This window comes from Eptesicus fuscus, chromosome 3, assembly GCF_027574615.1.
Source record: "Eptesicus fuscus isolate TK198812 chromosome 3, DD_ASM_mEF_20220401, whole genome shotgun sequence".
Lineage (NCBI taxonomy): Eukaryota > Metazoa > Chordata > Mammalia > Chiroptera > Vespertilionidae > Eptesicus > Eptesicus fuscus.
The window spans coordinates 113,672,244-113,816,422 of record NC_072475.1 but is presented as its reverse complement, the minus strand read 5'-3'; the positions used below and the strand labels follow the sequence as shown (position 1 = coordinate 113,816,422).

Below are 144,179 nucleotides of genomic sequence, written 5' to 3'. Positions count from 1 at the left end.
TTATAGTTTTGAAGAACCAGCTCTTGGTTTTATTAATCTTTTGTATTTTTTGGGGGGTCTCTATGTCATTTTTTCCTCTCTGACCTTTATTATTTCCTTCCTTCTACTCGTTCTGGGATTTTCTTGTTGTTCGCTTTCTAATTCTTTAATTTGTAGTTTTGGAATAACTTATTACCAGTTTCTTTCTTTTTTTTTTTTTTTTTGAGGTAGGTCTGTAGTGCTATGAATGTCCCTCTCAGGACAGCTTTCACTGTGTTTCATAGATTTTTGGATTATTGTGTGTTCCTTTTCATTTGTTTCCAGGATGTTTTTTTATTTCTTCTTTTATCTCTTAGTTAACATGTTCATTGTTTAATAGCATTCTATTTAACCTCCATATATTTAATTGTTTTTGAGCATTTTTATTGTAGCTGATTTCTAATTTCATGCATTGTGGTCTGAGAAGATGGTTGATATGATTTCAATCTTCTTGAATTCATAGAAACTTAGCTTCAGTCCTTGTGCCGTGCCAGCACAGCCAAGGGTTTGGCGGGGCTGGGGGGGGGGGGGGGGGGCGCGCAATGGATTGATGAAAAGACAGACAAAGAGAATAAGCTGGGTCTATTTGGATCTCCTGTGCCTGGCTAAGGTCACAGAGAAAAGATCCAGATGGCTAGCTGAGCTTTTATTTTATAGCCAGAGGTAAAAAAGGTAGTGGTCACCATAGTTACAATGTTCTTGTGAGTTTCACTTGTTTTGGCAGCACTTGCTGCACCTCCCACAGCCCATTAGCTAGCCAGATAAGATCTAGGAAGTGTCATAAGGTCAAGCTTAATTATGCTAAGAGGGCTGTGCCCTCTAAGCTGGGACTTGTTTGTGGGTTTCCCAACAGGTCAGTTTGAGGCTTAACACTATAGCCACTCCCTACATGTCCTAACATGTGGTCTATCTTTGAAAATGTCCCATGTGCACTGGAGTAGAATGTATATTCTGTGGATTTAGGGTAGAATGTTCTGAAGATGTCAATTAGTTCCATCTATTCTAGAGTTTCATTTAGAATTGCTGCTTCCTTGTTGATTTTTTGTCTAGAAGATTTATCCAGTGATGTTAGTGGGGTATTAAATTCCCCTACTATGATTGTATTGCTTTTTATCTCTCCCTTGATATCTTCCAGAAGTTTTTTTTTTTTTAATGTATTTAGGTGCTCTTGCATTGGATGCATATATGTTACCAGAGTTACACCTTCTTGTTTTATTGATCCCTTTAGTTTTATGAAGTGGCCTTCCTTATCACTTGTTATGGTCTATTTTGTCAGATTTAAGTATTACTCTCCCAGTGTTTTTTTTCATTGCCATTTGCTTCAACATTTTACTTTCCATCCCTTCACTTTTGGTCTGTGTGAGTTCTTTGTTCTGAGGTGGTTCTCTTGTGGACAGCATATATATGGGTCATGTTTTCTTATCCATTCAGCTACCATATGTCTTTTGATAGGAGCATTTAATCCATTTATGTTTAAGGTTATCAATAGGTACTTGCTTGTTGCCATTTTTATTCTTTTTTAAAAAAATATATATTTTATTGATTTTCCACAGAGAGGAAGGGAGAGGGATAGAGAGCTAGAAACATCGATGAGAGAGAAACATCGACCAGCTGCCTCCTGCACACCCCCCACCGGGGATGTGCCCGCAACCAATGTACATGCCCTTGACCGGAATCGAACCTGGGACCTTTCAGTCCGCAGACCGACGCTCTATCCACTGAGCCAAACCGGTTTCGGCCCATTTTTATTCTTTATGCCTGTGTTCCTTCTTAACTTTCTATTTCTTTTTTTGCAACAGACCCATTAGTATTTCTTGTATTGCTGGTTTGGTGGTAATAAACTCCCTTAGTTTTTGTTGTTGTTTTTGTTTTTTGTTTTTTTGTCTGCGAAGCTCCTGATTTCACCTTCAATTTTGAATGGTAGCCTTGCTGGATAGAGTATTCTTGAATTCAGTCCCTTGCTTTACATCACTTTGTATCCTTCATTCCATTCCCTTCTGGCCTGATGTGTTTCTGTTGAGAAATCAGTTGATTGTCTAATGAGAGATCACTTGTAGGTAACTTTCTGTCACTTTCTTGCAGTCTTTAAGATTCTTTCTTTGTCTTTTACATTTGCCTATTTAATTATGATGTGTGTTGATGTATGTCTTTTTGGGTTCATCTTGATTAGGACTCTCTGCTTCTTGGGCTTGTGTGACTTTTTTCTTCCTCAAGTTAGGGAAGTTTTCTGTCATTATTTCTTCAAACAGGTTTTCTATTCCTTGTTCAGCTTCCACTCTTTCTAGCACCCCTATTATGGGATGTTGTTTCATTTCATGTTGTCCCAATATTCCCTTAGACTGTTCTCCTATTTTTTTCCAGTTGCTTTTCTGCTTAAGTGTTTTTTTTTCTACGTTATTTTCTAACTCACTGATTAGGTCCTCAGCTTCTTCTAGTGTACTGTTGAAACCTTACTTTGTGTTCTTTATTGCATTTATGTCATTCTTCATTTCCTCTTGATTTTTACTAATGGTGTATTTTTCATTTAGCTCCTTTGAAATCTCATTGCATTGAATGTATTTGTCATCCAGACATTTGAGCATCCTTATATCCATTACTCTGAATTCTTTCTCTGACAAATTACTTTCCTCCATTTCATTTAGTTACTTTTCTGGTGATTCTTCCTGTTCTTTTTTTTATTTCAATTTTTTATTAAGATATTATATGTGTACATATCTTACCATTGCCTCCCCACCCCACTCCCATACATGCCCTCACCCCCCAATATTTTGCATCTGTTGGTTATTCTTATATGCATGCATTTAAGTCCTTTAGTTGATCTCTTATCTCCCCCATCTCTCCCTAACCTTCCTGCTGTAATTTGATAGTCTATTTGATGCTTTACTGCCTCTGTATCTATCTTTTTGTTCATCAGTTTATAATGTTCTTTATTATCCATGAATGAGTGAGATCATGTGGTATTTTTCTTTCATTGACTGGCTTATTTCACTTAGCATAATATTCTCCAATTCCATCCAGGTTGCTGCAAATGATGAGAATTCCTTCTTTTTTATGGCAGCATAGTATTCCATTGTGTAGATGTACCACAGTTTTCTGATCCAGTCATCTGCTGACAGGCACCTAGCTTGTTTCCAAATCTTAGCTATTGTAAATTGTGCTGCTATGAACATAGGGGTGCATATATCAGATAATTAGTGACATTGAGCATGTTTTCATGTGTCTCTTGGCCTTCCTTCTGTCTTCTTTTGAAAAGATTCTATTTAGGTCCGTTGCCCATTTTTTTATTGGATCATTTATCTTCCTTTTATTAAGTTGCATAAGCTGCCTGTAGATGTTGGAGATTAAACCTTTATCAGTGATAGCATTTGCAAATATGTTCTCCCATAGAGTGGGCTTTCTTGTTGTTTTTCTTCCTGTTCTTTCATTTGGGCTTATTTCTTTGTCTCCCCATTTTTGCTGTTCCTTTGCATTTGTTTCTGTGTATCAGATCAAACTGCTATGCCACCCAGATTTTTTGGGTTGATCTTAGGTAATGGACTAGAGGCCTGGCACATGAAATTCATGTGCGGGTATGGTCCCTAGGCCTGGCCTGCAATCAGGGCCATCTTCTCCAGCTGCCCACAGTTGGCCCTGCCCCCTGCCACCACCCACCCCCGGTTTCCTGTTTGCCATTGGGTGATTGGTGCCTGACGGCTGGGGGAAAGAACTGAGAGGTTGGCTGTTCCCGCCCACTTACTGGCCCTGCCCCCATTGCGGGTAGCCATCAGGCAATCGGAGTTTGCCATCCAGGGAAAGGGACCAAAAGGTGGTCAGTGCACCTCATAGTGACTGGTCCAGTGGTTGTTCTACCGTTAGGGTCAATTTTCATATTACCCTTTTATTATATAGGATATAGGCCTGGTGCATGGGTGGGGGCCAGCTGGCCTGCCCTAAAGGGGGCCCAGGATTGGGGTAGAGGTCCCCACTGGAAGGCAGGGCCAGCAGGGGCAAGGGGCAGTGGGGGTTTGCAGGCTGGCCCCACTCTGATTAGGGTGGGGGTCCTCATTGGGGGCGGGGCTGGCTTTGGTGAGGGGTTGCTGGTAGTTTTCAGGCCGATGATGCCCCCAATCTAGGTGGGGTCCCTTTTGGGGGCAGAGCCAGCCTGGGCAGGGGCCACCGGGGGGTGGCAGGTTGGCCACACCCCCATCTGGGTGGTGGTACTCTCTGGAGGGGTGAGGCCGGCCTGGGCAAGGGGCCACTGAGGGTTTGCAGGTTGGCCATGCCCCCGATCGGGTTTGGTGTTCCCTCTGGGGGGTGGGGTTGGCCTGGGCTAGGGGCTGCAGGTGGTTTTCAGGCCAGCCACACCACCAGCTTTGTCAGGAAGGACATCTGGAAGACGTCTGTTTTATCTGGTCTAATTAGTATATTACCCTTTTATTGGTATAGATGTTTTGTGGGACCAGTGGTGCAGTCTCTCAGGTCTCCTGGGCTGGGTGTTCTAGGGAGGCCCCCTACTTGAGATATTTGGATTCTCCTGATGTAGTTGGGTCTTGAATGTAATTGTCCCATTCGTGGATGGAGTCTCCTCTCAGGGTGTCTGATTATGTGGCTTGCTCTCTACCATGTTGTGCCAGCTATTGTGGAGGTGCTGACAGAACAGCACAAAATACAACAAGACATGACACAGAAAGAACAGAACACAAATGTACACAAGACCCCTACAACCCCAACAAAAGTGACCACCAGAGAAAAGAGAACTAGGAAAGAGAAACGAGAGTACAAATTATAGAAAAAAAAGAAAGAAAAGATATGGGGAGAAAACATAATGAAAAACAAATAAACCTAAAAGCACAAATAAAAAACACCCAGAAAAGGGGCAGAGACAGAATATGTTAATGCAGAGCTTAAATAAATAAAATAAGGTTAAAGAATTGGAGGAATAGGAAGGGCCACGATTTAGAATAGAGGAGCGAGAAAAGAAATCAGAAGACAAATTTTTTTTTTTCCAAAAAGAATAGAGGAGAGAGCAGATAGGCCTAAATTTACTAAATGAATCAAGTTAAAAAATTAGAAAAAGAAAACAGCAGGATAAAAGTGAAAAAAAAAATTGAGTAGTGGAGAAAAAGAAAAGAGAATGGGTAATTGAGTAGAAGCAAGGAAGAGGAAATTAGATATAAGAATAAACCAACAGAGACTAGAATTATAACAAATCAATAAAGCAGATAGATGATGAAAATCAATTTTTTAGTAAGTGGGAAAAATGAAAGGAAAGAACTAAAAAGGAGAATGGAGGAGAAAAATGGGAGGAAAAAAGAAGAGTAGAAGAAAAAAGTGCAAGAAATAAAGAAATAAATAAAAGATAAAAAATGAGGTGCTCTTTGCTTCAGCTGAGTTTTAATGCCCCATGGCAGTTGGCTTAGAACCCCAGTCTTCTGTTCTGTTTGCCAATTACGGGCTTCCTGTTATGTACTTAGGTGCTAACCACTGTCGGGCATTGTCTTTTGCCTTTTAGCACCCTGCTTGAAGTTCCAAGCGATCCACCGGTCCACTGCTTGTCTCAATAGGCCTTGGTTGCAAGCAGGAGGGGCCAATCTGTTCTCTTTGCCTGTCCTCCAGCTGTCAATCATAAGCACGCAAGAGTCTGTTTCTGACAGGGCTTTAATGGGGTTAGTGCTGTTTCGCGTTCAGGGAATATGATGGGTGTGTTTTTTTGACCCAAAGCTACTTCTCTGAGAGTGGCCCAAAATATTACTCTGCCTTTGGTTGGACAGAGATCCTTGTATGGAGACCAATGTGGTCAGCTGGGACACTGAAGTTTTTATCAGTCTGGTTCCCAGAATAGCAGAGTGGATGGCCCCTCTTCCAATCCAGTCAGTGAGGGCTCCTTGAGACTGTTCAGACCCTTGGCCTCTGCCTTTGTTTCCTCTGTAAAGCTCAAAATGCAGGGTGTGGCAGGCTGTGCCACCTGCCCTGAGGCTACTGGGCAGGGCTAGCTGCTCTGGGGAGAAATGGACGCTCACCGTAGGTGCTTAGGTTTGGAAGCCTATGAATGTCCCAATGCAAGACTCCCGGCTACTGCTTTTCCATGTCTTCCTGCCCTGCTTCCTCCCCCTGCTTCTCCTCAGTCACCTCAAGTCTGGGCCTCCCTCCCTGAAAAGCCTTGGGTGAATGGTTGCAACTGAAAAGTTCTGTGTTTTGGGTTTAGAGAATAAAAACAAAAACAAAACAAAATGAATGAAACTGCGGCTTTCTCTCCCACCAGCACTGTATTCCTTTCCCCTTTCTTTTAAAAATATATATTTTATTGATTTTTTACGGAGAGGAAGGGAGAGGGATAGAGAGTTAGAAACATCGATCAGGATGTGCCTGCAACCAAGGTACATGCCCTTGACCGGAATCGATCCTGGGACCCTTCAGTCCACAGGCCGACGCTCCATCCACTGAGCCACACCGGTCAGGGCTGCTTTCCCTTTTCATGGCGCAGCCTTTGGTGGCTGTGGTCTCAGGTCCAGACTCCCCAGCAGCCATCAGCCCTTGTGGCTTTTCCTTTTCACAGTTGGATGTTATGCCTGCCACTGTGGGATGTGGCTATGTTGCTCAGCCTGGGCCAGGCTTCTATTTTTCTGAGAGAACAGGTACTCCTATAATGCAGCATCCTCCTCTCCCTTTTAGCCTGCCAGCCTGCCACCCCTCTGGAGACCTCACCACCCTTCCTTGCCACCCTTCCTTCTGGTCTCTCGGTGTCTTCAGTCCTTCATTGCTAGAAGTCGCCTCCTCAGCTGTGCCTCACTTGTTAATTCTGGGTGGATGTTCTCCAATTTAGTTGTATTTCCAGTCTGGCCCTGGGACGAGGTGCATGACAGGTCTGCCTATTTGACCGCCATTTTATCAGGACCCTGTGGTCTTATTCTTATCACATGCCCTCCTCTTCTATCATTCTTAGTTTATGCTTTTTATGTAAGTCTAGGACAGGGTTAGGCATTCCATGGTCCTTGGGGAACATCATGAGATAAGGTTGCTAAAATTCTACTGGACTTAGCTATTCATGGGCAAAATTAGTGCCTCATTTCCAGTCTTCTTGAAATTTCTATCCTTCTCTGATGGGTGAGTATAAGGACAAGCTTCTGTGAATTGTTTTGAAAGTGAATCATGATTGTGAAATCAGATGACAATATACTTGCTTTTTAAAAAATATATATTTTTATTGATTTCAGAGAGGAAGGAAGAGGAAGAGAGAGATAAAAACATCAATGATGAAAGAGAATCATTTGATCGGCTGCCTCCTGCAAGCACCTCACTGGGGATCGAGCCCACAACCTGGGCATGTACCCTTGACCAGAATCGAACCTGGGACCTTTCAGTTCACAAGCCGACGCTTAGCCAAACTGGCTAGGGTGACAATATACTTTCTACTGACTGCACGGATCAGTACTGTGGGAAGTCTTGTAGGAAAGAACATGGGATTAGACTAAATGTGAGCCCAAATGCACACAGTGCATGTCCAGCACTTTGCCTTGAACTACCAGATGGATAAAAATCTGTTCAGGGATGTTTTTTTGTGTGGGTTATTTAAAAGGATATAAAAGATTGCTGACCCAGGCTTGGACTGTGGGCAAGCTGTAGTCATGTGTTCAGTTATTAAACACATATTTCTAAGGGCTTCCTGTACACCCTCAGTAAGCAAGTGCCTGCTTATGTGATATGGAAGTTTCATAAAGGCCATAAACATCCAAGGTGATGGCCAACATAGTTGGACAAATCCAGCTGTTTACAGAAATAATACCATTTAGCCAAGACATACCAAATGGCACCATCTCTCCTGGGTTCTTCAACATGGCATGCCAAGCAGAGAAGCAAAATTTGAGACATGGACACCCAAGGTCTCTGATCTGATGACACCAGTAAAAATGCTACAATATGTGAAGATGTGGCCTCCACATCATGGACAGAATTAAATGGGCCAGGGACACAAAGCTTCCAGAACAGTGCCATGGATATGAATTGTGCACAAAGAAGGAGCCACATATTAAACCTGACAAACTCTGGGGAGGCCTGCTTGGCAGCCTTACAAACTCAGAGACATAAAGTGACCACATAGGATGGTCAGAAATTGAAACTTCCTAACTAAAAGCAAATCATTGCTGGTAGTTATATCCTAGGTTGGTATTTTCCTTGACAAAGGTCTATCATAAATTGAGCCTGTCTATTGTGTTTTTGCATCTACAATCACCTACCTTTGTAATGTCAGAGTGATCCCCTTTTCCTAGACCCCTCAGAGCACAATCTCCCACCCGGGCACAGAACAAAGAACCCCTCGTTGTTATCTTGTTCTCCCACGTACCATCTCTATGTTCTGTAAATGTTAATTGTTAACTGTCCTATACCCATCAATGTAAAAGAAGTATGTGTCTCTTTTTTACTTTTTATCCAATCCCAGAGGTTTCCTCACTTTGCTTTCTCCCACTATTTACCCTAATCTATCACCAGTGGATTTCCTGTAACCCTCCTTAGGCCTCCTCCTTTGATTCTCACATATAAAATAAGCTGCAAAGTTGCCATTCTCTGGAGCATTTTCTCAGTCTGTTGAGATTTTCTTTCCAATAATTGTTGTCAGTTTGGCTCAAATAAATTCTTATAAGACTTTTTCTCTTGTCGACAGAATTGAGATGAATTACTTTTCACCAGAGGGAGAGGGCTTCCTTCTGTCATCAGGGCCTGTCACTCTTAACTGTTGACACTGCCATTTTGTCAAGCAAAACACCATGTGGTGCAGCCCATCAAATCTTCATTCTCTGGGCACAGAGTCCAGTTGGTGGCAATGGCTGAGCAATGCTTCTCTATTATTGAGACAGGCCAGTAAGCCAGGACAAGCAGAATGGGGAAACTGAGACAGAGAATTGAACAAACTGGCCAAGCAATTTACAGTAGATACAGAAGGCTATCTATCTAGGCCTCAGTTGTATTTCAGCCCCAGGCCCAGAAAAGCAGCAAAACCAGGTGGGCAACACCAGGACTAGCTGCAAAGACAGATTGGTCAGTGTCTTGACCTAAAGAAACACACCTGGAAAACTGACGAATATTCTGCTGAAACCCTCCCCAGAGACTTCCCCTAAGATTCCTACCTGCAAGAGAAATAGAAGCCTCAAGACAAAGGACCCAGTGAGTTATCCTTCCCAGGAGCATGCCCCTTCCTCTCCACCTTCTTCCCCCACAAGCATGCATCTCCTAAACTCTAAGGGACCCCGTGAGGCTTGCAACCAGGGAGCAATGGGCAGTGGCAGTTCATCCCCAGCAACTCCCCCTGAACCTGTCCCCAAGGTCCATTTTTCTCTGACTTCTTAGTGAGCCAAAGCAGACCAGCCTAGGCTCATTACCCCACCTTGTCTCTCTCCTATCGATTCTTCTATCCTATGCCTTTCTTGTTTTGCCATTCCCAGCTTCAATAAGTGTCCTCTAAAATTCACCTGGACCCATATTGTGAAATCTTTCTGGCATGAAGTCAAGAACCCACACACTACTGGCCAGGCTTAGGCAGACCCGCTCAGGGCCAGGTTCCCTTTCCAGGTTCCCTTTATACTCACCATCATGAGTATAAAGCCATGAACTAAAGCAGTGGGTCTAAAGACCACCAGTATCCTATATTCTGCACAGAGAACATTTGGGGGGAAATGAAACAAAATATCCATCATTGAAATAGTGAGGAAAAGGTAAGTGTGGATGAACCCAGGTGTTTGTTGTAAAAATCAGAAACAGATATCTCAGTATAATAAATTCCTAATTTCTTATGTTGTACTAAAAGTTCATCAAGTGAATTAGATGCTGAAATAAATGACAAAAGGGGCATTGGCTGTAGATGAAAAAAACAATATATTTCCACATGAAGGCAGGAGTTTAGGTATTTATTGTATTGGAATTTGACCTGTGACATTAAAATGAAGATTGCCTCCCAAAAACTATAAGTGGGACAGGAACTTGCAGAAGAGACTTTTCTGCATAATAAGTTGGGTCCTAACAATAAAATTTTACATAAAAATAAGCAGCTAACAAGGCAAAGAAAAATAAACAGTTTGACAAATCAATAAAACATTTTGTGCTCTTGAAATGGATGTGGCACAATGCGCTTGAGCTGAAAGGTTGCTCCTTTGAAGTAAATAAAACTTCATGCTATGCTGTGACTGAGAAAAGAAAAATCTGTAAAAAGACAAGGACATATCATCTAAAAACTAATAAGGTGTTACATTTTGAGCCAAAATTGCATCTAACTTCTCAGCAAGATCTGAGCCAAAGGATAAAGAGTTGACATAAAAATTTGCTTGTTCAGAACTCAGACCCAGCCATAGAAGATAAAGGGGTTGGGGTGGGGACTAACTAACTGTAGAGCAGAAAGATGCAGAATAAACTCTTTAAGTGGAGAACTAATTTATTTCTCTAAATTTCTCCCCTGTTGGACTTCCTATATTGTGCATGCCAAAACAATGTATGTATAAAATTGTCCCATTCATTCACCAATACATGACAAAAATTAAATACATGAGCAGAGAAGTCACCCGTGGAAAGTTGCTATGCTTCTGCCTAATAGTTTTCTGTAAGTTGCAAGAATGGAGATAACTGAGCCTAAATTTGTTTTTGTGTGTGGAACATGTACTGAAAGACTCATGCCTGCCCAAAGCACCTGTCTGTCTTCAGAAAGAACTAATGTCACAGGGTGTTCTTATTGTAATTAAAAGCCACCATAATTTCTTTTTCATTCTGTTTAATGCAAGCAAAGCAGCTATTTTTATTGCTTTTGACAAATACCAAAGTTGAGAGTGATGGACTAGTTCTGGAAATTTGTAAGTATTATTTTACATATTGTACACAATATGCTCACCAGCTCCAGCTTCTGCTTGCTAGCTGTGCAACCAGGCATGGGCTGTACCTGTGGCAGGGAAGAGGGGCAGGGAGAAACCTCTTTTACATTTGCACTTCATGGACTGGCAGCTACTCCCGAAGAAGACTCTCCCAGCCACCTGATAACCTTCTGCAAGAGAAAGGGGTGGAGAGCCAGTGTCCATCCCCCCACACTACCCTGAGTTATTTATTCTAGGTGTTTGCCGACAATTAAGCACCAAAGTGACTGCTACTGTACTTCCCAAACCTGATGTGCAGACTCGGGGATCTTGTTATAATGCAATGTGTATGTGTGTGTGTGTGTGTGTGTGTGTGTGCGCGTGTGTGTGTGTGTGTGCGTGTGTGTGTGTGTGTGTTTAGTAAACATTCCTTGAATGAATCCACATGCTCTTACTGGGCCATATTTTTCTTTGAGCATTTTTTTATTTTTAAATGAGTGGCCTAGGTTATCAATATGAGTCCTGCATGGAGTTTGTTCTGGCCAAGTGGCCAATCTTTGGAAACTCACTTGGAAAACAGAAAAATAACATTTAGAAGTAGACTATTTTCAGTTTTAGAGTGAATATTATACTACCTTGAAGTTATATTTCTATGACTGTCTTGAGTTTGAGAGTTAAAAGATTAACTTCGTTGTATTCTTTTTGTCTCTCTCTGCCTCCACAAGTAAGCACCTGGAGGCAAGGTTCTATGTCTTGAATTTCTCTTATTTATTGTTATTCCTATAACACCTGGCTAATTATTCAAAGGAAAGAGCTCTGTGGGTAATTGCTGATTTAATTTGGTTTTATACAATGCAGATTCTGATGCAAGAGGTCTGAGGACTGAAATTCTGTGTTTCCAGCAAGTTCTTAGGAGATCTTCATGCAGCTGGTCCACTGACTGCACTTTGAGAAGCAAGGCCCATTGGACGACAAGGTCAAGGAACCCCCACTGTGATGAGCCCCATTCTCCCTATTGACAGCTGAACACTTTTCCCCATCTTTCTGCCCCTACAAATCTCAACCAGAACTATCCTTACCCTGAATAAAACTCCTCACCAAACTAAATCCCTACAGGTCCCTCATAAAAAGGGGGGAAATAAAGGGATATAGTATCCCTTTTTTCTTGTGGACCCTGAGTTCCTTTAACTTGCTTCATTCCTCCCCAAGGAGAAGAGGCCATTCATCTAGTGTGAGAGTAGGAATTATTACTTACTACCACTCCATGCCATGCTGTGTGCTTTACACTCCTAGCTTGCATTGATTTGGCTTATAAAAACCAGTACCTTCTGCCCTAACTCTATAGAAATTTTCTAGCCATTCCATTACACAGCCACTGTAACTCTTCTACTACAAATGGGAAACTGAGGCTCAAGAGATTACATATCTTGTCCAAGAACATAGAACTAGTGAATAAACTTATAGGAACTTGAATCCAGGGCTGATTCCAAATTCTGTGGATAAGCCACTAAATTTGTTTCTAAATCTCAAGGAGCTTAATTCCTTCTGTCAATAGACATAATGTCGATATTCAGTTGACTAAAAGCAACTCAATCCACCATTCTGATGTCTGGCCTGCTGGCTCATCCCAGCAGACTGCATGCAACTTTTTATCATGTCGAAGTGCATAGGAATGAATAACTTCTAGGGAAAGGCTTCTTGGAGAAACAATTGCCAGGAAACAAAAAACTCAGCTTCTGTCATCTGTTTCCACATCTCATGCAGCTGACAGCCTTTTATCAGATAGATGCTGTGGTAATGAGGTAGAAGTCACACTGAAGGCATGGGGTATTATACTATACTTCCTTATCTGTTTAAACAGACTTGGATTACTGCAGAGCCATGTGGATGTCTCAGAGAGTTCCTGCTAATGTGATGTCATCTCTACTTCTTCATGACAGTTGACTTAGTGACTGGTTGATTTTTTTTTTAAAGCAGCCTACCTAATAAAAGGGTAATATGCAAATTGACCACACCTTCGCTATGCCCAAGCCACGCCCACCAGCCCAAGCCATGCCCACCAGCCAATCAGGGCGAGGATGCAAATAAACCCAACCAAGATGGCTACAGCCACAGAGAGCAAGGTTTCCCAGGAAACAGAGGAAGCCAAGCTTTCCACATGCCCTTGCCAGGCCTAAGCCTCCACTCAAGCTACAAAGTTTCAATTATAGAAGGTAGACAAATTCAAACAGAATGGCAGCAGCCACGGAGCTGGAGAGACCAGGCCAGGGTTGCCCGCGGCAACAGAGAAAGCAAAGCTTTCCGCACACCCTGGCCAGGCCCAGGCCTCCGCTTAAGGCTACAAAGTTTCAATTATAGAAGGTGAATTAACCCAAACAGAAATGGCTGCCGGCCGTGGAGCATGCAGGAGGCTTGGCTCTGCTCCAGGCTACAAAGTTTCAATTGTAGAAGGTAAATAAATTCCAGATACCAGGGCCTCCACTTGGGTCGTCAGGGGGCATGGCCGGCCTGCAAACCACCACAGGCCCCTTGCTCAAGCCGCCCCATGCCCCAAGGGAACCCCCACCCTGATCTGGGACACCCTTCAGGGAAAACCAGCTGGCCCCCACCCATGCACCAGGCCTCTATCCTATCTAATAAAAGAATAATATGCAGATTGACCATCACTCCAACAAAATGTGGCTTCCCCCATGTGGTCAAAGATCCTGCCCCCATGTGGACACAAGATGGCCACCACAAGATGGCCAGCAGGGGAGGGCAGTTGGGAGGCACCGGGCCTGCAAGTTGGAGGCGATTAACCCTTCAACCCTGCAGGGGAGGGCAGTTAGGGGTGACCTAGGCCGGCAGAGGAGGGAAGTTGGGGGCAAACAGGCTGACAGGGGAGCAGTTAGGCATCAATCAGGCTGGCAGCGGAGTGGTTAGGGGGTGATCAGGCTGGCAGGCAGAAGCGGTTAGGGGCAATCAGGAAGGCAGGCAGGTGAGCAGTTGGGAGTCAGCAGTCCTGGATTGTGAGAGGGATGTCCAACTGCCCGTTCAGGCCTAAACGGGCAGTCAGACATCCCTCGAGGGGTCCCAGATTGGAGAGGGTACAGGCTGGGTTGAGGGACACACCCCCCTCCGTGCACGAATTTCGTGCACCAGGCCTCTAGTTTTTTATCATGGACCAAAACCTCAGCATCAATGTATCTCCACATTTTAAAATGCAGTGTTTCAAAATACAGTGAGGGTTGTCTCTCTTGACTGACTAGTCCTAGGTGAGGGATGGTTCCAGAGGGTTGACAGGCAGTGGGCTGGGCATCTCTCAGTGAATACAGGAAAGAATGGCTTCTAAGCACCTGACTGCCAGGGACAGGTCCTCCATGGAGAGAAATGGTTTACTCCAAGGAGGAATTACTGCAAATTGAAGCTCCAGCCTGGGAATGAGGGGAAGTGGTCAGAGCAAGGTTCTGCATGCTCCCAGCTTCAACCCAATTTTCCTGTGTTCATAACTCATGAGAGCTGGGACAATGAGGTGCAAGCCAGGGGAAGTGAAAGGATTCTCAAAATGCTTTAAGACCACTTTCTAGCTGACAATAGCACAAGACAGCTTTTACTGCCATTGGGAGATTATTTTATTGCATGAGATGTGGAAACAGATGACAGAAGCTGGATTTTTGTTTTCTGGTGATTGTTTCTCCAAGAAGCCTTTCCCTAGAAGTTATTCATTCCTATGCACTTTGACATGATAAAAAGCTGCATGCAGTCTGCTGGGATGAGCCAGCAGGCCAAACAATCAGAACAGTGGATGGAGTTCTTTTAGTCAACTGAATATTGACATTATGTCATTAGATTGCATTGATTTGGCTTATAAAAACCAGTACCTTCTGCCCTAACTCTATAGTAATTTTCATTATAAATTGTAGAGACATATTTAAGGACATAGTCTACTTTCTATAATACATAATTCTTTTTATAAGGACCCATAGAAAGTCATCCAAAAGATTTATTGAGTATTTATATGCCAGATACTGTGCTAGTATTGTGAATAAAGTAGTTAACAAAGAAATCACATGAATCAAGCTTATAATAGAGGATAAAATTTTTTTCTTAGTTCTCTATAGGCAAAGCTGTCAATCCCCCTAAGCAACTTGCCTCTTTTACTCTTGCTACTAAGAGGCTCAGAGCTTCTGTTTTGGACTCACCTTTAGCAATTAAACAGGACCCATGGAATAAATTGTTATATACCCCTGGCTTCATGTTATTTTTCCTTTGATTAATTTTTTTTGTATTTATATTTGTGGGCCACCTCACATTATATATATATATATATATATATATATATATATATATATATATGGCTATTATTAAATAATAACAAAAGAATAAAAGAACCCAGCCAGTCCTTGGGACCAGAAGTTAGGAGATATTAATGATTAGATGTAGTCCCTAATTAGATGTGGAAATAAATCTGACTAAAAAGGAATACTAATTAGTGTGAGAGTAGTCCTGGCTATGTGGCTAATGGGGTCAGGGGTTAAAAGTGTCAACAAAAAGAACAAAAAAAAAGAACTCTTAGAAAAATAGAAAGAAAACAAACAAACAAACAAATAACAACAAATGTGAGCAGCCCAGCCATTGTTGGTGATTAATAGGACCAGGCCAAGGTGTGAGTGGTGAGGTCACTGATGCTGATGTGGGCACCAGGCTGAAGTTCCTTAGGGTCACCAGCTGGCTAGATACTAGAATTTAAAGGTGGGAACTCAAAAGTGAAACACTGTTTTACAGGTGGATGGAGAATAAGGTACAAAGACAAAGCATGGATGAAACCAAATCTATAATTAGGCAGTAAGCCACTATGCCAACTAGGAATTTGGGGTTGTAAGTAACAGAAACCTACACTGATGAATTTAATGGGGAGAAGGGAGAAATTTATGGATGCATTTGGAGCAGCTCACAGAATCTAAAGAAAAAGCACATTATAGGTTTGCAAGGGACAGGGTCCCTTCTGGAAAAAAAAAGGACATCTCTTGAGGGTTCCACTGTTGGAATGAGAGGTCAGAAACTGTTTTCCATCTTTTGGTCTTTCTTATGAAGATTAACATTGCCTGGCACACAGTAGGAGCTCAATACATAGATTGAATGCAGGAAGGAATGAATGGAACTTTCATGGAGAGAGCATCTAATTTGCTAGCATGGATCACATATATGACCCCTGTGAGGAGGGGAAGGTCTCACCAAAGCCACATACAATAGAGTAGGGTGGTTCAGACGCTGTGGAGAATGGATGGGAGGCAAGCAGAACCCCAGAAATGCCTGCTATAGGCAGCAAAGAAATGGCTGGTGGATTAGAGAAAGTGGTGTCTCCAGTCATGGTGGGGGAACATCTCCTGCTTGCATAGCTCTAGACATCTATTAATTTCTAGAAGGAAAACTTCAGAAAGAAGCATGCCAACCTTCATGGCTTGGGTGGGACCCAGGAAGTAGACAGCTGAACTAGCTCTAAAAAGAAGTGAAGATGCTGAAAGATGGAGCATGTTTAGGTGAGTCTGGGGAGGAGAGTGGGACTCAAATAAGTATAACACCAGGGTGACACATTTGATAATTAGCTACTTAAGTTCTTGAAATAAGACTACTTCCTGAGAGCACACTTCTCCCATAACATCATTTTTCTGTATATTATCAAATTGCTTTTTAAAGTCTAAAGTTAAGGATGCCCCTTCAGGTATTGCAAACCAGGACACATCTTGGTTAGGTGGTCATAGTCATCTCTCTCCCTGGGCTCAACCCAACTTACCCCCTTCTATTCTTTTAAATACTAGAGGCCTGGTGCATGAAATTCATGCCTCTCACAATCTGGGACTGCTTGCCTGCCTGCCTGATCGCACCTAACCCTCTGCCTGCCTGCCTGATTGCCCCTAACCACCTCTGCCTGCCTGATCACCCCTAACCACCTCTGCCTCGCCCCGCACCCAGGACCCAGGATTCCCTCCTCTGGCCTGTCGCAGGCACCTGGGACTCGGATTTCCCTCCCTCTGGCCAGCTGCAGGCACTCAGGACCCATGCTGGCTTCACTCGGGCTGGCTGTAGCCACAGGGGACCGTGGGAGGGTGGCTTTGCGTGGGTCCCAGCCACTGGCGCCCGGAACCAAGGGGCGGGTGGCTTGTCCCTCTCCCAGGCTGCAGGTGCAGGCACAGCCACTGGCGCCTGGGACCACAGGGCGGGCAGCTTGTCCCCCTCACGGGTTGCAGGCTGGCTGTTCCTCATTCCTCTCTTGCGAGCTCATTTGTTCCTGGCTGGTCCCCATTCCTCTCTCCCCAGTGTTGAGTGTCTGAGCCCTTACGGAGTTAAGGCATGAGGGCATGATGACCATTTGCATATTAGCTCTTTATTATATAGGATGGCAACCTCATCCCCAGCTCAGGGCTTCTGCACTTGCTGTATCATCTGCATGGCGTACTCCTCCCTGTTTTTACCAGGCTGCCTCCTTATTCTATACAAGGGTCACGTCCCCAATTTATAGATGCTTCCAGTCACTCTCTGTGAATTGATTTATAGTATTTCCTCCATAGCGCTTACTGTTCTCTAAAATAATCTTACCTGTTTAAATGTGTGTGTTTACTGAATGTCTCCTACATTAGAGTATAGATTCCATGAGAGTAGGGACCAGGCTTGTTTGTTTCACTTTTGCATCCTGAAGAGTTAGATCAGCAGCTGGTACCTTATAGGTGCTCAATAAATATTCATCAGTATTAAGTTATCCTTTATTCCTAGAATAAACTCAACTTATAGTGTTGTCTTTATTCCCACACTCAATTAGATTTGTTTTGCTGGTATTTTATTTAGGAGTTTTATGTATATATTAATCAGTGAAAAGGACCTATTTCCTACTCTGAAATCCCCCTCTGGTTATTATCTGTTTAGTTATTACTAGTAGCCCATTTGCAGGAAGAATCCTGCAAGCGGCTGCTGCGCCACCACGCCTATACCTGCGGGCCGCTGCCACCCGCCCTGCCCCGCCCTGCCCCGCTCCGCCCTGCCCCGCTCCTCCCGGGCTTTCCCTCTGGCAGCCACCTTGCTTTCCGCTTTTCCTCCCTCTTCCTTCTAAGTTGTCTTCAGTCTTCACTCCTCCCTCCCTCAGTGTATGCAAATTAACCGCCATCTTTGTTGGGTAATTTGCATACTCACCCTGATTGGCTGGTGGGCGTGGCTTGGGCGTAGTGAAGGTGTGGTCAATTTGCATATTACTATTTTATTAGGTAGGGTGAGTTGGAGAAGCATTTCTTGTTTTCTACTCTCTGGAAGAGTTTGTATAAGATAGAAATTATTTAACCCTGAGGCTGGCAGAACTCTCTCTAAAGCTCTTTGGGCCTGTTGTTTTTCTTATGGGAAGACTTTACATGACTGCTCCATTTTCTTAATAATTGTAAGACTATTCAGGCTATTTGTTTTCTTTTCTTTTTTCTTTTTTTTTTTTTTGGTAGGTAAGGAAAGTCTTCCCCCACCCATGAAACTTGACCATTTCATTTAAATTTTTGAACAAATTAAGTATAGTAGTTATACCTGGAGTTTTTGTGTTCTGTGATGGATTGATGTATTCAATATGTTATTTAAAATCATGTAAAAATGTAAAAGATCCACCACAGGCCTAATGATGACAGTGTATGATAAATCAAGGATTATGATTAATCCAATTTGGTGTATTCAGTTTCTTTGAAAATGCAGTATTTGCTGAAAATATGAGTGACTGAATCCATCTTGGTGCCCAGGGGCAGACACTCCCCAAAGGTGAATCTTGCAGATCTCCAGTAACACAGACAAGCCTCGATGGGAACTGTCCAGTCAACTCAGTCTTATATCTTTTTTTTTTTTGCCTCAGAATTTGATTTTATTTTTTAAAATAAATCTTCATTGTTCAGATTATTACAATTGTTCCTCTTCTTTCCCCCCATAGCTCCCCTCCACCCGGTTCTTATCCCACCCTCTGCCCTTACCCTCCAGCCCCCCACTGTGCTTATCCATAGGTGTACTATTTTTGTCCAGTCTCTTCCCGCACCCCCCATCCCTCGTTCCCCATAAGAATTGTCAGTCCACTCCCTTTCTATGCCCCTGATTCTATTATATTCATCAGTTTATTCTGTTCTTCAGATTTTTTATTCACTTGATTTTTAGATTCACTTGTTGATAGATATGTATTTGTTGTTCATAATTTTTATCTTTACCTTTTTCTTCTTCTTCCTCTTCTTAATACCCTTCAGCATATCATATAATCCTGGTTTGGTGGTGCTGAACTCCTTTAGCTTTTTCTTATCTGTGAAGCTCTTTATCTGACCTTCAATTCTGAATGATAGCTTTGCTGGGTAGAGTAATCTTGGTTGTAGGTTCTTGCTGTTTATCACTTTGAATATTTCTTGCCACTCCCGTCTGGCCTGCATAGTTTCTGTTGAGAAATCAGCTGACAATCGTATGGGTGCTCCCTTGTAGGTAACTGTTTTTCTCTTGCTGCTTTTAATATTCTCTCTTTGTCTTTTGCTCTTGGCATTTTAATTATGATATGTGGTCTTGGTGTGGTCCTCTTAGGATTTCTTTTGTTTGCAGTTCTCTGCACTTCCTGGAGTTGTAAGTCTATTTCTTTCACCAGGTGGGGGAAGTTTTCTGTCATTATTTCTTCAAATAGGTTTTCAGTATCTTGCTCTCTCTCTTCTTCTGGCACCCCCATAATTTGGATGTTGGTACACTTGAAGTTGTCCCAGACGCTCCTTACACTATCTTCATATTTTTGGATTCTTTTTTGCTTTTTGCTTTACCAGTTGGGTGTTTTTTGCTTCTTTGTATTTCAAATCTTGGACTTGATTCTTGCAATCCTCTAGTCTGCTGTTGGATCACTGTATATTATTTTTTATTTCATTCAGTGTATGCTTAATTTCTAGTTGGTCTTTTTTCATATCTTCGAGGGTTTTGCTAAATTATTCAGCCTTTTCTAGAAAATTCTTGAAAAACCTTATAACCATGGTTTTGAACTCTATATCCAGTCGTTTGCTTTCCTCCATTTCTTTCATTTGTGGTTTGTTTATTTGTCTCTGCATTTTGGCTGCTTCCCTGAGTTGATAGAGTGGCTTTGTGTGCTAGGTGTCCTATAGGGCCCAGTGGCTCAGCCTCCCCAGTTACCTGAGGTGGACACTCGTGGTGCACCCCTTTGTGGGCTGTGTGCACAGTCTTGCTCTAGTTAAGCCTTGATTGTTGTTGGTATCACTGGGAGGAATTGACCTCCAGGCCAATTGGCTGTGAGGATCAGCTGTGTCTATGCTGGGAGAACTTCTGTGCTGGAGACACCCTTATGGGAGAAGACTTGCAAAAGCCTCTGTGCTCAGTTTGAATGGGGCTGAGTCTCAGGGCAGTGTAAACCTCAATGGCTTCCCATCAGCCCTGCCCTAATAGGCCCCTGTGTCTCAGTGTCCTGTGTAATCACTGCAAGCACCTCTGAGAGAAAGCTGCCCTTGAGTTTCATCCCCTGCAAGACAGTCCAGTTTCTCCCCGTATGAGTCTGGGTCCCCCGAGTCTCCCCCGGAACTGGAGTTCAGAGCAGTCATGAGCTTTTGTTTTCCTCCCAATTGAGAAAGCCAGCCATGTACTCAGTTGCCAGCCCTCTCCATGCACGCATGCCTTTGTACCTCTGCCTTTACTTCCACAGCTCCTCTGAGTCTCAGTGTGCTTTTCACTTTCCTTCTAGTTGTAGAATTTCCACTCAGCCAGCCTTCCTGTGCTTCTGGATGATGTCTGTTTTTTTCTTTTAGTTGTAGTTTTGAAATTGTTGTGCGAGGCAGCAATTTAGGTGTTTACCTATGCTGCCATCTTGGTTTCTCCCTCAGTCTTATATCTTTTTAAAAATACATTTTTTTATTGAGCAGAAGGGAGAGAGAGATAGAAACATCAATGATGAGAATCATTGATTGGTTACCTCCTGCACACCCTATACTGGGGATCAAGCCCGTAACCCCAGGCATATGTCTTAACTGGGAATCAACTATGACCTCCTGATTCATAGGTCAACATTCAACCACTGAGCCATGCCAGCTGGGATCAGTCTTACATCTTCTCCCAATTCAGACTATGAAGGTCTTGAAAGATCTCTCTGCTGTATTCCACAAGTTGGATGCTGGGCCTATAGCACTCCCAATATGAGCCCCCTATTTGTCAAGCGTTAAAAAAAAGCCACATAATTTTTCCAACAGTAGTTTTCAGACACCAGAGGAGAGTGAAGAGGCATCCTGAAATAGAGCTGAATTAAAGAGCTGTGGCATGACGCTCCTCTGCCAATGAAATTACTATGGGACTTAATATATGTCTATGTCATCACCATGCTAGAAGGATAAGTGCATTAAAAAGAAAGGAATTTCTGAGAGAGAAACCAAGATGGCAGCATAAGTTATACACCTGTACGTGCTGCCTCTCACAACCACACCAAAACTACAACTAAAAGACAAAACGTCTATCACCCAGAACTACAGGAAAGCTGGCTGAGTAGAAGTTCTACAACTAGAAGGAAAGAGAAAAGAGCATTGAGACGTGCACAAGTGCGGAAAAGTTGAGGTACGCAGGCACGCGAATTGGGCTGGCGGTTGGAGACTGGGTGCGCTGTTTCTTTCTTTTTTAAAAATATATTTTTTATTAATTTTTTACAGAGAGGAAGGGAGAGGGATAGAGAGAAACATCAATGAGAGAAACATCGATCAGCTGCCTTCTGCACACTCCCCACTGGGTATGTGCCCAAAACCAAGGTACATGCCCTTGACAGGAATCGAACCGGGGACCCTTGTGTCTGCAGGCCGACGCTCTATCCACTGAGCCAAACTGGTCAGGGATTCACTGTTTCTTTCACCCGAAGGGAGACACAGCTCCCCATTACTTTGAACTCCAGTTTCCGGTAAGACTCTTGGGACCCAGACCCCTACGGGGAGAAGCTGGACTTTCTGCCATTTGATCAGAAAGTGAGGGTGGCTTTCTTACAGAGGTGCAGGCAGGATTCATTGTTTACTGCACTGGGGCATGGGACGTGGGGACTTGGAAATGCGGAGATGCAGAGACGGCTGACTGGCAGCCATCACTCTTCGCCATGCTCTAGTCACTCCCTGAGACACCGCCCTCTCCAATTCACAAACCCACCCAAACTGTGCGCAGCAGCTTTTGCATATAAATGGCCAGCCCTATCGCAGCTTAACCTAACAAACTGCAGCTCTGGTCAGACCAGGAGAAATCTGCAGGCCTCGCTGTAGCTCCTGCTGGGTGGCCTTAGACAGTAGCTGACCTGCACGCCATTGGAGATCCAGAAGCCAGTGTACTTAGTGGTCAGTGTGAGATGACACCAGATTTCAACTTCTCACATCCATAAGTATCACATTCAAGAGGCAGACTCAGTGAGCACGAAAGTCCCACTGAAACAAGTCCTGTCCCATAAGGGTGTCTCCAGCACAGCAGTTCTTCTGTTATAGACCCAGCGGGTCCTCATAGCCAATTGGCCTGGAAGTAAATTCCTCCCAGTATACCAACAGCAATCAAAGCTTAACTACAACAAGACTGTGCACTCAGCCTACAAAGGGGTGCACCAAGAGTATCCACCTCAGGTGATTGGGGAGGCTGAACCACTGGGCCCTATAAGTCACCTACCACACAAAACCACTCCATCAACACAGGGAAGCAGCCAGAATGCGGAGACAAAGAAACATGTCACAAATGAAAGAAATGGAGGAAAGCAAACTACTGGACATAGAGTTCAAATCCACATTTATAAGATTACTCAAGAATCTGCTAAAAACCTCTGAGGAACTTAGTGAGACCTTTAAAGATCTTAATGAGAATGCCAAAAAAATGGAAAAGGACCAGTCAGAAATTAAGCATACACTGTCTGAAATAAAGAATATACAGAAATTCAACAGTAGATCAAAGGACCCCAAGAATCAAACCAAAGATTTGAAACATGAGAAAACAAAAAACACCCAACCAGAAAAACAAAAAGAAAAAAGAATCCAAAAATATGAAGATAGTGTAAGGAGTGTCTGGGATAACTTTAAGCATACCAACATCCGAATTATTGGGGTGCCAGAAGAAGAGCGAGAGCAAAATATTGAAAATCTATTTGGAGAAATAATGACAGAAAACTTTCCCTACCTGGTGAAAGAAATTGACTTACAAGTTCAGGACGCACACAGAACCCCAAATAAGAGGAATCCAAAGAGGACCACACCAAGACACATCATAATTAAAATGCCAAGGGCCAAAGACAAAGAGAGAATATTAAAAGCAGCAAGAGAAAAACAGTTAGTTACCTACAAGGGAGTACCCATACTACTGTCAGCTGATTTCTCAACAGAAACTATGCAGGCCAGAAGGGAGTGGCAAGAAATATTCAAAGTGATGAACAGCAAGAACCTACAACTAAGATTACTGTACCCAGCAAAACTATCATTTAGAATTGAAGGTCAGATAAAGAGCATCACAGACAATAAAAAGCTAAAGGAGTTCAGCACCACCAAACCAGGATTATATGATATGTTGAAGGGTATTCTTTAAGAAGAGGAAGAAGAAGAAAAAGGTAAAGATAAAAATTATGAACAACAAAACGACAACAAATACATACCTATCAACAAGTGAATCTAAAAATCAAGTGAATAAAAAATTTGATGAACAGAATAAACTGATGAATATAATAGAATCAGGGACATAGAAAGGGAGTGGACTGACAATTCTCGGGGGAAAGGGGTTTGGGGGGTGCGGGAAGAGATTGGACAAAAATCTTACACCTATGGATGAAGACAGTGGCGGGGGTTGAGGACATGGGGTGGGTGGGGAATCCGGTGGAGGGGAGCTATGGGAGAAAAAAAGAGGAACATATGTAATAATCTGAACAATAAAGATTTATTTAAAAAAATAAAAGAAAACTGTGGTACGTCTATATAATGGAATACTGTGCTGCTATAAAAAAGAAAGAATTCTTACCATTTGCAACAGCATGGATGGAATTGGAAAGCATTATGCTAAGCGAAATAAACCAGTCAGAGAAAGATAGATATTGCATGATAGCACTCATTTGTGGATATAATGAACAACATAAACTGATGAACAAAAACAGATCCAGAGACAGAGAAGCATCAATCAGACCATCAAACCTCAGAGGGAAGATAGAGGAGGGTGGGGGTAAGGGGAAGAGATCAACCAAAGGACTTGCATGCATGTATATAAGCCTAACCAATGGACACAGACACCAGGGGGGTGAGGGCCTGAGTTGGTGGGGGGCATTAGGGGGATAAGGACACACGTAATACCTTAATCAATAAAGAAAAAATTTGCAAATAAAAAAAGAAAGTAATTAAAGGAAAGAGTGGAGATTCAGGAACCTATAAATTGATGTCAGCTGAGCATTCATTGTGAGGTATGTGGCAAATGGGTTTACTATTTTTCCAACTGTAATAAAGTATTACAAAATTGCTTCTATGGAAACAATTGTTTAAAAAGGGTCCTTACATCAAACAACTGCAATTTGTGTGCTTTTCAAGCAATCACAAAGCTGGAGACTAACTTAGAAGTATTAGAAATAATTTTGCTTGGAATCATGCTGAATACTAAGATTGAGGTGCTCTCTCCTCCTCAACTCCCTCTCTTTCATCAATCTCTCTCTCTTTTTTTTTAATCCTCACCCAACAATATTTTTCCATTGATTTTTAGGGAGAGTAGGAGAGAGAGGGAAAGACAGAGAGAAACATCGATCTGAGAGAAACACATGGATTGGTTGTCTCCTGCATGAGCCCTGATCAGGGCCTGGGCCAGGGAGAGCCTGTAACCAAGATACATGCTCTCGACCTGAATCAAATCCCAAAACATTTGGTAGGCAGGCCAACACTTTATCCACTGAGCCAGTCTGGCTAGGTGGGACCTGTCTTTCAATGCACCAACACGACTTTAGTTTCTGTGGAGAAAGGGTAGAAGGAAGACAGGATAGGGACATTTGAGACAATACTGTGAAGGGAGGCAGGAGGATCCAGAAAGGAAAAGATGGAAGTCACTCAATTAAACTCTACCAACTTCATCTGTAAATAGGGATTAAAAACATCTGCCTGTCCTGATGGGCTCCCAGAGGGGAATGCTGGACTACTTGAGAAAGCTGCATATAAAATTCCAGTTCTACTAGACTCCCTCTATCTGCATAAAGTCTGTCATAGGAAGCCTCATCCTTTCACTTTATCAGGACCACAGCAGGGAAATTATATGAACTCTGCTGGTGGCTGCCTGGGTGTTTCTGTATCTACTAGGGTTCAGGAATCTGGAGAAGGGGCTGCGAGTAAATTAAATAAACTAGACATAAAATATAAATTTGGGAGGCATTTTTTTGGGGAGCCAGGGACGTCTTAGCTATAGTAGCTAAGTTCCCTGAATCTCTGGACCCCTACCTTTTTATTAACACACTAGAGGCCCAGTGCATGAAATTCGTGCACTGGAGGTACAGGGATACCTCAGCCTGGCCTGCACCCTCTCGCAGTCCAGGACCCCTCAGGAGATGTCCGCCTGCCAGCTTCTGCCCTTTTCCCATGGGGAACGGGCCTAAGCCAACAGTTGGAAATCCCTCTCGCAGTCCAGGACCCTTCTCTCCTTACTGTCCGCCTACTCACTGCTCCTTACCATTCAGCTCATTGCTCCTTAGTGCTGCCATGGAGGCAGGAGAGGCTCCCACTACTGCCACTGCACTCACCAGCTGTGAGCCCTATCTTTCTGTGTAGCTGTCTGTGGGCCAACTGCTCTCTTCCTTCTCACTTAGGGCAAGCAGCATGTGAGGGCAGAGTGCACTGTCGTGGAATGCAGAGTGCTGCCTGGAACTGAGGGGGAGTGGCCAGGCCCATGGGGTGAGAGGTGGACATAGAGGACGCTTTCTGACCCTATTGTGGGGTGGGCTGGCCGGCCTTCATCTGCCTGACCCCACCCAGGGAGAGACCGAGCAGGGTGTCCGCCTCTCCATTCTCCATCCTTCCATCTGTAACACCTGTCAGCCTTGCTAGGCCTCCCCCAAAGTGAGTTCAGCTCAATCCCTGAATGTAAAAGGGCACGGGGGGTGGGGGGAGGCTCCACTCCAGTGACCCCTGATTCCCAGTGGAATCAGGACCTGATCTCAGGATGGTGGCCACAGCTGCAGAACATAGGTCTGTTTCAAGAAAAGTTGGGAATGCAGACTTTCATATGAGCCCCTATTCCAAAAGGTGGCAGTGTATTCACAGTGGCAAAGACACCTTCAAGAGTAAAGTCAGGGCCAAACTGGGCCATTTCCTCATCCAATCTCTCTGAGGCACATGGGAAGAACCAAGTCTCAGTTTTTCTCAGGACACTTCTGGTTTTTTTTTATGACTAAAGGACAGTAGTCTATCTCTATTCTTGTTCTTTGGGATTTTTTCATCGTCAGATAAAAGGATACGTACATTGGGGTTCCCCCATTAGCCATCCCCTGATCAATGGAACCTAAGGGCTGGGGGATGGACCGGTCACCTGTTCAGTCATTACAGACCCTGGGTTTTTATATATTATGATTTTTCCCTATAGCAAAGCAGATATACATATCAAAGGTCAGGTTTGGTAAACAGTTAAAGATTTCAAGTTGGGGAAACCGCCTTCGGCTGTCTGGCAGCAGGCAATAATATATGCAGATTTTCAGCCCTGCTGAAAGAGTCCATTCAACCTTTTGAGGACTTTCTGCATTTATTATGACCCTGCTGGAATTAGCCTCCAGCAGGTGGCATTATGAATTTTTCTGGAAAACTGGGTTAAGTCAAGTTTTTTGAACGTTTTTCTACCCTGAACACCCATATGAGTTAAGTCACCTTTTCAAGTCCTGGCTCTTAGAGTCCTAATAAAAGAGTAATATGCAAATTAACCATCACTCTGCTACACCCACAAGCCATGCCCACCAGCCAATCAGGAGCGAGTATGCAAATTAACCCAACCAAGATGGCTGTGGCCACGGAGCTAGCAGGAGGCTTGGGTTTCCCCGGCAATGGAGGAAGCCAAGCTTTCCACACACCCTGGCCAGCCCAGGCCTCCACTCAAGGCTACAAAGTTTCAATTATAGAAGATAAATAAATCCCAACAAAAATGGTAGCAGCCACAGAGCTGGAGAGAGTAGGAGGCTTGAGTTGCCCCCGGCAATGGAGGAAGCCAAGCTCCCGCAGCCCTGGCCTGCCTTGGCCTCAGCTCAAGGCTACAAAGTTTCAATTATAGAAGATAAATAAATCCCAACAAAAATGGCTGCGGCTATGGAGCAAGCAGGATGCTTGGCTCTGCTCCAGGCTACAAAGTTTCAATTATAGAAGATAAATGAATCCCAGGTACCAGGGCCTCCGCTTGGGTCGACGGGGGGGTGTGGCCGGCCTGCAAACCACCACAGGCCCCTCGCCCAGGCCACCCCACGCCCCAAGGGAACCCCCACCCTGATCCAGGACACCCTTCAGGGCAAATCAGCTGGCCCCCACCCGTGCACCATGCCTCTCTCTTATCTAATAAAAGAGTAATATGCAAATTGACCATCACTCCAACACACAAGATGGCTGCCCCCATGTGGACACAAGATGGCCACCATAAGATGGCCAGCAGGGAAGGGGAGTTAGGAGGGACCAGGCCTGCAAGGGAGGGCAGTTGGGGGCGATCAAGCCTGCAGGGGAGGGCAGTTAGGGGTGACCAGGCCTGCAGAGGAGGGAAGTTGGGGGTGACTGGGCCTGCAGGGAAGGGCAGTTGGGGGGGACCCAGGCCTGCAGAGGAAGGCAGTTAGGGATGACCAGGCCTGCAGGGGAGGGCAGTTAGGGGCAAACAGGCTGGCAGGGGAGCAGTTAGGCATCAATCAGGCTGGCAGGGGAGTAGTTAGGGGGTGATCAGGCTAGCAGGCAGAAGCAGTTAGGGGCAATCAGGAAGGCAGGCAGGCGAGCAGTTGGGAGCCAGCAGTCCTGGATTGTGAGAGGGATCAGGCCTAAACGGGCAGTCAGACATCCCTTGAGGGGTTCCAGATTGGAGAGGATGCAGGCTGGGCTGAGGGACACCCCCCCAACCACCACCATGCACGAATTTCGTGTGCCGGGCCTCTAGTATTCTATAAGACTAACTGAAGAATAATGTTGCAAACAGCAACATTTCATCCTCTGGTTGAGAGAGGCTGTCCAAAATACACAAAAATAATTTTTTGTTAACTTTTTCAAATTTCTAAAAACTACTTAGGACAGGAGGCAAACAAAACGCCTCCAGATCTGTAGCATTTACTGGCCCACAAGCTTTTCTGGATTCCTCACGATTCTGCCAAGGCCTCAACTGGGGTCTAATCAATTGGGCATTGAACACCCCATCACCTTCAATTACTAAAGGGAGAGAGAGAGAGAGAGAGAGAGAGAGAGAGAGAGAGAGAGAGAGAGAGAAGGATTTTCTCATTATCTTTAAAGAAAATATTAAAGTAACTAAAAAATGATCTACTTCAAAAACGGTGTTTCCTTTAGGGCCAAATCGTTTGATCTCATCTTTGAGACTAAGAAGCAAGACAAGTATTTGATTGTAAATTAAAACAAAGAGTCATCTCCCTGCACCCCCGTTCTTGAGGACGTCAGTCACAGTGGTCGCAGCATTCCAAGCCGAGTTGGGTAAAGCCCTAAGAAGCCCTATCCATAGGTGGAGGGGAGCCTGGAGAAGACAGCGCCGGGACAGTGCCTGGAAGACGTCTTCTTTGATGCCGGGGTCACAAAGATGTATTACTTCCTCGCTGCGGGAGAAACCGCGGGCCAGCAGAACCCGGGAGCCCCGAGTAGAAAGCCTGCGGCGGCGCTTTGCGGCCTAGGGGCACTTCGGCCCGCGGGTGCGTCCTGGTTTTCCTGAGGGGTCGGGCGGTTCCGACCCCTAAAGAAGAACAGAGTGGGCGGCCGCTGGGAGATTTCTACTTTACCAGAAAGCAAAAATGTGCAGATGAGCCCGGCAGCTGCACGCAGAATCCAAATTACCCAGAGCCCGGCCCAGCGCTGCGAACCGCCTGTCCGCGCCCCGGAGCTCTGCGCACGCGTGGTTGCGGCCTCCCCAGCGCCATGGCCACCAGAGCAGCCCCGCAGTAAATCGTGGCCCACGTCTCCAGACCTCAGCGCGGTGCGGCGGGCGCGGGCTTGAGTGGGGGCGGGCGCGGCGAAGGGGAGGAGCCGCAGCAACAGACGGCGGCGCGCACCAACCCTGCACGCCGGCGGGTGCGGCGCCGAGGCTGGCCGGGGCGTGTTGCGGGCGCTCCGGGTTGGGGTGTCTGGTGGCAGCATCCTCCCTTTCGCGCGGCGGCGGCGGCGGCAGCGGTGGGGGGTTCCTGTACCCGGACAACTTGTGGGCCTGAGGCGGCTAGTGCCAGGATCGGAGCGGGCCGGGGAAAGCTGCAGCCCGCGCTTTTCAGCGGAGAGCTCTGTGTACAGGAGCCCTCCGGGCCGGTAGGAGGCTGAGGAGCGGCGGGGCCGACCATGCCTGCCGGAGCATCCTCTACGTAATGGAAGAAGCCGGCGCCGCCGCTGCAGGGTCGCGGTGCGCCCCCTCCACTGCCGCCAGAGGGATGGGTAGAGTCGGGGTGCGGAGGCCAAGAACGAGAGAGGCGGAGCCGCTTTGCCCGGCGCTGGGTCTCGTTTGATCCCGCTCCCCTCAGCCTCCGCCAGTGGGCATCGGAGCCGGAAGGAAGCTGCTGTCCAGAGAAGGCAGAGGATGCGTAGCAGGAGCCGGGCGCGCTGGGATCTGGAGCGCGGAGCAGAGCTCCAGGCCTGGTGAAAGTTCCCCTTCCCCAGTCGCAGGGCGCCCGCTTCCCGGAAACTGCCAAGGGCTTGGGCTTCCGAATCCCGCGGCCCCTCCAGGCACCCCCAGCGGAAGACCGCGCGCGAGAAATCGAGGAACGAACAACAGCCGCAGGGCAGACCTCCGGGCCGCGATCCCAGGCCGCGCCAGGTCGCGCCCGCGGCTCCAGGTGAGCCGGGAGCAGGCCGACGAGGGCGGGTGGTACTTAGGCGGCGGCGGCTGGGAGAAGGATTGAGGCACCGGTTTACTCCGCTTCCCCCGCAGGTCCGTCTGGGAGCCGCTGCCATGGGACAGCCGGTCCTGGGCGCCGAGGACCAGCCGCCGCTGCTGCAGCCGCGCCCGCCTCGGAGCCGCGGCCCCAGTCCTCGCGCCCGAAGCCGGCCCGCTGCGTCCCCCTCCCGGGCTGCAGGGCCGCCTCCGCCACGCCGCGAACCCCGAGTGTGCCTGTGATGAGCCGCAGCCCCCCGGGAGCCCTGTCCCCGGGCGCGCCTCCCCGGTTGCTCCCGGCCGCGCCTGCCGCCTCCGCGCGCGCCTTGCTCCCGCCCAGGTCCCGGCGCCCGGGCCGCCGCTGGCCCGCGTCGCCCCTCGGAATGAAGGTGTTCCGGAGGAAGGCGCTGGTGCTGTGCGCGGGCTACGCGCTGCTGCTCGTGCTCACCATGCTCAACCTCCTGGACTACAAGTGGCACAAGGAGCCGCTGCAGCAGTGCAGCCCCGACGGACAGCTGGGGGCCGCGGCAGGGGCGGCTGGGGGCGGCTGGGGCCGCCCGAGACCTCCTCCAGCGGTGTCGCGTCGCGCACACACCCGCTTGGACCCCCGCGCCCCTTACCGCTCCCCCGCTGCCGCCGTCCTAGGGGCGGCACCGGCAGCCGCGGCGGGGCCCGGGGCCGCAGCCCCTTCCGGCAACAGCACCCGCAGCGCCAGGGGCAGGGAGATCAAACGGCAGCTGGTGTACGTGTTCACCACATGGCGCTCGGGCTCGTCCTTCTTCGGGGAGCTCTTTAACCAGAATCCCGAGGTCTTCTTCCTCTACGAGCCGGTGTGGCACGTGTGGCAGAAACTGTACCCGGGGGACGCCGTGTCTCTGCAAGGGGCAGCGCGGGACATGCTGAGCGCTCTGTACCGCTGCGACCTCTCCGTCTTCCAGCTGTACAGCCCCGCCGGCAGCGGGGGGCGCAACCTCACCACGCTGGGCATTTTCGGCGCCGCCACCAATAAGGTCGTGTGCTCTTCGCCGCTCTGCCCTGCCTATCGCAAAGAGGTCGTGGGGCTGGTGGACGACCGTGTGTGCAAGAAGTGTCCACCGCAACGCTTGGCGCGCTTCGAGGAGGAGTGCCGCAAGTACCGCACGCTGGTCATCAAGGGTGTGCGCGTCTTCGACGTGGCCGTGCTGGCGCCGCTGCTTCGCGACCCGGCCCTGGACCTCAAGGTCATCCACTTGGTGCGTGATCCTCGTGCTGTGGCCAGCTCACGCATCCGCTCGCGCCACGGTCTCATCCGTGAGAGCCTGCAGGTGGTACGCAGCCGGGACCCGAGGGCCCATCGCATGCCATTCCTGGAGGCTGCTGGCCACAAGCTGGGTGCCAAGAAGGAGGGTGTGGGTGGCCCGGCAGACTACCATGCCCTTGGCGCTATGGAGGTCATCTGCAACAGCATGGCCAAGACACTGCAGACAGCCCTGCAGCCCCCCGACTGGCTACAAGGCCACTACCTCGTGGTGCGGTACGAGGACCTGGTGGGAGACCCCGTCAAGACCCTACGGAGGGTGTACGACTTTGTGGGACTGCTGGTGAGCCCTGAAATGGAGCAATTTGCCTTGAACATGACCAGTGGTTCGGGCTCCTCCTCCAAGCCTTTTGTGGTGTCTGCCCGCAATGCCACACAGGCAGCCAACGCATGGCGGACTGCCCTCACCTTTCAGCAGATCAAACAAGTGGAGGAATTTTGCTATCAGCCCATGGCTGTGCTGGGCTATCAGAGGGTAAATAGCCCCGAGGAAGTCAAAGACCTCAGCAAAACCCTGCTCCGAAAGCCCCGGCTCTGAGGGTTTCCTGGGAGGCCTGACTGGAGGTGGGAGACACACACGGGAAGACTGTTGAGGTGGGAGACGACCTACCCACAGGGGACTGTGGTGTGTTTAAACAGAAACAGTCCAGACCCAAGCCGAGGAAGCCCACACATTCTATTATAGGTGTATAATATAAATAACCACACAGACACTTGCTGTCAATGTTCCGAGTCTTGCATTTCAAGAACAGTCACAATGCACACACATCGCAGAAAAGGCGAGACTTGAAAGTTCTGACCAGCTGCCTTCCTGTCCTCTCGCTGCCTTTTCTCCCTTTCCCTTTCTCCCAGGTCTTACCTTCTCTCCTACCTGCCCTGCATTATGAAGTGGGATACTGATGAAAGCAAGATCCAGTAACCCAAATCTTGTTTACAAAATTTTTGTGGTATCTGTGAACATGTAGTAGCGTAATTTGGATGTGGGGTGAGGGGATAAAAAAAAGGAAGTGGCCCAAGAGCAGAAAGCCCCATTGGGAATAATAAACCAAGGAGGCATTCATTTAAAGTAGACTTTTCTGTAAAAGCAAAGGTTATATGTGAGTATTAATAAAGAAGATAATAAATAATACTAATTTTTATATTTGCCTCCATTACTTTGGATTTACCTGTATTGATCTGTGTAGCTTCAGATGGAACCTGCTTACCATCCCCGAACTCCCATTTCCAGTCTGTTTCCTAGAGATCAGTTAAGATGGGAAGCAGCTTCTTACTCCCTGGGAGTTGTTTTCTTACATTCTAGTCTGTTAGGTGCCAAGGAATGGGGACAAGTCTTCAAATTCAAAACCAAGCCAGGAGCACAGAAAGGAAAAAGCATTCGGTGTTAATGAGTTTAGACTGGGGAATCCTGAAGCAGAGAACAATGTTTCAGTCCCGAATTTAGTCCAGAAAAAAGATTTTAAAAAAAGTATGTAATTAAAAAGTATTTCTGATTATTAGAACACAGACCTCAAATGTTAGTGTGATCATATTGTGACAATGGTAGCAACTTCTTGGGTTAGAAAAGTAAGAGAAATAGATGTGTATGGCATGTCTTTCTGCTTCTGACACAGGGAGGCATATGAAAAGGAAGTTTCACCTGAGAAGTGTAAGGGCACTCACAGGCTTTGCCTTGCTTTTGATCCAAATTAGTACAAAGAGAATGTGAATTTATAATGGTTTATTTCTGATGCCCCTGGGGTATGCTGCTTTTCTTTATCATAGTTCCTAAAAGTACAAGTGCAGAGAAACTATAACATGTGCTGACAGTATAAGGTTTCAGCTGAAAGTTTCTTTTAGATATGAAAATGAACTATGAGCTAGTGTGTTGAATTTTGAGATTCGGTGTTTTCCAGGGGGGAACCCATTGCAATTTTCCTCAGTGGCGTTGCTGCTGCATCGAGCCCATTGTGTGGGAGCATTTTGCAGAATGGCATATTACAATGCTACGAAACCTAAAAAGAAACGAGAGACAGTGTAATTACATATTACATTAAATGGGATACAAGTTCAATATAATGACTGTTACATGCATTGTGAGATCTCTGCAGGCCAACTTGTATAGGTTAAATGCTGAGGATTTTATTTTAAGGAAAGAATGTTAAAAAATATGTACATGGGAAATATTTTGACAGGATGATTCTTAAGTATAATTTTCATTATGTGAAATCTATACTGTTAAGAATTCCAAGGTAAGCAAGCACGGAGGTTTAAACAAGATGTATTGAGCAGTGGATTTTAAACAAATTCTAGAATGGCTTATTTTTAATTTACTAAAATAGTTTATAATATTGTGTTTCATAAGCCCTATTACAGCTATAACATTGTTCATGTTTTCAATGATAGTTTCATGGTAGTGTCTATGCTGAATTATCTTCAGCAGCAGAATATTTGTAATAGCTTTAATTTAAGAATACTTTAAAATTAAATGAACAAAATAAATATTAATGTTGGGTGAGTATAGATGGAACAGATTTATGAGGAAATTAAGACAGCATAATTAAGAAGCAACTACCCAGAATAAAATAACCATTTAAAAAGAAATTTCATATGGCATTCAGCTCTTCTCACTTAATCACAGTAAAATTCATGCTTAGTTTCTCAGTGAAGGATTTTTAAGCAGTTGAATTCATTCTTTTCTCAGTATATTGAAGCACTTTGATTGCATTATAGTGGAATTACAATGTTCCAGGACATTGATTTAACAATATATTAGATGCTGCATAGAGCCCTTGCAGCCTGCTGAGTATTTGTGGCCTCTGCTCAGATGAAATTTTAAGCTAAACACCAACAATTCTCCCTTGCTGTGTTCAAATCAGGTTTTCAGCTGTGATTCTCTTGTTTTGTAACAGCTGCATTCTCCCTACTCCCACTCCTTGGGCTCTGTAATTTGAAAAGATGAATTGTTGCTCCTGGAGATTTGTACCTAACTGCATTCTAGGAAAGGGAGACAGGTGCAGTTCCCCCTAACAGCCCAGGTAGTCCTATCAGTGACATTCAGCTCCCACCAGCTGGAGAAGGAGAGCAGTGTTTTTGGCATTAATAAGTTCTGTCAAGCCCTTGGTGCAAGCAGACCTGTGCCTCAACAAATTACAACAGAGCCTGTGGCCATCTCTGAGGCAGCAAAATGTGAAAGATACTCACATTTTCCATCTTGGCAATATATCCATCAGCAGGAGGAAATATTTTTCAGAGTAGGTTATCAGAGTGATTTTTAATTAATTAATTTAATTTAAATTATTTATTGTTTAAAGTATTGCATATGTCTCCTTTTATCCCCATTGACCTCTCCCCAGCCACAGCTCAGAGGATAGCAGGCTTGACTTACCGCTTTGACTTTGGAATGCCTTTGTCAATGAGACAGTCCTCTATAAAATGAAGTACCCATTGCATTTAGTCAACAATATGTGTTTGGAACAAGGCAGCAGCACAGGCTGGAGCTTGAGTTTCAGGGAGCTCAGAGGCCCTCAAAGGCCTCATTCAATCTGACCCTGGGTACCTGGCAGGCCGGGACTGGGGCAAACCCTGTTTTCCTTCAGTGTCTATCACAGTGTGAGTGCTTGATGAATATTTATTATGTAAGTGAATGGACTATGTAACTATCAAATTTTGAAAGTCCTCAGAAGGGAAAGAGGAAGAATGTGTTACTTCTTTGGAGAGAGTGCTAGGCAATTCACCAAAGATTGCTGAAGGAAGTGGGCCTTAGGTTCTGTCTAGATGTGGGGAGTGGGCAATAAAAACATCTTCAAGATTTCCAGAATGAGCTTGCATAGACTAATATTTCTCACCGATGAATTAGAAACAAAAATTCAGAATTTCTGAATGTGGAAAGGTAAGTTTCCAAATGAGAAATTTGATTTATGCTCTTTGTTTTCCCAAGAGCAAGTTCAAGTTAGGGATCATATACCTGCAAAATGAAGGCTACCCAGTGCCTAAGGGAGGGCTAGAAAGTTGTTTATTATTGCAGAAACCATGTGGCATATATTTATAGTTTTGAGTGCTGTGAATGTGCAGTTCGAAGGACTGTGAGGGGGATTTCACCCAGACATAGGAGTAGCTACTTTTAAGAATTTGTGCTAATGTGGATGCTGAATGAGACCATGGCTGCCTGTTCCTATGCGTCCCTGCCCAGTTGCGCCCTGTTCTGGCTGGGATTTCTGTTGTACACACTACAGTGTGGCTGGATTATGCTGTCAGTTTGAAATTAATGTGAATTTGAGTGAGGCCATAAATTAATATTCTCTGGTTCTAAGCAATGAAATAAAGATCACATTTGAAACTCAGACTCTAAAGATGACTTCAGAAAGACCAGGAGGGAAATAAAAAGGCGTGTGTTCTTCATAGTCATGAATAAGGATGAGGCATACCTCACCACTCCCCAACTTTCTTCCCTCTCTGTGCTCCTGCGCACCTGTGCATACAATGGAGTGTCTGAATGGTCTTTAGGTCTGGAGGAGAGAATATGTTTATGCCAGCTAATGAGCATGTGGAGAGGGACACTTGATCTCTGGCCTCCAGAGAGTGAGTGGCCAACGATTCTTTCCAACCGTATAACAGTTCTGTGTCAGGACCTACTGTGAACAGGTAGAAAATAAGTGTGTGATGAGATGTCCCCAGGTAAATGCACAGTTTACAGAGCCCTTTAGTCACTCACCTGGAGGAAGGCCCTTTCAAATCTGTCATGGCTGAGAACGTAATTTCACAGTCTCCCTCCTTTCTGGCCCCCCTAACTGCTACTTCTGCAGTTCAGGTAGAGCCACTTAGCTGCTTGCCTATGGGCTCTGGTACAAGTGTTTAATAATTGAAATTACAGGGCTTGACTTTTATTACATCTGATGCAATTCCACACACCCTTAATCAAACAATGCTAAAGAAATTGTCAAATGCTGAATAACATCAAGTTTGCAGAACAGGAAACTTTACGAACTGGTGTTTGGGGATGGTACTGTTTATAGACTTGAAGGAGGCTTGAAGGGGCAGGAGCCTGTCTGTACACTTGTCAGGTGGCCAAGGCCAAAGCTTAACTTTTGGTTGAACCAGTTGTTTGTAATCAGAGGGCAAAGTGTTTTTGGACTGCTTGAATTTTCGGTTTGTGACAGTCACCTGCCAAAGGAATGAATGTGAAATTGATCACTATAACCAAAAACTACTCAAACCATTTAGTAATGGTTCCAATCCCAGGTGCAGAGACAGGGCTTGATGGAAATTCACCTTGAAGCAATTAGTCCTTAGACAGGACCAATATATAATTTTTGGGGCTCAGTACAAAATGAAAATGTGGAACCCCTTGCTAAAAATTATTAAACATTTCAATTCGGCAAACAGCAAAGAAGCGAGGCCCTTCTGAGTGTGAGGCCCACAAACTGTGTCCAGATGCAGATTTTGAAAAGCCTGACCACAGAGTAAATAATTGAAATTATGGAAAGAGTAAATAAGGGTGGCCTTATACACTCCTGGAAAGTGGGTGTAAAGTTATGAATTATTGTGTGTAACTATAATTACAGAAAAAATCCTAGTGAGACAAGTGCACTTTGTATGATGTAATTCAGTGAGTGCACACAGGACTAAGTCCCTGGAGATTGCAGCAATGATGGGCAATGTCCTCTGAGTCATCAATGGGTCTTGATCCTATTCAGGTCCCAGACAGTCTATGCTTTTGTGGAATCCATCTCAGAACAGGTCAGACATCTTTTATGAGGATGACCTCCTTGTCCTCAGTGTGTGGATGCTGGCAAGGCCTGTTAATGATAATGTTCCCTCCCTATTGGAACTACTGTGAGACTCTATTTGCATTGTGTATAATATATAGGGAAAGTTTGTATATGGAAAAGCAAAATGCAAGTCACAATAAACTGAAGAAATAAAGGTCAAGATGTGCTTAAGCCAACTGGCATGTCTCCTCAATGTGCTAAGAAAGGTCAGCTAAGTTGTCTTTTATTATAGACTAGAGGCCCAGTGCATGAAATTCGTGCATGGGGGGGTGTTGTCCCTCAGCCCAGCCTGCACCCTCTCCAATCTGGGACCCCTCAAGGGATGTCTGACTGCCCGTTTAGACCTGATCCCACCGGCTCTAAATGGGCAGTCGGACATCCCTCTCACAATCCAGGACTGCTGGCTCCCAACTGCTCACCTGCCTGACTTCCTGATTGCCCCTAACTGCTTCTGCCTGCCAGCCTGATCACCCCCTAACCACTCCCATGCCAGCCTGATTGATGTCTAACTGCTCCCCTGCCAGCCTGTTTGCCCCCAACTTCCCTCCTCTGCCGGCCTGGTCACCCCTAACTGCCTGCCCCTGCAGGGTTGATCGCCCCCAACTGCCCTCCCTTGCAGGCCTGGTCCCTCTCAACTGCCCTCCCCGGCTGGCCTGGTGCCTCCCAACTGCCCTCCCCTGCTTGCCTGATCACCCACAACTGCCCTCCCTTGCAGGCCTGGTCCCTCCTAACTGCCCTCTCCTGCTGGCCATCTTGTGGTGGTTATCTTGTGTCCATATGGGGGCAGCCATCTTGTGTGTTGCAGTGATGGTCAATCTGCATATTACTCTTTTATTAGATAGGATAGAGGCCTGGTGCATGGGTGGGGGCCAGCTGGTTTGCCCTGAAGGGTGTCCTGGATCAGGGTGGGGGTTCCCTTGGGGCATGGGGCAGCCTGGGTGAGGGGCCTGTGGTGGTTTGCAGGCCAGCCATGCCCCCTGGCGACCTAAGTGGAGGCCCTGGTATCTGGAATTTATTTATCTTCTAAAATTGAAACTTTGTAGCCTGGAACGGAGCCAAGCCTTCTGCTCGCTCCGTGGTGGCAGCCATTTCTGTTGGAATTTATGTATCTTCTATAATTGAAACTTTATAGCCTGGAGTGAAGGCCTGAGCCGGCCAGGGCTGCGGAAGCTTGGCTTCCTCCATTGCCAGGGAAACCCAAGCCTGCCTCCTGCTCCCTGTGGCTGCAGCCATCTTGATTGGGGTTAATTTGCATACTTGCTCTGATTGGCTGGTGGGCATGCTGGTGGGCATGGCTTGTGGGTGTTGCAGAGTGATGGTTAATTTGCATATTACTCTTTTATTAGATAGGATGTGATATGCCCTACTTTCCTCTGGGTAACAGTTCTTCATCCTTTCTACACCTCTTCTGTCTCCCATTTCTTCTCTACTTTGTGAAAGGATCCTGGATCTTTTTGGAGCTTTTATTTATCAGCCCTGCTCCAAGACACAGACTGCCTTTCTGCTCCCTACTCCCACTGCTGCCTCATCCATAAGTCTCCTGGTGGTAGTGACTGCAGACTAGGATTATTTGTAGCCAACTTTTTCTCCAGGGAGGAAAGAACAGGCTTTATTTGTGTGTGTATCTTCTCAGTACCGGGGCCACACCTCATTTGTAGGTCTTTATGAAGTGAGTGCTAAATAAGAGATATAATCCAAGAAAGCAGAGCAGACTGGATTGAGGGGCAGACACTTTGTCAAAGAGTCTGTAGAGCTAGTTTGCATGATGTCCTGAACTTCAGGTGTGTGGCAGACAAGCTAAAAAGAAGGAAAATTCCTATGGATGAAAAGAATACCAAGTAATGCCTGCCAAAGGCCTCAAATGTAGTCTTTAAATGTTTAAAACAGAGAAATAGAGTCCCCCCAAAGGAAGGTAACAACTAAATTACAGTTAAACAGAAATGATACAATTTTTTAAAGGGCCCAGTAGAGAAATATATTACTGTAGCACAGGCTGAGGCTGTGTACTGATTTTTGCCATGTGGAGCTCACTGTCAAGGTGATCTTTTAGGAAAAAACTTCAGGAAACAATTGGGAGGTCTAAAGATTACATTTCCATTTTCATATGTCCCAGTTACCCTGATAAGCTCTATTCTCTCTAGTACTGGTTCCTGGGAGGAATTAAAATAGTTGATGCTCAGTATCTTTAGATGAAAAAAAGTATATTATGTTATTTCTTTTTCTTTCTGAAATAATGGCATTCAGATTTATGGTTTTTAGGCCTGTTATTTAACCAGACATGAGTTATGAGTGCACTTTACTTAGGTTCACTCTTTGCTGTACATGTTCTTCCATTTATATTTCTGCATTTTCCAAGTGACTTCTCAATGAATTGTGCTCTTTGTAACTTTCTATCACCATTTTAATTCATTTTAAAATGCCTGGAGTAGCGATACTCATGATGGTGATGGTAATAATCATGCCATAATTTACCCTTTGTAGGATATTCATTATGTGCCAGTCACTGTGAAAGCATTTTATGGGCATGATTCTATTTCATTCTCGTAACAATCCTATAGAATCAGTATTATTATTGCCTCTATTTTATAGAAAGGAAATATAGATTCAGATGGGTAATTTTTCTAATTACCACAGTTAGTAGTAATTTTCCTAAGGTCAAACAGCTAGTAAGTGAGGAAGCCTATTTCCTTTTCCTTTGAACATAAGAGGTCACATGGTTTCCACTTAAGGGATATTAACAAAATAGCAGATCCTGTCCCCCTCCCCCCTCCAAATGCTTTCTGAGAAATGCATCCTGGATGTTTGAGGCATTATGCTTTCAGCCAGATGGTTTCAGTACCTTTAGAGATACATTTAAAATTGTTTTCACATATGCACATAGTTTTATTTCATTATTGAATTTATTGGAATGACATTGGTAAATACAATTACATAGGTTTCAGGAGTACAATTCTATACCTCATCTGTATATAGTGTTATGTGTTCACCACCCCAAGTCCCCTTCCATCAACATTTATCCCCCGTATACCATCTTCTACTTCCCCCCACCCCCTTCTTTTTGGTAATCATCAGATTATTGTCTGAGGTTCCCCCACCCCTTGGCCCCCCTTATTCCCTTCACTTATTTCACCCAGCTTCGAAACTCCCTCCCCTCTGACAACTGTCAATCTGTTTTCTGTAAGTCTTTCTATTTTGGTTGTTAGTTTATTTTGTTCATAAGATTCCACATATAAGTGAAATCATATGTTACTTGTCTTTCTCTGATTGGCTTATTTCACTTAGCATAATTCCCTCCAGGTCTATCTATGCTGTCACAAAGGGTAAGAACTCCTCCTTTTATACAGCTGATGGGCACTTGGCTGCTTCCAAATCTTGGCTACAGTGAACATAGGGGTGCATATGTTCTTGTTTCTGGTTTCTTTGGATATACTAGTATTGCCAGAGTGGAATCCTTGGGTCATAAGGCAGTTCCATTTTTAATTTTTTGAGGAAATTTCATATTGTCTTTAATAGTGGTTGCACCAGTCTGCATTTCAAATGGTGTTCAAGGGTTTCCTTTTCTCTACATCCTTGACAACTCTTTGTTGATTTTTTGATGATAGCCATTCTAACAGGTGTGAGGTGATATCTCATTGTGGTTTTAATTTGCATCTCTCTGATGATTAATGACATTGAGCATCTTTTCATATGTCTATTGGCCATCTGTATGTCCTTTTGAATAAGTGTATATTCAAGTCTTTTGCCCATTTTCAATTGGATTGTTTTCTGGTGTTGAGTTTTATAAGTTCTTTATAAATTTTGGGTAGTAACCCCATATCAGATGTATCGTTGGTGAATATGTTCTCCTATTCAGTGGGTTGTCTTTTCATTTTGTTGATGGTTTCCTTTGCTGTGCAAAAACTTTTTAGCTTGACAGTCCCATGTTTATTTTTTCCTTTGTTTCCCTTGCCTGAGGAGCTATATCAGAAAAAATATTGCTAAGAGAGATGTCTGAGATTTTGCTACCTATATTTTCTTATAGGATTTTTATGATTTTGAGTTTTACATGTAAGCCGTTTATCCATTTTGAGTTTCATTTTGTATATGGTGGTCTAGTTTCATTTTTTTTTTTCTTTTTGCTGGTAGCTATCTAATCTTCCCAACACCATATATTAAATATTGTCTTTACCACATTGTATGTTTTTGCCTTTCAATTATTTATTTATTTATTTAATTATTTATTTATTTATTTATTTATTTTTTTCCCCGAGGGGATGCCTTGATAACGGACCAAGTTTGACATAGTTAAATCGCAGGGACACGGGACAGAGACCTGCCTGCCGGTCGCCTTCTGGAACTTTACTCACTGGACTTAAAGCCACACACTTAACGCGGATGGACAGGGGAGCCTAGGACTGCCGATGCCCAGGCCCCTGACGCCCAGCTGTCACGGAAGGTTCACCTGGAGCCGCCCATGTCCCGAGGCCACTCTGCTGAGACGGGCCAGAGAGCGAGAGGCACCGGATTCTCAAACCACCAGGCGAGCCGGGCCGGTGGCTCAGTGGTTGGAGCGTCATCCCTGTCCACCCAAAGGCTGCGTGTTTGAGTCCCTGTCAGGGCACATGTGGGAGGCAATCTCTCTCCTTTCCTCTCTAAAACCAGTAAAACAGATCCTCGGGTAAGGATGTAAAGAAAATTAAAAGAACAACGACAACAAACAACACCGAGGTGAGCACTAAACCCTAGTGGGAAGGCTGAGCCTCAACCACTCCAGCTCATCGGCTCAGCTTCTCGGTCCTGGAGCCCTTCCCTCCTGCCGCGCGAGGTGCAGCGATGCGGCGCAGGTTCGAGCACTGGGTGTCACCGGGCCTCTGCCCGATGCTCCCCCCGTGAAGGGATTTACAGAGAAGGCGCTGCCGTGCGTCCTGCGGGCCAGCTCCGCTCGAGGGCACAGAGGGCTTTCTGCTTAGCACAGCTGACACCTACCAACAACAAGCACCAGGAGCCATGCAAAAGCTGCGAGAACTGGGTGTGAGAACTGGGTGTGAGAGAGAGCTGGGTGTGAGAGAGAGCTGGGTGTGAGAGAGAGCTGGGTGTGAGAGAGAGCTGGGTGTGAGAGAGAACTGGGTGTGAGAGAGAACTGGGTGTGAGAGAGAGCTGGGTGTGAGAGAGAGCTGGGTGTGAGAACTGGGTGTGAGAGAGAACTGGGTGTGAGAGAGAACTGGGTGTGAGAACTGGGTGTGAGAGAGAGCTGGGTGTGAGAACTGGGTGTGAGAGAGAACTGGGTGTGAGAACTGGGTGTGAGAGAGAACTGGGTGTGAGAGAGAACTGGGTGTGAGAGAGAGCTGGGTGTGAGAGAGAGCTGGGTGTGAGAGAGAACTGGGTGTGAGAGAGAACTGGGTGTGAGAACTGGGTGTGAGAGAGAACTGGGTGTGAGAGAGAACTGGGTGTGAGAACTGGGTGTGACAGAGAGCTGGGTGTGAGAACTGGGTGTGAGAGAGAACTGGGTGTGAGAGAGCTGGGTGTGAGAGAGAACTGGGTGTGAGAGAGAACTGGGTGTGAGAACTGGGTGTGAGAGAGAGCTGGGTGTGAGAACTGGGTGTGAGAGAGAACTTGGTGTGAGAACTGGGTGTGAGAGAGAACTGGGTGTGAGAGAGAACTGGGTGTGAGAGAGAGCTGGGTGTGAGAGAGAGCTGGGTGTGAGAGAGAACTGGGTGTGAGAACTGGGTGTGAGAGAGAACTGGGTGTGAGAACTGGGTGTGAGAGAGAACTGGGTGTGAGAACTGGGTGTGAGAGAGAGCTGGGTGTGAGAGAGAACTGGGTGTGAGAACTGGGTGTGAGAGAGAGCTGGGTGTGAGAGAGAACTGGGTGTGAGAGAGAGCTGGGTGTGAGAGAGAACTGGGTGTGAGAGAGAGCTGGGTGTGAGAACTGGGTGTGAGAGAGAACTGGGTGTGAGAACTGGGTGTGAGAGAGAACTGGGTGTGAGAACTGGGTGTGAGAGAGAGCTGGGTGTGAGAGAGAACTGGGTGTGAGAGAGAGCTGGGTGTGAGAACTGGGTGTGAGAGAGAGCTGGGTGTGAGAGAGAACTGGGTGTGAGAATTGGGTGTGAGAACTGGGTGTGAGAGAGAGCTGGGTGTGAGAACTGGGTGTGAGAGAGAACTGGGTGTGAGAGAGCTGGGTGTGAGAGAGAACTGGGTGTGAGAGAGAACTGGGTGTGAGAACTGGGTGTGAGAGAGAGCTGGGTGTGAGAACTGGGTGTGAGAGAGAACTGGGTGTGAGAACTGGGTGTGAGAGAGAACTGGGTGTGAGAGAGAACTGGGTGTGAGAGAGAGCTGGGTGTGAGAGAGAGCTGGGTGTGAGAGAGAACTGGGTGTGAGAACTGGGTGTGAGAGAGAACTGGGTGTGAGAACTGGGTGTGAGAGAGAACTGGGTGTGAGAACTGGGTGTGAGAGAGAACTGGGTGTGAGAGAGAACTGGGTGTGAGAACTGGGTGTGAGAGAGAGCTGGGGGTGAGAGAGAACTGGGTGTGAGAGAGAACTGGGTGTGAGAACTGGGTGTGAGAGAGACCTGGGTGTGAGAGAGAACTGGGTGTGAGAACTGGGTGTGAGAACTGGGTGTGAGAGAGAACTGGGTGTGAGAGAGAACTGGGTGTGAGAACTGGGTGTGAGAGAGAGCTGGGTGTGAGAACTGGGTGTGAGAGAGAACTGGGTGTGAGAACTGGGTGTGAGAGAGAACTGGGTGTGAGAACTGGGTGTGAGAGAGAGCTGGGTGTGAGAACTGGGTGTGAGAGAGAACTGGGTGTGAGAACTGGGTGTGAGAGAGAACTGGGTGTGAGAGAGAACTGGGTGTGAGAGAGAGCTGGGTGTGAGAACTGGGTGTGAGAACTGGGTGTGAGAGAGAACTGGGTGTGAGAACTGGGTGTGAGAGAGAAGTGGGTGTGAGAACTGGGTGTGAGAACTGGGTGTGAGAGAGAGCTGGGTGTGAGAGAGAGCTGGGTGTGAGAGAGAGCTGGGTGTGAGAGAGAACTGGGTGTGAGAACTGGGTGTGAGAGAGAACTGGGTGTGAGAACTGGGTTTGAGAGAGAACTGGGTGTGAGAACTGGGTGTGAGAGAGAACTGGGTGTGAGAGAGAGCTGGGTGTGAGAACTGGGTGTGAGAACTGGGTGTGAGAGAGAACTGGGTGTGAGAACTGGGTGTGAGAGAGAACTGGGTGTGAGAACTGGGTGTGAGAGAGAGCTGGGTGTGAGAACTGGTGTGAGAGAACTGGGGTTTGATGAGAGAACTGGGTGTGAGAGAGAACTGGGTGTGAGACTGGGTGTGAGAGAGAATCTGGGTGTGAGAACTGGGGTGTGAAGAGAGAGCTGGGTGTGAGAACTGGGTGTGTGAGAGAGCTGGGTGTGAGAGAACTGGGTGTGAGAGAGAAACTGGGTGTGAGAACTGGGTGTGAGAGAGAGCTGGGTGTGAGAGAGAAGCTGGGTGTGAGAACTGGGTGTGAGAACTGGGTGTGAGAGAAACTGGGTGTGAGAACTGGGTGTGAGAGAGAGCTGGTGTGAGAGAGAACTGGGTGTGAGAGAGAACTGGGTGTGAGAGAGAGAGAGAGCTGGGTGTGAGAGAGAACTGGGTGTGAGAGAGAACTGGGTGTGAGAACTGGGTGTGAGAGAGAACTGGGTGTGAGAACTGGGTGTGAGAGAGAACTGGGTGTGAGAACTGGGTGTGAGAGAGAGCTGGGTGTGAGAGAGAACTGGGTGTGAGAGAGAGCTGGGTGTGAGAACTGGGTGTGAGAGAGAACTGGGTGTGAGAGAGAGCTGGGTGTGAGAGAGAACTGGGTGTGAGAGAGAGAGAGGCTGGGTGTGAGAACTGGGTGTGAGAGAGAACTCGGTGTGAGAACTGGGTGTGAGAGAGGAGCTGGGTGTGAGAGATGGTAGAGAACTGGGTGTGAGAGAACTGGGTGGGTGAGAGAGAGAACTGGGTGTGAGAGAGAGAGAGCTGGGTGTGAGAGAGAACTGGGTGTGAGAGAGAACTGGGTGTGAGAACTGGGTCTGAGAGAGAACTGGGTGTGAGAGAGAACTGGGTGTGAGAACTGGGTGTGAGAACTGGGTGTGAGAGAGAACTGGGTGTGAGAACTGGGTGTGAGAGAGAGCTGGGTGTGAGAGAGAACTGGGTGTGAGAGAGAACTGGGTGTGAGAGAGAGCTGGGTGTGAGAGAGAACTGGGTGTGAGAACTGGGTGTGAGAGAGAGCTGGGTGTGAGAACTGGGTGTGAGAGAGAACTGGGTGTGAGAGAGAACTGGGTGTGAGAGAGAGCTGGGTGTGAGAGAGAACTGGGTGTGAGAACTGGGTGTGAGAGAGAACTGGGTGTGAGAACTGGGTGTGAGAACTGGGTGTGAGAGAGAACTGGGTGTGAGAGAGAACTGGGTGTGAGAGAGAACTGGGTGTGAGAGAGAACTGGGTGTGAGAACGGGCGTGGCCGCGGGGGCGGGACAGGCGTGACGGGAGCTGCCACTCGGGCTCCAGGCCTAGGGTCACCGCACACAGGGCCTGGCGTGTCTGCTCTCCGGCTTCCCCCTCGGGACTCACAGCTGGTTCCCCGTCAGGCACCGAGCAGTCTCGTGGCTTTTGGTCCAAAAGGGGCTCTTCGGAGTCTTTTTCCATCTTTTTATCCGTCTGCGAGGAGCTAAGTTCAAACGCCGGAAACCGGGACGTCTCAGGTGCCAGGACGTGGGAGAGACAGGGGACCGCACCAGCCGTGCCTTCAAAGAGTGAACAGGCTGTGTCGGGATGCGGCCCGTGGGTGGGCACCATGGTCCAGGCACCGCTCTGCAAACTTGCAAGCGCGGCAGAGGTACTTCCTGTCCCGGGTGCGGTGGTACAGGGACCGGAAGGAGCCGCCATTGCCGCCGGCCCGGCCCGTGGCAGAGCCTTTGCGCGGCCGGCCTCGCTGCCAGAGCGCGTCCCACTCCACGCGTCCTCAGGCCCTGCTCCTCCGCCAGCGCCTCGGACGCCCGCCGCAGCCTGGGGATGACCCGAGGCCCCGGCACCAGTGGACCAGCTGGTCCGTTTCGTTGCTTAGAGACGACGACGAAGACGACGGGCAATTTAGCAGAAGGCTGTGGCGGACATAATCAGCGCTGGGCTCCACCTCTCGGCCAAGGTTTCCGGTCCACTTGGGCTGCTGGCTGCATCAGCATGTAGCAAATGCCGGCCATGCTGTGGGCGGCCCGTCCTGCTTCCTGTGCCCCTGGGACAGCAGGGGCCGCGCTCAGCCTTCCTCTCCTCCGCCTGGGCCGACTCGGTAACAGCAGTGCGACCCCTCTGCCGGCCCACCCACCCACCCACCCACTCACTCACCCACGGAGCCTGGCCCCGTGTCTCCGTCTCGTAAGACACCCTGCCCGCCACAAAGCAGCCGCCGGGAAGGTCCGAATCTTGGCAGACAATGGCTCTCTGGAGCTGCAGAAGCTTTGCGATGCGCTCCTGGGACTCGCCGTCACTTCCGAGTGTGTGCACACCACCGCTCCCACGGCCAGCGGCCCAGCGGCCCGCGGAGGGACGGGCCCCTGCGGCCACTCGGACTCGGAAGGGTCCTCTGGACAGAACCCAGGGGCCGCCGCCGGCGGGTGTGGCCGCGCGGCGCCCGGTGCAGCTGCAGGTACAGCAGGGCTAGGCCTGCCCAGCCAGGAGAAGCAGAGCGGCGTGGTCCGCCGCCCCAGCCCTGCTCCATTTGCTGCAGCAGATCTCTGATTGGGGTCTGGATCCGCCTGGTGAGAGTGTGAGTGATCTGCCCGTCGTCGGGAAACGCGAGGCCGAGCTCCTCGGGGGCGGGCGCGCGGGAAGCATCGTCCGCGTCCTCGGCCGCGGCGGAGGCAGCGGCGTCCGCGGCGGTGGCGGCCTCGTAGTCCCGCAGGGGTTGGGGACCGCGCGCTCCTCCATCTCCGCCTGGCGCCCCGGTGCAACCTGAGCCGCTTGGACAGGGTCTCGCCCAGCGCCGCGCGCCGGGCCCAGCGCCGGGGCCGCGCGGGACGGTGCGCGCGCGGGGACAAACCTCCGGCGCGGCGTGCGCCCGGGGACCGCTCGGGGACCCCGCGGGGGCGGGCTCGGCGGGGGAGCGCGCGGGGCCGGGGCCGCACATTTAGCCACAGCTGGCGCGCCGTGCCCACCCGGCCGGACGCTGCCCGGGCAGCGGGGCCCCGCGGGGAGCGCTGGGCGGCTCCGAGCCCGGTCACGGCCGCCGGCCCAGTCCCTTCGCCGACCGCCCGGCCCGCGAGCCCCCGGCTGGAAGCGCCGCCCGCGGTCGAGCCCTGCCCACGATTCTCGAGAGAAGCGGGCGGCCGCGAGGGGCACGTTCTCGCAGGGAAACCTGGAGCGGATTCGCCGTCATCCAAGGCGCCGGCGGTCCCCGGGCGCGCCGTCACTCCCCTGCATTTTCTCCCGCCGGCGGGGCCGCCGCCAGGGAGCAGCTCTTTGTTCCGATTCAGGAAAAATATCGCCTCTAAGAAAATACCGCCTTCAATTATTAATTGAGCATCTAGGTGTGGGTTTATTTCTGGACTCTTTATTTTGTTCCATTGCTTTTATGCCATACCATGCTGTTTTGATTACCATGGCCTTGTAGTATAGTTGATATCAGTTAGCTGATTCCTCCAATTTTGTTCTTTCTCAAGATTGCTGAGGCTATTCGGGGTCTTTGTGGCTCCATATACATTTTTGGAATATTTGTTTTAGTTCTGTGAAATGTGCCATTGGTATCTTGATTGTGTTGAATCTATTGATTGCTTTCTAAAGATTCTAATTCTTTCTATCCCTGAACATAGTATATGCTTCCACTTCTTTGTAACTTCTTCAATTTTTTTCCTTGGTGTCTTAAAATTTTCTAAGTACAAGTATTTTACATCCTTGGTTAAATATATTCCTAGGTATTTTTTAAAATATAGATTTTTTTAAATTGATTTCAGAGAGGAAGAGAGAGAGAGAGAGAGAGAGAGAGAGAGAGAGAGAGAGGCATCAATGAGAGAGAATCACTGATTGGCTGCCTCCTGCACACCCCACACTGATGATCAAGCTCACAACCTGGATATGTGCCCCGACCAGGAATCGAACTGTGACCTCCTGGTTCATAGTTTGACGCTCAACTACTGAGCCATGCTGACTGGGCTTCCTAGGTACTTTTTTTTTAATGCAATTGTAAATGGGATTGTTTTCTTCATTTCTCTTTCTCATAGTTCATTATTGATATATAATAAAGAGGTAATATGCAAATTGACCCTCACACCATAACACCGTTGCAAGATGGCTGCCCTTCCCAGCCCCTCCCCTGGCCCCACCTCTGATCAGCCTCTCCCACCCCAATTGAGGGTGGGGTGGCTAGCCAACCCTCCACCCCGACACGGCCCCTTACCCAGGCTGGCCATGCCCCCACACTTTCCCAGGGCTGGGGGTACCTCAGGCAGGCTGCAGGCACGGTGTTGGTCAGAGGCAAAGGTCCTGGCTGTCCCTGGCCTAAAGAGTCCAGAAAACCTCAGCAGTGACCAAAGACCACGACCCAGTGGAAAGGTCCCTGCTGGCACTTATGGCTCAAAGTGCCAGGAGGAGGCAGAGCGTCTTGAACCTGCAACCCTGGTGTCTGCACACCAAGCCTTGGGGCACACCACACCGGTGGTGCCAGTGGATGAAAGGGGGAGAGCAGGGAGCTGGGGTATGGAGCTGGCGGGGGAGGGGGGCTAGAGTCTTCAGGAGCAGTCTGCCTGCCGAGGTTGCTGTGACCCGCACTCTCGGGCTTGGTCAAAGCCCCTGGTCAGCTCTGCTGCTTTCCTTCCAGATGCAGCTATCCCTGAGCTGACTGGCATTGCGCTCAGAGAAGCAGCTGTCACTGGGCTCAGTTACATAAGAGAAATCAAAGATCTGAGAGTAAATATCCTCCCAGCCCCTTCCTAAGCCCTGGACAAGGAGGGCTGGGGATGGGGGTAATGGAAAAGGGCTGCTGCTTTGCATTTTGTAATGAAAAGACGCCTGCTATGTAGAGAGGAGAGCTGATTCGTTTCCAGAATCACCTGGCGTGTTCCCTGCCCCAGCCCTGAAGCCTGACAGCACCTAGCAAAGGTGTGTCCGCACAGCCACGTTGGCCTGGCTCCTGGAATGAAGGAAGGAAGTTTGAGCAGCATTGATAAAAAAAAAAAAAAAAGGATAAAGATTGAAAAACACCTCTTTGTACTCAAATGGCACTATAAAATGCAGATTACAGCATCTGATTCTGTCTTCTGTTTTGATTTTGAGGCAGAGCGCAAATAGGTTCATGGGAAAAGCAGAAAAAAACAAAGGGAAAGGGAGAGGATCCTGCCATCCACAGCACTGAACATTGTTTTTTATGTTTTGTTATTTTTCCTTCTGTTCTTCAAGTCAGTATATGCCATTTAAACGACTTTACGAGTTAGGTAATGAGCTAATGCTTCCTCTATTAAGAGCAAGCAGCAGTGCCTTTCATATAAGTCACATACATTTAATCCACTCAAATGGAGCATACTGAGTGGAGATAATGGTATGTATCATCATAAGGGCATTATGATGCTATATGGCTAAAGATCTTATTTATTTTGCAACTTAGAGAATGTAGACAAATCAGGCATTGAAAATGAATGTGCATGCTTAAGTGAATGACTTTATTTTTATCCGTAATGACCAAATGACTGGTCACCAGGAGGTGCATTGATGGGTTCCGTGATGCAGCGGTTCTGGTGTCTCGTGGCACGGTGGGTCTGGGTGAGGCTGTGTAGCACGGGCCAGGGCCAGGGGAGCTGAGGCTGCACCCCCTGCCCCGGCACCAGGACATGAGGCTGTGTCCCCTTGCCTGGCGGGGCTTGACAGGGATGGGGCCGGCTGGGTCTTAGTGTCGCCCAATGGGGGTGGGGCTGGCTGGACACTTCTATCATAGAGAAAGGGCAAATAGCAATATTAAAATATTTCCTCTAATTAATTCCCTTTTAATGTGCATGAATTTCATGTACCAGCCCACTAGTTGATATATAAAAATAACTGATTTCTGGATATTTACTTTGTATCCTGCTACTTTACTAAATTCATTTATCAGTTATAGTAGTTTTTTGGTGTCAACTTTAGGGCTTTCTATATGCATTATTATGTCATCTGCAAATAATGACAGTTTTACTTCTTTTTTAACTTGGATGCCATTATTTCTTCATCTTGTCTGATCACTGTGGCTAGAACCTCCAGTAGTCCACTGAATACGAGTGGTGAAAACAGGCATCCCTGTCTTGTTCTTGATCTTTTAAAAAAAACTTTATTGCTGAGAGTATTTTCCCCCTAGAGCCCCCCTCAACCCAGTTTCTGCCCTGCCCCAGGCCTTTACCACCCTATTGTATGTGTCTATAGGTAATGCATATTATACATATATGATCATTGGTTAATATCTTCCCATCTCCCATTCCCCCCTTCCCTCAGATTTATTAGTCTGTTCCATGTTTCCATGCCTCTGGTTCTATTTTATTCATCAGTTTATTTTGTTCACTAGATTTCTTGTTTGTTTATTTTGATTTTTAGATTCAATTGTTGATAGCTATGTATTTATTGCCATGTTATTCCTCCTCCTCCTCCTCCTCCTCCTCCTCCTCCTCCTCTTCCTCCTCTATTTCTTAAAGAATACCTGTCAACATTTCATGTAATACTGGTTTGGTGGCGATGAACTCCTTTAGCTTTTCCTTGTCTCTGAAGATCTTTATCTGACCTTCAATTCTAAATGATAGCTTTGCTGGATAGAGTAATCTTCATTGTAGGTCCTTGCTATTCATCACTTTAAATATTTGTTGCCACTCGCTTCTGGCCTGCAAAGTTTCTGTTGAGAAATCATCTCACAGTCGTATGGGTGCTCCCTTGTAGGTAACTAACTGCTTTTCTATTGTTGCTTTTAAGATTCTCTCTTTGTCTTTATCCCTTGGAATTGTAATTATGATGTGTCTTGGTGTGGGCCTCTTTGGGTTCCTATTGTTTGGAACTCTCTGTGCTTCCTGGACTTGTAAGTCTGTTTCTTTCACCAGGTAGGGGAAGTTTTCTGTCATTATTTCTTCAAATAGGTTTCAATATCTTTCTCTCTCCCTTCTCCTTCTGGCACCCTCCTAATGTGAATGTTGGTACACTTGAAGTTGTCTCAGAGGCTCCTTACACTATTTTCATATTATTGGATTATTTTTTCTTTTTGCTCTTCCAAGTGGCTGTCTTTTTGCTTCCTCATAATCCATATCATTAATTTTATTCTCGGAATCCTCTACTCTACTGTTGAATCCCTGTAAATTATTCTTTATTTCAGTTAATGTAAGCTTAATTTCTGACTGGTTCTTTTTCATGTCTTTGAAATTCTCACTAAGATCCTTGAAAGTCTCATTAAATCCCTTGAATCTCTCATTAAGATCCCTGAGCTGCCTTGTATCTAGTAGTTTGCTTGCTTCCATTTCATTCAGTTCTTTTTCTGGAGATTTCTTCTATTCTTCCATTTGTGACATCTTTCTTTGTCTCTGCATTTTGGCTATTTCCCTGTGTTTTTATTAGGTAGAGCTGCTATGTCTCCTGGAGTTGGTAGAGTGGCCTTGTGTAGTAGGTGTCCTGTAGGACCCAGTGGCTGAGCCTCCACAGTCACTTGAGCTGGGCACTCCAGGTGTGCTGCTGTGTGGGCTGTGTGCAGTGTTGATGTAGTTGAGCCTTGATTGCTGTTGGTATCACTGGGAGAAATTGACTTCCAGGTCAGTTGGCTGTGAGGACTAGCTATGACTACAGTGGAAGAGCTGCTGTGCAGGAGACACCCCTATGGAGCAGGACTTGCTTCAGAGGGGCTTTGATGCTCAATGTTGCTGCCCCTTGAGTGTGTTGTTTGTGGATGTGTAGGGTTGTAATCTGGTACTGTCTGAAGCTGCCAACAGGTGCACTGGCTCTGGGACCTCCTGGGATGTGTAAAGTCAGCCATTGACTTTACACTCAGCAGGAGCTACAGAGTGATCTGCAGATGGCTGCTACTTGTACAGGGCTTGGAAATGCCCAGGTGAGGCCAAGTTCTGAAGCAAGACAGGCTAGTTCTAGTGTTGGGTCTTGGGCCTCCTATTGATAGGTATGGAGCATGCTGATGCCCACTGCTGCTTGTGTGAGAGATTTTAGGCAAGTCTGAAGCCTGAGCCAGGACAAGCCATGCATATGGAAAAGTTGCTGCAAACAGCTTAGGTGGGGCTGAAAATTAGGCGGGATCTCAGGGAATCACCAAGGCAGAGGAAACAGTGTGAGCCATGCTGATGGAAACTCAGAAATGGCTGCCATTAAGCTCTGTGATAAGGGAGGTCCCCGCACAAGAACCCATGAGCACCCCTGTCTGGGAGAAAGCTGCCCCTGAGTTCCTGCCCCTATGCCAGATGATCCAGTTCCTCTCTGCATGTCCTGGATCTTCCAAAGTTGTCATCCCAGTGCTGGCGCCCAAAGGGAGCAAGTTCAGGTAAGCTCATGTGCCATCCCTTTAAGAGGAACTGCCTGGGTCTCCAGCAGCCTCTGAGTCACTCACCCACAATCCCCACTGTTTTTTATAGCCCAAAGTTACAGGGATTTTTCTTCCCAGCTCTGGAACCTTGGGCTAGGGTTTTGATGTGGGGCTGGGACCCCTACCTCTTCAAGGGAGGCCTCCACAGCAGAGATATCCCTCCTGATTAAAAAATGCTTCATGTGGGTGTCAGATCAGCCCGTTCTGTGCCTTTGCTCCTCCTATTTTGATGTGCTTTCTTCTTTACTTCTCTAGTTGTAGGACTTCCATTCAGCCAGATTTCAGGTGGCTCTGAATAATGGTTGTTTTGTATTTTAGTTGTAATTTCAATGTGGTTGTGGGAGGTGGCGAGTACTGGTATTTACCTACACCACCATCTTGGTTCCCTAAATTTCATCTTGTTCTTGATCTTAAAGGAAACAACTTGTAGTTTTTGCCCATTGAGTCTGATGTTGGCTGTGGGTTTTTCATATATGGCCTTTATGACATTGAGGTATGTTCTCTGTATTCCCACTTTGTTGAGAGTTTTTATCACAAATGCTTGCTGGATTTTATCAGATGCTTTTTCTGCATATATTGTGATCATGTGGTTTTTATCCTCAATTTTTTAATGTGGTATTTCACATTTATTGATTTGTGGATTTTGTACTACCCTTGCATCCCTGGAATAAATCCCACTTGGTCATGGTGCGTGATTATTTTAATATATTGCTGGATCTGGTTTGATAATATTTTGTTGAAGATTTTATCATCTGTGTTCATCAGGGACATTAGCCTATAATTTTCTTTCTTTGTAGTGTCTTTATCTGGTTTTGGAATTAGGATAATGCTGGTTTCAAAAGATGAGCTTGAGGGTCTTTTCTCCTCTTGAATTTTTTCGAATAGTTTGAAAATAGGTGTTAGTTCTTCTTTGAATGTTTGGTAAAATTCACTTGTGGAGCCATCTTGTCCAGGACTTTTGTTTGCTGGGACATTTTTTATTACTACTTTAATTTCAGTAGTTGTAATCTGCATATTCAAATTTTCCGTTTTTTCTTGATTCAGTTTAGGAAGATTGTATATTTCTAGGAATTTATCCCCTTTGCTCATATTACCCAATTTGTTGGCATATAGTTGTTCATAATATTTTCTTATAATCCTTTGTATTTCTTTGGTGTCAGTTGTTACTTCTGCTCTTTCATTTCTGATTTTATTTATTTGGGTCCTCTGTCATTTTTTTTTTTTTTGAAGAGTCTGATTAAAGGTTTGTCCATCATGTTTTTCTTTCCCAAGAACCAGCTCTTAACTTCATTGATGTTTTGTAGTGATGTTTTAGACTTTATTTTGTTTATTTCTGCTCTGATCTTTATTATTTTCGTTCTTCTACTCACTCTGGGCTTTGTTTTTGTTGTTGATGTTTGGTTCCTTAAAGTGTAGGGTTAAATTGTTTATTTGAGCTTTTTCTTGTTTCTTGAAGTAGTCCTGCAATGCTATGAATTTCCCACTTAGGATTGCTAATGCTGTGTCCCATAGGTTTTGTGTTGTGTTCTCATTTTCATTTGTTTCAAGGTCACTTTAGATTTCTTCTTTAATATTATTATTAGCCTATTTATTGTTTAGTAACATGTTATTTAGCCTATATATTTTTGCATGTTTTTTAGTTTTTTTTTTCTTGTGATTGATTTCTAGTTTTATACCACTAGAGAATATGCTTGATATGAAATCAATCTTCCTAAATTTATTAAGACTTGTTTAGTGTTCTAACATGTGGCCTATTCTAGAAAATGTTCCATGTGCACTCACTTGAAATAAATGTATATTCTTCTGCTTTGTGGTGAAAGCCCTGAAAATATCAGTTAAATCCATCTAATTTAGTGTGTAATTTACGGCACTCTTTCCTTATTGATATTTTGTCTGAAAGATCTATACGTTGATGCCAATGGAGTATTAAAATCCCCTACTATGACTATGTTACTATCTGTCCCTTTATGTCCATCGAGATTTGATTTATACATTTGGGTGCTTTAGTGTTGGGTGCATATGTGTTTATAAGGGTTATATCCTCTTGTTGGATTGATCCCTTTGTAATTATGTAGTTTCCTTCTTTGTCTCTTATTATGGACTTTGCTTTAAAGTCTATTTTGTCAGATATAAGTATTGATACCCCAAAGTTTTTTTCATTTCTACTTATATGAAATATCTTTTTATATCCCTTTACTTTTAGTCTGTGTGTATCTTTCAATCTGAGATGGGTCTCTTGTAGACAGCATATATATGGGTCCTGTTTTCTTTTTTTTAAATATTTTTTTTATTGTTTAAAGTATTACATGTAGTAGTACATATGTCTCCTTTTTTCCCCCCCATTGACCTTCCCCTAGCCTGCTCTACCCCTGTCACGTACCCTCATCCCACCCCCCCAGTGTCTTGTGTCCATTTGTTGTGCTTATATGCACGCATGCAAGTCCTTTGGTTGATCTCTTTCCTACCCTCCCCAACACACCCCTGCTTTCCCACTGTAATTTGACAGTCTGTCCAGTACTTTACTGCCTCTATATCTATCCTTTTGTTTATCAGGTTATAATGTTCTTTATTTTCCATAAATGAGTGAGATCATGTGGTATTTTTCTTTCACTGCCTGGCTTATTTCACTTAATATAATGCTCTCCAGGTCCATCCATGCTGCTGCAAATGGTAAGAATTCCTTGTTTTTTATAGCAGCGTAGTATTCCATTGTGTAGATGTACCATAGTTTTCTAATCCACTCATCTGCTGATGGGCATTTGGGCTGTTTCCAAATCTTAGCTATGGGGAATTGTGCTGCTATGAACATAGGGGTACATTCATCCTTTCTGATTGGTGTTTCTATTTTCTTGGGATATATTCCTAGAAGTGGGATTACTGGGTCAAGTGGGAGTTCCATTTTTAGTTTTTTGAGGAAACTCCATACTGTTCTCCACAGTGGCTGCACCAGTCTGCATTCCCACCAGCAGTGCATGAGGGTTCCTTTTTCTCCACATCCTCACCAGCACTTGTCGTTTGTTGATTTGTTGATGATTGCCATTCTGACAGGTGTGAGATGGTACCGCATTGTCGTTTTGATTTGCAGCTTTTGGATAATTAGTGACTTTGAGCAGGTTTTCATGTCTCTTGGCCTTCCTTCTGTCTTCTTTCAAAAAGATTCTATTTAGGTCTGTTGCCCATATTTTTATTGGATCATTTATCTTCTTTTTATTAAGTTGTATAAGTTCCCTGTAGATGATGGAGATTAAACCTTTATCAGTGCTAACATTTGCAAATATATTCTCCCATGCAGTGGGCTTTCTTGTTGTTTTGTTGATGGTTTCTTTTGCTGTAAAAAAGCTTTTTATTTTGATGTAGTCCCATTTTCTTATTTTCTGTTTAGTTTCCATTGCCCTAGGAGTGGTATCGGTTAAGAAATTGCTTCGGCATATGTATGAGATTTTGCTGCCTGTGGATTCCTCTAGTATTTTTATGGTTTCCCGTCTTATGTTTAAGTCCTTTATCCATTTTGAGTTTATTTTTGTGTATGGTGTAAGTTGGTGATCTAGTTTGATTTTTTTGCATGTATCTGTCCAATTTTCCCAACACCATTTATTGAAGAGATTGTCTTGACTCCATTGTATGTTCATGCCTCCTTTGTCAAATATTAATTGAGCCTAGTGGTTTTGGTCGATATCTGGGTTCTCTATTCCATTCCATTGGTCTATATGTCTGTTCTTGTGCCAGTACCAGGCTGTTTTGAGAACAGTGGCTTTGTAATACAGCTTGAAATCTGGTATTGAGATCCCACTTTCTTTGTTCTTCTTTCTCAGGATTTCTGTGGCTATTCAGGGTCTTTTTTTTTATTCCAGATGAATTTTTGGAGAGTTCTTTCTAGGTCTGTGAAATATGCCGTTGGTATTTTAATGGGGAGTGCATTGAATCTATAGATTGCTTTGGGTAATATGGACATTTTAATGATGTTGATTCTACCAATCCATGAACATGGTATGTTCTTCCATCTGTTTACATCTTCCTGTATCTTTTTTCAGTGTCCTGTAGTTTTCCGCATGTAGGTTTTTTACCTCCTTAGTTAAGTTTATTCCTAGGTATCTTAATTGTTTTTGGTGCAATGGTAAATGGGATTGCTTTTTTAGTCTCTCTTTCTGTAAGTTCACTGTTGGTGTATAGAAATGCTATAGATTTCTTGGTGTTAATTTTGTATCCTGCTACATTGCCAAATCCATTATTAAGTCTATTAGTTTTTTGATGGAGTCTTTTGGTTTTTTTATGTACAATATCATGTCATCTGCAAATAAGGACAGATTTACTTCTTCTTTTCCAATTTGGATGCCTTTTATTTCTTGTTCTTGTCTAATTGCAATGGCTAATACTTCCAGTACTATGACGAACAGGAGAGGTGAGAGTGGGCATCCCTGTCTTGTTCCTGTTCTTAGGGGAAATGGTTTTAGGTTTTGCCCATTGAGTATGATGTTGGCTGTGGGTTTATCATATATGGCTTTTATTATGTTGAGGTATGATCCTTCTATTCCCACCTTGTTGAGAGTTTTTATCAAGAAAGGGTGTTGGATTTTGTCAAATGCTTTTTCTGCATCAATTGATATGACTATGTGATTTTTATCTCTCAATTTATTTATGTGATGTATCACATTTATTAATTTGTGAATATTTTACATCCATGCATCCCTGGGATAAATCCTACTTGGTCATGGTGTATGATCTTTCTGATGTACTGCTGAATCCTATTTGATAGAATTTTGTTGAGGATTTTGGCATCTATGTTCATGAGGGATATTACCTGTAATTCTCTTTCATTGTGTTATCTTTATCTGGGTTTGGTATTAGGGTAATGCTGGCTTCATAGAAGGAGCTTGGAAGTGTTCCTTCCTCATGAATTTTTTGGAATAGTCTGAGAAGGGTAGGTTTTAATTCTTCCTTGAATGTTTGGTATAACTCCCCTGTGAAGCCATCTGGCCCCAGGCTTTTCTTTGCTGGAAGCTTTTTGATGACTGCTTCAATTTCTTCCATAGTTACTGGCATGTTGAGCTGCTTAGATTCTTCCTGATCACGTTTTGGAAGGTTGTATTTTTCTAGGAATATGTCCATTTCCTCCAGGTTGTACAGTTTGTTGGAATAGAGTTGTTCATAGTATTTTTTAACAATTCTTTGTATTTCTGTGGGGTCTGTTGTTATTTCACCTCTTTCATTTCTGATTTTGTTTTTGGGTCCTCTCTCTTTGCTTCTTGGTGAGCCTGGCTAGAGGTTCATCAATCTGGTTTATCCTTTCAAAGAACCACTTCTTGGTTTTGTTAATCTTTGGTTTTGTTTTTTTCAGTCTCTATGTCATTTATCTCCGCTGTGATGTTTATTATTTCCTTCCTTCTGCTTACACTGGGCTTTTCTTGTTGTTCTCTTTCTAACTCTTTGAGTTGTAGGATTAGGTAATTTATTGTTTCTTGTTTTTTTGCAGTAGGCTTGTAGAGCTATGAACTTCCCTCTCAGGACTGCTTTTGCTGTGTCCCATAGTTTTTGGATTGTTGTGTTTTCATTGTCTTTTGTTGCCATGATGTTTTTTATTTCTTCTTTGATCTCTCTGGTAACCCAGTCATTGTTTAATAGCATGCTGTTTAGTCTCCATGTTTTTGTGATTTTTTTGTATTGTTTTTATTGGAGTTGATTTCCAATTTATGCCACTGTGATCTGAAAAGATGCTTGATATCATTTCTATCTTCTTGAATTTGAAGTAACTTTGCATGTTACCCAATATACGGTCTATCTTTGAAAATGACCCATGTGCACTTGAGAAGAATGTATATTCAGTGGCTTTGGGGTGAAATGTTCTGAAGATGTCAGTTAATTCCATCTGGTCTAGTGAGTCATTAAGGATTGATGTTTCTTGGCTGATTTTTTGTTTACAGGATTTGTCCAAAGGTGATAGTGGGGTATTCAAGTCTCCTACTATGATTGTATTGCTGTCAATCTCTCCCTTGATATCCTCAAGGAGTTTTTTATGTATTTGGGTGCTCCTGTATTGGGTACATATATGTTTATGAGAGTTATTTCTTCTTGTTGGATTGCTCCCTTTAGTATTATGAAGTGGCCTTCCTTATTTCTTGTTATATCCTTCACTTTGAGATCTAATTTGTCAGATATAAGTATTGCTACCCCAGCTTTTGTTTTTCATTTCCAGTCGCCTGTAAAACCTTTTTCCATCCTTTCACCCTCAGTCTGTGTGCGTGTTTATTTTTGAGGTGGCTTTCTTGTAGACAGCAGATATATGGGTCTTGTTTTCTTATCCAATCCGTTACCCTATGTCTTTCGATTGTGGCATTTAATCCATTTACATTTAAAGTTATTATTGGTAGGTACTTATTTGTTGTCATTTTTATTCTTTATCCCTGTGTTCCTTCTTCGCTTCCTATTTCTTTTTTTTACAGGAGACCCTTTAGCATTTCTTGCATTGCCGGTTTGGTGGTAATAAATTCCCTTAGTCCTTTTTTGTCTGTGAAGCTCCCGATTTCACCTTCAATTTTGATTCATAGCCTTGCTTGGTACAGTATTCTTGAATTTCGACCTTTCCTTTGCATGACTTTGGATATTTCATTCCATTCCCTTCTGGTCTGATGAGTTTCTGTTGAGAAATCAGTCGCTAGTCTGATGGGGGTTCCTTTTTAGGTAACATTCTGTCTCTCTCTGGCCACTTTTAAGATTCTTACTTTTCGTTGGTGTTTGTCAATTTAATTATAATGTGCCTTGGTGTCAGTCTTTTGGGGTTCATTTTGCTTGGGACTCTGTGAAGTTCTTGGATTTGTGTGGGTTTTTTCTTCCTATATCAGGGAAGTTTTCTCTCATTACTTTTTTTCAAACAGGATTTCTATTCCTTGCTCAGTTTCCTCTCCTTCTGAATCCCTATTATTCGGATGTTGTTTTGTTTTGTGTTGTCCCAAAGTTCCCTTAGGCTCTCCTCCTGCTTTTTAATTTTTTTTTTCTAGAAGCTGCTCTACTTGGGTATTGTTTCCTACCTTGTCTTCTAGCTCACTGATGCGGTCCTCTGCTTTTTCTAGTCTCCTCTTGTTGCTTTCTATTGAGTTCTTTATAGCAGCGATGTCATTTTTCATTTCTTCTTGATTTCCTCTTGGTTCTTACACATATTGTCGAATTTGTCTTCCATTCTTTTCAGCCACCTTATGATCATTTCTCTGGATTCTTTCTCTGACAGGTTGCTTGCCTCCATTTCATTTACTTCCTTTTCTGGTGATGCCTGCTTTTCTTTCATATGCGGGCTGTTTATTTGTCTCCCCATGATCTCTCTTCTCTGGTTGTCTGGTTATGTAGTTCTCTCTCTCCTTATCCCAGGTGAAATCTAACCTTTTCCTGGTGCAGAGCTCCTCTGAATCCCCGTGTTTGTGCCAATTGGAAACCGGTGTTCTGGGGTTTGCAGCTGTTCGGTGAGTGCTATAGTTGTAGATTCCCTGGGCTTTTCAGGTTCCCGACAACATCCATTTTCCCCTTCAAGATTGCGCCGGTCCTGTTTTCTTATCCTTCAGCTACCTTATGTCTTTTGATTGGAACATTTAACCTCTTTACATTTAAAGTGATTATTGATAGGTATGTATTTTTTGCCATTTTATTCTTTTAACTGTGTTCCTCTGTTTATCTTCTCCTCTTCCTCCTCCTCCTTCTTTTTCTCCCTTCTCCTCCTCCTCTTCTCCTTCTCCTCTTTTTTCTTCTACTCTTATTGCTCTTTCTTCTTCTTCTTGGGTCCTTATCATTTCATTTTTGGTAGTAACAAACTCCTTTAGCTTCTTCTTGTCTGGGAAGTTCTTTATTTTTCCTTCAATTTTAAATGATAGCCTTGCTCGGTAAAGTGTTCTTAGTATAGGTCATTGCTTTTTATCACTTTGAAAATTCATGCCAATCCCTTCTGTATTGAAAAGTTTCTGTTGAGATATCAGTTGACAGCCTTATGAGAGCTCCCTTGTAGGCAACTGTATTCCTCTTGCTGCTTTTAAGATTCTCTCTTTGACTTTAACGTTTGCCATTTTAATTATGATGTGTCTTTGTGGGCTTCTTTGTGTTCATCATATTTGGGACTCTCTGCACTTCCTGGACCTCTGTGTCTTTTTCCTTTGCCATGGTAGGGAAGTTTTCAGTCATTATTTCTTCAAATATATTCTTGATAACTTGCTCTCTCTTTTTTAAAATATATTTTATTGATTTTTTTACAGAGAAGAAGGGAGAGGGATAGAGAGTTAGAAACTTGGGTGAGAGAGAAACATTGATCATCTTCCTCCTGTGCACCTCCTACTGGGGATGTGCCTGCAACCAAGGTACGTGCCATGGACCACAATTGAACCTGGGACCTTCAGTCTGCAGGCTGACACTCTATCCAGTGAGCCAAACCGGTTAGGGCAGTGGTTGGCAAACTGCAGCTCATGAGCCACATGTGACTCTTTGGCCCCTTGAATGTGGCTCTTCCACAAAATACCATGTGCAGGCACGCACATATAGTGCGATTGAAACTTCGTGGCCCATGCGCAGAAGTCGGTTTTCGGCTCTCAAAAGAAATTTCTATCGTTCTACTGTTGATATTTGGCTCTGTTGACTAATGAGTTTGCCAACCACTGGGTTAGGGCAATACCTTGCCTTCTTTTTATCCTTCTGCTACCCTTAATGATGCGGATGTTGTTAAGCTTGATGTTGTCCCAAAGATCCCTTAAACTGTCCTCATTAAATTTTTTTTTTTTTTTTTTTTGCTGCTCTTATTGGGTGTTTTTTCCTACCTTGTCTTTTAAATCACTGACTCCATCCTCTGCTTCATCCAACCTACTGTTTATTCCTTCCAGTGTATACTTCATTTCAGCTATTGTATTCTTCATTTCTGACTGGTCATTTTTTATCGTTCCTAAGTTCTTTTTCATGCTGTTGAGAATCCTTATAACCATTGCTTTGAACTCTATATCTGTTAAAATGCTTGCCTTCATTTCATTAACTCTTTTTTTCTGGAGATTTCTTTTGTTCTTATACTTGGGGCATGTTTCTTGGTCTCCATTTTGGCTGCCTCTTTGTGTTTGTTTTATGTATTAGATAGATCTGATATGACTCCCAGTTTCTGTGGGGTGAGCTTATGAAGTAGGTGTACAGTAGGTTTCAGTGAGTTAGTCTCCTTGATCACCTGATCTGGGTGCTCTAGGAATGTCTCTTGTGTGCTATCTGGCTCTCCAGTTGTAATTGAGTCTTGATTGCTATTGGCCCATTTATATATGGGATCGAACTTCAGTGAGGCTCAACCATGAACACAGCATGCAAAACTACTGTGCAGGTGCTGATCACATGAAACAGAATTTGCTTCAGCAGGGTCTAGCACCTGCCAAGATCTCCCTTTGGATATGCTGCTTGTGAAGCTTATGGGATCTTGCTCTGATGTTGTCTGAGGCTGGCCACTGGATGTGTTGGTTCTGGATCTCTTGGGAAGGACTCTGGTGCAGGCTAATGTGTGTGAGATGCTGACTGTGACTGGCCCTGGCCAACGTGTTTGGAGCTACAAGTGATCCACAGTTTGTTTCTGCCTCTGCTGGGCCAGCATTGGAAGGACCAAGCTGTTTATCAGGCTGGCTTTTACCATCACCAAACCTAGGGGCAGATCAGCAAAAGGCCGGAGGAACTCGAAGATCTTCCTCTGCCTACCTCCACCTTCCAAATGCCTGTTAGGCTCAGTCACTGAAAGAGCATCTGGTGGCACTCAAGATGCATGAGTTTGGTTCTCAGTGAGTCAACAGATAGCAGTGAGTGGTGCCGATCAAATTAATACAGTTTAAAACTCAGTAGCAGTACTGTGTCTGAGGCCACTCAGCAAATGTCCCTGGGTATAACAAATCTAGCTGCCACCTGCTGGGTGCTTACACACCTTTGTGTTAGGATGGAGTCTCAGGGAGTTGTCAGGGTGAGGCCAGCAGAGTTTATTAGGCCCAAGTAGACCAAGATTTGGCTATGTGAAGGGAGAACTCTGCTCTGGTAGGGCGCGTGAGGGAAAAATGGTCCCTGTCCTAGAGCCACACAGCTCAGTCTGTCCCAGATTCTGCCTGGAGGAGAGGGAGCTCAGCAGGGTGGGGCTTCCAGGAGAGGGAGGATGAGGCTATTGGATCTTCCATGAGGGGAGTACTGATTAGGCTTCTGGGAAGGTAGGGGGTGTGGCCCCTGCCCCAGAATCACATAACTCAGTCTTTCCCAGATTTTGCCCTGACCTGGGCAGGGTGGAGCCACTAGGAGGAGTCTGGTGGGTGGGTCCTCTGAAAGTCTGGAGGGTGGGGCTTGAGTATCTCCTGTGAGCAGGAAGCACCATTCAGGTTCTCAGGAAAGTGGGGGAAATGGTCCCTGCCCCAAAGCCACACAATTCAGTCACAGACATCCACTGAGTCTGCCCAGACCTCTACACACCTGGCCTAGCCAGCTGATTCCTCAGCAGCATGTGAGCTCCACAGGGTGGGGCAAAAGGGCATCCAGAGGGTGGGGCTATTATTTTCCCCCAAGCTGATGCTCAGTGGAGAGGAATGCTCCACCCAAGAAAGTTGACATATGCGGTATGAGAAAATGACTCAGTACGGAGATCCTGACAGCTGTCTTCTCATTTCTCTCCCCAGAGCCACTAACCCCAGACTCTTCTCATGTGACTTTAGTGAGTTTACTCCGTCTGCCCTCCTCTGGAGCCCAGGGTGAGTAGCTGTGAATGAAATTTTGTGCATTGGCACTTTAACAGGGCACCTGGGTCTCTAGCAATCTCCCATCTCTCCTTGGTAGACAGAATCTCTGCTGATTTTTACAGCCAGATGTTATGTGTTGCTCTGGGCTTGCTCACCTGACTTGAGTTTTAGACCCTTTGCTTCTCATGCTTTTATTGCAGCTGAGACATCCCTTTGGAATCTCAGCTGCTGCCCATGGGAGCCTGGCCAGCCCTTTCCATGTCTCTGCCTTTCCTGCTAGTCTTGATGTGGCCTCCTCTGTAAGTCCTTGATTATTAGGCTTCTCTCCAACTAGTCTTCAATTGGTTATTCAGGATAATTTTTCTATATTTTAGTTGTAATTCCAGTTTTGTCCTGGCAGGTGTAGCTTCCACCTATTCTGTTGCCATCTTGGTTCTGCCTCCATTTTTTTTACCTTTGTTTAGCAAAACATATAATGGACCATTTAGTGGTGGGAAGAAGCTTTGTGTAAAACCTGAACAGGAAATTTGGAGATTGGGAGAGAATTTGTAAAGGAATCAAGAGGTAAAGGGAAGAAGAACAAGAATAAGCAACATGAAAGGGTGCTAGAGCCCAGGGAGGGGACACCACATTAATGCTCCCCAAAAGAGAAGAAAATGGCCAGGGACAGGAAGAACAATACTCAGCTTAGAGTTGTTTCCTCCTATTTAATTAAAAAAAAATTATTTGTTGATTGAGAGAGAGAGAGAGAGAGAGAGAGAGAGAGAGAGAGAGAAATCTGTTGTTCAACTTATTTATGCATTCACTGGTTGGTTCTTATATGTACCCTGACTGGGAATTGAACCCACAACCTTGGTATATCAGGAGGATGCTCTAACCAACTGAGTTAATTGTCCTGGATTGTTTTGTCCTATTGAGCTTCAATGTAGTCATCTCTGTTGCCCCAAACCTCCAGGGAAGGCTGTTACATGCTTCACCTTGAGTGGGTGGTGCTGCTGAAGGGATCATAGTTGTGCCAACCAGCATGGCATTAGGTAAAAACCACAGGAGGCGAAATACAGGGAGGCAATCGCAGATTCAATGGAAGCAAGAACTGCGATTTGATCTGAGGAAGTGCTGGCTTTCCTCAAGGGTCCCTGGAGGTGTTTGGGTGGGAGAATAATTTCTCTCCAACTGAGCGAAGTGGCTTCCAGGCATTCTTATTTAAATTTTAAAGGAAAGGTGGTCTGAGCACAGCTGGGGGAATAGGTGGGGTTGTCCAGGAGGCTGATCTATGCAGGGAGGCACTCAGTGGGCAGGTGGAGACCTAGCATAGATAAGAAATATTGGTATGTGATAAAAGCTGATGAGGTAGAGTTTCAGCATAGTCATTTATAAGTTTATAAACTGAGATGAAGGAAGGCTGAAAGATGTACTCTGTGTCCTTAGGGGGAAGAACACTAACTAGAAAAAATTCTCACCCAATGATGATTTTATTTCCTTGCTTCCTACCAGTATTTTGTCCACTACAGTATTTCTCAATTTTTAAAAAAATTAAATTAAATTTAATTGTTTAAGATATTACAAATAGTAGTACTTATGTACATATGTCTCCTTTTTTTTCTCCCCATTGACCTCCCCCCTGTCTTCCCCCGCCCCCGCACTTGCTCTCCCCCACTTCCCCCCACCCCACCCCACCTACGGTGTCTTGCGTCTGTTGGTTGTACTAATATGCATGCATACAAGTCCTTTGGTTGATCTCTTAACCCTCCCCAAACCTCCCCTACCTTCCCGCTGTAGTTTGACAGTCAGTGTTTTTATAGAACGTGTGGGATCAGAGAAGGCATGCCAGTTGTGATTCTGATCTATCTTTAGCAGGAGATGAGGTTGAAACCAAAGCAGACAATGGTTACTGGGTGTTGTGTAAGTGTGATTCTATTAGGCATCAGTCAAGGTTCTTTGGTTGCAAAACTGACTCAACTACAATGAGTAAAATAGGAAATTAACTGAAATAGATATGGGGAGCCCACAGAATTGAAGAACAACTATAGAGCAAGGTTGGACACTCTGGTTTCCCTCCCTCCCTCCCTCCTTCCATCCCTTCCTTCCCTCCCTTCTTCTGCTCTCTCTCCTCCTCCCACTTCCTCTCTTTCTCCCTCCCCTCACCCCCCTCCCCTTGCTTTACACATTCATAATTCAAGATCCTGGAAGAGAGACTGCATTGTATACCAAGGCCTGGCACCCGCCTGGGGCCTGTGGTACTTGGTGCTGTGACGGGGTCATTAGCAGCCAGCAGAGTTCGTTAGGCTAAACCAGATTAGGATTTGGCCATGTTGCCCAACCAGTGTGGCTCAGTGGTTGAGCGTTGACCTATGAACCAGGAGGTCATGGTTCAATTCCCGGTCAGGGCACATACTTGGGTTGCCCGGGTTTCAGGCTTGGATCCCCAGTGTGGGGCGTGCAGAAGGCAACCAATCAATGATTCTCTCTCATCATCGATGTTTCTGTCTCTCCCTCCCTCTCCCTTCCTCTCTGAAATCAATAAAAATATATTTAAAAAGAAGATCTGACCATGTAGGAGTGCTCTGTACAGGAAGGGTGACACCTGTTGGGTACATAAGGAAAATGGCCTTTGTCCCCCAAAGCTGCACAACTCAGTTCTCCCTGTGTGTCTCTGGCACCCCCTGAGCTTGCCAGGATTCCCTGAGACCACCTTTGTACACCATACACAAGTATAAACTCAAAATGGATTGAAAACTTAAATGTAAGACTTGAAACCATGAAACTCCTAGAAGAAAGCATAGGCAGTAAAATCTTGGACATTTCTTATCGCAATTCTTTTTCTGACATATCTCTTCAGGTAAGGGAAACAAAAGAAAAGATAAACAAATGGAACTACATCAAACTAAAAGATGTTTGCACAGCAAAGGAAAGCATCAAACAAAAAGATAACCCACTGAATGGGAGAACATATTCATCAATGATACATTTGATAAGGGGTTAATATCCAAAATTTATAAAGAACTTATAAAACTCAACACCAAAAAACTAATAATCTAATTAAAAATGGGCAAAGGACCTGAATAAACACTTCTCCAAAGAGGACATACAGAAAGCCAATAGACATATGAAAAGATGCTCAACATCACTAATCATCAGAGAGATGCAAATTAAAACCATAATGAGATATCACCTCACACCTGTCAGAATGGCTACCATCAATAATCCACAAAAAAGTCTTAGCAAGGATGTGGATAAAAGAAAACCCTTCTACACTGTTGGTGGGAATGCAGATTGGTGCAGCCACTATGGAAAACAGTATGGAGGGTACTTAAAAAATTAAAAATGGAACTGCCTTATGACCCAGCAATTCCACCTATGGGGGTATATCCAAAGAAATCTAAAGCACTGCTTTGAAAGACTATATGCACCTCTATGTTCATTTACCAAGCATGGCAGAGAGTGCTGGTCTCATATCCACTGTTGATTCTCCCCTTCTTTCTTACTTGCAGAACCTTAATTTTGTTCCAGGAGACAATGTGCTCAGCTGAAATCTTTCCCTGTCTTTTTGCATAGGAATGATCAGCTGATAACCAGGAGATGAGTGTAGAGGTCTTTGGGGATTTTTGCTGAGGCAGTAAAATCTTGCTAAGTTCTGGCCTCAAATCCAGAACTAATATTGCTAATATTGACAGAGCTTTTTCTTGCCTGTTTTATCCCCTTCCTCCCCCCTTTCTATCTGTCTGTCTGTCTCTTTTGCAGATTAAGTCTGGAAAGTTGGGCCTCTGTCTTGTGATTGAGAGGCAGTCATGAGGGGAAAAGCCACTTGTGGAAAAAAGCTGGGGATATATATGACATGGAGCCACCACACCATCAGTGGGCCACCAACCTTTAGAATATCTGTGGTGTGGGAAAAATAAACAATTGTCTAAGCTGTTGCTGTCAGTTTGTGTTACAGTCAAATATAGTTCTAGCAAGTACACTAAATATTTTCATTAATATTTTATTAGATCATTTGAAACTTGTCACCTCTAGGCAAAAGTAGGAGAAGAGACTAATACTCTGAGAGGATAAGTGGCTGGCTTACGGTCTCCAAGTACAGTGAATGGCAGTTTTGATGTCCAAAGTGGTACTCTTTCCATGCAGCCAGGTTCTCAGTGGGGTATGAGACTGTCTCTGCAATCTAGTTGGGGGAGGATTTGAGGCCAGCCTTTGGAAAAATGGGTGTGTATGTGTGTGTTTTGCCATGACTGGGGAGAGGTACTGGCATTTAGTGGGTGGAGCAGTAATGCTGAATGTTCTGCCATGCACAGGACTATCCCTCATAATGAAGAATTGTCCTTTGAATACCGGTTCCTTTGAAAAATGCAGAGCCAAATAAAGCCATTGAGAATTATGTACTCACTGACTCAGAACTGAGAATAGGGCTAGCTCTTAATGGTCTCAATAATTGTTAGGCGACAATGATATCACCATCATTGTCAATATCATCATCATCATTTTGGATGTTTATGTTTATAATAATTCAGAGATTGCAAGTTTCTCTACATTCTGCTTTAGGTGAGCTATAGAGAAAGTGGCTAATTTGATGATGAGTAATAGAAAAAAAGTAGGAATGGTACTGGATTGGAACTCTTAATGAGATTAAAAATTTGATATTTTATATATGTACTAGAGGCCCGGTGCACAAAGTTCATGCACTGGGGGAGGGTGTCCCTCAGCCCAGCCTGCACCCTCTCCAATCTGGGACCCTCGGGGAATGTTTGCCTGCCGGTTTAGGCCTGATCCCTAACCTGGCAGTCAGACATCACTCTCACAATCTGGGACTGTTGGTTCCTAACTGCTCACTAGCCTGCCTGCCTGATTGCCCCTAACCACTTCTGTCTGCCAGCCTGATCACACCCTAACTGCTCTCCTGCTGGCCTGATTGCCCTCAACTGCCCTCCCCTGCCAGCCTGATCTCACCCCCAACTGCCCTTCCCTGCAGGCCTGATCTCACTCCCAACTGCCCTCCTCTGCTGGCCAATTTGGTTCTGATTGGTTGGTTTCTATACCAGTCAGTGTCAAAAGCTCCACCTCCTAGGTAGCCATTGGCTCCTCGCAGTTGACTCAGATTTTGTTCTGACTGGTCAGTTTCTATGTCAGTCAGTATCAAAAGCTCTGCCTCCTAAGCAGCCATTGGCTCCTTGCAATTCACCCAGATTTGGTTCTGATTGGTCGGTTTCTATGCCAGTCTACATCTCCTGGCCTATCTCTGGACCTGATCATAGAGGCGGGGCTGATCAGCAGCCACCCCAGGCTGCTGGTGAGCAGCTGAACTGCTGACCTCTGGGAGAGAGAGAGAGGCACGGCTGCTGGTGAGGGAGAGGGAAGCAAGGTCTGATCACCCTGCTTCTCTCTCCTGGCACACCAGCAGCCACTGCCACTGCTGATCAGCCCTACCTCTCTCTCTCCGAGAGGTCAGCAGTTCAGCCCATTCACCTGCTGTGCGCGCAGCCTGGCGAATGGTGGAGCCTCCCAGTCATTGCAGATTTGACGGACCCAGGGTTTTTATATATTAGGATAATATGTGTGTTCATATTATATTTATTTATGTTTATATATTATATTTATATGTATATTTATATGGTTCTGGGAGGACAGAATGTAGCATGTGTGGTCAGGAATTCCTGAAACCTACATTTCTGAGATGGTGTAATTGTTCCTGGTGAAGGGATCAGGTAGTTGTGTTGGATTGGAGGAGTTAAAAGGTAGGATGTCAGATGGGTTCCCAACATGAAACTGAATTCATGGGTAATGCGGGTGGAGAGGAGGTCATTGATCTGAGTGCTCAAATCTTATAGTTGTCCCTGATTTTTGAAGATAATACTGTCCTCTCCTACAAGTTGTTTGGTCTCTTCATGTCACAATGCACAAGCCAGATCATTATTGCATCTGCATATTCATGCCTGTGGAAGATACTATTCTGGCTTACACCAACGTGTCTTTTTTTTGAGTACAAATCATTTCCCAGCTCCACAGTATTTTGTACTGGATTCAAAATATTTGATGTGTCAATCTGGTTTATATTTCAATTTAACTCTAATCTCCTCAGGAATAATTAGAACACATTTTTCACTTCTTAATCTCTTGCACAAAAGGTAGTGAATGAAACATTTAGTGATAGAACTATACCACAGCTGAGGTGAAGGTAGGGCAGTGTTGTGCTAAAGAAAGCAATCAGTAGTCCTTTCTAGACTGAGCACTCTGTGTTCTTTGCCTGTGATACACACACACACACACACACACTTTATTTACAGTATTTATCAGGGACCACAGTGTTTCTCCATGCTGTCATTGCCCTCTGCACATGCTTCTATCACCCCTGGCTGTCCAGCATCCAACCCCTGATTTCCTTTTGTGAATCCATGTCTCCTGCTCAAGCTAACTCCACCCTAAACTCGAGGTTTTGCCACAGTGAAAGCCTGACTTCCCAGGACACAGTGAGTGGTTAAGGACTGAGCATTTGACCCAATTAGTGTCAATGAGGTGGAACATTGAGGTTTTTGCTGAGACTTCTGGGACAAGCTGGCACTCTTATTAATAGGAGAAGACATATAGACTGGTCCCCATGTTGCCTCCAGGAGAAGGGAGCCAGCCACAGGCATCAGAGCTGAAGGACACAGAGAGAAACCCAATACTGGAGGAGAAGGAGAAGCCAGGTCCTGGTGACATCATTTTAGCCCTGCTTCAAACTGGAGCTGAAGTCACCTTACTCTAGCCCTGCAATTTAAGGAGCCAGTTACATTCCCTTTGTGCTCAAGCCACTTTGCATGGGCTTTTCCTCCTTGTAATGCAAAGAATGCAAACCGATGCTGAATTTACCCAATGTGTTACATGCTGTCTCCTATTGCATGGCTAGCTCCTCTAAGGCAGGACTCTTGTCTTCTCTATGAGCTTGCAGCAGGAGGTACAGTGCCTGGCACCTGGGATGCCTCTAAACTAGGTTTAACCTGGAATAGAATGGCATTGTGCTCACTTTACAGTGTTGCTACTTAAGGTGGGAGCCTCAGACCAGAAGCATCAACCCCTGCCAGATGGGAACTTGCATGTTAATGAGGACCCCCAGGTGACCCATGTGCACACTCAAGTTCATGCAGGCTTGCAGACAATTTCATTGTGCAAACATTCAGCTTGGAGTGGTTCTATAAAGGGGGTGGGAGTTGGGGGAGCATCAGCTCAGGTCAGTGATTCAGGCTGTATTTCAGGCCTCTTTTAGTGGACATCTTCCCCTCAGGGTTCCATGAAGGTATAGATGAAGATGCTCAGAAAGACAGTAGTGGCAGGTGCAGCTGGTCCAGTCCCACAGAGTGAGGGAAGTGTGTCCCTCACAGCTTCACCACAGGGACAGATTCCCTCCCTGGCATCAGTCTGCCACAGGATCGGAGCATTTGTTTACTTGTGAATATGTTAACTACCTACTAGATTTTTCTTGATTTTGGGAGCCTGGAGAAGGCAAATTGGAACCTAAATTCTGACAGTCTAGGGAACACTACCTGTTAAAATGAACTCTGGGCTTCCATCCTGCAGTATTTTAGCAAGGTGCCTGACTCAAGAATTTGACTTTTGCAGTCTTTTTGAGTGTGCATTATTAGGAGGACTAAAGATAAACAATCATTGTGTAAATAACAGATAAAATGATGAACCCTCTCATTTCTTAGCTTGTTTTCTGGTGATGAAGAAAGTTTGACTTGCCAGATCACCTTAAATTTATGTTAGCTCTAAATGATAATGTAGATCTTGTTCTTTTTTTTCTGATTTCTTCTCACCCCATTTAGTGAGAATGTACTTTTATTGTAAGAGTTTTACACCCAAACACAGCATGAATTTTGTATGAATTATAAACAGAGTCTCATCTAAGGATCATATATCCATGTTGTATATATGTGTACAAGTGACAGAAATGATTTGCATAACTTTTGAATATCGCAGGGCAGAAAGAATGAGTCATTTCTGTAACTTAATAATTTGTTTGTTAGGAGACTTTAGGACAAGGGCAAGAGAGGATACCTGCCTTCCTCCTCACTATGGTTTGCTCTCCTGGGAGTGGGCCCGATGAGTGACTCAACACCATCCCAAGGGCTGTAATCCTGCCATTACCATTGGCAGTTCTGACAGGCTTTCAGACCACCTGAAAAAATTTCAGACCTTTGGCCACCATTTCCAGCCTTGGTCTCCAGTTCTGAGTCAGTGTGGACTACTTCCCTGAGTTGCAGTAATATTATGATGCCTAATGATAGTAGTAGAGGACATTAAAGAGCTCCAAATTGCTTACCAATTGTTACCTCACCTCTCTGATGAACATATCCCAGTGTGATAACTTGCATTTTAATATTCAACATGTGACTCATCCTTTGTTTGTGGCAGGTTAAGTGCCTTTATTTACACAATTTTTGACAACCAACTTGGTTTACAATACCAATAAATGGTAGAGAGCAAAACCACCCCAGACTGACCCTGGTTGGTGTGGCTTAGTGGTTAGAGTATTGGCCTGTGCATGGAAGTATTGCAGGTTGGATTCCCGGTTAAGGGCACCTATCTGGGTTTCAGGTTTGATCCCTGGTGCCCTGGAGCACATGCGGGAGGCAACCAATCAATGTATCTCTCTCACTTCAATGTTTCTCTTTCCCTCCCTCCCTCCCTTTTACTGTCTCTAAAAATTAATGGAAAATATCCTCTGGTAAGGACCTGTAAAAAACCAAAAACAACCCATCAAAGACTGAAAAAGATACACTGTGGAACACGTTCAGCTTACAGTTGTCTGGAGGATAACTAACCTAGTGCAGCTGGCCACCCTGGCCCAGGCTAAGGACAGCCCCGAGTCTGGGACAAAACAGAGCATGGCATAGATGACTATCTATATATTCTATATCTCTATCTATCTATCTATCTATCTATCTATCTATCTATCTATCTATGATCTATCTATCATCTATCTATCTATCTATCTATCTATGATCTATCTATCTATCTATCTATCTATCTATCTATCTATCTATCTATCTATCTATCTATCTATCTATCATCATCATCTTTGTATGTATGTTTAAGGAAGCTATTTCATGAACAAGTAGCATTGTATCATATCAGAACTGAGCAAGGTAGGGAAGCACCCCGTCATCAGCTTCAATGCACCTAACAGCCAGCTGGTACAGATAATGCCTCTCCTTCAGGAAATGTAGCAGCCCTTTTAATGGAATGATTTGAGAGATAAATAGAGATAGAGATAGAGATAGAGAGATAAAGACATTGATTTGTTGTTCTGCTTATTTGCCAAAAAGAGGAAAACCTCTCACAGCTTTTTCCTTACCTTGGCATATCAGGATGATGCTCTAACCAGTGGTCGGCAAACCGCGGCTCATGAGCCACATGCGGCTCTTTGGCCCTTTGAGTGTGGCTCTCCCACAAAATACCACGTGTGGGTGTGCACGTACTGTGCCATTGAAACTTCGTGGCCCATGTGCAGAAGTCGGTTTTTGGCTCTCAAAAGAAACTTCTATCGTTGTACTGTTGATATTTGGCTCTGTTGACTAATGAGTTTGCCGACCACTGCTCAACCAACTGAGCTACCTGGTCAGAGCATAGCAGCCCTTTTAGATTTATCAAACTGTTCAAAAGCAGCTTTATCTTTGCATTGAAAGGGTAGAAAAGACCCTCCTTCCTTTGACCTCCTGAGGATGATAATAGTTTGCTGATCGTGAGGATGATAATAGTTTGCAGCTCTATGTGCTGTTTCAGCCACTGGGCTGTGCATACATTCAATCCACACAGTGACTCTCTAAGGTGCCACTGCTCACATTCCTGTGGACAGATGAGAGACTCAAAGAGGTGGCATAATTGCTAAAGTCACACAGCCAGGAATGGGTAGAGCAGCGGTCTCAACTCAGCACCCAAAACTCACCATTCAATGCCCTTTCCCAGTTAATGGGTTGGTATTTTTCTCACTTTAGGCTGACAGGGCTACTTTCTGTCAAGTTAAAAACCTAGAATAGGTCTTATTATTTGCCAAGAAGAGGAAACCTCACATAGCTCTTTCCTTACCTGTGGGCAACACTGAGGAATTTTTGTTTTTCACTTTTTCAGGTGTGTTTTTTTTTTTTTTTTAAGAAAACTTTAAATTATCTAATCTAGAGGCCCACTTAGGATATAATTTCTGGATTGAATCATTATCATGCATTATCCATATTTTGAATCAAATGCACAGTTTTAATGGGAATGTCCTGTCTCGGTGCAGGAGGAAAGCAGTTATTTTTAGTTTAAATGGAATGACTCAGGAGGACTTATTTTCATGTTTTCTTTTTAAAAAAAAAATATTTTATTGATTTTTTTACAGAGAGGAAGGGAGAGGGATAGAGAGTTAGAAACATCGATAAGAAAGAAACATCGATCAGCTGCCTCCTGCACACCTTCTACTGGGGGTGTGCCCGCAACCAAGGTACATGCCCTCGACCAGAATCAAACCTGGGACCCTTCAGTCTGTAGGACGATGCTCTATCCACTGAGCCAAACCAGTTAGGGCATTTTCATGTTTTCTTAATCAAAAGTGCAAGCAGGGACCTCAGCAACCCCACTGTTAATAAGATACAGGTGAAACCCAGTCACATGTAGATGTTGGTTTCTGAAAAGTTGGGCTGTCCAGGCGCTATGAAAAATTCCTGTGATGTTCAGAGAAAGTTGAAAAGAAAATCCCCAAATCTGTCATCTTTCATAGGGTTATTTATGTACTGAAAAATAAGGATAAAGACAAGTATTTCTCTTTCATGTCATAGCCGTGCTCACTTGTGCCGCACCAGCACAGCCAAGGGTTCGGCAAGCCTGAGGGAGGGCCGGTGAAGGATGAAGAATAAAGACAGACAAAGAGAATAAGCTGGGTCTACGTCAGTGATGGCGAACCTATGACACGCGTGTCAGCACTGACATGCGTAGCCATTTTTGATGACACGCGGCCGCTGAGGCAGGCCGCATGCCGAGGATGAAACATTTGCTGCTCCTGAGGATGAAACAGTTGCGAAATAATGTTTTTTCCTCAAAGTGACACACTACCCGAGTTGTGCTCAGTTTTTTGGTGAAGTTTGACACACCAAGCTCAGAAGCTCATCACTGGTCTGGGTGGATCTTCTGTGCCTGGCTGAGTCCACAGAACAGACCCAGACTGCAAAGCTGATGCTTTATTTATAGTCAGGGGCAAACAAGGTAATTTACAATGTTCACTTGTTTTGGCAGCACTTGCTGCCCCTCCCCCCCACAGCCCACTAGCTACCCAGGAAAGATCTAGGGAGCAGTCACAAGATCAAGCTTAATTATGCTTAGAGGACTGTGCCCTCTAAGCTGGGACTTGTTTGCGACTTTGCCAGCAGGTCGGTCCAAGGCTTAACCCTATAACCGCTCCCTACACTCACTGACAGAGGAGATGGCTGCAGAGCACAGATTGGGTTTCCCAGAAAGTACACGAAATCACTCCGACCTATTCAATACCCAGTAAGAGGCAAAAGTCAGGGAGTCTTTGATTAAAAGTGGTATTATCAGCCAGTGACATCACAGACTACTATGGGCCAAGGACCCAGAAAGATCTATGGCTTACTAAGTTCTTCATGACAGAGTTCTTGGTTCCCTTTAACTTTCCTGCAGGTTACAGAGAAAATGTATTTTTTGTTTCTTTCTCCAGATGATGGTCTCTAGCAGCAAGGAACTGTCATTACCATTGGCACTACTCTAAACCCTGTTTTTTACTGACTTTATGTAGTTGGCAAGACGATGAAATGAGATGAAGCCTAGTACAGCCCAACACTTAGAGTGCATGATGGTCTAATATTGTAAGAACTCTTTTCTTCCTCAAGCAAAAGAAAGCCAGCCCTCCGTTTACAAGCTTACGTTTCAAACTCTGACATGGAAGTGAAGGAAACAGCCCACACTGAGTGAGGACAGGAGAGAGAAACAGGATTTCTAACCCAGTGATAAAGGGAAAGTTAGGATTATGTTTAAAATTAAGTTTCCTTCAGTACCATATCCTTAGCAAATGACTTCTTCCATCTGAACTTGATTTTTTTTCTCTCCACCCTTTTGTTGAGACTTGGGCAAGCAAAAGAGTTTACCATATCCTTCACCCACTTCCTCAAACAAAAAAGCAAACCTGAATCCACAAACATACATTTAAGACTCTGATTTTCAACTCACAGAAATGATATTTAGTGTTTTGGTGAAGTGCCTTTTCTCCTTGGCTCATACAGTTTTGCCTACAGTTCACAGGGCACCAAAGAAATTAATATGGGGCTTTCAACATTAAACAGCCTTTTCATGTTCATTGGCCATCTGTGCTGTGACTTCAAGCAGCAGCGTTTTTGTGTGGTCACACCAGCGTGCCTTGCCCAGGAAATGAAATGTTCTGCTCTGAAGCCAGACTCAGCCCCAATCTGGCTGATTTCACTCGAGAGGTGTTGTTGATGGCTCTCTGTTGTCCTCCAGGTCAGTCACATGTGAACATAAGTCAGGAGCTGGACAAGCATTACCAGGGTTCTGTGGGGTCCAGAGCATCTTTCTCTGGTAAGCTATGAGTCTGAGCTCGCTCTTCTGTACTACCCACCTGGGTCAGGGTAAGAAGGTTATATTTATTTATTTATTTATTTAAGTTCTTTTTTTAAAATTTAATAAATGTTTATTGTTCAGATTATTACAATTGTTCCTCTTTTTTCTCCCATAGCTCCCCTCCACCCGGTCCCCACCCCACCCTCTTCCCTTACCTCCCCCCCCGACTGTCCTCATCCATAGTTGTACTATTTTTGTCCAGTCTCTTCCTGCACCCCCACACCCCTTTCCCTCTGAGAATTGTCAGTCCACTCCCTTTCTATGCCCCTGATTCTATTATATTCATCAGTTTATTCTGTTCATCAGATTTTTTTATTCACTTGACTTTTAGATTCACTTGTTGATAGATATGTATTTGTTGTTCATAATTTTTATCTTTACCTTTTTCTTCTTCTTCCTCTTCTTAAAGAATACCTTTCAGCATTTTATATAATACTGGTTTGGTGATGATGAACTCCTTTAGCTTTTTCTTATCTGTGAAGCTCTTTATCTGCCCTTCAATTCTGAATGATAGCTTTGCTAGGTAGACTAATCTTGGTTGTAGGTTCTTGCTGTTCATCACTTTGAATATTTCTTGCCACTCCCGTCTGGCCTGCATAGTTTCTGTTGAGAAATCAGCTGACAATCGTATGGGTGCTCCCTTGTAGGTAACTAACTGTTTTTCTCTTGCTGCTTTTAATATTCTCTCTTTGTCTTTTGCTCTTGGCATTTTAATTATGAACTCTCTGCACTTCCTGGAGTTGTAAGTCTATTTCTTTCACCAGGTGGGGGAAGTTTTCTGTCATTATTTCTTCAAATACGTTTTCAGTATCTTGCTCTCTCTCTCTCTTCTGGCGCCCCCATAATTCGGATGTGGTACACTTGAAGTTGTATCAGAGGCTCCTTACACTATCTTCATATTTTTGGATTCTTTTTTCTTTTTGCTTTCCAGTTGAGTGTTTTTTTGCTTCTTTGTATTTCAAATCTTTGACTTGATTCTTGCAATCCTCTAGTCTGCTGTTAGATCTCTGTATAATATTTTTTATTTCAGTCAGTGTATGCTTAATTTCTAGTGGGTCTTTTTTCATATCCTTGAGGGTCTCGCTAAATTTATCGGCCTTTTCTAGCAAATTCTTGAAAAACCTTATAACCGTGGTTTTGAACTCTATCCAGTCATTTGCTTTCCTTCATTTCTTCATTTGTGACCTGTTTCTTTGTCTCTACATTTTGGCTGCTTCCCTTAGTTGATAGAGTGGCTTTGTTTGCTAGGTGTCCTATAGGGCCCAGTGGCTCAGCCTCCCCAGTTACCTGAGGTGGACACTCTTGGTGCATCCCTTTGTGGGCTGTGTGCACAGTCTTGTTGTAGTTAAGCCTTGGTTGTTGTTGGTATCACTGGGAGGAATTGACCTCTAGGCCAATTAGCTGTGAGGATCAGTTGTGTCTACGCTGGGAGAACTTCTGTGCTGGAGATACCCTTATGGGAGAAGACTTGCAAAAGCCTCTGTGCTCAGCTTGGATGGGGCGGAGTCTCAGGACAGAGCAGACAGAATTGGCTTCCCATCAGCCCTGCCCTAATAGGCCCCTGTGTTTCAGTGTCCCGTGGTAATTGCTGCAAGCACCTCTGAGAGAAAGCCGCCCTCGAGTTCCGCCTGCTGCCAGACAGTCCAGTTTCTCCCCGAATGAGTCTGGGTCCCCACAGTCTCGCACGGAACTGGAGTTCAGTGCAGTCAGGAGCTTTTGTCTCCCTCCTGCTTGAGAAAGCCAGCCGCACACTCAGTTGCCAGTCCTCTCTGCTCACGCGTCTCAGTACCTCTGCCTCCTGCAGCTCCTCTGTGTCTTAGTGTGCTTTTCTCTTTCCTTCTAGTTGTAGAATTTTCACTCAGACAGCCTTCCTGTGGTTCTGGATGATATCTGTTTTGTCTTTTAGTTGTAGTTTTGAAATAGTTGTGCGAGGCAGCAGTTTAGGTGTTTACCTATGCTGCCATCTTATTTTCTCCTCCAAGGAGGTTATATTTATGCTAATAATATTCTTCCACTGGGCAAAGTAGCAGTAGCTTGGAAGTTCAGTATAGATTCTTAAGAGTATATACTTAATAATTCAGCAGAAATTTGGAAAGCTGTCATGTGCAAGGGACACAGACAAATATTCTCTGCCCTCCTGGAGTGTTGGAGTATACTCTGTAGTAGGGAGACAGATTAATGAACATTTCAAATGCAGTGTGGTGAGTGGCACTGCAGGGCATGTTCAGAGAAGGTGGAGGATTTCATGGAGGTAGGAGTTAATCACTACTTGGTGGTGGTGGGGTACTCAAGAAGGCTTCAATAGGAAATGATGTCTCTACAGGGGGCTCAAAGGTGAGATAGGAATTTCCTAAGGGGATGGGTTTGAAGCCAGATTAGGGAGCAGTGGTTACAAAGACCTGGAGAAGTACAGAAGGGTGGCATGGAGACCGTGAGTGATGAGGCTGGACAGATTGGTAGGACTTCTGGTAGCTTCCCAGTAGCATTATCCTTTTCATCTATAGTAACAGACCATTCAATTTTAGTGAGGTGTGTGGCTGCCCAGAATAAAGACTACATTTTCCAGCCTCCCTTGCAACTGGATGTGGCCAGTAAGAAGGTAACAGGAGTGATGTGCATATCCTCTGGGCAGTGCCCTTTAAGAGTATATCCTTCCTCCTCATCTGTCTTGCTTCCTGTGGGCTAGGATGTAGATGAGGGCATGAACCTTCTGGGGATGGCCATGCCCCAAGAGAGGACCTGCATCCTTTTCCTGGAGACATGTTATCATCACAGACTGCTAATGCTCAGATGGTTATGTGAAAGAAAAGTAACTTCTAGTCTTTCAATTTGGGTCTCTGTTATAGCAGATATACTTTTTTTTTTTTCCAAAATAATTCAAGAGGTAAACTGGGCTTAGATGTTTCTTTCTTCTATTTCAGTAACATGCTAATTGAGCTCCTGCTCTGTAGAGGGACTGTGTGAAGTGCTGGGTTTCAGCAGTGACCAAGCTGGTGCTCATTCCCATGGAACCAGATTCTGTAGGCAATAATAGTGATAATGAAGAATAAGATGATGGTTAGAGCAGCCAACATTCATCAAAAGCTTTCTCTGTGTCAGACACCATGCTAAGAACTTTTCATATTTTCTATGCAATCCTCACAACGCCCTCTAACTTATTGCTACTATGGCCTCATTTTATAGATGAAGAATGAAGAGTTTAAATAACTTGTCCAAAGCCCCATTGAGGGGTTTGTTCCCTATTTTGAGAACAGCTGGGAGCAGGGTGGTGTCTGAAGCAACTGTGGGTGTAAGTAGATAAGGTTTAGGTTACTAGATCAGGCCACTGCTGCCTCCTGGGGATGGCTGACTTCTTAGCTCTTAGACAGATCACACAGTTTTCTGTACAAAGCTGGCTGCCCTCCTACTTGCCAACTCCATCCACAACCCCAAACAGAACCATTATAAACATTTTATTTATTTTTAATGCTTTTTTGAAATAATTTCAGACTTAAAAAAATGTTGCAAGAATAGTACAAAGAATTTTTGTATGCTTTTCACTCAGATTCCTCAAATGTTAATATGTCACATAGCCACAGTAAAATGATAAAACCCAGAAAATTAACATTGATGCAATAGTGTTATATAATCTAGACATGTACTCATATTTCTCCATCCACCTGATATTCTGTTTCTGACCCAGGATGTCTAGTGTAAGATTGGAGTCGCTCAAGGAATTAGGGGGACACAGCGAGCAAGCAGAAGGAAAGTTTATTAGAGGGAAGGGGGGAATGGAGCCAACTGAGGAAGGTTAGGACTCAGCCTCCACTGTCCTTGGGGTTGAATTTTATGTGCCTAAACCGAAAGGGGCGGAGGCTGAGAGATGTAGGTGTTCTAGTCTGATAAGATGGAGTTCGTTGTCCTTCAACCCCATTAGTGCTGGCCGTTGAGTTTGTGGGCTGTAAGATGCCATTGTTATTGTTTGCCTGCTGTCTTGCCCTTGGGTGTGGCTGCCTTCTGTTGTGCTGGATAGAGTGACCGCTGGCTGTTCCATGAAATGAGGCTGGGGCCACTTTCTCGTTCAGGACTTTCTAGTCCACCTGAGCCAAATGTCCTCTGTTGGCCTGTCATTCCTGTCTTTTTTTTTTATATAATGGGAAGCACAGGAGGGTTTTTGGGTCAGGAGAGAGGGGCGTTGACTTGGTCTAGGCTACTTCCTGCTGAGAAGGGATGACAGACAATTCATTCTTATCACGCCTGTGCTCTCCCTGGGGGATACAAATGTCTGAAGAGGGTTGTTCCATGGTATTTAAAGGTTGATATCTGCATCTTTGGCATTTTCCCAAATAGAGAGAAATCCAGTTAAGGTTGCTCCCATAAAGGAGAGACAGGCAGATTGTCCTGTTTAGCCCCAGGGCTGGTATTTTCACTGGACATTTGGCTTGGTTTGCGAGATTTTTAGTGTGAGGTCTCCTGTGGGGGTACACGTGTACTGAAGTGGAGGGTCAGTGAGGTCCTCCAATACTGGTGGCAGTGTGGAGTTGTTTTCTGTTTTTGCAAGTTGGTAGGTGAGTTTTAATCTGGATAAGTTAATCCATGGGGCTATGCCTACTAATTTAGCTGCGATTGGAGTGGTGAGGAGAATGAAGTGGGGGCCTGTCCATGATGGAGTTAGGGACTTGGGCTTTAGGGTTTTCAAGAAGACATAATTCCCTGGGGAGATGTGGGTGTTTGGTTTTTCTTGTGTGGCTTGAGGGAGTATTGCTTCTGCGCATTCCCTCAGAGTGGTGCGTGTCTGTGTTAGTGTTGGGAGATAGTCCCCATATGATGAAGTAGGAGGTGGTAGGTTACCCATTAATAGGGGCCTACCCATGCATCTGCTCAAAAGGGCTGAGCATGTGTGGATTATGGGATGTGGACCTGATCTTGAGGAGGGCCAGAGGTAGCAATCTCAGCCAGGGAAGTTGTGTCTGGGTGCTGAGCTTAGTGAGGTGTTGTTTGAGGATGCCATTCATTTATTCAATCTTTCCTGATGACTGGGGTCTATATGGTATGTGGAGCTGCCATTTAATCCCTAAGGATTTAGGAAACCTGTTGAGTAACTTTAGAAATAAAGGCAGGACCATTGTCAGATTGTAGAGAAGGAGGCCAAATCGGGGAATGATACTTTGCAACAGGGTTTCAGCCACCTGGGTGGCCTTTTCTGAAGATGTGGGGAAGGCCTCAACCCACCCTATAAAGGTGTCAACAAATACTAATAAGTCTCTAAACTTCCTGATGGGTGGTAGGTGTGTAAAGTCAATTTTCTAATCCTGTCCAGGGACTTGTCCCCTGGCTTGGTGGAAGAGGAATGGGGAGGGCCTAAGCCTTCCTTGTGGAGAAGTGTGTTGACAGGTGGGGCAAGATCTAGTTATGTCTAGTAGGTCAGAGTAAAAGGATGAATGTAAGATGGTATGGGATAGGAGGGCAGTTAAAGGCTTATGTCCGATGTGCAATTGATTGTGGAGATTTGTGAGAATGTCTCGAGTATGTTGTATTGGAAGAACTATCTTATTATTTAGATAAAACCATCCTTCACTGAGGGAGGCCCCGAGGTGAGTGATGTCTGTCTGTTCTTGAGTGTAATATGTTGGGGCCTGAGGAGGCATGGGCAAGGAGTTGAGAAGATATTATGGGTTCCCGTGCTTGTCTTTTAGCCTCTAAGTCTGTCTTATTGTTTCCCTCTGAGATGGGATCTTTGGTGGTTTAGTGTCCTCTGCAATGGATGACTACTACTTGAGTGGGCAACTGGGCTGCTTGGAAGAGTTTGATGATGAGTGTTTTGTTAATGATTGGCGAGTTTTTTGAGGTGAGGTATCCTCTCTTTTTTCATACAGGAATGTAAGAATGTATGATATGAAAGGCATATCTAGAGTCAGTGTAGATATTAGTAGATTTGTGTATAGCAAGAGTAAGAGCTCAAGTAAGGGCAGTTAACTCTGCTTGTTGTGAGATAGTGCCAGGTGGAAGGGGGCCAGATTCAATTACAGACTGTGAGGAAACTATGGCATAATCAGCCTGTTTAGAGGGATCCTTAAATTCACTGCCATCAATAAATAAATCAATGGCGGGTAGTGGTAGGGGTGTGTCTCTGATATTAGGGAAGGGGTGTAAGAAATGTTCTATTATGTCTAGGCAATTATGTAGGGTGGATGGACTTGTCTTAGTCCTGAAACACCTTGCTGGATTTGGGGTGTTGGGGCTGTGTGTGATTTGGACCTGTGGGTTAAGAAGTAGTTGCACATGTAGGGTTTGTAGTTGGGAGGGAGATGTATTGGTTATTGGTGATAGCTTGGTGGGTTAGTAAATATTTAAAGTTATGGGGAGAAAATAATCTGAGATTGGCATGGGGCACCAGTCTGAGTGTCTCTTGTGTGAGTAGGGCTGTGGAAGCCAGAGCCCTAAGGCAGGCAGGCCAACTGAGGAAAGGGGAATCCAAAGACTTGGAGAGATAGGTGATGACCCGTTGGTCAGAGCTATAAATCTGTGTGAAGACTCCTAAGGGGAATCCATCCCGGGTGTCTGTGTGATGTATAAAGGGCTTCTTGGGATCTGGGAGGGCTAAGGCTGGGGTGTGTGAGTGCAGTTTTTAATTTATTAAAGAAATATTTTATGGCATTAGGATTGTCTATTGGCTCATGAAGGTTCCCTGAGGTGGCTTTATATAGATGTTTGGCCATGGGCCTAAAGTTTGGTACCCAAGTGTGGAAGAAGTTGGCCAACCCTAGGAAGGTAAGGAGTGCTTGTTTGGTTTGTGGAAGTGGTATGTTGAGAATAAGGTCCCGCTGCTGTGAGGTAATGCCTTTTTCAGTGGGTGAGAGGGAGAGTCCTAAGTAGATAACCTGAAGCTTGGAGAATTGTCCCTTGTCTTTAGAAACCTGATAAACCTTTTCTTAAAGAAAGTTGAGAAGATGTAAGGTGTGTTATTTTGAGAAGGCCTCTGAAGGGATACAGAGTAAGAGATCATCTATGTATTGTAGGAGGGTGCTAGCAGATAGATTTAGTTGTTGAAAATCAGAGGCTAGTGCTTGGCGAAAGAGGTGGGGACTATCTCAAAAACCCTGGGGGAGAACTGTCCAGGTTAGTTGTCTGGTGATTCGAGCGATGGGATTAGTCCAGGTGAATACAAACAGATCCTGTAAGTTAGGACTGAGAAGGATGGTGAAGAAAGCATCCTTCAGATCTAACACCGTGTAGTAGGTGGTGTCGGGTGGTATTTGAGAGAGTATAGAGTAAGGGTTGGGTACTACCAGGGTGATGGGTAGGGTGACTTCATTGATTACCCTAAGGTCCTGAACTAAGCAATAGGAGCCATTAGGTTTCTTTACAGTGTGTATGGGAGTGTTGGCTGGGGATGTTGTCTCCCTGAGCAGGTTGGAGGAGAGAAGTCTGTCAATAATAGGTTTGAGGCTGAGTAGAACCTGAGGTGTTAGTGGATATTGAACTTTGTTGGGAAATTGCCCTGGAGTTTTGAGTGTCACCTATACCGGGGTATGGTAAGAGGCTATGGAAGGATGAGAGGTATCCCAAACCCGGGGGTTTGCTTGGGTCAGCCATGGTGGGAGGGAAAAGGTGATAGGGGCAGAGAGTGTATCCTCTATGGCAAGGAGCAGGACCATTTGTGACTGTGTGGAAGTGCTATTTTGGGCCCCCGGGATGAGGAGGGATCCACCTATTTTAGTTAAAATGTCCTGTCCTAGCAAGGGCATGGGATAGCTGGGCAAAACTAGGAAGGCGTGTGTGAAAGTCTGGCTGTCTAGATAGATAGCAGGGTAAGGGTTGGGTGCTAAGTGGGCAAGTACACTTACCGTCTATGCCTACAACAGAGATAGGGGAATGGAGGAGGGGCCCAGAGTATTCAGGCAGGACTGAGTATGTCACCCCTGTATCTAAAAGAGATGGGCTTACCTGCCATCGTTAAGATTACCCTGGATTCTGCAGTGGTTATATTTAGAATCAGGGCTGTGTGGGAACCTGGGTCCTGTCAGCTATATGTTGCTAGGCCTAGGAGCTCAGAGACTGAGAAACCGGGAGGCGAATTTGCTTGCATCTGTGGGGGAGGTAATCCTGTTCCTCGGTTAGAGGCCATTGGACGGTCAACCTTCCAGCGTCCTGTCTGGCAAAACAGAGGACAAGTGCCTGGAGGAGATCTCGGCTGAGGGCAGAACTTGGCCCAATGACTCTCCTTGTCACAGCAGAAGTAGGGGCCGTGTGGAGTTACCGCTCCAGTGGAGCCCTTGAATCTTTTACTGTGATCCTGTTTGGGCTGTCTTAATGCAGTGGCAAGAAGCAAATAGCAGGCATCATCTCTTTCCTATCTCGCCTTCTCACAGGCTGCCTCCCTTTCTCTTTCATTTGGCCTTTTTGCCTGTTTCTTTTGTTCCTGTCTGTTATTAAAAACTTTAAAAGCAACCTGTACAAATTCTTGCTGGGGCTACTGGGGCCCTGTTCTAATTTTGTAGTTTTTTGTGAATATCTGGCATTGATTGATTGATGAAATGGGTATGGAGAAAAAGCATTCCCTCATGGCATGCTGGGTCTATCTATCTATATAAAAGACTAAGTGACCGACCATCTGACCATCCGACTGACTGACCTGCCAGTACATATGATGTGCACTGCCAATCCTATATAATAAAAGGCTAATATGCAAATCAACCGAATAGTGGAATGACTGGTCGCTATGATGCTCACTGACCACCAGGGGGCAGATGCTCAATGCAGGATCTGCCCCCTGGTGGTCAGTGCGCTCCCACAGGGGGACCGCTGCTCAGCTAGAAGCCGGGCTCATGACTGGGGAGCACAGTGGCGGTGGTGGGAGCCTTTCCTGCCTCTGTGGCAGCACTAAGGATGTCCGACTGCCGGCTTAGGCCCACTTAAGCTGGCAGTTGGACATCCTCCAAGGGCTCCCAGACTGCAAGAGGGCACAGGCGGGGCTGAGAGACACTCCCTCCTCCCCCCGAGTGCATGAATTTCATGCACCGGGCCTCTAGTTTAAAAATAAATGTTGACTCGGGCATGTACGATACATATAAAGCTTTTGCTGGCACCAATTGCACATGATGCAAGAATGTATCTCAAGACCGACTATTGACACAACGTACCTCTGAAGCCAAAAGAAAGTGACGTCATCAACAGAATATTGTTTATTTATTAATCAATTTATATATTATTTCCATAACCATTTTACTAATTTTCTTTCATCTCTGACACTTCTATTATAAAGGGCGAATAGCGACATTAAAATATTTTGTATTTTAATTTTATAATACTATATTATATATACTATTTTGACATGTAATTTTTTGCAGTAATGTAATTACCACACAAATCTTTTTCTAATTAATTTTCTTTCAATGTGCACGAATCCATGCACCAGGCCACTAGTATTGGTATATTTTACTATGGCCTCTGTGAGGCATCTTAGAAAGGTGGCAGTATTTTTGTCTGGATTTTGGGTGATTTCTGAAACTTTGTCATATTGATGACGGCTTTAAATTCTGCCTTTTGCATTCCCTCTAAAAGACAAGTGAGGAAATGGGTCATCCTTTTCCTATAGGGGAAAGCTCCTGATAGTCCCAGCCTGGGTCAGCTGTTGGAATTGCATTTGTACCTTGCATTCCCCAAATTCATCTGGATTTTCAGCACACAATTTGTTGGTGTGAGCTATACCAGCTGCTCAGATGCAATCCTTTTCCTCTGGAGTGGTTGTGGAGGTATTGATGACATAGACATCTTGATAAGTCAGACCATATGTTTGAGTTAAGTATTAAAATTCTTTTGTAAATTTGGTTGGATCATCCGAGAAGGAGTCTAGTCTCTTTTCTATTTGTGCGAGATCCGAGAAGAAAAATGAGACATAGGAGATACAGATGCGAGGGGGAGGGATCTTTGGTCTCAGGGGGAGGGGAACCCTGGGATCAAGTGTGGAGGGAAATGGCATGGAGGTTTGAGTGGAAGTGACAGGATCCATTGGTGCAGGGTCTGTAGAGGGCATAGGAGGATAGAGGATGGGTTGAGAAGGGGACTTAACAAGAAGTGGAGAAGTGAAAGGGGAGCAGAGGGTGAGGTTGAGGAAGGAGTAGAAGGTGAAGATGGACTTACATATGGAGGGGAGGTATGGAGGAGAGTGGTCTGCGGGGTCAAAGGAAGAAGCATTGTGAGTGTGTGAGGGGTCATCACTGGTGTCATATTGATTACCGGAGGGGATTGAGCTTTAGGAGGTTTTTCTTTGAGAAGTAGGATCTGAAAAGAGGTGATGGACTGACAGAGGGAAGGATAATATCAAAGTGTCCAGAATGCCTGGACATATGGAAGCTCGGACCACTTGCTATTATGCTGAATTGTTGAGATCAGTTAGGATTTGAAAATCAAAAGTGCCGTTTCCTCCTGGCTGGTTTGATTCAATGGATAGAGCTGTGGCCCGTGGACTGAAGGGTCCCAGGTTCGATTCCAGTCAAGGGCACATGCCTGGGTTGTGGGCTTGATCCCCAGTAGGGTGTGTGCAGGGGGCAGCCGATCAGTGATTCTCTCTCATCATTGATATTTCTATCTATACCTTCCTTTCTTTGAAATCAATTAAAAAAATAAAATTGTAATCAAAATGGAAAATTATAAAAAAAGTGCCATTTCCCGGCCATCGGCTCTGATTGCTAAAGGATATTGTGGCCAGGCCACCTTGGAATAAAAAAGAAGTCTTTTTGTTTGATTTCTCCCTCTAGATGAAGTTTGGAGAGGCTACAGACCAGGCATCAAAGGGAAGTGTTTTTCAGGGAAGTGACTGTGAAGTCCCCATGGGAGTGTAGGAGATGGGACTAAAGGAATGAGGGTGAGAGGGGTGAGACTAATGACCATGACCCAAGGAATCCAGTCGGCGAGACAGGAGTCCCAGTGTAGCCAGAGAAGATTCAGTAAGAGGGGATGGACTTGCCAAAGGTGTCCCCAAGGAGAGAGGCCACCAAGAAAGAAATAGTGGAGAGTTTCGACTGAGTACCCAGTTTTGGAGGCTGAAAGTGGGGCCTGAGTGGCCCCAAAATTGAAACTCTCAGAGAAAATATGATTGAGGGTCAAAGACTCACTGGGCAAATGAGTGTCCGCTGTTGTGTGAAAGTGCAGTGCATATTGTCAGAATGGTCTTCGGGAACAAAGGAGAAGGTCAAAGAAGCAGGAGAGGAGGAAAGACTATCCCAGCCTGATTTCTATTAGGCTTCAAGAGGTTAGTGGGAAGGTGACTCAAGGTCCCAGCAGGGGCAGAAAAGTGTTCCCCCAGGGACTAACCTATGGTTATGGCGACACTCAAAGTAAGATAGAATAACTCGGGAGAGGAGGAGAATGAATACCCAGAAGTACCAGAGCATGTTAGTTTGACTCAGGATGGGGATGGAGTGGGGCGGGGGCAGGAGTTCAGCTGTGCAGAGTGTATGGCTGGGGGTTTCCTGCCTCCTGGACATGAGGAGGAACACATGAGCCAGATGTTCATGGTCTGCCTGAGGTCTAAGTGTCTGGTTGCCCAAAGGAAAAGAGGAAACCTTGGTGCAGTTTCAGGAAAGGGGAACCTTGCTCCCATAAAGGGTAAGAGAGCAGTGGAGTTTCAAGGAAGGGGAGGGAGGGAAAAGAAAAGGGCAAGATCAGGGGCTCTAGCCACTGTCCTCCTAAACCCTGAATGAATCTTGGGTTCGAGAGGGATCAGAGCCTGTTCAGAGGCCACCCAGAGGGGTGAGAGCATGGGCCGCAGCCGGTTGCCTGATCCTGGGTTTTGGCACCAATATGTAAGATTGGAATCACTCAAGTAATTAGCCAGACACAGCGAGGAAGCAGAAGGGAAGTTTATTAGAGGGAATGGGGGAATGGAGCCAACTGAGGAAGGTTAGGACTCAGCCTCCACTGTCTTTGGTGTTGAATTTTATGCGCCAAAACCGCAAGGGGCAGAGGCTGAGGAATGTAGGTGTTCTAGTCTGATTAGATGGAGTTCATTGTCCTTCAACCCCATTAGTGCTGGCCATTGAGGCTGTAGATTGTAGGTGGCCATTGTTCTTGGTGGGGCTTGCCTCCTGTTGTGCTGGATAGGATGACCACAGACTGTTCCACGAAATGAGGCTGGGGCCACTCTCTTGTTCAGGACTTTCTAGTCCAGCTGACCAAATGTCCTCTGCTGACCTGTCATCTAGGACAATATACTGCATTTAGTTGTTATGTCTATTTCCTTTACTCTGTGACAGCTTGCTCCTCAGCCTGCCTTTTATGAGCTTGATGTTTTTGAAGAGCCAGTTACTTTGTGGAATGCCCCATAATTGGATTGGCTCAGGATTCCACGCAGGTTATGCGATTTTGAGAAGAACAGCACAGAAGTAACACTGTTCTTGGTGCAGCTCCTCAGAGGCACTCCAGGTTGTGTGTTCCACACCTGGAGATAAGAACTTTGACAACTTGGCAGTATCAGACAAGTTTCTCCACTTGAAAGTTACCATTTCCCCCTTTGTAATGGTAAGTATTTTATGGAGAGACACTATGAGACATGGTAAATATTGTGTCTCTCAGACTTATGCCCATTAATTTTAGCACCTTTGATAATTCTTGCTTGGAACAATTATTACTGTGGTATTTGCCAAATGGTAATTCTCTGTTTCCATCATGCCTTCTACATTTATTAATTAGAATTCTGTTGCAAGAAAGAGCTTTCCCTTCTTTCTCGTTTGTTTATTCAATTATTTATTTATATCCGGATGGATTTTTATTTTATCTTATGGGCAATGACCTATTACTATAATTATTTTATTGCCGAAATTGTCTTAGATTTGGCCAATTGGTTCTTGTGTCATTTGATACATCCCTGTCATTTTCTTTTAGTATTGCTTACTTTTGGGCACCATAACAAGATGGTCCAAGCTTATATATTTTTTCTTTTCTTTTACTTTTTGTTAATCCTCACCCAAGGATATTTTTCCATTGATTTTTAGAGAAAGTGTAAAGGAGGGAGGAAGGTAGAGAGACAGAAAGAAGAATGTGAGAGAGACACACTGATTGGTTGCCTCCTGCATGCTCCCCAACTGGGGGTGGGGATGGAACCTACAACCTAAGTATGTGCCCTTGACTGGGAATTGAACCCACCACCCTTTAGAGCACGTTATCCACTCCAACCACTGAGAACACTGGCCAGGGCCAAGCTTTTCTTTTATTTTCTTTCTCTGGCCTGGAGTCAGTCAATTCTCAAAGGAACCATGATTCCTTGTATTGGAGGATGGTGTTTGGAATTGCATGTGGGTGCTAAGCTGGTCATCAACCAGAGCAACTGTGAGCCTTCACACAGTGCTCTCGGCTGTGTGTTGCCACTTTTCATTCTTTCCTGCTTAGTTACTTCTTTCTTATCACGTCTGATGTGTCAGGATATAAGCTGCTGTTGTAATAGCTACAGAGATATCAGTGAATATATTTATTTTTTTTTGCTATGTTTCAACAAATATTTGCAGAATACTTACTGTTCTGACAATTCATTTTTTTACCCTAAGCAACAAACTTTATTCTATAGCTGAAAAGAGAACAGATTGTGGATACTCTAACTCTGATTGTATACTTGTATTTTTTGTTGTAGACTATGTTTAATTTCTTATCGGCTATTTGACTCAGCCCAATTGGTCAAGCTACAGATCAATTTAGTGGAGCAAAAATCAGCTTGGCTAGTTTTGTGGCATTTTTAGATACTATTTAACTAACTACTTTTTTCATTTTTTTAAAACAATAGTACTATTGTGTAGATACAACTTAAGTAAAAATTCAGTTTTCCAGTTTGTAATGCATTTGCCAAGATGGTTGAATCATATCAAATCTTAGTATATCTGATACTCTGGAACTCCCATTCCCCTGAAGGATATTATATATGCATAGTCAACAGGTAATTTATAAACTCCAAGGCCAAATTTCCTATTACAAAAGCTAATCTGTTCTGTTTTAGTGAATAATATCTTTATTTCATTTTCTATGGTTTCCTTATCAAATTCACTGTATTCATCAAATAGGACTGCAGTGAGGAAATCTTGAAGCACAATTCAATCATGTTGAGTTAGCCAACAATTTCCTACATGGGTAGTGCAGTGAGATCAATCATATAAATCAAAACACCTAATTCTTATCTAGAAAGTCAAAGAATTTTCTACATTGTATTTGATAGCAAATGATAGATTTGGAAGGCAAATGCAGGAATTCAAGAGAGAAATGAGGAGGAATTTTACATATTCATCTCATAAAAATGCATTCTTTTTGTTGCTGTTACCCAGAACAAGTTCCTCACACAATGAGCATTTCCTGATGTGATGAAATGTGGGTTGCTATTATAAAAGTAGTTGCTGTTCAAGAGAGACATCTGAGCCCTGGCCAGTGTGGCTCAGTTGGTTGAGTGTGGTTCCATGCACCTAGAGGTTCCAGGTTTGATTCCTTGTCAGGGTGTATGCCTGGTTTGTGGGCTCCAACCCAGTGGAGGGCCTGTGGGAGGTGGCTGCTCAATGTTTCTCTCTCTCCCTCTCCCCTCTCTGTCTGAAATCAATAAAAAAACAACCAAACACATAAAAAGAGATACATCTGAATAGGATGTATACCAGACTTTACAATGGCACTGTCCTTTCAAAGAAAAGGGCATCCCGACAAGCTTGGAAAGGACATCTAGATATCTCTATTACTCCCTGTGAGCTTCAAGGGACTATTTCAGCAGAAGAGTGCTTCTTATGAGTAGTTCTTCTCTTATAATTATACTAGTAGCCCGTTTGCACGAAGATTCTTGCAATAGACCTTCATTCACCTGGCTGCCTGCACCAGTTTTCTGCTGGCACCAGGGACGCAGGCCTTGGCTCTGGCCACCGCCTTCTGCCTTCTTTCAGGGTCCTGGCTTGGCCCTGGGCGGTGGCCTTGGGCTCGGCCGCACCCAGCGTCCCTGCAACCCGATCGCAGGAGCCGACCCCCAGTGGTCTCCTGTGATCGGCGCAGGCACCCCGCTGGCGCCCAAGGACGGGAAAGCCTCAGGTGGCTTTCCCGGCCTTGGGCTCCCCCATACCCCAATGTCCCTGCAACGGTTTCCTGGTGGGCGTGGTCGATGGGCGTGGCTTGGTTGGTGGGCGTGGCTTGGGCGTAGCAAAGGTGCGGTCAATTTGCATATTTGTCTATTATAAGGTAAGATTCTGAAAAAATAAAATCAATTCAAGTCTTCACCCTTGCCTCTGAGAAACAATATGAAATGCTTTTTTATTTTTAATTCTTTATTGTTTAAAGTACTGCATAAAGCATATAAGCCTAACCCATGGACATAGATACCAGGGGGGTGAGGGGATGAGTGGGGTGGGTGGGGGGGCAATGGGGGGACAAGGACACATATGTAATACCTTAATCAATAAAGAAAATAATCTAACCTAATAATACCCAAACATGCAAATTGACTGCACCTTCGCTACGCCCACAGCCAATCAGAACGAACAAGATGGCGGTTAATTTGCATATGCGGGTGCTGAGCAGCCCGAGTCCTGTAAACGTCCTCTGGACCCAGGCCACTCAGAGCCTGTAGGCCTGCGCTTTGGTCCTGTGTGGCCTGGGTCCCATAAACATCCTCCGGACCCAGGCGGGATCGCTTAGGTCCTGAGCCGCGGGGACCCCAGAATGCCCCCTGGCCACTGGAAGCCTTGGTGGGCGGGAACATTCCCGCCCCCAAACACTTGCAGCAGTCTGGGGTCTGGGACCTAAGTCACTCAGAGCCTGTAGGCCCGCGCTTAGGTCCTGAGTGGCAGGGGCCCCAGAAGCCCTCTGGCCACTGGGAGCCTTGGCGGGGCGGGAACATTCCCGTGTCGCCATAGCGACACGGGAATGTTCCCGCCCCCAAACACGTGCAGCAGTCTGGGGTCTGGGAAACATCCTTCAGACCCAAGCCTCTCAGATCCTGTAGGCCTGCGCTTAGGTCCTGAGCAGCCTGGGTCCCATAAACATCCTTGGGACCCAGGCCGATCAGAGCCTGTAGGCCTGCACTTATGTCCTGAGGGGCAGGGTCCCAGAATGCCCCCTGGCCACTTGGAGCCTAAGGGTGCAGGCACCAAGGGGCTGGGTCCCGCAAACATCCTCAGGACCCAGGCCAGTCTGAGCCTGTAGGCCCCATGCTTAGGTCCTGAGTGGCAGGGTTCCCAGAACGCCCCCTGGCCACTTTGAGCCTATAGGTGCATGAGCCAAGGGGCTGGGGGCGGGGCGGGGTGGAAACATCCCCTGTCACCATAGTGCCCCCAGCCGCTTGGGAATGCTCCAGCACCAAGAGGCAGTTTGGGTCCACGCCCCCAGCCTGGCGCACATGATGGGGGGCTGGCTGCTGGCCTCTGGGGTGTGTGGAGACCCTTGGGGGCCACCACTGCGTGCGGCCCAGGGGTCCCTGCATGCCCCCCAGCCTGGCGCCCATGGTCAGGGCTCATACAGGAGGCAACCAATCAAAGTGTCCCTCTCACATTGATGTTTCTCTCTGTCTCTCCCTCCCTAAAGAAAGTTGTCATTTTTTCTTGGTGAAGGGACTGGAGTCCGTGTTGATGAAAACACCTTCGTGGCTGTGGTGACTGGTAGTGGCTGCAGCAGTGGGGTGATGGGGCTGGTGCCTTCCCCTGATCAGCCCGGTTGCCTCCCACAAAGGAGAGTGGGGAGCGGGCCTAAGCCATCAGTAGGACATCCCCTGAGGGCACCCAGTATGTGAGAGGGGGCAGGTTGGGCTGAGGGACTCCCCAACCCCAGTGCACGAATATCGTGCACCGGGCCCCTAGTTTTTAAATAAAGTACTGCATATAGTATTACATGTCTTCTTCCCCCTCTCCCCATTGACATCTCCCTGGGCACCCCCAACCTCCAGCACATGCCCTCATCCCCCTCATGTCTGTGTCCATTGGTTATGCTTATATGCATACATACAAGTCCTTCGGTTGTTCTCTGAAATACTTTTGAAGCCACTCAGGAGCATCATGTTTCCATCCATAGCTCCTGACGTAGAGAAACTCAGCTTCTCTCACCCAGCATACAAGAGACTTGTCTTCCTGCTGCTCTGATAGTTTTCAATTCTAGTTCTCCTTTGTAGATTACCCCCAAGGGCAGGTATTGTGCCATAATGAGAACTGTGGAGCAGAGAAAAACTTGTGACTGACCCAGATCAGTCAACTTGGCAACAGAGTATGTTATCTCTCAGAATTTGTTGAAAACCTAACAAATAATCTGGTCAAACACCTTCTCAGGACTCTCCTCCTCCCCCTTTGATTCCACATGTTGTTGCTATTATTAATTATCCTAGAGGTTGGAGGGGGTTCTACAAACCAGCTCTTACGCCCGGAGAATAGCACTTACATTTTCTTACTCTCTTGGGATTCTGTGCCCTACGAATCCCTAGCAACACATCCACTTTTTCAATAAAGCTGTCATTTTCTATATTAGAAACATGCCTGTGCTCTACCCTGGAAAGCTGGACCATTGTTCATGAAACGCTGCAGTGAGATCTGACATGTCACAGACCTTCTTTGATGGTGAAAGGAAGGGCACATGGCACAGACTCAACGCAGGGACTTCAGACTTGAAGTACTTTCTACCTGGAATGCTGTTTCCTGAGATCTTTATGTGACTGTTCTCTTACCATTCAGGTCTCAGTTAAATATACCCTCCTCAGAGAGTCTTTGCTGATCAACAGGCACTCTCTTTCCCATTTCCATGTTTCATTTCTTCCTAGCACTTGCTATTATCTGATATATTTGTTTGCTTGACACCAGGGGACTCAATGGAAACACCTTTAGGGCAGGGACCTTGTCTGTTTTGGTCATGAGTGTATCTTCAGAGTTTAGAACAGGAATGGTGAAATCTGTCTCACAACAATTCTGCAATGCCTGTGTCAATTTGTATTGTTGACATAAGGTCATTGCCACCAACTCAGTGCCAACAGGAGTCTCCAATTTGGGATACAGAGAGACGGGAGACTCTACTCATTTTAAATAGCTCAATAGTGAAATGGCATGACTGTGAGGGAGGAAGGCGAGGAGGCTTTGGTGTTTCAGCTCTAGTATTGCCTTTCATCCAGAGAAACAGTCTCCAGCAGAAATTGAAAGTGTGCTCCCATGAGATAGAGGTGAAGCTGACTTATATAGAGAAGAGTGCCCGCTCCTACCCCTGATTGGTCCATTTCTATGCAAATGAGGTCTCCAATCCTTACAGTTTGATTGGTCCAAATAGCACCATCCTGATTAGTCAGAAGGGAGCCACTCTGATTGGTCAGTGAATATACAAATGAGGATGTAGTTGTGCAGCTCCGATTTGATGGGGAAAGCCTCAGTTCTATTTGCCTAATTTTGATCCTTGGAGCTATCTTATAAGTGTTGACCCAAATGTCAGGAGCCCAGTGCAGGAGGCTTGGCAGCACAGTCTGTGGCTTTTCCTGAAATGCAGTGTGTGAGGGACCTCTGTAAACAATGGCTGCTGGGCTCTGGTTATAAATTTGAACCCAATTAATCATAAGGAGCCCTTTTTGGCAGGTATATTCTCAGAGTCAACTGTATGTGGAGCTATCAACTTTAACTAGAAGAAACAAGACTATGTTCCCCCTTCACGTGTGCTGGGATCTCAGGTATGTCACCAGTTATAAATCCACAGTCCCTGAGCTGTCTTTTGGAATTTCACTGTTATGATCAGCCTCTTTGTAGAGATTAGTAAATGAATTCTAAGAGGCCATTTGCCTCTTACTTTCAAACTTACTTCCCTGGCTGACCACCACTTTAAGTGAAGCAGTTCAAGTGTGCAGGCTGGTAAGCTGTCAACTGTGTGGAATGTACTTCACACTGTAAGTCACTTCATAGTGTGGGTGACTATATAATTAGCTTTATTCTGACATTCTGGCTGCTGCTTCTGAGGGGCCTAGGGGAGTCTGTGCCACTGACCACCTCACCAAGGTAGCTAGGACCCAGGCCAACCATCAGATGTTTCTCTACTAGTTTGTCTCTGTTCTCACCCCAATGAATATCACAAAAGGGCAATGTTTATGCAAAACTGCATGCTGAGAAGAAGCCTTTCGCTCCTAATTTAAACTATTAAAATGCCATTTAGGATTGCACAACATAGCTTAGCATTGTTTTCCTTCATTATTTCTTGTTGAAGAACAAGCATGTGGAAAGGAATGTGGTCTGTTTCTGTGCAAGGCAGAGCACATTTCCAGGATGGTTTCTCATGCCCTTTGGTGAATTTATATACTCAAATCCAGTTCCCAGATCCAGATCCAGAAGTGGTGTTAGCAGATATGATTTCTGTAAGCAAAAATAAGTAAAATCAGTAAAAACATGCCAAGCCATTTATTTGAAACAATTAGCTGGCTATCATCATTTCCCCACGCTGGAGACAACCTTCATTTTAACCATGGACCACTACTTTGGATTGTGGTATTTTGTTCTGTTTGCTTGTTTCTTCTCAGGACCACATCAGCATCCACTGCACCATGGAAATGCTCCATTAGAGGGCCAGCTATTGCTCAGAGGCAAAGCTGGTTATCCAAACACCAGCTCATGTGTCACGGGAAACTTCATTACTATGTAGTTTACCTTCAGGGCTTGTTATTTTTGAAAGTTTGGCCCAATTTACATTTTTTCGAGATTAAAACACAGGCAGTTTGATCTCAGTTTTGACCTTTCAAATTGCTACAAGTTAAACTTTGGCTAAAAGCATGGAGAGAGGGAATGGTTATATTTTGTGAAAGAAGCATGTTATGTGCACAGAGGGTGACATAGTGTGTTAAGACAACATTTCCATGCTAGAACTGGTATAAACTAAGAAAGGCAGTATTGTTGTACATTTTCATTGAAAAAAATCTACTTTAATTCTGGATGTCTGCTTTGCAAACAAGCAACTCCTGGAGCATTCCTCACCCTCCTTTTCTCCACGTGAGTGGCAGTGTCCCCCAGCAGGCACTGCTCACAGCTGCTGTGGCAGGAGGCAGGCAAGCTCTGGTCCAGCAACCATGTGATTCAATCAGGGTGCCAGTGTTGTTCCTTTGAAGCCATAGTCCTTTTCTGCAATGACTTGATGACCTTTGATGGAAGAGCAGTTTTTGCTTCCTCCACCCTGTTAATCTCCACAGCTGGGCAGAAGTGGCTCTTCTGGGACATCAATTTCCACCAAGAAGAGACAAATAATTGCTGAGCGTGTTCAGTGCCAGCATTGTGCTCAAAGCCTTGCATCCATGAGCTCACCTGGCTCTCATGCCCACCCATGAAGAAGGTACCAGTTAACCCATTTCCCTGGCTGGAGAAATGGAAGTTACTTACCTGGTGGAGGCAGTGATGGAAGTTGAGCTCAGGTCTGTCTGACTCTGGAGCCCATGGTGGACTCTAAGACATCATGACAGTTGGCCTGTCCTAAGGGGTCCAGAAGGTCCTTCAATCCCACCATTTGCTTGACTGAAGACATGAGAAGAAATTCTAGAGACCTCTAATCCCCATGTCCAGAGAAATACATTCTGCAGAGAGAGCCAGATGATGTTTTTTTCCTCTGGAGACAGGAACCACAGAGCCTTCACATAATGAAGTCTCATGAGCTATGAGTATGAAGTAAATCAATGGGTTTTTAACAATGTAGGTATGGTGTTCAGAGTCAAAACCCAAGCCAGGATGGGCTTTTTCTGAAATTGGAGTAAGCCCATGCCCAGGACACATTCCTTCTCCCTCCTTCTCTTTGGCCGTTAGTGCCTGTGCTGGGCAATGAAGCTTCCTTAGAAATGGAGGAGAAGCACAGAGTTAGTATTATAAGATGAGGGTTCAGGCTTCACTGAGGACAAAATAAATGACCTCAGGCAATTAACTGAAACAGAATCTCACTTCCTCCTTAGTAAAATGGGTATAATTACAAACACACTATTATCATTTCCAATGATGGGTCAATCTTTATCCTTTGGTGGTGGTTTTGATTTTTGGAGTAGAGCTAAAAAATTTGCAGAAAGAAGCTGTGAATAAGGTTGGTTTTCTCTCTGAGAGAAGCTGGGCATATATGCCATGACTACGGAGTCCTGATGCTCCTTTCCTCCTAGAGTTGGTGAACTGGTTCTGGCAATTTAAGAAATGGTTTCCTGTTGGCACAACTGTTGGAAGAAGTATAGCACCTTTTCTCCTTGGGATGGAAAAGTTCTTTTTCTTAAACTCTCTTAGGGATCATATGATGCCTTATGGATTTTTATATCTTTTGAGACTGGTTAAATGTTTACTGTTTTATAAATTTTTCTTGTGTGAACCTTGTAGGTAGATACTTAAATCATTCAAAAATGGTTAAATCTAGTGAATGGGGATACTGATCCTCCACTTGCTCCTTATGACACATCTTAGGTAATTCACTGAAACTCTTAAAGCTTCAATTTCTCAACTCAACAATGGAAAAAAATGTTGCCTTCTTTTTAGGATTGTTTAAAGATTTAGAAATAATGTGTGAAAAACATTCAGCACATTGATGGCATGAAGTAGATGCTCAATAAATTACATTTGCCATCACCTAAATTCTTTGGGCAGAAAAGATAACCATTTTCACAGTTGGATTTAATATGTATTAAAGCCCCTGAAATAGACCAGTGGTTCTCAACCTTTCTAATGCCACGACTCTTTAAAACAGTTCCTCATGTTGTGGTGACCCCCAACCATAAAATTATTTTCGTTGCTACTTCATAACTGTAATTTTGCTACTGTTATGAATCGTAATGTAAATATCTGTGTTTCCTGATGGTCTTAGGCTCTACAGCAGCGGTTCTCAACCTGTGGGTCACGACATGGGATGATAGCATTTATCTCATAGGGTTACTGTAAAGTTTAAGTGAATTAACATATGTAAAGCATTTAGAATCATGCCTTGTAATATTCAATAAATGTTTGCTTAAAAATTATTGGACTGACATTTATTGAGCATCTTCTATATGCCAGATATTGCTTTGGCACAGAAAAGAGTAATTGCAGAGTGCTTGTCCTCACAGAGCTTTCAGACATATATACAATAGATGCATCATGAAGGAAAATAAAAGGGAGCAGGGAGACATAAATGTGTTAGGGAAGGTGGATAGGGAAGGCCTCTGGGAAAGTGACATTTGACATGACAAATGATGAATGCAGGGTAATCTTAGAGTCTGTATCAGGGACTTGAGGTAGAAAAAGACTAACTTTCAAGAGGGTTTCAGACCTATGACATAGTCCTGTGCTCAGGAACTCTCTGAGACACAGTTGTTTCGTAGCCCCATGAGTGCCAGCAGTGGCTTGTTAGCAGGGTCATCCCACAGAATGGCAATACATTCAAGAAGGAATTCTCTGGAAGAAGCCACAAACAAAGACTAGCCATGTCCTTCCCATCAGAGCACTCATTGTCTTCTGGAAGCATGGACCAAGGAAGTGATGCCCTAGTGAGGGACCATGATGAAGAGGACTCTGAATCTGAGGCATTCCACAGTTTTCAATACTTCCAGCCCTCCCAACCCTCCCAGCCCAGTGTCACCCCAAAGACCAAGAGCCTCTCTTGGGAGAGCTCTGACTGCAGGAGCTAGGGCCCACAGACTACTCTTGAGTTCAGGCCAGATGCTGAGCAGCTTGCTTTCTCTTCGCTCTCCTCCACTCACCCTTTTCTTTCATTTTCTTTAAAAATTTTTTAAATTGAATTTGTTGGGGTGACATTGATTAATAAAATTATACAGGCTTCTGGTGTACAATTCTATGGTACATCATCTGTATATTGTATTGTGTGTTTATCACCCAAAGTGAAGTCTCCTTCCATCACCATTTACCGCCCCCCCCACTCCCTCCCCCCCGCCACCGTACCCTCTTCTACCCCTTGCCACCCTCTTCTTTCACTTTTCTCTCTTCCCTCCCACCTTTGCCTGGAAACACCCAGCATCTGGCCATAGTAACAGGGTGGGGATTCAGGAATTCTGACAACATGACTGGAAGATCCACATGATTAAGGCAGACTTTCATTAAGCAACTTCGGGGTTTTAATGGAATTGGAAATTGGGTAATTATGGGGACAACTAATCACTAATGGTGGAGTCTATGCAGCTGAAGAGAAAATAAAACCAGATGTATTTCCACACTTGTAGGAGGGCTATTTGCCCCTTCTTTCCACTAGATAATTGCAACTCTGCTTAGACCCATTTTATAGATGTGGAAAGTGAGCTAGTGATAAGACAACTCATATACAAACTTATCAGCATTATACATCTGCACATGAATATAAAGTGCCATTTCTTTCCACAGACATCTGAATTGAGCAGACTACAACAGCTGCAATGAACGACGGGCTCGCTAACTGTCCAGGCTGGTGCTTCTGGTATGCATGGTACAATCAGCCCAACTGCCAATTCTCCTACAGGGAGCTAGACTACATATTGTTTTCATTATCTGCCTATATGCCCTCTGTTTTCACATAAAACCAAGTGCCTTTCTAGCTACTGCTTTGTTTTAAATAATGGCATCTGGCCCCCTCTGTCCTTGGTTCTTTAAGAACACTTACATTGCAACGGTCCAGTGTGAGCACGCTGACAGGCACTTGCCTTGCCAGATCTGGCAGAGCCGCACTGGCTCCTGCATAGCTTGATTCCTTGTCCTGGCTCTTCTTCTTTTGGTCACATCCTTAGCTTCTTCTCAGCAGTGTTTGCCACACAAATACTGCTCTCTCTGCATTCATCATTTCAGAGGCAATTCTTGCCTCTTCATTTTGATCAGAAGTGATTTGACCTAAAGCCATTAGAAAGGCCAGTGAGAGATCAGCCATAGTCCTATCTTCTTGGGTTGGCCCTTTAGAAAAAAAAATCAACAACGAGTGCATTCCGAGGTCATTGTATTTTCTCACTCAAACCCCCTTGTTTTAGCTGCTGGTCTACTGATGAGAAAGATGAATGTGGTTTAAGGCAGATGGCTTTTGGTGAGTCTGGGGCGTCTGGACTCACCCTATGTGTGGCTTGGTAAGAGTGAGAGAGTGCTGGAAACAGCATACACTTACTTGTTCCTTTAGCCATCAGCAAATGGGACTCTGATGTTTCAGACATGGCCAAGCCTTCAGAGTCCTCTTTGCTTGTGTCCACATCTGCCCAGAGATTTCCCAGAGGAAAAAAATTCACATATTTCCTTTCCCAAAGTGCTGAGGCTCATGTGCAGAGAGCCTGAAATGCAGAAATGAGTGGTATTTATGAACTGTGCTTCACGAGTCCTTCCTTTTCCAATAAACATACAGTATAATTGCATCCTAAATCAACAAGTGCCAATACCACATATCTGCAAATGTCAAAACTTGGGGTGGGGGGGGCAGAAAAGGAAATGAAATGGGTCTCTTCAAAGACAATTTGCTCTCCCATGTGCTCTGGCAGCTGCTGCCTGCTACAGGGGTGCTCCTTCTCTAAACTTTTTGCTGTGCAAAAGAGATTTTTTCCTAGTACCCAATTTAATTTTTCCTTATCCCTTTGTCCTTGAGCTATTTATGGGAGGAGGCTGAAAATTGAGTTGCTGGGGACTCTTTCAGTATATGATTCATAAATTTCATGCACCTCAATTGAATTTGCTTTTTTGTCTTCTAGTCTAGGTGGAATAACTCCTTTCTGGAATATAAATTATCAGCCTGCCGAAGGCAGTAAACACTCCACCCCCTGAACCCTGAGCCCTCTCAGCCAGGCAGCCTAGACTTTCCCCAATCAATTGCTTCATTTTGATGCCATTGGGCACCTGCATGGGGTACAGGCTTCTGCTGAGTCACCTCCTATGTTCCTCAGCTCAGTCAGTATTGGCCCCAGGGATGCGCTCTGGACGTCGTCTTCTCCATGTAGTCTCCTCCCTCATGCAGTTTGTGTAGTGATAAGCTAACTTGAGGTGCTCCACGATCAGAGGAGATTAATTTGGTAGACCTGGACAAATGAACAGGTCAGTGGGGCATCTGTTTAATTATCAGGAAAGGTCTTCAGTCCATTCAAGTGTGGTTGACAGCTGTCATAGCGGACTGCCTCAGCCTCAGAGCATCCTTCTCATTCAAGACAAATCTCTCATTTTGGGGTCTTGGAAAAGATCAGGACCCAGATACCTGCAATAAAATTAAGGAGAGGATAGATACTCCTTATTCCTTCCTTACTTTTCTTTTTTTTCTTTGGAAAACAAGATACTTTAATCAGCATTTGAAATTTCAGGGAGTTGTTCAGGAATGCAGGGTTGGTTGGAGATAAGTCATGCTGACACTGGCCCTGCTAGGTCACCTGCTAGCACCTCTTTTGCATGGGAGCTTGTCTGTATTCTTGGGATGCCCAGCTTCGCCGTTTCTGTTTTCCAAGCCTAGATCTTCAGTCTTCCAATTGATTTCAAGAAGGGCTCCATCCTTCCCATACCTTCCTTTTGGTACAACCTACAACTCTAAGTGGCTCACAAAGGAAAAATTCAATCTCCTACTCCTCCCTGCACCACACAATCCACTAAAGCAAAACCAGGAGAAAGTGACTTAGCACTCAATTTCAGTAACCATTTTTACCCGAGATGGACAACAGCTCATTTCTTATACAAGAGGAATGATACTACCCACCCTTCCTGATTTAAGTTAAGCCCAGGCTTGTGTACTTCATGGCGTTTTAGAGAGAAGTTCAGAGGAGGTACCCAATCATCGATAGTTTTTACTGTATAGGCAATGCATGAATGTATGCTTCTCATGAAGGGTTCAAACAGTGCAGGAATGTCCAAAGGAAAGCACGCAGCCTCTTCCCTACATGTCCCGTCACCCTGTGTCCTACCTCAAGTGACAGCATTGTCAACTCTGGTTTGCATTTGCTTAGTTCATACACCTTTAACCTTTTGCACTCGGATGTCGAGTGTGACTCGACACGGTTAGCATCGGTAGCAGGAATCGAGAAAAAAGCAAGCGAGTGCAAAGGGTTAAAACACTTAATTAGGATGTACTATAGGTTTTTCTTTGTGACTTGTTTTTTCACTTAATATAATTTGTCTGGGAGATCTTTCCATAAAGCCTTCATATATTCTTTTAGCAAGTATATAATATTCTGTATCTAACTTTATTTAACCTTTTCCATTTAGAAGTTTCTAATTTTTCAGTAGTACAAAAATGCTTCCATAAACAACCTATAAACAACCTTATGTATTTGCCTTTGTGTTCATATGTAAATATTTTTCTAGAATAGATTTTTCTAGAATTGAGTTTTTTCCTAGAATGAACTTCCTGGATCAAAAATATGCATTTGTAGTTTGACAGGTGCCATTCCACAGTTTCCCAAAAAGGCCTCATGAACTTCCAGACCCTCTACTAGAACTAAATTTTAGTTTGGAGATCAGTTCTCTAGCTCTTCATTGATTTTATAGGCACTAATTCCTTTTCCGCTTAACATTGTCAGAGTGGTTTTGATGTTCTGCCTGATATGCATGATACTATGTCATGACTCCTTTGCTTACAACACTTCTGTGGCTACCAATACAACACAAACTAAACCATTAGAATCCTTCCTGAGTCCTACTCCTCTGGCCCTGAAGACAGCCCGCCCTTCAGGCTCTCTGGAATTCAGCTCCCAGGCCCCAGTTACTCAAAATGGTTCTGCTGGTTTCTTATGTTCATCTTGTACTCCAAACAAATGTGCCTCTCACTGGTCTGCTTTCATCTGCAAAGTGGAGTTTACCCAGCTGTACTCCTGCCTCAGGCCTTTGCTTCTTACCCAGCCCGTCCTTTCATCCTTTACTTACCTGTGCTCTCCAGGCTCAGGATAGTCCACTGCTCTTGTGGATGGCCCGGGTGCCAGTCCCATTCTCCCGCCTGTGCCCCTGTGTAGGCTGTGCTCCAGCACACATCGCCCACTCTCCCCTGACTTGGTGGTTGACCATCTCAGAGTGCACAGCTGGGAAGGTGCACACTTGCCTCCATCCCAATGACAACACCCTGGTGGAAAGGTTCCTTGTCTTGGTTTCCTCTTATATGCCAAAGTGTTTAAAACAAGAGAAAGAAAGAAGTGAAGAAAGGATATTTACCAAATAGTTCCTCTGAATAAAGTGTTTTCTTAAGCATGACCCCATTTAATATTCACAACAAGCCTGGAAAGAGACATGAAATAACTTCCCCTGACCAATTTCCCAAATTCAAATTCAGATCTGTCTCAGTACAGGCCACAGTGCTTCCTAAATCAATTGCCTGAACAGCTGCCCAGCAAGCCTTTACATGCCTGGGGTGGCCGAGATGGCCAGCTCCTACTATGAGTAATTAATGCCTACGCAGACAATGCCTCAGGACTCTCAAAGTGTTTATTCTGTGTGCTTTTATTTTCTTTCAAATATTTAGAAAAATTTTAATTTGAAATAATTTCAGACTTACAGGAAAGTTGCCAAAATAGTATAGTTTCCATATACCCTTTACCAAGCTTCCTTTAATCATAAAATCATACATCAATATACTATAACATGATTATTAACCATGATTCTTCATACCAAAGATACCAACATTGGCACAGTACCATTTACTAAACTACAGTAATGCCTTTTCTGCTCCAGATTCCAGCCCTAGTGGATCCGGTGCACTTAGCCTCCTATTTTTCCTTTACTTTTCACTCACTAATTTTAACATCTTTTAGTGGAGTATGCCTTTAACAGATACAACTGTGTTTTTTTTTAATAGTGATTTCCTATTTCTTTTATCCCTTCCATATTTATTAATTGGAATTCTTCTGTAAGGAAGTGTTGTATCTTCTCTTCTATCTATTAATTAATTAATTAATTCAATCATTTCATCTCACTATGGGCTCAGGGATGTTTATTTTATAATGTAATACTGTTGCTTTTTATTTTGTTGCTCAAATAGTTCCAACTTTAGCCACAGAAAGCTCATTCCAGTTAGTCAGTGTGCCTTTTAACATACCCTTTTCTTCTCCTCCTTCTTCCTCTGCTTTTATCACTCTTTACTTTCTGCCACTGTGTGATGGTCCAAGTTCATGCTGTGTTTTGCTGCTCCAGTCCTGGAATCAATGCTACTGAGATGCACTAGTTACTTTATTGGAGCATGGTACCAGGAACCAAGGCAGCAAAGGTCATGTACTCAGAGCTTCTCAGGAGACAGGCTGAGCCGGGACATGTCTGTATTTATATATTTCTTTCTATGTATCTATCTGTATTTATCTAGCTGTTTATATGTCAAAATTAACCATGATTCTTGATACCAATGCCTAAGACATTACAAGAAAAGAACAATGGATGATGGGGAATAAAGGTAGAGAGTTTCAGTCAGGGATAATGGAAAAATACTAGAGATGGATAGTAGTGGTGGTTATACAACAATGTGAATGTTCTTAATGCCACTGAACCATACACTTAAAAAAGGTTAAAATGCTAATATTTAATGTTATGTATATTTCACCATGCACACATGAAAACAATGTTTTCGCTTACTCCTTTCAAGCACCACAGGAGGGATTTATGCTAGACTTACTGTTGCCTTATTTGTAATGTCTTCTTTCTGCAGCAGTAAGAAACTATGGTATCATGATCTGCTATATTTATACATACATATAAAGTAGTTTCAGAATTGCTAACGCAACACCCCTGGGAGAAACAAATTTACCTGAGTACAGTGTTTATGTACTTTTTTGTCTTTAGCCTTCTAACAGCCAGTCAAGACACTGTTTTCCAAAGTTACTTAGCTCAGTTCCTTCCTTCCTCACCTTCTTCAATGTGGTTATGCTTCATTCATTTGTAATATACTTGGATTTCTTTGCCACAGTGCCCGCTTACCTGACAATAAGATAATGCATGAGAAGTGCCTAGTGCACTGCCTGGCATGGAACAGGGTCTTAAGAAATATGAGTTGAACCTGAATTTGTGGCAATGATCAGTGTTATCCATCATCTTCAATACTCTGGCCCTATGACATGTCAAGAGAGTTTTGATCAAGTTTCAAGTGCCATTTTTATCTGTGACTCAGAACTAAGGTAACTAGCCCACAAAACCACGTCAGAAGTGCTGCCCTTATTAGCATTATGCTCTAGACAGCTGAACTACTTCTCACAGGACAAACGATCTCTAGGTTTAAATGATGAGTAGCCTTGAAAGCTAGGGGAGGATTTCAGGGGTGTAAAACTATGCAGAAACCCAAATAAATGGGAGCCTCTTCCCTCATCTTGTCTTTTGAAAGAGCCCCAATTTACCCACCCATTTCTCTTTCATATCAGTCAGTCATCTCTTAATCCCTGTGGTGGATTCTTATGCTGAGGTTCACCAATACCAAGTGATGCCTCCCCTTGGCCAACTGGTGATTCAGTTAGGCCTTTTTTGTTTGTAGGCTACAGAAAACAACCATAACTGACTTAAGCAGAAAAAGAATGTGCTGGAGGATAGGAGGCAGCTCACAGAATTGAACAGGAAGCCAATAGACACTGTTTCAGAACAATGGGGATTGTAGAAGCTCTGTGAGACTTGGTAGCAGGGACTAATTGACACTGTGTCCAAGCTAGGGCCACTAGGATGAATCAATTTCAGAAAACTCTCCACTCAAGACTCAGTTACACAATGGAATTCTATGGAGCTGAAAAAAAGAAGGATCTCTTACCCTTTGAAATAGCATGGAGAGACTGTGCAGTATTATGCTAAGTGAAATAAGGCAGTCAGAGAAAGACAAGTATCACATGATCTCAGTTATCTGGGAATCTAATGAACAAAATAAACTGATGAACAAAATAGATCCAAAGACATTGAAGCATGGAACAAAATGATGAATCTCAAAGGCAAGTGGAGGGGAAGAGATTAACCAAAGAACTTGTATGCATATATGTATAACCCATGGACACAGATAATAGTGAGATGAAGGCCTGGGGAGGGTTCAGGGGTGGGGTGGAGGACGTCAATGGGGGGGGGGGGAGGCGACATCTATAATACTTTCAATAATAAAGATATATTTTTTAAAAAGAGACTCAGTTTCTGGGAGTATGCCATTGGCATAGTCTGGGTCACACAGCCAGACTATGTGACCACCAGATATTCACTATTCTTTGTGATGGATTCATCTTCCTTCCATCTTCTGTGAGCTCTATGTTAATTTATCAATAAAAAAAAAATAAAACAATAGACTCTCTTTCCCCAAATTCCCTACATGTCTTCACTTTAAATCCTAACTAGTTATCCCTTCACTGCCAGGGCAGGTGTGAGTTAGATGGTGACACGTGGCTGACCACTGTGGTCTAGCACTGAGGGCCGGCATCCAGGTAGTGTGCAGTGCAGGCTAGTGCAGGCCACTCTGATGTCCTATGCAGCTTCTTTGAGTACCCATTTACTGTGGGTGTTGGTTTAAAGCCTTGGGATTTTTCCAATTTTATATTCTATGAAGTCCTCAAATAAAACCAAATTGAAATTAGGTTAGGTATGAAAGTCAATTTAATACAACACCAACCTTAAGAGCCTGGAAGTTTGAAATATTAGAGTTCACATCCTGATGTGGCCACATACCAGCTGTGTTCTTTGAGACTATTTAGCTTTTCTAGGGCTCAGTTCCCTCATTTTTAAAGTGTGGGGAGGGAAGATTTAAAATGACTGCAGAGTAAGTGGATGCTGCATGGACACACTTCCAGGAACAAACTGGAATTACAACTGAAATATAGAAAAAAATTCCTGAATAATCAATGGAAGACTCACAGGAGAGAACTCTGTTACCTGAGCCCTGAAAGTGGAGACCACATAGACTGGTAGGAGGGGCAGAGGTGCAAAAGGGCTGGCCGGGCGCCCACAGACAAAAACTGAAGTTCCAGAGAAATATCTCAGCTGTGGGGGATGGCCACTGAGAACTCTTGGAACTAATACCCAAGCTGGGCCCCCCAGCAGAGAGCACCAGAACTGAGAAGGATACCCCCATAAATATCTGGCTTTAAAAAGCAGTGGGGTTGCGGTCTGCCAGGGAGAGATGGCTGAAAATTCAGGTACCCTCTTTAAGGGCCAACACACAAAATTTCCTGTGGAGCCACCCACCTTGTGCACTGGCAGAGGGAGGGCAGACTGGACTGGAGCTGTGTGAGCAGAAGCCAAGATTGGGGACTCAAGGTTAGAGCTCAGAAGGCAGACAACCCCAGTTTCTTGTGTTGAGTAATTCCCTCATGCAGTGGAGGTCATCTCTCTCATGCAGACATTTGCCTTGCTCGGGGGAAGACAGTTGACTCACTCTATTGGAAAACACCTTGCTCTGAGGCCACTTAAGGAGCTAAAAATAACAATTAGCCTCCAGGCAGAAGCACCCACCCCACCCTGTTGAAGAAACTCTCATCACACCTGAGGACAATTGCCTGGGAGCAATTCAAGTCAGAATCCTATTAGCCTGTCAGAGGCGGTCTCTGGAGGCTTTGAGTCTTTACCTGAACTAATTAGTCAGAAACAGTGTTTGACACTATCCTGAACTAGAGATTAAGAGGTGCAGAGAATCTACCTAATACATAGTCACAAATCCAAACAGACAGACGAAATGAGGAGACAAAGAAACAGCCCCTAAATATCTTCTTCTCTAGAAGAAGAGAAAATGAAGAAGAGATAAGAAATTTATCTGAAACAGAGTTCAGAGTAATAATGGTAAAGATGTTCAACAGCATGAAAAAACATACAGTAATTATGAAAAAAGATTAGTCGGAAATAAAGAATGACATAACACAAATAACACATTGGAAGGAATACACAGCAGATTAGGGGAAGCTGAAGATTGAATCAGAGAATTATAAGACAGGGTTGAAAAAAATCACTCAATCAGAGAAACAAAAAGAAAAAACTATCAAAAAACAGGAGGAGAGCTTAAGGGAGCTGTGGACAACATGAAACATAACAATATTAGAATATCAGGTATGCAAGAAGAGTCAGAAAGAGAGAAATGTATAGAGAATGTGTTTGAAGAAATAATGGCAGAAAATTTTCCTAACCTGGTAAAGGAAAAAGACAAGTTCAGGAGGCACAGAGAACTCTAAGCAAGAAGAACACAAACAGGCCCATGACCAGACACATCATAATTAAAATGCCAAAAATTAAAGACACAGAATCTGAAAGGCAGCAAGAGAAAATTGTTACCTACAAAGGCACTCCCATAAGGCTAACACCTGATTTCTCATCAGAAACTCTACAGGCCAGAAGGGAATGGCATGAAGTACTAAAGGTAATGGAAAGCAAGGATCTGAGACCAAGATTACTCTATCCAGCAAGGCTATCATTCAAAATAGATGGTCAAATAAAGAGCTTCCCAGACACACACACACACACACACACACACACACACACACACACACACAGACTAAAAGAATAGATCATCACCAAGCCAGCATTACAAGAAATGCAGTCCTAGCCAGTTTTGCTCAGTGGATAGAGCATCAGCCTGCAGACTGAAGGGTCCTAGGTTCGATTCCAGTCAATGGCACATGCCCGGGTTGTGGGCTCGGTCCGAGTAGGGTTCGTGCAGGAGGCAGCCGATCAGTGTTTCTCTCTTATAGTTGGTGTTTCTATCTCTCTCGCCCTCCCTTCCTCTCTGAAATCAATAAAAATTCAAAAGGGACTGTTGTAATTAGAATAAGAAACAGAGAGAGAAACCTAGGCACACAGAATTAAAATGGCAATAAATAACTACCTATTAATAATAAACCTAAATATAAATGAAATAAATGCTCCAATAAAAAGGCATAGGGTAGCTGAATGGATGCAAAAATACGACCCAACTATATGCTGTCTACCAGAGACAAACTTCAGAACAAAAGACACACACAGGATGAGAGTGAAGGGATGAAAAAATATTTTCCATGTAAATGGAAAAGAAAAAAAAGCTGGAGTAGAAATACTCATATCCTACAAAATAGACTTTAAAATGAAGGCCATCACAAGAGACAACAAAAGTCACTACAATAAGAGTATATAACCTTGGTAAACATGTGCACCCAATATAGGAGCACCTAACTATATAAAAAAAAGTCTAGAGGATTGTAATGGAGAGATCGACAACAATACAGTCATAGCAGGGGACTTTAACACCCCACTGACTTCACTGGATAGATCTTCCAGAAAAAAATTCTATCTAATAAAAGAGTAATATGCAAATTAACCATCACTCTGCTACACCCGTAAGCCATGCCCACAAGCCACACCCACAAGCCAATCAGGAGCGAATATGCAAATAAGCCCCACCAAGATGGCTACGGCCACAGAGAGCAGGAGGGAGGCTTGGGTTTCCCCAGCGATGGAGGAAGGCAAGCTTTCCGCACACCCTGGCCGGCCTAGGCCTCTGTTTAAGGCTACAAAGTTTTAATTATAAAAGATACATAAATCCCAACAGAAATGGCTGCCACCATGGAGCAAGCAGAAGGCTTGGCTCCGCTCCAGGCTACAAAGTTTCAATTGTAGAAGATAAATAAACCCCAGATACCAGGGCTTCCACTTGGGTCGCCAGGGGACGTGGCCAGCCTGCAAACCACCACAGGCCCCTCACCCAGGCCACCCCGTGCCCCAAGGGAACCTCAACCCTGATCCGGGACATCCTTCAGGGCAAACCAGCCGGCCCCCACCCATGCACCAGGCCTCTATCCTATCTAATAAAAGAGTAATATGCAGATTGACCATCACTCCAACACACAAGATGGCTGCTCCCATGTGGACACAAGATGGTCGCCACAAGATAGCCAGCAGGGGAGGGCAGTTGGGAGGGACCAGGCTGGCAGAGGAGGGCAGTTGTGGGCGATCAGGCCAGCAGAGGAGGGCAGTTGGGAGGGAGCAGGCCTGCAAGGGAGGGCAGTTGGGGGCGATCAAGCCTGCAGGGGAGGGCAGTTAGGGGTGACCAAGTCGGCAGAGGAGGGAAGTTAGGGGGGACCCAGGCCTGCAGGGGAGAGCAGTTGGGGGGGATCAGACTGGCAGGGGAGGGCAGTTAGGGGTGACCAGGCCTGCAGGGGAGGGCAGTTAGGGGCAAACAGGCTGTCAGGGGAGCAGTTAGGCATCAATCAGGCTGTCAGGGGTGTGGTTAGGGGGTGATCAGGAAGGCAGGCAGGCGAGAAGTTGGGAGCCACCAGTCCTGGATTGTGAGAGGGATGTCCGACTGCCCGTTTAGACCCAGTGGGATCGGGCCTAAACGGGCAGTCCGACATCCCTCGAGGGGTCCCAGATTGGAGAGGGTGCAGGCTGGGCTTAGGGACACCCCCCTCCCCCATGCACAAATTTTGTGCACCTGGCCTCTAGTTTAACAATAAAACAGTCTAAAGGACACACTGGATCAGATGGATTTAATTGACATTTATAAGACATTTCACCCCAATGAAGCAGAATATACATTCTCAAGTGCACATGGATCATTCACAAAAACCACATGTTAGGACACAAAACAAGTGTCTACAAGTTCAAGAATATTGAAATCATATCAAACATCTTCTTAGATCACAGTGGAATGAAATTAGAAATCAACTCCTGTAAAAACACCCAAAAGCATTCAAACACATGGAGGCTAAATAGCATGCTATTAAACAATGAATGGGTTACCAATAAGATCAAGAAAGAAATAAAAACCTTCCTGGAAACAGATGAAAATGAACACACAACAACCCAAAAACTCCGGGACACAGTAAAAGTAGTTCTGAAAGGGAAGTACATAGCACTACAGGCATACCTCAAAAAACAAACAAACAAAACAAAATAAGAAAACACATGAAAAATCAGCAATAAACTATTTACCTCTATAACATAAATAACTAGGAAGAGAACAAGAAAAGCCCAGAGTAAGTAGAAGGAAGGAAATAATAAAGATTAGAGCAGAAATAAATAACATAAAGATGAAAAAAAAAATACAAAAAATCAATGAAACCAAGAGATGGTTCTTTGAAAGGATTAACAAAATTGATGAAGCCAAACTCATCAAGAAACAAAGAGAGGACCCAAATAATTAAAATCAGAAATGAAAGTGGAGAAGTAACCACTGATACCACAGAAATACAAAGGATTGTAAAAAAATACTATGAACAACTATATGCCAACAAGCTGAACAATGTGGATAAAATGGACAAATTTCTAGAAAAATGCAATCTCCCAAAACTAAATCAGGAAGAATCAGAAAACCTGAGTAGACCAATAACAACTGATAAAATAGAAGCAATAATAAAAAAAACTCCCAGCAAACAAAAGCCCAAGTCCAGAAGGCTTCACAGGGGAGTATTACCAAACATTCAAAGAAGAACTAACAGCTATACTCCTCAAAGTATTCAAAAAAAATCCAAGAGGAAAGAACACTTCCAAGCTCTTTTTATGAGGCCAGCATTATTCTAATTCCAAAACCAGGAAAAGAAAGAGAATTGCAGGCCAATATTCCTGATGAACATAGATGCTAAAATATTCAACAAAATATTAGCAAATCACATCCAGCAATATATTAAAAAGATAATACACTATGACCAAGTGAGATTTATTCTAGGTTATGCAAAGCTTGAACTATATTCACAAATCAATAAATGTGATACATCACATAAACAAATTGAAAGCCAAAAATCACATGATCATATCAATTGATGCAGAAAAAGCATTCAACAAAATCCAACACTCATATTTTATAAAAACTCTCAGCAAAGTGGGAATAGAGGGAGCATATCGCAACATGATAAAGGACATATATGACAAACCTATAGCCAACATCATACTCAGTGGGAAAAACTAAAACCATTTCCCCTAAGAACAGGAAAAAGACTCTCACCACTCTTATTCAACATTGTACTGGATGTCCAGCCACAGTGATCAGACATAAAGAAGAAATAAAAGGCATCCAAATTGGAAAGGAGGAAGTAAAACTCTGTTTATTTGCAGATGACGTGATATTGTACATAAAAAACCCTAAAGACTCCACTAAGAAATGACTGGATTTAATAAATGAATTTATCAATGTAACAGGATACAAAATCAAAACCCCAAATATCGATGGCTTTTATATACACCAATAATGAATTCTCAGAAAGAGAAACTAAACAAACAATCCCATTTACCATTGCAACAACAAAAAAATTAAAATACTTAGGAAAATACTTAATCAAAGACGTAAAAGACATGTACTCAGAAAACTATAGGACATTTTAAAAAATATATAGAGGAAGACATAAACAACTGGAAGAATATACTGTGCCCATGGATTGGTAGAATTAACTTTATTAAAATGTCCATACTACCCAAGGCAATCTACAGATTCAATGCAATCACTATTAAAATACCCACAGTATATTTCATAGATCTAGAACAAATACTCCAAAAATTTATATGAATTAAAAAAGACTTTTAATTGCACAGCAATCTTGAGAAAGAACAAAGTTAGAGGGATCACAATACCAGATATCAAGCTATATTACAAAGCCACTGTTCTCAAAACTTCCTGGTACTGGCACAAGATCAGACTTACATACCAGTGGAACAGAACAGAGAACCCAGAATTCGACCCAAGCCATTACACTCAATTAATATTTAACAAAGGACACACCAGCTACTTCTTATTTGCAGCTCTTGGTGCCCTTTATGTTTCTGGTGTGGTCTTCTGTGGTTTGTAGCTCAACTCAGTAACCATAGATCTTCTAATGGGATTGGCCTTTTCAATTCTTCAAATGACTTCTTTGGTCTCCTCAGAGCCTCTCTGACAGTGCCCCATGTTTCAGTCTTCAGCTCTTGTAACTCCTCTGTGTCTAGTAGCACATATGCATTCCATATTTATGACAAAGCTACAGTTTTCTAGGGATTTAAGTATTTTTGAAGGGGATTTAACTATTACCTTCAAACTATCTCTTTATTTAATTGTTCATTGTTCAGTTCCTTAATTTCAAGTTCTACACAGGAGGATTCTACCACTAAAATTCTTGTTCATTTCTGGGTGTGGGGCAAGATTTAGACACCTAACATAAAAGTTAAAGTGCCTTGAACAGGGTATTAGCAGCACTGGCTCCACTGTCCAACTGAACATTTTTTTTCCATTCAGAGAAATGTATTGAGTACTTACTGTATACCCAGAATTGTGCTTGGTGATATAGAAGGCATAATCAAATTTAAAACCTAGCTTCTGCTAACTTCCAAGCAATATTGTTGGACAGAGAACAGGTTTTGGGAATTGACATAGGTAATAGTTAGAAAGCAATGCACATCAGTATAACAACTACCATCACTGCAACTAAATTGATATTTTAAGTGCAATTGAGTTTATAAAACTGAGAGAGCAGCAGATTAGAATTGTGGAGTCTTTCTGAGGGACATGGGCTTTTATTGGGCCTTTGAAGGAAGAAGACTGTTTCTGGTGATGTCTAAAAGCATTGCTGAATAGACAGGCAGACCTGGTTGTGAACATGCCTGTTTCGGAGGCTGGACATTGCATGAGTCATTCATCTTTCTGAGCTTCATTTTCCTTACCAGTAAAACAGAGAAAATATATCACAGGTGGTGAACATTAAATATAATAACATGGTAATGACTGAGGTGTCAAGTGTTTCAATGGGAGGCTTTTCAGCAAATGATGCTGTAACAACTGGACATCCATATGTGGAGGTTGGGGTGAGTATCCTCAGCCCCTACATCATTCCACAATAGCTTATCCCAGGTGGGTTATAGACATGATATATAAAACTAGAGTCATAAATCTTCTAGAAAAAGCATAGCAGTAATCTTAGGGCAGGCAAAGACTTCTTTATTAAAGTATAAAATTGATAAATTAGAATACCGCAAAATTTAAAAATTCTGCTCGTTAAAATATACTGTTAAGAAAATAAACAGACAAGACACATAGTGGGAAAAATATTTGTAATACATATATCTGACAAACTTGTATCCAGAAAATACTATGAATTCTTACAACTCAACAATAAGAAGACAAAAAACTTAATAAAAATTTGGGCAAAATATTTTTTTGTCTTTAACAAACAATTAAATCTTTATTGTTGAGAGTATTATAGAAATCCTACTTTTTCTCCCATTGCCCTGTTCCATCTGGTTCCTACCCCACCCCCACCCCAGGCCTTCACCACCTTACTGTCTGTGTTCATAGGTAAGATCTTTGGGTAATCTCTTCTCGCCCTCCTGCCCCTGTCCCTCTGAGATTTGTCAGTCTGTTCCATGCTTCCATGCCTCTGATTCTGTTTTATTCACCAGTTTATTCTGTTCATTAAATTTCTTATACATTTATTTTGATTTTTAGATTCAATTGTTGATAGATATGTATTTATTGCCTTTTATTGATCATAGTTTTTTATATTTTTCTTCTTCTTCCTCTTCTTAAAGAATAACCTTCAACATTTCATGTAATACTGATTTGGTGGTGATGAACTCCTTTAGCTTTTTCTTGTATGTGAAGCTTTTTATCTGATCTTCAAGTCTAAATGATAGCTTTGCTGGGTAGAGTAATATTGTTTGTAGATCCTTACTATTCATTACTTTGAATATTTCTTGCCACTCCCTTCTGGCCTGCAAAGTTTCTGTTGAGAAATCAGTTGACAGTCATATGTGCACTCACTTGTAGGTAACTAACTGCTTTTCTCTTGTTGCTTTTAAGATTCCTTCTTTGTCTTTAAACCTTGGCATTTTAATTATGATGTGTCTTTTTGTGGGCCTCTTTGGGTTCCTCTTGTTTGGGCTCTCTGTGCTTCTTGGACTTGTAAGTCTATTTCTTTCACCAGGTAGGGAAATTTTTCTTCAAATAGGTTTTCAATATCTTGCTCTCTCTCTTCTCCTTCTGGCACCCCCTAATGTGAAGGTTGGTACACTTGAAGTTGTCCCGAGGCTCCTTACACTATTTTCATATTTTTGGATTCTTTTTTCTTTTGCTTTTCTGATTGGGTGTCTTTTGCTTCCTCATATTCCAAATCGTTGATTTGATTCTCGGACTCCTCTACTCTACTGTTAAATCCCTGTAAATTATTCTTTATTTTAGTTAGTGTATGCTTAATTTCTGACTGGTCCTTCTTCATGTATTTGATATTCTCACTAAGATCCTTGAAAGTCTCATCAAGATCCTTGAGAATATGGTTTTGAACTCTCTATCTAGTAGTTTGCTTTCTTCCATTTCTTTAATTTGCAACATGTTTCTTTGTCTCTGCATTTTGGTACTTCCTTATGTTTGTTTCTGTGTATTAGGTAGAGCTGCTATGTCCCCTGGAATTGGTAGAGTATCCTTGTGTAAATAGGTGTCCAGTAGGGCCCAGTGGCTCAGCCTCCCCAGTTACTTGATCTGGGCACTCAAGGAGTGCCCCTGTGTAGGCTGTGTACACAGTCTTATAGTTGAGCTTTGATTGCTGTTGGTTTCTCTGGGAAAAGTTGACCTCCAGGCCAATTGGCTGTGAGGACCAGCTGCGACTACAGTGGGAGAGCTGCTATGCAGGAGGTGAGGCCCAGCTGTGAAGTGAGGCAGGCTAGTACTAATGCTAGGTCTTGGGCCTTTTATTGATTGGTTTGGGGCATGCTGTCACCAGCTGCCCCTTGTTTGAGAGATTTTAGCCAAGTGTGAGCCATGATATATAGACATGATATATAGACATGAAACTGCTTCGGCATATGTCTGAGATTTTGCTGCCTGTGAATTCCTCTAATATTTTTATGGTTTCCCGTCTTACATTTAAGTCCTTTAGCCATTTTGAGTTTATTTTTGTGTATGGTGTAAGTTGGTGGTCTAGTTTAATTTTTTTGCATGTATCTGTCCAATTTTTCCAACACCATTTATTGAAGATACTGTCTTGACTCCATTGTATGTTCATGCCTCCTTTGTCAAATATTAATTTACAGTAGACCCTTTAGCATTTCTTGTATTGCTGGTTTGGTGGTAATACATTCTCTTAGTCCTTTTTTATCTGTGAAGCTCCTGATTTCACCTTCAATTTTGATTGATAGCCTTGCTGGGTACAGTATTCTTGGATTCAGACCCTTCCTTTGCATGACTTTCTGGCCTGATGAGTTTCTGTTGAGAAATCAGTCGCTTGTCTGATGGGAGTTCCTTTGTAGGTAACTTTCTGTCTCTCTCAGGCCACATTTAAGATTCTTATTTTGTCGTTGGTGTTTGCCAATTTAATTGTGATGTGCCATGGTGTTGATCTTTTGGGGTTCATTTTGCTTGGGACTCTGTGAGCTTTTTGGATTTGTGTGGGCTTTTTCTTCCCTATATCAGGGAAGTTTTCTGTCATTATTTCTATTCCTTGTTCAGTTTCCTCTCCTTGTGGAACCCATATTATGCTGTTGTTGTTTTGTTTTGTTTTGTCCCAAAGTTCCCTTATGCTCTCCTCCTGCTTTTTATTTTATTTTTTCTAGAAGGTGCTCTACTTGGGTATTTTTTCCTACCTTGTCTTCTAGCTCACTGATGCGGTCCTCTGCTACTTCTAGTCTACTCTTGATGCTTTCTATTGAGTTCTTTACAGCAGCAATGTTATTTTTCATTTCTTCTTGGTTCTTCTTCATTTCCTCTTGGTTCTTACACATATTGTTGAATTTGTCTTTCATTCTTTTCAGCCACCTTATGACTATTTCTCTGAATTCTTTCTCTGACAGTTTTCTTGCCTCCATTTCATTTACTTCCTTTTCTGGTGATGCCTGCTTTTCTTTCATATGCGGGCTGTTTCTTTGTCTCCCCATGGTCTCTCTTCTCTGGGTGTCTGGTTATGTAGTTCTCTCTCTGTTGTCTTGATTTAAAGGCAGAATATACAACACAACCAGGTACAATGCACAAGGCACTGAACAGAAATGTATTAATGATATTAATAACCCTAAATAAAGGTGACCACCAGGGAAAGGCAAGTTAGAGGATAAGAGAGAAAGAAGAAGAGAAAAAAAAAAGGAGTGCAAAAATGAAATTGGCAAAAGGAAAAAATAAAGTAAGAGAGAAAAGAAAGAGAATAAGAAAGAAGAGGGGAACAAACTATATATATGGGGAGAAAACTCCAATAGAACAGCCACTAAGCCCAACAAATGCCAGCAACAAGTACCTGGAGATGAATACAAACTACAAACAACAACTAATATCAAGCGAGGTGAGGAAAAGCAGAAGCAAAAAACAAACAATCAAAAAGAATAAGCAAAACAATATCACAAACAAGCATAAAAAATCGATATAATCAACAATCAAGCAAACAACAACAAAAGGACAGAGAGAAAAAAAAATTTTTTTTGGATAGTGAAGACAGAGAAGAGAGAAGTATGTATGGATTTGGAGCAGGGGATTGGAAATTAGATGTATAAGTAGGGTGAAATTTTAACCGTGGGTAAAAAGAAGGAATAGGGAAAATCTAAAGCAGGAAAAGGGTAAGAGAAACAGGACAACAAAAGGGGAAAAGTTAGGAAGAGAGTGATGGCATAAAGGTAAAGTTGAGATAGAGTAAAATTATGCTAAAGGAAAGATGAAAATAGAATGTAGAACTCTAATCCCAAAATAAAATAAAGAGAAAATAAAATGACACTTAAAAAAAAAGGTAAATTAGTAGTAGTAATAATATTGATTGAAAATAAAAATGTAATAATTAAAAAGGTAAAATCAAGTGAGGAAAAAAGAAAAATTAATTGCTTAAGTAAAAGATGAAAAAAATAAAAATAAAAATGTGCAGTAGTGAAGGTCATTCACTTCCTCTACTCTTCTGTTTGGCTCGCCTGTTTCCTAGTCAGGACAGTATTGCAGTTCCCTGCATTCCACTGCTCCTCAGTGTTGTAAGCCAGTCCTGATTTTTAAGCAGGCAGTGTGTCTTAATTTCTTGTATTCCTTTATTTGTGTTTACACAAGAGTCAATTTGTGATTCAACCCCTGGGTGGCAGTGTTTCTGGATTGACCTCCGGGTCCTCTCTAGCCAGTACTTAGATCCTGCTTTCCCTGTGGCACTCAATACCGGTTTGTGGGAGTGGGTTGCCTCAGAGCTGGTTCTCTGATGGTTTTTCCCCACTCTGATCCCCAGGTTCCAGAAAAACAACTTTCCCCTGCAATCTCTTAGGGTGTCCCCAAGTGGGTGATCCTATGTATTGGGCTTAGTAATCAGAAGCAAGGATTTAAAGAGGAAAAAGAAAAAAGAAAAAAAAAAGAGCCAGTGTAAGTGTGCGAACTCCAGGGCTGCACACAAGTCTGTGCAGTCTTTTTTCCCCCTTGGGTCTAAGAAGCTGGCACACTTTTAAATTTTTTAGGCTGTCCTTTTGCGTCAGATCAAAATGGGTTGCTTTTTAGAGATCCCTTCTGTTAGCAGCTCTGAGGACCCCCTTCCACATTCATGGATCACGCCAGCCCCAACAGCCATGGATTTTTCTAGGCGCAGACTTCCCCTGGTCCTCCAGCTCCCGCAGTGCACACCTTTTTCTCTCCTGCCCGGACCAGAGACCTCACCTTATCCCAGGCGAAATCTGACTTTTCTGTGGTGGAGTGTAGAGCTCCTCTGAATCCGCATGTTTGCACCAATTGGGGACTGATTATTCTCAGGTTTGCAGCTGTTTGGTGGGTGCTGTAGTTGTAGATTTTCAGACTTCCGATCACATCCACTTTCCCCTTCAAGATGGCATGGTCTCCGCGTCCGAGCTGGTCGCTCTGGGAGGGAACCCAGCAGCAGTGGGGGCTGCCTGGTCAGGGGAGCCCCGTCCAGCAGTTCCCTACAGTCTCCTAGAGTATAGCTGTCCCTCAACTCACCAACACTCCCCGTGCAGCCACACACTCCCTTTGTTTTCTCACTCACATAGTATCTTGCAGTCTGCCTTCCCCTTGGCAGCCATCTTCCTTTTTCCTGATTTATTTCTTCTACCTTTACAGATATTTATAGAGATATGAAAATGTATGTCCACTGAAAGATTTGCATAAGAATGTTCATAGTAATATTGTTCATAATAGCTAGAACCTAGAAACAACCTACATGCTCATCAGCAGGTAAAAAGATAAGCAAATTATGTATATTCATATAATTGAGTACTATTTAGCAATGAAGAACAAATAGCTGATATATAGCAACATGTGTGAACCTCATGCTGAGTGAAAGAAATGGGACACAAAAGAGAATATATAGCATAATCCCGTATATGCTAAATTCTAAGACAGACAAGATGCATCTTTAGTGATAGAAATTGTTGGCTGTCTTTATGGGATTAAATGGACTGGAAAATAGCACAAAGCAATGTTGTGGGGTGATGGACATAGTCTTGATATTTACTGAACTTATCATTACCCAAGTATATATAATTGTCTAAAGTTAATGAGCCAAATACTTGCGTGCTGCATATTTTTCTTTATATGAATTATTCCTAAATGGGAAAGGGCAGCATAGTACAGTGCATGGTACATGGTAACTTCTCAGGAAGGGTGGCTATGGGCATGACCAGCATGGACACCACCACCAGGGGTTTTCATTTTGATCCTGCTCTGTTGGCTTCTTCTTTGCCTTGCAGGATCCTGTGGGGCTCGCTGGCCACTCTTGACAGATGATGTGATGTTCCTGTTGTTACCCACAGTGGTGCATCTGAATCCTTAACTCACAGATATTCTCCCTCTGCCCTCACGCCTCTCTTTCCTCTCTCTCTCTCTCTCTCTCTCTCTCTCTCTCTCTCGCTCACACACACACACACACACACATACACACACACACACACACTCTCATGGTCCTTCCTTTTTTCCTTCATTCTCTTTATTTATCATCTTCATTCCACCTCATTCCAAAGCTAATTTAATGTGGCTTTTAAAAATACATGTCAGCCACTGATGTAGGAAATAAATGTAAATCTAAAGTCACAAAGAAATAGACATTGCTGGTCTTGAACCCTTGAGGCTAGAGGTTCAACTCTGAGCTTTCTAGCCTCAGCAAGAAAAAGGGAAACACAATCAGTTACTAAAAAGCCCACAGAGTGATTCACTTTATTACAAAGCAGTTTCCTGTTATTCAGAGCCCCAGGTTTCCAATTTGTTGGCCTGAGTGGCAGATTAGTGATGAGGGGAGAAGGGACTGGAGATGTTTTTGCTTTTGGCTCAGTTTTCCTGGCAGGGAGACACTGAGAGTTTCCTTGTGGAAGTGAGTGGTGCTGGGCTATCCCTGTAGCAGAGATAGTATTAGGTCTCTGCTGTTGTCCTTTGTGTGATCAGCTGGCCCACTGCATAGTTCATCCTCATGCTGTTTTTCTGCATTCTCAATTTTGATGTTGGCACCTTCCCTTGAGTTGTATTCTGGCAAGACAAGTTTGTCGCTGAATGGCTCGCCCCAGCAGACATCTCTTTCATTTGTCTTGGTTGTTTTTCTTTGCTCATGATAGGCTTACTTTTTTCCTTCCCCTTCTTGAGTTATTTTTAGTTTTAAAATCTCCTCTTAGGTTTTCACCTGGAACTATCAAATGCAGGCATTTTTTTAGACAGAAAGCTCTCTCCTATTTACCCTTTTAAGAATGAGTTTCCTAAGTACAGGCAGTCACTAGTCTTGCAATATATTACACATCCTTCTTCCTCTTGTCTTAAAGAGTTACTTTTCCTAAGAATCTGTCATTTGGTAGCTGGAAGTGAGATTTTCAGACTGATCACTGGAATTAAATTTTGACTTCCAGCCCTGGCATGTGGCTCAGTTGGTTGAGCATTGTCTCATACCAAAAGGTTGCCAGTTCAACACCGGGTCAGGGGACAGGTCCAGGTTGCAGGTTTAGTCCTGCTCAGGTGCCTACCGGAGACAACTGATCAATTTCTCCCTGTCTCTGTCCCTGTCTCTGTCTCTCTCTTTCTCCCTCTCCCTCTTTCCCTTCCTCTCTCTCAAAAAAGAAAAAAATTAGAAAAGAAAAAATGGGAGCTTGTTGTGTGTCAAACCCATCAGACTGGGTGTTGGGGTATGTAGATTCCAGGTTAACTTCTGGAACTGACCCAGATGTTAGACAAGAAATGTAACTTTCCTGGGCCTGCTTTCCTCATAGTGCAATGGAGGAAATAATCTTAGAAAGGTTATGAAGGTCTAGCAAGATATAGAATGCCCCTTACCCATGGTTTCACTTTCCAAGATTTCTGTTATCCATGGTCAACCTTGGTCAGAAAATATTAAATGGAAATTCCAGAAATAAACAATCTATAGGTTTTTAATTGGGCACCGTTCTAAGTAACATGATGAAATCTTTTGACATCCCATTCCATCCTGTCCCGGATGTGAATCATTCTTTGTTCAGGATATCCATGTTGGATACACTCCGCACCTGTTAGTCACTCCTATTAGTCACTTAGTATGACATCTGGGTTATCAGATCAACTGTAGTTTCATTTTGGTGCTTGTGTTTAAGTCACCCTTATTTTACTTAACAATGGCTCCAAAGAACAAGTTGGCAATTTGGATATTCCAGAGAGAAGCCCTAATATGCTTCCAGTAAGGGAAAAGGTGGACGTATAGGAAAAACAGTTTATGCAGGGTTCACTGGGGACCTTGGAACATATCCTGAAGATTAAGGGCTACTGTATAACACTTGAAAATGCTTTGAAAACCTGAGTGTCTTAAACTCGAAGTTTGTAAGGGAGAGGAAAAGAAGAAAAAATATTTTTCCTGGTATTGAACTTTCAGGTTGTGTTCAGTACCCTGGTAGGGGAACAAAGGAACTAGGATACATATTTCCTGTCCTGGAGAGTTTTAGACAGAGTTTGAAGGATGTACGTAAAATGCAAAACATTTATTCTTGAAACCCATCTGAAGTTTTTTTCATTTCTGAAGATTTTAAGGCCAGACTTGTTTTTTTAATTTTTCCTTCTCTAAATACTTAACTTCCTCCTCTTAACAATAATATCTAGACCCTATTTCTGTTGAGTGGATGATTCAGATAATTGAGAGTTCTATGGCTCATCAGGCTCTCTTTCTGTTTGGCTGCAGTAATCCTACAGCTCCACAGTAGCTTAGTCTAAATAACCATGATATCCGATGGTTGAAGCATTTTCTTTAGCTTCTTCTTTTTTCTACCTGACATAACATGTAATTTTTCTTTTGCATTTTGAGAAGCCTTACTGAACATGTTTCTTTTGATGCACATTGTTTCAGGTCTCTTTTTGGAAGTAGAATCATTTATATCAAGTAATTTGGAAGTGAAAATAATACCAACATGTAACAACACATAATTAACACTGTCCTATGGGGAAAATGCATTTTGAGTTCTCATTCAGCTTCTCTGTTCCTGTCTCAGTGGTTTGAACTCTGAAGCAGCTGTGGCAGTCAGTGGCTCCCACTGACAAAAGGAGTGCCAGGTGAGAGGCACCAGCCGCTGGCGAATTCTTTTGAAGTGCAGAGGACAAGCTTTGGGCTGGGTCATTTTCAGCAGCTCAGAATGGTCTGTGTAAGCAGATTTCCTGTCTCCATTTGTAGATATATGTATAATCAATGCTTGGAAAACAAACCAGTACTTCTTAAATTTAACATGCTTACAAATCACCTGGGGATCTTGTTAAAATGCAGATTTTGATTCATTATATTTATGGGATGAAGCCTGAGAGTCTGCATTTCTAAGAAATTCCAAGGTGATGCTGCTAGTGGTGATGGTCTATGAACCGTGTTTTGAGTAGCAAGGACTTTGAAATCATTCAGCCCAATCTGTGGATACATGATTGTGACTTGGTCACGAGGCATAGTTCCTAATTTAGAACTGATTGTATCACTGTACCCCTCTTCTCTTAAAAATTCTAGCTCTTCACAGTCCCTACTTTCTGTCACCTGAGGATCACGGGCTAGAAATGTCTTTCTACCACCTGTTGATGATCTTTTTCTTCTCTTTCTCCCACCCTGACCCACATCACATATTCCTAGAGAGAACATGTTGTGAGCTGTAGTGTTTTTGGATGAGTCCAGTCTTTCTAGCCTTGGAGGCAGACTGGCTTGTACTTTCCATAGAACAGGGGTCTTGCAGGGCCTTGTACCAGTGGGTGCTTCTTAGATATTTGTTAATTATTGATTGGCATATGATTCTAAATATTTTTTGCTGAGAAGACTAGGAAATTGCCAAGAATTGGCTGCCTTTATCAACCTATCCCTGCTCATAGAAGCAGAGGTTAACAATGCATACTGCACTGATTGAATAAACTGACGTGGAGACTGAGGCCCTCATCTGCAAGACATCAAGGGCTGGGGCTAGATATTGGTGTTCAAGCACTGGTGCATTCAGGTCAGGCTTTCAGCAGTTCCTCTAATGCTGGTTTACCATATATTAGGCCACAGAGACCACAGTTATTCATAGCCTAGTGGCTGGGAAGTGCTACAGAGTATGCTGTGGAGGCTGTATGTGCAAAGCCATCAGCACCTGCTCCATGCCACACGCTTACTGCTGTGGCTCTTGTTCACTCTCTTCACCTCCATTAACTTTCCTTCCTGCCTCAATCAGGGATGCAAGTTGCATTTCTTACTTGCCTACATGATATGTGATTTAGTAATACAAAGTAATGCAAAGTGGACCTCTCCCTGTTGAGTTGTTCACCTTGGAATAAGATTATAGTTGCCCTAAGAAAGGATGGGTTTCATTTAAGTTACAAAACAACAGACATTAGCTGTGTCAAAACAAACTTGTTATTGGTCATGCTTCAAGTATCCAAATTTGTTAGTATTTAAAAAAAATGAATGAGTCTATTTAGGAATTTCTATATAATGATTTTACTCTCATTGATTTGCATTTGATATAATGTCAGGAATAGGAGAGAAAGGTTTTGTTACAATTAGTGAGTGATAAGTTACATATACATCAGGTGTTGGGTGATATTCCTGCAGTCTTATAAAATTCAGGTGAAGCTCCAAAGTCAACAATGACTGGATGATAATTTCCTAGGAAGTTGCTGTTAGACATCATGACCCTATAGCACCTACCAAGAGGTGGCATGGCCAAACAAGCCTGGATAAAGAGAAGTCTAGAAATTCAAGGGGGAGCATTAAAGAAATGGATGCCTGGGGAGAAGGCTTTGGCTCCTCCTTCCAAGCCTGGGGTGGAGCTTCCTCAGGGCACCAACACTGATCATAAAAGTACCAATCAGGTCCCCCTTTTCCTTGAACCAACCCTGGAAAAGAGTTGGGTGGAGGTGGAGGAGGTGTGAAAGGGCAGTGGGAGTACAGACCACTGACTGCTCCCATGCAGGTCTGGGCTAAGCTGGAGGCAAGGGGATCAGGTTGTTTATAGAGGCTGAGCATGGAATTATATGGTATTGATATTTTGATTGAGAATGGACCAGGTCTGGGAATGAGTTTTGATTACCACAATGAGGTTTGTTCTTAGAACTGGCAGTGACTAGAAAGTTTGGGATCTGTCAAATGTGGTCAAGAAGTAGAGAGGGAGATATGATATGGCAGGTCTGAAGGCAGTGGCTATAGGAAAAAATGGTGTCTACTGTTCGAACCCTATTTGATTCAGATCATTCAAGCAAGCCTGAGTACACCTATGGGAGTATGTTCTATTAATGATTGTTGTCGGTCCTGGGTGTCTCAGGGGAAAAAGGGTAAGGAGCTTTTGGACTACATCTTTTTCTAATCCTCAAAAAATACTACCCTGGTGCTGAAGGACTGGTCTGAGGAGTAGTTGAAGGCCCTGTCCCAAGATGCGTACCTTGTTGATATTTTCTCATTTGAAACCTATTTATTTGGATTAGCAAACACTTTTTTATTGCCTTCAGGAAGTTTATTTATTTATTATTTATTAATTAATTTATTTTATTGAAACAAGTATTTCCAGGAGACAGCACCTACGGTAATACTAGTCAGTGACTTTGGGGGATTATCTGATGGAATCTGTGATTAAATCTGAACAGTTTAGAATGGCACATATGAACGGCTCCAAGATTAGTCTTCTGGTCTAGACTCTTCAGAATTCTTCCATCCTATCCCACATATCACTCTTACAGCTCTTCTGGATTTCACAGACCCTCTTGAATGTGCTGCTCACTTTCCCATGTATTCCCATCATGCTTTCCTCCCCATCACTGCCTTAAAAAGTCTATCTATTGGACTGGGTTCAGATGCCACCTCCTACATAAAATCTTCTTTGAGCCTCTTACTTGATTTTTCTCTCCCTTAATAATCTTTAATGCAGAAAACAGTCCCTACTTAGATAAATGACATTATACATTAGGAGTTAGAGACAGAGAGGTCAAGTTTTTAGCAAAATGACAGCTCATGAATATTTTATTGGACAAACACTGGGATGAGAGTATGTCATCAGCACTGCCCTTCCCCGTTTTAATAGTTCTAAGGTTTACCTTCTCATAATGAGTGTAATGAGGTCTCCTTCCCCCTGAGCATCATCTGGGTTCCTTTCCTCTGCAGACCACAAGGCGATTCTCAGAGGGGCCCCTCATAAACTTCACATGCTAAAAACCTGGCTGGGAACACTCCCCTCCTCCCTTCCCTGCAGATTTTTTTTTTTTTTTAAAACTTGGCACATTTTAATGTAGGAAAATCATTCATGTTAACAAACAAGCAAAATTATGAGGACAAACTGTAAAAGCTGTGCTTGTGGCTCTGGGGCTGTGGTGCGTTTGTGGGGCAGGAAGCAGACCAGGTGTGTAGGCTCTGCGGGGTCTGCCAGGGCCCTGGGTGCCCCTGTCCGCCACCTGCACGGGGGCCACACAGGCTCCAGCCACAGTAACCAGTCAGGCTGGGGCTCACTCGGGCCTTTGTTCTGATGCCACGATCCGACCCTGAATCCAGCTTGCTCCAGGCTTTTCAGTTACACAGAAATAAAGTCAGAGGCTTGGGTGACACTGGGTGTAGTATCTGCAGGCAGCAGGGTGGAGTCACCTGAGGGCTGGAGGTTGCAGGTTGTTTCAGCCTAGGGCTCAGGACCTTGGGCCCACATCCTCAGCCTCAGGAGTGCACCCCAGGTGCTAGGCCTGCCCCTGGGCTTCACGAACTTAGGTGCTGCAGGCATCAGGCCCCAACACTGTACCCTGTAGTCCTGGGGAGGCCAAGGAAAAGTTGGTCTCTGGGCTTCTTGTAAAGTTGTTTTAGTTAGATTCCAAACAAACCAAAGCGGAGAGAAGAGGTGACGACAAGTTAATCTGTCCACTCATGGGCTGAGAGCCCCAAGTCTCTGGCTCCAGCCAGTGGGGCAGTAGACAGTGATGGAGTCCGGGCCCTCAGGCCACCTTTGCCCCGAGGCCCACCAGGTGCCCAACACTAATGGGGCCCCTCCTCTCTGAAGCAGAGGAAAACCCAGAGCAAACATGGGGAAAGGAAAGCGAGACCAAGGAGACAAAGCAAGAGCGGAGCCACCTCCCTGAGATAGTCTGGACGTCAGGAGGTGCCCGAGAGTCCAGAGTCTGGGTCTGGTGAGGTAAAATCTGTGTTTATTTGGCGCAGGACACGGTGTCAGGACTCCTCGTTGCCAGAGTCACCCTCATCGTTCCCAAAGCCACTGTCAGCTTCGGCCTTGGCATCCTCGTCATAGTCATTGCAGAAGAGAGCCGAGCCCTCATCAGGCGCCGGGCCTTGGTCTCACACAGTACTCATCACCTTACATCATCCCGCTCCGCGGCTACCATGGTCCCCAAGACTAAGGTGACCAGATTTTAACATTGGTAAAGCGGGACACCATTGACCCCAGGGAGGGGCGGGGGCGGTTCTTCATTAAAAATTTGGTCTATATGGAGCAACAAAAATTTTCATAGAACTCAAAAATAGTATTGTAATATATTTTTTAAAATTTCAACAAAAGTACAATTTACAAATATAATAAATAAAAAATTATGTATAGTATTATTTTATTCGTTGGCATATTTCTCATTTGAGTGAATTTTTTTAGTAGATTGCTGTCGTTGTTTAAAAGGTCATGAATTTGCCGTAACGTAAGTCGTGTCACTTTCAAGGCCGGCGCTAGACTTTTTGCCGCCACTATAAAATATAAATAATATGAGTACTGTCTGCTAAATTCAAGAAAATTTATGTATTTATGAAATAAATAAATAAATTACTTACCTAAATTATCTGAATAGCTGATTTGTAATGACATCACTTGTTTAACTAGCTTACTAGCACGCAGTACGATGTGTATCGTCTGAGAGACAGTTACAAAATGTTTTCGTCGTTGCCAATCCCAAAAAATGCCATTGTTCATTAAGTCCAAACAATGGTGGTCGAATTCTAACAACTGATCAACAATGCGAACTTTGATAAGCGGTTCTTGATAATCAGTTCTCAACAATTATTTGTTATTATTAAAGTTTAACATTATAAAATTAACAAAAATAATGTAAAACTCATATCCTGGCTAAATAGCCACATGGCCGCCGAAAACCGTATATTCCCTTCCTGTTCTCCTGCCATTCCCTAGCTTGTCGAGCATTCTTTCCAAAAATCGGGACTTTTTTAAAACGCCACGGGACGCGGGACAAATTGTTAAAAATCGGGACTGTCCCGCCAAAAGCGGGACGTCTGGTCACCTTACCCAAGACCTGCTTGCGGATGTTGTCTGTGTACTCCCGGTGCTTGTCTTTGCTCTCTTTCCACTTCCTGTGCATCACAGAGGCGTCCACGTTAGCCTAGGAGAAGGTGTTGGGTTCCTTGAGGAGGGAGATGACGCTCGGGATGGTCCTGACATTGTGGGTGGGGTTCCACCGCTCCGAGGGCAGCTCGCTGCTCTGGGCGTCATCGACTGGGGGTGTGGAGAATGGAGATGCACACTCCCCCTGTCTCATAGATATTGGGGTGCCACATCTTGGTCAGGAACCGAAAGGCTGGTGGGGTGTAAGAGTAGTCGATGGGAAACTTGAGTCGTGACCTAAGTAGCCACCCTCGTAATAAGTGTTGGGGAGGGGGCGAAAATGGCCACCTTCCAGTTGCGCTCCACTCGCTCTGGCACTACCACCTGCCCGCTGCTTCCCTTGCCCTCCCTCCCCCCCTGCCCCCTGCAGATCTTAGTAAATAAGAAATATTTATAAAAATTCCTTTGTCTATAATATCTACATCATCTTATAGCTTTGTCTCTGTATAATTCTAGCACACAGTACTGCCTGTCAGCCTTGAATTTTCTACTTGCTACCCTGATAGACTGTATTCTTCTTGGCAGTCCCTTCACTAGTACACACATTCTATGACTCTATGTAGAGTACTTTGTACTTTGTAGGTGCTTAATAAATGTTTGGTGAATGACAACCCATGAGACCTCAATCTATAGGATAAAACCTGCAGGGGCCTGATGTGGTGGGGGCCAAACATGGCAGGGATCTCCCTTTTCCGCGTCCTGGGCGGAAAGAGAAATGAACGAACCGGTTCTAAGTGGAGGCGGCCAGGGATTGAGAAATATTAGAAATAAAGAGAGGAGCGATAGATTTGAAAGCTGGGGCTGGGTGGATCTTTCTGTGCCTGGCTGAGGCCACAGAACAGATCCAGACTGCCCCTCCCACAGCCCACTAGCTACCCAGGAAAGTTCTAGGGATCAGTTACAGGATCAGGCTTAATTATGCTGGGAGGGGTCTGCCCTCCAACTGAACTTGTTTGTGATCCTGCCACAGGTCAGTCCACGGCTTAACCCTATAACCGCTTCCCACAAAACCTCCAGAGAGAAGCTAAATGAGAGCGAAAAGAGAGCTGTTGGAAGAGGTGTGGAATGAGGGGCTCTGTGGACCAGCTGACATTTTGCCTGGGATTGACCTGGAATCAGGCTGCAACATACCTACTCACATCCTATCTAATAAAAGAGAAACATGCAAATTGACCGTACCTCCACTACGTCCACAAGCCACGCCCACCACCCAATCAGGAGCGAGTATGCAAATTAACCCAACAAATATGGCGGTGGCGACAGAGCTGGAGAGAGCAGGAGGCTTGGGTTGTCCTGGGCGATAGAGGAAGCCAAGCTTTCTGCCCGCCCTGGCCTGCCCTGGCCTCCGCTCAAGGCTACAAAGTTTCAGTTATAGAAGATAAATAAATCCCAGATACCAGGGCCTCCACTTGGGTCGCTGGGGGGCGTGGCTGGCCTGAAAACCACCACAGGCCCCTCTCCCAGGCTTCCCCATGCCCCAAGGGAACCCCCACCCTGATCCGGGACACTCTTCAGGGCAAACCAGCCAGCCCCCACCCATGCACCAGGCCTCTATCCTATCTAATAAAATAGTAATATGCAAATTGACCATCACTCCAACACACAAGATGGCTACCCACATGTGGTCAAAGATGGCTGCCCCCATGTGGACACAAGATGGCCACCACAAGATGGCCAGCAGGGGAGAGCAGTTGGGAGAGACCAGGCCTGCAAGGAAGGGTAGTTGTGGGTGATCAGGCCAGCAGGGGAGGGCAGTTGAGGGGGACCAGACCTGCAAGGGAGGGCAGTTGGGGGCAATCAAGCCTGCAGGTGAGGGCAGTTAGGGGTGACCAGGCCGGCAGAGGAGGGAAGTTGGGGGTGACCAGGCCTGCAGGGAAGGTCAATTGGGGGGGACCAGGCCTTCAGAGGAGGGCAGTTGTGGGGGACCAAGCCTGCAGGGGAGGGCAGTTAGGTGTGACCATGCCTTCAGGGGAGGGCAGTTAAGGGTGACCAGGCCAGCAGGGGTGGGCAGTTAGGGGCAAACAGGCTGGCAGGGGAGCAGTTAGGCATCAATCAGGCTGGCAGGGGAATGGTTAGGGGTGATCAGGCTGGCAGGCAGAAGCGGTTAGGGGCATTCAGGAAGGCAGGCAGGCGAACAGTTGGGAGCCAGCAGTCCTGGATTGTGAGACGGATGTCCGACTAACCATTTAGGTCTGATACTAGGAGGGCAGTTGGGGGGTGGGTACCAGGCCTAGGATCAGGCCTAAACAGGCAGTCGGACATACCTTGAGGGGTCCCAGATTGGAGAGGGTGCAGGCTGGGCTGAGGGACACCCCCCCAATGCACAAATTTCATGCACCTGGCCTCTAGTAGGGCTATAAACCTATGAGGAACTTCACATCCTTCTCCTTACTTTACCTCTTCATGAATGCTCAGACGTGTGTGTGTGTGTATGTAAGATGGGAGTAGGCAGCACAAACGTAGGCTTTGGAGTAAGAAAAGTTGTAGTTTTGACCACTCCAATGTATGAGGAAGCGGGTTTGAATTTTTAATGGATTCAGTAGGGTATAAATATCAGGTTAGTGATAACTACACCCTTCATTTGTTGGTTAGCAAATTTAACACAAACGTTACACCAAGATCAAAGAAAGTGCCAGAGACACACTAGTGTTTTCAGGATTAAATTATCCCTCCTCCATGGAGTCTTTCAGATTCATATAGTGTACATACATCACTTCTTTATGAAAGATCCTACAGCATTTAATAGTTGATTCTGCACAAGCTCTTGATTATAATATCTTGCTATTTTTAGTTTCTTTAATAGCTTCTGTCTTTCATTTGCTTCAAAGCTCACATCTTTTATTGCATCCTTGCTTCTTGTCACATGAAGCTTTGTTGAATACATAGGAAGAACTGAGTAATTATTAATTATTTTATTCTCTAATTAGACCCACTATGGAGTAGATACTACAGTTTTTAGGGGTATGGGAAAGTAATTTGGCAGAGTCATCTCTAAAGATCAAATGTGCAAATATTAACTGAGTTTGCCTCTCGCTAGTCCTCAGGGGACTTGAAGCAGACCAACAAAAATTTTTAGAAATAAACCCCAAGTAGCTGAAAAACACAAAAGTTCAAATCACATCCTGCATGACCCTGTGAGAGAATTTCTGTAGCAGAAGGAAGTCTTTTATACTTGACCTCAACTTTAGTTTTTTGTGATAATGTGGGGGCTTCAGAGATGCTTTTAATCACACTGACAAAGTTGCATTCTTATCCATAAATCATAGTTGAAATTAGAGGAACCAACTGACAGTGAAAAATTTCCCCAGTGACAGTATATGTATATATATTTAGATAAAAGTAATCTACACTAATAAAAGAGAAAGATGCAAATTGACCATACCTCTGCAATGCCTACCAGCCAATCAGGAGTAAGTATGAAAATTAACCCAAATAAAGATGGTGGGTTAATTTGCATATGCAGGTGCCAAGCCCGCAGCCTCCTGGGACCATCACCGCCCCAGAAGGTGAGGGCGGCGGCACCAAGCCACGCCCGCAGGCTCCTGGGACCATCGTTGGCCCTGGGAGGTGAGGGCGGCCGCGCAGCTTGACAGCAGACAGCAGGCCCTGCTTGACCATAGCTGCGGTGACCCGTGAGTAGGCAAGTGGGCCTGCAGGCAGCATCCAGCAGGGCCTGCTTGGCCATAATCAGGGCAACCCAGGAGCAGGCAAGCGTGACCCGCAGGCAGCACCCAGCATGGCCTGCTTGGCCGTTGCCGTGGCGACCCATGAGCAGGTAAGCACGGCTCACAGACAGCACCCAGCAGGGCCTGCTTGCCCATCGCCGTGGTGTGGAGCAGGCAGTCCCCACAAAGAGCAGAGAACCATGGGGAGTGGGCCTAACCTGTCAGTAGGACATTCCCTGAGGGCTCCTGGATTGGAGAGTGTGCAGGTCGGGCTGAGGGATGCTCCCCCTGCTGTGCACGAATTTCATGTACTGGGCCTCTAGTCTTACCTAATAAAAGAAAATCATGCAAATTAACCATCACTCCACTATGCCCACAGCCAATCAGAGTGAGTATGCAAATTAACCCAACAAAGATGGAGGTTAATTTGCATATGCAGGTGAGGAGCAGCTGGGAGGGGCGGGACGCCTGCTATAAGAGGAAGCGGGGTGGCGGAGGGAGCTACAGGAGTGGTGCTCCAGACAGAAGCTAGAACTTGCCGGCTCCCGGGCAGGCTGGGAGTGAAGCCAGGGGAAGGAAGGCCTATTCTTGCATGAATATTGTGCAACAGGCTTCTAGTCTATATATATAAAACCCTAATATGCAAATAGAATGAATGGCGGAACAACTGAACAACTGAACAACCAACCAGTCACTATGGTGTGCGCTGACCACCAGGGGCACATGTAGAAAATGGCAGGCGTTGGCAGTAGGTGGCAGAGCGTGGAACATAGTGGGTGTCGGCCACAGTGGGATGGTGGAGCAGGTGAATGGGGGCACCAGATCACGGTGGTCGCTGTCATTGCCCAGTGCTTGCACCTGCTGCCGGTGCCAGAGCCACCAGTTGCACCTGCTGCCAGCACCCAGCGCCAGTCGTGATTACTCCTGAGGGCTTCTCCACCTCCCCCTGCTCCTGAGGGGCAATTGGAGCAACAGCTGCAGCTTGCACCTGTTGCTGGCACTGGCCCCAATCGCTCTGCGTCATCAGTGGGTGCGAGCAGGGCCAGTGCCATCAGCGTGTGGGTGGCAGACAGGGGACCAGGGGCCGCAGTGGGAGGGGCCAGGTGGGGGCACAGAGGATGGGCCGAGACTTGCCCCTGTGCCCACTGCAGCCTCGCAGCCCACAGTTCCTTTCAAGATGAACTGTGCACTGGGCCCCTAGTTGGTTAATATTATGGAAAGGTCACCTCAGTTTTAAGTGGTGTTTTTCTTAATTTGATGTGCATTATTTTAAAAACACGGCACGCACATAGCCTTAAAACGCCCCCACTTTCACCATGCCTCTGGCATTATTCATATAGAAGCTTTCAGCCAGTGACTTGGAAAGCACTTTTTACTAGAACTCATAGAATTAGTGTTTCTGCTGTCCAAGGGAAAAAAAAAATGGAGGTAGCTTAGTAAAAGGCTGAGGAAAACATAAAATATGAAGGGTAAATGTTTCTTAAACATTTTCCCATGCAATGAACATCCTAATGATTTTTCTCAATTAATATGTTTTCACATATTTGAGAATGAAATACACAAGAGTATTTTGTTAGGGTCACCTATGTTTACTGAGATGTGAACTTTGGAGCCATTCATTGGTCTTTACTCAGTTTTTTTTCTGCCAGGCTCCCTCACAGCTTGGTGTCAGCTCCTCATCTTGCTTCTGATCTCCAGACTGGACTTTCTAGCTCCCTGATAAATATTTTAGAAAAGTCCTATTGATATTTCTAACTCAACAAGCTAAAAGAGATCTCATGGTATTATTCTTAAGCAATATTTGCATTAACAACATTGGCATTCTCCACATACCTGAGTCAACTTTGACTTCTACAATCTGTCTCCTACAATCAATGGTGGCCAAATCCTATTGATTCTGACTTTGAAATGTCTAGAGAATACTCTCTCAGGTTTCCATTTATATTTTCACTGTCTTAGTTTAACTCACACCCTTTTTTGCTTGCTTGAGTCATTGAAATAATAATCAAAATAATTGTCTAATTGGTCTCATGGGCTGCCATTGGTTCCCTCTCAAATATATACTTCATGTTGCCTTGGGGTGCTCTTCCTGAAGAATGACATGTTCTTTTTCTGTGAAAAACCTTGTGGTGGGTCCCGCATTGTTTATTGAATCTGTTTCCAATTTAACTCTTCAGCCTCATTTTTTTTCAACTGCCTCCCATCTCCCCACACTGAACCCACTGACACCGCTCACTGTTGCTCGATGAGATACGCACTTTCACCCTGTGTGTGTTCGCTTGGATTGTTTTCATCACTAGAGCCTTCAGTAAGACAAATTATTAATGTCCTACAACTTCCTTTAGCCTGTCTCCTCTCTCTGTCCCAAGCATGACTCTCCTTTAAGGTTGAAAAAGATAATTCCTCTTAGAAGGCTTTATGGAGATGTTTTCTACATTTCTGTCTGTCTTGCACATCATACTCTCTTAGTGAACAGAGACTGTGTCATTTTTATCTTTTTAAAAAAAGATTCAAATTATTGATGGATATATATTAAGTGCTAAATGAATTCTTCTTTTTGAATGAATAAATGAATTGTTGCCTCCCTTGTGAATCTTTACCTGATCCTATGAAGCAAAATTCTTCTCTCTATTATGCAACCACAACATATTGTATATTTATCCAAATTTTTTCTCTTTGCATATGGTTTTTTAACAGAGTTCTATGATGTAGGTTGACATGTATTTCTTTGTATTTATCTTAAAGCTTGAAGGACTTCTTGAATATGTGGCTTGATGTCTTTGTAAAATTCATGGTAATTATTTCTTCAAATATTACTCAGCCCCTTTCTTGCCCTTCTTCTCTTTGAGATTCTAATTCCATATGTTGAGAATTCAAAAAATAGACCTGATAGAAGATTAGACACAGCTGGAAGGATAAGACAGTGGAAATTATCCAGAGTGAAATACATAGAAAAAGGATGGAAAGTAGTGCAAAAGTCTATTTATTGAGTTCTTAATTTGTGATATCAGTTTTAGAATTTTCATTTGATTATTTTTTATACATTCCAAATCTTTGGTAAAATTCTCACTCTTACTATATATTTTTATTAATGTATAAATCAGAGGGGTCTTCAAGTATTTAAATAACTTCTTGGATCTCTGGAGGGTTTGTTTCTATTGTCTTTTTTCCTCTTGAATGTCTGGTAACATTTTATTGAATTGCAGCGATTATAGTTGATACTTTCTTGCTCCAGAGAGAACTTTAAAAATCTTTCAGTACTTTGATATTGATGGTACTGCTGCCCAACTTCTTATAGTCTTAGAAGCCACTATATGCCTCTCTATAGGTACTTCTTATAGCTGCCTCAAGGGGAAATCCTGCTCAGATTTTTGGGTTCACCTTTCTCTGTTTCTCTCCTATCCTCAATCTTGGCACTTCAACTCCTGGTGCTTTGCTGGCCTTGAACTTCAAATTTTGTCTCCATATCTCTGTGAAATGAAAGTTCTACTCAGATTTTTGCTCTTAGCAGTTGCTTTCTGCTTGGCATCCCGGTCTTTCCAAACAGGCTGTGTATGAATCAGAAAATGAAGGAGCTAAGTGGTATGAAATGTTGGGCTTACTGCAGTGAGTTTCCTTCTCATTGAGCTCCTAGTCCTGCAAAGTCTGACTTGCTTGAGAGTTTCCAATGTCTTCAAAGAGATGTGTTTATTTAATTTTATTACACATTTGTAGTTTGTTCAGTGGGGTGATTGATCTGTTATAAGATAGACTGCTGGAAGTGGGACTCCATATTTTTCTATTATAGTAATTTCTCTACTACAAATTTCCAAGAGTGTTTCTTTAACTCAATTCTTTTTCCCTTGAGAGCAAGAACAGTGTTTTATTCCATTTTTTCTCTTGTAAAATGCCAATTCATTTATTAATTTATTCAACAATATTTTTTGAGCTTATGGGCTAAATGCTGAGGATATATCAATGAATAAAATATAGAAGGTCTCAGCTGTTATGGACCTTATGTTCTAATGCAGAAGGCCCACAAATAAGCAGCAAAAATATTAAATAGTAAAATATTAAATGTACAGAATTAAATTAGAATACTAGGGTAGGGTGAGTGGCTACATATAGGCCTTTCTGAGTGGGTCACCTTTAAGCTGAGATCTAAATAGCAAGAACAGGTCGACCATGGAGAGTTTCGGAGAATTCCAGGTGGAGGAAGGAGCAAGGCTCAGGGACCCAAGGTGCTCACTAAAATGAATTAAGTTTGTGAGATTCTAAATGAAAAATGTCAACATAAGCTATATTTGAGAGAGAACATTATATATTTTAAAATATTTTAATTTTTGCTATTAATACTTGTCTCTAGTTGTGTGTGCTATGTATAAAGTACTTTAACTCATTTAGAAATCATGAATATTACCTATAGCTCATGGAAGAATTATGATACCTGCAGTAGACATAGCTCCCTGCAGGAAGGCCCCTCATTCATCAGGGTGGTAGAACTGAGTGGAAACAAGAACTGTTTCTTCTTACCTCTGAGGTATATGTAAATATACTATTTTGTTTAGTAATCACATTAATAATTATAATTTACATAACATACTAGCTTTTTACTAGGGTTCTGAATCAGTCTGGATCTTAGCAAAAACTAGAATTCAATGCACACCGTTCAAGAAACTGCAAAGAAGATCCTAATTACAAGGGCGTGAGCAGGTGAGGGAGCAAACAGAGATGGTGAGGTGCCTGGAGACTTGCACAGCAGGAGCCAGTGCTGCCCTAGGCTTGCAGGGACATGGGCATTACATGGACACTTCAGTCTAGTTCACAATGAAGTCAGGGAGGGATACAGCTGCTGCTAGAAACATGGCCTGGCACAGGGAGGGAACAGAAAAGAAATGCCCTGTTTTCTCATTCCTCCTGTCTCCCTTTGCAGTGCCTCCCTTGGCCAAACTTGCCCAAGAGCCAGCTGGCAGTACAGACTGGCTGGCGTAGTCCATGGAGCCATCCCCCAGGGCTCACAGCTATACAGACAGGGCCAAGGATGGACCCAGGAAAAGGGAGCAAACTAATGACAACTCACATGCTCACTTTGGAAATAGCAAGCAATAATGGGCCACGTGATAAAGTGAAACATCTACCAAACATTTGGAGCTTCAGCCTCACTGGGAATTGTGGGATTTAAAAAGTTTTCCCCAAACCAAGTTGAGAGAACTCAAATGGTTTTCAGTCACTCATTTTGTCTTTAAGGACAGAAAATTATTGTGAAGAAAGTTTAAATTAGCTTGGGAGATTGTGGCATCTGGAAGGATTAATTTAAGGCAGAGTCTGGCATGTGTGCTGGTGGGATGAAAAGGCAGCCCAGGGCAGAGTGGGGACAGATAGGCAGGTCAGAGAGAGGTCTAGGAAGAAGGGTCCTGCAGTAGAGCATGGGTTGTTTGATGTATAATCATTCATACTTCCCAAACTTCTTTAAATGCAGTCATATGCTGAAAATCTATTTGCTAACAGAGGGTCATAACATTGATATGACTATTGCTTTATGACACATAAATAACTATCTTTTCCATTCATCAATTAAAAATAGAAAAATATTAAATTTTTATTGCCTTGCATGTACAAAAACACCCATACATACTTGTCTACACAAAATGTTGATGTTCTCAGGCCTGGAGACTTGGTGGATTTAGGCTAAATTGTATGTAGTTCATGTATGATATTTTCCTGTAAATATCCAAAATGAAACAACCTCTTATTCTATATCTGTATAACTTTTCTGTCAATATATTTTTTTTTTGTAATTTGTAACTTAAATTACTTTTTTTCACATTGAAAATAGGACAGTTCTTAGATGAAAAAGGGCAACCAATCATACTGGTTCAGAGCATTTTGTTTCTGAGAGTTTGAAATAATTTATGTCAGATATTATGTTTCAAAAGTTTAGCTAGTATTTACTATTTTATAAATTTTTAGCTCATAAAATCTCAAGCAACTTTGTGAAGTATATAATATTATTATCATCTTCATTATAAATATGGGAAGGATGAGAAGTGTGGCACAGGGAGATTAAATAACACCAGACCAAACAGTTACCAAATTGGGGGAGCTGGGATTCAATCCAGGAGTTTGGTTGGACAGCCTAAGGGTTAAACCACTATGCCAGGCTGTCTGTATTCAATGGAGGCTTGAGTTTATGATAATTCTGCTCCTGTAGAGTTCAGGTTTCCAAGTTATGAATTGAAACATTTACCAAACATTTAAACTTTTTCAAAAGTGCCCAGTTATATACTTACACTAGAGGCTTGGTGCATGAAATTTATGCACAGGAGGGGGGGTCCCCTCAGCCCGGCCTGCACCCTCTTCAATCTGGGAACCCTCGGGGGATGTCCGACTGCCAGTTTAGGCCATTGGACATCCCTCTCACAATTCAGGACAGCTGGCTCCTAACCACTCACTTGCTTGCCTGCCTGATAACCTCTAACAGCCTCTGCCTGCCTGCCTAATTGCCCCTAACTGCCCCCCTTGCCAGTCTGGTTGCCCCCAACTGCCCCCCTCTGCCAGCCTGGTGGGCCCCAACTGCCCTCCTGCCAGCCTGTTTGCCCCCAACTGCCCCCCTCTGCCAGCCTGGTTGCCCCTCACTGCTTCCCTGCCAGCCTAGTCGCCCCACGCAGCCTGCTGTTCAGTTGTTTTGTCACCCCTCACTCCCCGCCCCCACCAGCCTGGTTTCCCCACACAGCATGCTGTTTGGTCATTTGGTCGCCCCTCACTGCCCCCCCTGCCAGCCTGGGCACCCCACACAGCCTGCTGTTCATTCATTTGTTTGTCCCTCACTAACCCCCCGGCCAGCCTGGTTGCCTCATGCTTCCTGCTTGTTCAGTCATTTGGTCGTCTGTCACTAACGTCCCTGCTGGCTTCATTGCCCCACGCAGCCTGCTTGTTCAGTCGTTTGGTCGCCCCTCACTAATCCTCCTGCCAGCCTGGTCATAGGCAGCCATCTTGTGAGGGTATGAAGGGCAATTTGCATATTACCATTTTATTAGGTATGATACTGAACAGTTCTTCAGTAGATACCTGTTTAACTTCTTGTTTTTTGGTTTTTAAAAATTATTGACTTCAGAGAGAGAGAAACATCAATTTTGTTGTTCCACTTATTTATGCATTCATTGGTTGATTCTTTTATGTGCCCTGACCAGGGACCACAACATTGGTATTTGGGACAATGCTCTAAGCAACTGAACAACCTGAGCAGAGCTAACTTCTTTTTCAACCTAGGCTTCACCAAGTTAAATTTACCAAATAACAATTTATCACAAAATATCTATTAACATCCTGAAGAAACAGCTTTGTACAATTTTTAACTGGTTTCTTAAAATCAAAGCTTTGGCTCATAAATTTCTAGAAGGCTAAGAAACAGTGGAGGGGGTTTTAAAAAATGACCAGGAAGTAAAACAAAAATACAGACTTTTTTTTTTTTTTTTTGCCTACATTGTCTGAAAATCTGCTAAACTGATATTTCTTATCACCAAATAACATTGTCCATTGGATTTCTTTCTGCTCTTAGGCAGCTCTAGATATAAATTTGGGATATATAATGGTGAACCTCTCTTGCCCTCTCTATAAGTGCTGTAAATAGCTCCTCAAATAGTCTTGCTTCATTTGACATTTTAGAATGATTTTGAATATTCATAAAGGGAATATCTAAATTCAGATCAGGTGAGAAATGATATGATTTATCTGAGAAGAGCCATGGAGTGTCACATATGTAAAAGAGATATTTTTATTTTCTTTTAAAAGTATTTTATTTTTTAATTACAGTTTATATTTAGTATTATTTTGTATTAGTTTCAGGTGTATGCACAGTGGTCAGACAATCATATACTTTACAAAGTGTTCCCCCAAATATTTCCAGTACCTACCTGGCACCATACATAGTTATTATAATACTAGAGGCCCGGTGCACAAAATTCATGCACTGGGGGAGGGGGTGTCCTTCAGCCCAACCTGCACCCTCTCCAATCTGGGATCCCTCAGGGAATGTCTGACTGCCTGTTTAGGCCCAATAGGATCGGGCCTAAACAGGCAGTCAGACATCCCTTTCACAATCCGGAACTGCTGGCTCCCAACTGCTTGCCTGTCTGCCTAATTGCCCCTAACCGCTTCTGCTTGCAAACCTGATCACCCCCTAACCACTCCCCTGCAAGCCTGATCGATGCCTAACTGTTCCCCTGCCAGCCCGATCATCCCCAACTGCCCTCCCCTGACAACCTGGTCACCCCCAAATGCCCTCCCCTGCATATTCCCTCTTTATTAGATAGGGTTTTTTCTTTAACATATTGGACAGCCCTAATTGGTTTGGCTCAGTGGATGGAGCATCGGCCTGCAGACTCAAGGGTCCCAGGTTCAATTCTGGTCAAGGACATGTACCTTGGTTAGGGGCACATACCCAGTGGGGAGTGTGCAGGAGGCAACTGATCAATGTCTCTCTCTCATAGATGTTTCTAGCTCTCTAGCCCTTTCCCTTCCTCTCTGTAAAAAATCAATAAAATATATGTAACAAAAAAAGAAACATTTAAGACTTCTCCATATCTGCCTGGCTGGTGTGACTCAGTGGTTGAGACCACAGGCTGCCTCCACTGGGAGGGGGATCATGCCATGGGGGTGTGCGCCCCTTGCAGGCTTAGACTCAGCCCAGGCTACGGCCATAGGGGTGCACACCCCTCACAGGCTTAGGCCGAGCCCAGGCTATGGCCGCTAGGAGGGGGATCATGCCATGGGGGTGCACGCCCCTCACATGCTGAGACCCCAGCCCAGGCTAAGGCTGTTGGGGTGCACACCCATCACTGGCTTAGACTCAGCCCAGGCTACGGCCGCTGGGAGGGGGATCGCGCTGTGGGGGTGCATGACCCTCGCACTCTGAGACCCCAGCCCAGGCAATGGCCGCTGGGAGGGGGATTGCGCTGTGGGGGTACGCGCCCCTCTCACCTTGAGACCCCAGCCCAGGCTATGGCTGCTAGGAGGGGGATCGCGCTGTGGGGGTGCGTGCCCCTCGCACTCTGAGACCCCAGATAAGGCTATGGCTGCTGGGAGGGGGATTGCACCCTTCGCAGACTGAGACCCCAGCCCAGGCTAAGGCCACTGGGAGGGGGATGGTGCCATGGGGATGCACGCTTCTCGCAGGCTTAGACTCAGCCCAGGCTAAGGCCGCTAGGAGGGGGATCATGCCATTGGGATTTACACCCCTCGCAGACTTAGACTCAGCCCAGGCTATGGCCGCTGGGAGGGGGATCGTGCAATTGGGGTGCGCGCCCCTCGCAGGCTGAGACCCCAGCCCAGGCTGCCACCGGCGGGAATCGTGGTGTGGGGGTGCAGGTGCCTCCTAGCTGGACAACCTGCGCTGCCAAGGCTGGTGGGACTGGGGGACTCTGGCAGGGATGAGAGGACTGGGCACCGCCGTCTTGTGGCCATGGGCGCCGCCATTTTGTCGCGGAGTGATGGTTAATTTGCATATTACTGTTTTATTAGCTAGGATTAGAGGCCCGGTGCATGAAAATTCATGCACTGAAGTGGGGGGGTCCCTCAGCCCGGCCTGCCCCCTCTCACACTGCGGGAGACCTCAGGGGCGGGAGGCAACCCAGTGATCAGGGGAAGGTGACACCCCATCACACCTCTGCTGCTGCCACTGCCGGTAGCGCAAGCCTTGGCTGGCCCTGGTTACCTGAGCCTTGGGCAGCCCTGGGCGGCTGGGCAGCCGCCATCAGAGGCTTGCCTGTGCCCCAGGCTGGCTCTGGGTGGCTGGGCAGCTGCCATCTGAGGATTGCCTGTGTCTTGGGCTGGCCCTGGGTGGCTGGGGGGCTGAGGGGACTGGGGGACTCCAGAGGCAGGTGCATAGAATGGCTGGACCTGTCTGGGGGTGGGCCCAGCCATGCCACGTGCCTGCCGCCCTGGTGGGGCTGAGGGGACTGGGCGCTGCTATCTTGTGGCTGTGGGCACTGCCATCTTTGAGGGCATGGCAGTCAATTAGCATATTCCCCCGGGGATTGGGCCAAAGCTGGCAGGCAGACATCCCCCTCACAGTTCAAGATCTCTTGCTTCTTACCGCCCGCCTCCAGTGGAGGTGGGAGAGGCTCCCACCACCACCGCTGCGCTTGCCAGCTATGAGCTTGGCTTCTTATGAGCCACAGGGGGAGCGCACTGATCACCAGGGGGCAGCTTCTGTGTTGAGCGTCTGCCCCCTGGTGTCAGTGTGTGTCATAGTGACTGGTTGTTCTGCCATTTGGTTGATTTGCATATTATGCTTTTACTATGGGCCCAGTGCATGAATTCGTGCACCTTAAAAGGAACTGTGGGTCTTGAGGCTGCAGTGGGCACAGGGGCAGGTCTCGACCCATCCTCTGCACCCCTGCCTGGCCCCTCCTGCCATGGCTCCCAGTCCTCTGTCTTCCATCAGTTCCACTCCGGCCACTGCTACTCTCATTCGCTGATGGTGCCGGCCCTGTTTGGACCCACTGATGACACAGAGCAATTGGGGTCAGTGCCAGCAGTGGATGTGAGTGGGGCCAGCACCATCAGTGGATGCAAACAGTGGCTGCTGCCCTGATCACCCCTCAGGAGCAGGGGGAGGTGGAGAAACCCTCAGGGGTAATTGGGGCCAGCAGCCACCACTCTCACCTGCTGATGGCATGAGCAATTGGGGCCAGCACTAGGCTCTGACAGTGGGTGCAAGCAGGGCCAGGGCTGGCAGCAGGTGTGAGTGCTGGGCAGGACTGCTGCATGTGGGAGCAAAGAATTTTCAGTGACCACCAGAGGATCAACCCGATGACAGCGACCGGCGCCAGGCCTTGGTCTAGCACCCCCACTCACCTCCACCATCCCGCTGCAGCCGATGCCCACCATGTTCTGCACTCTACCACATGCTGCCGATGCTCACCATATTCCCCGTACACCCCCTGATGGTCAGTGTATGTATGTCATAATGGCCGGTTGTTCGGTTGTTCCGTCTTTTGGTCTATTTGCATATTAGCCTCTTATTATATAGGATTATATAGGATGGTTAAGAATGTTGGTAATGAACTCCATAGCTTTTTCTTGTTTGGGAATCTCTTTATTTTTCCCTTAATTTTAAATAATAGACTTTCTGGGTAAAGTAGTCTTGGTTGTAGGTCCTTGTGTTTGATCACTTCGAATATTTCCTGCCAATTCCTTCTGGTCTGAAATGTTTCCATTGAGAAATCAGCTGGCAGTCTTATGGGAGCTACCTTGTAGGCAACCAACATTCTTTCTCTTAGTGCTTTTAAAGTTCTTTTTGTCTTTAACCTCTGCATTTTAAATATGATGTGTCTTGGTGTGGGCTTCTTTGGGTTACTCTTGTTTGAGACTCTTTGGATGACCTGGATTTGTGTGTCTGTTTCCTTCACCAGGTTAGAGAATTTTTCAGTCATAATTTCTTCAAATATGTTCTCAACCCCTTGCTATCTCTCTTCTCTTTCTGGTATCCCTATTACACAAATGTTGTTACACTTCATGTTATCCCAGAGGCCCCTTAACCCTTTGCACTTGCTTGCTTTTTTCTCGATTCCTTTATTCTAATGCTAACCGTGTCGAGTCACACTCGACATCCGAGTGCAAAAGGTTAAATTATCCTTATTTATTCAAATTCTTTTTGCTGCTCTGATTGGGTCTTTTTTCTACCTGTCTTCCAAATCATTGATTCAGTCCTCTGTTTCATCCAACCTACTATTTATTTCTTCTAGTGTATTCTTAATTTCAGATATTGTATTCTTCATATCAGATTGGTTCTTTTTTTATTGTTTTTATGTACTTTTCAAAGGTATTGTATTTCCACTAGGTTGCTTGAGCATCCATATAACCATTTCTTTTGAACTCTATATCTGATAAATTGCTTGCCTCTATTTCATATAGCTCTCTTTTTGTCACAAAAAGACCCTGAGAAATACACAAAGCCATAGAAACTAAATAATATGTTACTAAATAATGAATGGGTTAACAATAAGATCAAGAAAGAAATCAAAAAAGATACCTTGAAACAAATGAAAATGAGAACACAACTACACAAAACCCATGGGGCACAGAAAAAGCAGTCCAAAGAGGGAAATTCATAGCATTACGAGCCTAACTCAAGAAACAAACAAACAAAAAATCTCAAATAATCTAGCTTCACACTTAAAAGAAATAGAAAATAACAAACAAAGCTCAAAGTGAGTAGAAGAAAGGAAAGAATAAAGATCATAGCAGAAATAAAGAAAATAGAGTCTAAAAAATCACTACAAAACATCAATGAAATAAAGAGCTGGTTCTTGGGAAAGAAAAACATGATTGACAAACCTTTAACCAGTCTCATCAAGAAAAAAAGAGAGAGGACCCAAATTAAAAAAGATCAGAAATGAAAGAGGAGAGGTAACAACTGACACCAAAGAAATACAAAGAATTGTAAAAAAATATTACAAAAACTATATGCCAACAAATTAGTCAATCTGGACAAAAGGGATATATTCCTAGGATCATACACTCTTCCAAAACCAAATTAGGAAGAATCAGAAAATCTGAATAGACAGATCACAATTACTAAAATTGAAGCAATAATAATAATAATAATAACTCTCAACAAACAAAAGTCCTGGACCACATGGTTTCACAGAAGACTTTTACCAAACATCCAAAGAAGAATGAATACCTATACTTTTCAAACTATTCCAAAAGATTAAAGCAGAGGGAAGACTCCCAAGCTCATTTTACAAGACCAGCATTATTCTAATTCCAAAAACCAGTAAAGACACTCTAAAGAGAGAAAAATTATAGGCCAATATCCCTGATGAATATAGATGCGAAAATCCTCAACAAAATATTAGCAAACCAGATACAGCAATGTATTAAAATGATCATACACCATGACCAAGTGGGATTTATTTTATGGACGCAAGGTTTGTATAATATCTGCAAATCAATAAATGTCATACACCACATAAACAAAATAAAGAATAAAAATCACATGATCACATCAATATTGCAGAAAAAGCATTTGATAATATCCAGCACCATCTACCTAATAAGAGAGTAACATGCTAATTGACCATACCTTCGTGACACCCACCAGCCAATCAAGAGTGAGTATGCAAATTAACCTAACAAAGATGAAAAGTTAATTTGTATACACGGGTGAGCGGCCGGGGGTAGGAAGCTTGTGTCATCGCCATGGTGATGACGCATGCGTTCTGCACCACCCCCGGCTACTCTGAGCAGCATAGGAAGGCCAAAAGGAAGCTCTTGGCTGGAGCGGAAAGGCGGCTCCGGCTAGAGCGAAGGTGGTGCCAGCAGCCAGGGAAAGGAAGGCCCATTCTTGCATGAATCTTTGTGCATTGGGCTTCTAGTTTATAATAAAAACTCTCAGCAAAGTGAGAATACAAGGAACATACCTCAATAAAACAAAG

General features: G+C 44.4%; 1 protein-coding gene, 1 long non-coding RNA gene and 2 pseudogenes across 2 annotated transcripts; 2 read left to right on the top strand and 2 right to left on the bottom strand.

Moving 5' to 3' along the window:
- Positions 1–29,052: 29,052 nt before the first annotated feature.
- CHST2 (carbohydrate sulfotransferase 2) lies at positions 29,053–32,253 on the top strand. Its single transcript, XM_008161251.3, has 2 exons — positions 29,053–29,793; positions 29,889–32,253. Exon 2 carries the CDS (start codon positions 30,074–30,076, stop codon positions 31,664–31,666), a length of 1,593 nt encoding a protein of 530 aa, XP_008159473.2. The 5' UTR covers positions 29,053–29,793; positions 29,889–30,073; the 3' UTR covers positions 31,667–32,253.
- Positions 32,254–32,997: 744 nt separating this feature from the next.
- Positions 32,998–48,259, bottom strand: LOC129147624 (lanC-like protein 2; annotated as a pseudogene).
- Positions 48,260–52,247: 3,988 nt separating this feature from the next.
- LOC114229553 (uncharacterized) lies at positions 52,248–99,109 on the top strand. The gene is made up of 5 exons (XR_008555624.1): positions 52,248–52,332; positions 63,015–63,086; positions 75,555–75,632; positions 94,205–94,296; positions 98,936–99,109. It is a non-coding gene; the product is annotated as an uncharacterized LOC114229553 (long non-coding RNA).
- Positions 99,110–125,918: 26,809 nt separating this feature from the next.
- LOC129147623 (ubiquitin-conjugating enzyme E2 R1-like) lies at positions 125,919–141,603 on the bottom strand (annotated as a pseudogene).
- Between the last annotated feature and the right edge of the window lie 2,576 nt (positions 141,604–144,179).

Excerpts from the sequence above, each read along its gene's own strand:
- CHST2 (XM_008161251.3), top strand. The coding sequence starts at position 30,074 with ATGAGCCGCAGCCCCCCGGGAGCCCTGTCCCCGGGCGCGCCTCCCCGG.